The 137,512-nt window shown below is 51.6% G+C and overlaps 6 protein-coding genes across 8 annotated transcripts in view; 2 read left to right on the top strand and 4 right to left on the bottom strand.

Annotated features, from left to right (window-relative positions):
* The window catches only part of LOC136296574 (cullin-associated NEDD8-dissociated protein 1-like), a 13,882-nt gene extending 7,201 nt beyond the window's left edge, over window positions 1–6,681 (bottom strand). The window contains exons 1-6 of one of the 2 annotated variants that reach the window (XM_066195746.1): window positions 6,419–6,681; window positions 4,185–4,328; window positions 2,826–2,980; window positions 2,286–2,409; window positions 1,387–1,643; window positions 667–772 (exon numbers count right to left, since the gene is read on the bottom strand). In XM_066195746.1, the coding sequence (XP_066051843.1) occupies window positions 667–772; window positions 1,387–1,643; window positions 2,286–2,409; window positions 2,826–2,980; window positions 4,185–4,328; window positions 6,419–6,486 (854 nt within the window). In that variant the 5' untranslated portion in view covers window positions 6,487–6,681. Of the gene's footprint in view, window positions 1–666; window positions 773–1,386; window positions 1,644–2,285; window positions 2,410–2,825; window positions 2,981–3,491; window positions 3,563–4,184; window positions 4,329–6,418 lie in introns of those variants that run through there. The other variant, XM_066195747.1, reaches the window with a different exon arrangement.
* Window positions 6,682–6,839: 158 nt separating this feature from the next.
* Window positions 6,840–13,252, top strand: SEC13 (SEC13 homolog, nuclear pore and COPII coat complex component). Its single transcript, XM_066195748.1, has 9 exons — window positions 6,840–6,924; window positions 7,194–7,238; window positions 8,206–8,321; window positions 8,756–8,907; window positions 9,456–9,589; window positions 10,361–10,494; window positions 10,970–11,090; window positions 11,880–12,026; window positions 12,390–13,252. The coding sequence occupies exons 1-9, from the start codon at window positions 6,922–6,924 to the stop codon at window positions 12,498–12,500; spliced, it is 963 nt and encodes a 320-aa protein (XP_066051845.1). The 5' UTR covers window positions 6,840–6,921; the 3' UTR covers window positions 12,501–13,252.
* Window positions 13,253–13,999: 747 nt separating this feature from the next.
* On the bottom strand, window positions 14,000–29,016 carry IRAK2 (interleukin 1 receptor associated kinase 2). Its single transcript, XM_066195495.1, has 13 exons — window positions 28,633–29,016; window positions 27,062–27,241; window positions 24,205–24,369; window positions 22,764–22,876; window positions 21,159–21,353; window positions 20,665–20,729; window positions 20,114–20,228; window positions 19,742–19,851; window positions 19,174–19,369; window positions 18,425–18,487; window positions 17,178–17,378; window positions 16,496–17,012; window positions 14,000–16,209 (listed from the first exon to the last, which is right to left on the bottom strand). The coding sequence occupies exons 1-13, from the start codon at window positions 28,817–28,819 to the stop codon at window positions 16,091–16,093; spliced, it is 2,226 nt and encodes a 741-aa protein (XP_066051592.1). The 5' UTR covers window positions 28,820–29,016; the 3' UTR covers window positions 14,000–16,090.
* Window positions 29,017–30,791: 1,775 nt separating this feature from the next.
* Window positions 30,792–33,943, bottom strand: LOC136296435 (von Hippel-Lindau disease tumor suppressor-like). Its single transcript, XM_066195545.1, has 3 exons — window positions 33,731–33,943; window positions 33,173–33,283; window positions 30,792–32,812 (listed from the first exon to the last, which is right to left on the bottom strand). Exons 1-3 carry the CDS (start codon window positions 33,927–33,929, stop codon window positions 32,628–32,630), a joined length of 495 nt encoding a protein of 164 aa, XP_066051642.1. The 5' UTR covers window positions 33,930–33,943; the 3' UTR covers window positions 30,792–32,627.
* A 439-nt stretch (window positions 33,944–34,382) lies between these two features.
* THUMPD3 (THUMP domain containing 3) lies at window positions 34,383–40,097 on the bottom strand. The gene is made up of 9 exons (XM_066195349.1): window positions 39,791–40,097; window positions 39,323–39,400; window positions 38,277–38,813; window positions 37,286–37,416; window positions 36,797–36,866; window positions 36,310–36,425; window positions 36,043–36,153; window positions 35,712–35,835; window positions 34,383–35,481 (listed from the first exon to the last, which is right to left on the bottom strand). The coding sequence occupies exons 1-9, from the start codon at window positions 39,995–39,997 to the stop codon at window positions 35,350–35,352; spliced, it is 1,506 nt and encodes a 501-aa protein (XP_066051446.1). The 5' UTR covers window positions 39,998–40,097; the 3' UTR covers window positions 34,383–35,349.
* A 17,032-nt stretch (window positions 40,098–57,129) lies between these two features.
* On the top strand, window positions 57,130–129,322 carry SRGAP3 (SLIT-ROBO Rho GTPase activating protein 3). 2 transcript variants are annotated; one of them, XM_066195069.1, is made up of 22 exons: window positions 57,130–57,214; window positions 89,799–89,991; window positions 92,154–92,316; window positions 97,670–97,732; window positions 101,954–102,139; window positions 103,518–103,646; window positions 108,675–108,896; window positions 109,341–109,442; window positions 109,668–109,865; window positions 111,120–111,204; window positions 111,745–111,772; window positions 115,096–115,126; window positions 115,735–115,795; window positions 116,197–116,274; window positions 117,208–117,342; window positions 119,647–119,752; window positions 120,013–120,240; window positions 121,163–121,242; window positions 124,038–124,218; window positions 124,768–124,917; window positions 125,368–125,695; window positions 126,285–129,322. In XM_066195069.1, the coding sequence occupies exons 1-22, from the start codon at window positions 57,148–57,150 to the stop codon at window positions 126,699–126,701; spliced, it is 3,231 nt and encodes a 1,076-aa protein (XP_066051166.1). In that variant the 5' UTR covers window positions 57,130–57,147; the 3' UTR covers window positions 126,702–129,322. The 2 variants fall into 2 exon arrangements, with proteins under 2 accessions (XP_066051166.1, XP_066051165.1); XM_066195068.1 differs by lacking the exon at window positions 115,096–115,126 and adding an exon at window positions 113,693–113,795.
* The last annotated feature ends 8,190 nt before the right edge of the window (window positions 129,323–137,512 follow it).

Raw genomic sequence — 137,512 nt, 5'->3', positions numbered from 1 at the left:
AATACACTCCCATAGACATGCACGAAGCCTTTGGTTAGAGTGAGGCAGGCAGCAAGCCCCCTTGCCCTTCTCTCAGCAGGGATAACTAAGCCAAACCCAGCCTGTGTCCCCATGTGTCTGTCACCCAGCGTTATCAGCAAGGCAATGAAATAAACCTACTGTTGGCATTTCAGCTGTGGTTTGATGGTGGCCCTTGGTTACCTGTATGTGTCAATTCACACCCCCACACCCTGGCTGAATCCTCCCTTCCTGGGAGAACACCTCGGCAGCTCTGCAGGGCTCCTTTTCCAAGCAGTGAATGTTTGACCAAACAACAGGAGAGCTGCAGCTCAGCAGCTCTTCTGCCCAACTCCCTTGCCTGCCTCCAGCTCCCTCCATGCACCAGGACTGAGGCAGTTCCCTCTGGCTAAGGAACACTCCAAGGCCAAGCAAAACTCCCACTCCTGCAAAACCAATACAGAAGGACAGCCTCACATGCTGAGGTAAAGCAGCTCCTGATTCCAGTCCAAGCCTGCATGTGCAGAAGAAATTTTGTATGTGAACTGTCTTCCTAACAGGAATACTTGCAGGAAGGCCCTCCTTCAAGGATATTGAACGTATGGATATTTACGCCAGGAGGACAGGGATGCACTGGATGGTGCAGAGGCGTTCCCCCAGGGTACACACCTTCTCACAAAGGACTCAAAGGCCTGGAAACAGTATTCTCGCAGCTCGTCATCATCCACATTACAGTACTGAACAATCAGAGGAATTATCTTCTCCAGGTGTTCTCCTGGGAAAGACAAAGCAAGCAGCAATGAAAAACCATTCCAGCCTTCACTCACCTGGGCAGCTGACACCTCAGCCACCTGCCACTTCTTTCCTGTGCCTGGTAGAGCATTCCTGCCCCAGACCTCATGGGCTGGGAGCCAGCAGCCCATCAAAACCAGCTGTGCTGGTTTTCAGCAGCTGATCCCTGCTCCCTGTCTGCAGCCCCTTGCTGGCATTTCAGTCAAAGGAAGAGCTGTGATTAGAGATCTCTTAGGACCTAATCTCAACTCTGGCAGGTCTTTTAGACAAGTAATACAATACGTTGCCATCCCCTCTGTCATTTAAAAGGGGGGTGAATCCACTGACCTAGTTCATAGAGGTATTAATTCAAACCAGGGAAGTGCTGCAAGATCTTGAGAAGAAGATCCTAAGTCACTAGTGAAGGGCAGCCGGTGAGATACCCTGGTGTCTCCTTTCCAAGTGGAGATCAGAGAACCAGACCAGAACCACAGGGGGGATCACAAGCACAAGCCACTAATACATTAAGAACAATGAGCACTCCTCTTTTACCACTAAGAGGAGCTGCTCTAAAATGCACGTACATTTCCCAGCACCATTTCAAGCTGCTCACCCTACCTAAGCGGTGCCCAGCCTGCCTGCTGATGCCAGCCACACACTGAATGTACGTCCTGGTGGTGGATGTAGACTCGTTCCTCTTCAGCTCTGCCAGCAGATGCTCTGTAAGCTCTGAGAAGATGTTTCCACTGCAGGTCAAGACCAGGTGCCCCAAGGCAATGATGGCCCGTTTACGTACTGCCAGCCTGGGGCTCGTCAGCTGGGGCAGCAGGCATGTCAGGATGGAGGAATGGAATGAGTACAGTGTTCCTCCCAACCTGCAGTGAACAGAACAAGGCACAAGGTGAAACTCAAAGGTTCAGAAAAAAGTCCTCTTGGCAGCAACAAATCTAAAAATCCTTCAGCTATGGAGACTTCATGCACATTGTGGGAAGGGGGAGGAGAAGGGGGGGTTTGTCATTTTGGTCTGAACACTGGCTTGGTCTGTAAAACACAGGGAGAGGTTATTTGTCTCCATCATGGAGGAGTTTTTGACTGTGTCCTTCTGGATGACCCAAGGGTGTGCTAATAATTTCCTGCATGCAGATGACATACGACACTGTCACTCTGACTTATGCAACAAGAGGCAGCCAGGGGAAAAAAAAAAAGCATGTGTGATGGGCTCATAGGGCTAAAATAAACCTCCCTGCTTCGCCCTCACTCTTCCACGTTTGTGTGAGCTAAGCTTCTGTGGGATCCATCACCAGAGGCACTGCCATTCCCAAGCACAGAAAGGCTTGGCATGTTATTTCTCATCCCTGCTGGGGACCTGCTCTACTCAGATATTCCCCAGGAGCAGCCAACCAAATCCCGTGTTTTTGAGTCCCAATAATAGGATTAGGGAAATAAAGAAATCAAAAGCAGACACATCCCTGCAGCCCCCTTCTATGCACAGCTGCCAGAAGGAAATCCTCTGGTACCTGCTCAGCATATCTGACAGGATGTCAAGAGCTTCCAACTGCACGGACACATCCTCCTGCTTGCCAATGGCTCCTGTCAGCTGGGCTGTGATCTTTTTGCACACGTTTGCTGTCATGGTGGAACCTGCAAGAGAGGTATTTTTCCCTGCTATCAGTTAAAAAGGAGTCTTTTTGCTGCTGGGAACCATTCAATCCCTTGTACACTGAAAAAAGAAATCACCACTGGGAGATCTAATCAGGACAGATTAATGAGATGTCTGCAGAGGGAAATCCTATTGTTGGGAGCCTCAGGTATCCCCTGAAAAGCTGATGCATTTGGGGGATACACAGTCCCAAATACAGCTCAGGTTTTCATTTCATTCCATCTTTCATCCCATCGATACCTCAGCTCTGTGGTCCCTCCTCTTGATTTCTTGATTTCTTGTCTTCTGGCAGGTGAGTAAAGAATGGGTAACTTTTAGGCTCTGGACTCTACATTCTCCCCGTTACCAAAGGCTGTGCCTCCCCGTTCCTCAGGGACAAATGGGACAGACAGTGTACCTGTGGCAGCTGGTGGCAGCTCAGAAATGACCGTTTTGAGGCCAATGCTGGAGATGTCCCGCAGCTGCTCCTTGTCGGACAGCATGTTGGTACAGAGCGTGTCCACGATGGTCTCCACCTGGTACTCCTTCACTTTGCCAACCAGCGGGCCCAGGCTGCGGGGGGAGAACCCAGTCAGGATCAGGGGCCTAATCCCACTGTCCATGTCCTTCAAACTGCCACACTGCTCCTTCTTAAAGACCCTGGCCACCTATCTGGGAATGACTGACATTCCGCTCTAAGCACCTCCTTAGGCACAGAAAGGAAATATTCCTGGTTCCATTTCGAGGCCTCCTCGTTATCACACTCTGGATGGATGAGAGACTGCAATGAGTATGCACTTACTGCAGATACAACCAGAGATTAACAGCCAAAAAGTTGAGAAGTTTGTCCTCTGCCCAGTGCCCAATTGTTTTGCTTTAAAACCCAGAATAAACCAACCCAAACCAGGCAGAGACAGGAGCAGGGCCAAAAAAAGTCAGGAGAGTGGGAATCAAAAAGAAAGGGCCAAAGATAACAGCAAAAGAACAGGGATAGAAGCAGCATGTGGTTGAAAAAAAGGGAATATGAATAGGATCCACAGCAGGAAAAAATAGAGGAACCCAAAGTTGTCTTTAAATGGCCCACCTTTCTGGAGCCCTGGGGTGAACTGAGCCATTCAATGGCATTTCTAGACTGAACACGCCCACTTAGCCATGCTGGGGAAAGAGATGGGAAAGAACACATCAGCAGCAGGATCCCTTTATCAGAAGATTCACTAATAGAGGAACCTGCTGCTTTCGTTCATTTTGATTAAAAAAATATGGGAATGGTCAAAGGCAAAGCAACAGCACAGGCTGCACTCAGACTAAAGGCAGGGAAAAATCCAAGTGCATTATAAAGTTCAATGAAAACTCCCTTGAAGAGAAGGATTTGGACCTGAAATTAAAGCCTATAAGGGCTGTACATGTTTAGTACCATTGCTATCAAAGACAGATTCATGGAGAAATTCAGCCCTGGATTTCAAAGCCTGAGAAAGGTCAAAAGCTTGATGACCAAAATCTTAAATTGTGCTTCTCCCTGAAGCAATAAAATCTTAGGGATCCACCTTCCATGTGGTAAGGTTTATAATAGGAACACTGAAGTACTTCCAAAATCATCTCTTGCTGCCCCTTGTGAGTGTCTACAGAAGAAGTGCAGTGCCTGCAAGTGAGGGCAAAGCCCCTGGCAAAGGAAGCTTGAGGGAGGTGTCAAGGGCCAGGCTCTGCTCTCACACACTCACTGCAGTCTGAGATGGTTTCATCAGCCAGGGAACATGGCTATTGCTGTCTAGGCTCTTACCATTTGACAGCAAGGTTCTGTACTTCCCCATTTTTGTCCTCCAGCAATTTCAAAAGCATCTTCACAACTTTTTTCTCACTGTCTTCATCTAGTTTTATTGAATCTTTCTGCAGTTCCATCATCAGGTCATTGGTGGCCATAAACCTGAAAGGACACAGGGAAAAAGTGGATTGGATGATGTGCAGACACAAATGCATCACCTGGGACAGAACTTGGCAACTGGTGCTTGTATGAAAACACACTACCAAAGAGTAACTTACAACACTGTCTAAGAAAAAGGAAAATTACTACTATCTTACAAGCAGATAACTACCTAACAGGGGTCACATAAACAAAAACTCTAGAAGTGGCACTCAGCATGTGTATTTCTTCTCTGTGCCTAAATTAAGATGTCTAACTATGCCAGAAAAAAAATCATGATTTTTTTTTTCACCAATTTTTCACCTGGCCTAGGAGAAGCAGTCTGGGGTCTAAGGGTCTAAGAATGCATCTAGCTTTGTTCTTTCTGGATAACTTAGCACTGATAGTATGAACCCACACATGGACAAGCCCTATCACTTTCAAAAATGAAAAAAAAGTCATGACTCCATGCAAACTACACCTCAGATGTGTACTAGGCTATATTTAGGTTGCTGTGAGCAACACCAATCGAGTATTTATCACACCAGATTAGAAAGAAAAACAAAGACCCAACTGACAGTCAGTTTTCTAACAGGAACAAAATGGAAATTGAGAAATTCTGGAAAGTATCTATTTTCCCAGGAGCAGGAAATGCAACAGGTGCTGCTATAGGAGTCAGAGGTTCTAAGAAATCTCAGTGTGGCTATCGTGTGCTAGCTGCTTTCCAATGTTAGCCCTGCACAGAATGGATGTCTAACAGGAACCCTCAAATCTCTTGTTACAAAATGAAAGCTCGTTTTTAAATTAGGCTCTGATGTCACTCATTCAGCACATAAGAGCTCCCATGCACAGGTCACCGTTTGAGGCTTCAGTCTGCAAGCCCATTCCAGAGCAGCAATGAGGTACATCTGGAACAAGGGACTGCTGTGGTGTTCCATAGCCAGCCTGAAACCCAGAGTGAGAAAACAGCAGTGATGTGCCCTAAGATGTTAACGTGCAATCTATTTCTGATTCTGCAGGAGCCCTTCAGCGGCACTCTGCAGTTCAGTGCCTGTGTGGAACCAGCATGACCAATTATGGCCACAGGCTGAACAGAGCCTTCCGCAGCAACACATCCAGCTCTGGACTGGCTGCCTGCTGCCATCCTGCCCCAGGACCTGCGATCTCACAGACAGATCCAGCTGTCAGCGGAACAAGGGAAACTCGGTCCTGTAACAGATCATGTTTGGCCATGTGCTGGGAGGAAGTGGCCCTGCAGCACCTCTGTGACATGACCTGTGCCTAGTGTTGGGCACATCTCGTTTGGAGTGCTAACTGTAAATTCTTTGAACAAACTCTTTGTAAAACTGCTCCATCACTGATGTCTCTCTAAAGTATCTATTTTAACATCCATCAGCAGCTTCTACAAAAATCAACCTACTTTTATGCTATTACTAACCCCTCTCTGAGACCTCAAAATACCAAGTCTGGCCCAAACATTAGCTTTCAGGGTGGTACTGGGAGAACCAACAATGCTTAGGAGTGACATCTTTCATACACGTCAGTTTTAATTACTTTTCATAGAGCGCCTTACACATCAAGCCATCCGCCTAGCCCTAAAAAGATGTCAACTTTTCTGCTGACATAAACAAAGAAATAAAAGCATCTCAGTCCTATTAGGGAGGCGCATTCTCCCATCACACAGAAAAAGCTCTCCAGGCAGCCGAAGCCGAGCCAGTATAAGCAGCATTCATCGCCCAGGGACACGGGGGTCTACTCACCCCTTCAATGCACTGACTATCTCACAAACTATCCAAACAAATTAGAAGCATTTCTGCTACGATGTTCTTTATTCACAAAACAAATAACCACTTGAAGTCCAGCTGCCCAGACTTATTCCCCCTTCCACTTTCATCAGGCACCAATCTAGGCGAGGGAGGGGGGAGCACCGTTGGCTTCTCTACCTTCCCCCCTCAGGCAGGACACAGTCGGCTTGAAGCCCTGTAAACGAAGCTGATGCAGACCTCAGGTGCCCGCACACGGGCTCCTGGCGGCGGAGGACCCCTCTCCGGGCAGCCCCCTCCTCCCCGGGCCCCCGCCGCCCGCACGGCCCGGCCCGTGCCGCCGTGCCACACCTGAAGTCCTTGTCGGTGGAGGTCATCTTCTCCAGCAGGCTGGAGATGTGGTAGGAGACGCTGGCCATGGCGGAGGGCTCTGTGGGGCCCGGGGTCGCCGCCCGCTCCGCTCCGCTCCGCTCCGTGCCAGGGGCCCCAAGGCGGCGGGAGGAGCCGGGCCGGACGGCTCTGGGGGCCGGGGCGGCGGCCCTGCCGATGAAGGGCTCTGTCCGGGCCCCGGCGCTGCCTCTGTCCGCTCGGCGGTCTCGGCTCGGGGCGCCCGTGGCAGGGCAGGGCAGGGCAGGGCAGGGCAGGGCAGGGCAGGGCAGGGCAGGGCAGCCCCGCTGCCGCCGCTCGCCCTCTCGTGCCCAGCCAAGGCAGCGGCCGCCCCCGGAACCCGGCACCAGCGGAACGTCGTCGCAGGCGGGCGGGGCGCGGCGGGGCCGGTTGTGCGCGGACCGGCGTGCCACGTCTGAAGGCGCGGGCAGAGACCGGGCCGGGAGCAGCGCGGGGCCGCCGCCGCCATGGTGAGCCGGGGACGGGCGGGCACGGGCCGCGGCCAGCGCCGGCGGCCGGGGCGGCAGGGGCCGGGGCCGGGAAACCGGCGGCGTCCCGGTGCGGGGCCCGAGCGCAGCCGGGTGCGGCCTCCCGTCGCGGCCCGGGCAGCCCGGGCACGGCACGGGGTACAGCCGGCCCAGCTGCTGTCTCCGGCTGGGCGGCCGGGGATGGACTGGGGCTCCAGGGGCCGCGGCCGCGAGTCGCTACGCTGAGCTCCTTGTGTTCCTTCTCCCCGCAGGTGTCGGTCATTAACACCGTGGACACGTCCCACGAGGACATGATCGTAAGTGTGCCGGGGAGCTGCTCCGGCGGCTGCGGTAACAGAGCTGCTCTGGGGCGCCCTGTGAGCACTGAGGGCTGCGTGTGTGTGCCCGTGTGAGAGCGCACTCGTGGGGTGTTGGATGCAGAATGCCGTCTGCAATCCTGATCTTGCCATTTTATACTGTGTGGAGAGGAAAACCTGGCTCGGAGGAAAGGGGACGTGATTTAAGAGCTAAACTTTCATGTACAGGCTTGTTTCTGCCCGTTCCTGTGAACTATTAGAGATGTGTGTATATTTGCTGGTACAGAACTTTGGCTGATAAAAACGGTTTTCCTTTATGTGGATGTTTCTGGGAGTAGATGTATTAGTCTGGGTAGGAAGAAAGGTTTCAAAGTAATTTGTTGAAGGAGGAGCCCAGTTAGGTGAGCCTAGTTCTTCAGGAGGAATTTCTTCACAGAAAAGTCAGTCAGGCTGTGGAAAGGGCTGCCCAGGGAGGTGGTGTAGTCACCATCCCTGTAGGTGTTCAGGAAGTGACTGGATGTGGTACTCAGTGCTCTGGTCTAGTGACAAGGTATCATTGGTCAAAGGTTGTAGTCAGTGACCTTGGAGGTCTTTTCCAGCCTTCATGATTCTGTGGTTCTGTGATGCTGAAGTTTCAGACGTAATTAAGAGCAGTATTTGTACACCCACTTTATATTTTAAGAAACAGAAATACATAACTGGTCACTGCTTAGTAGTCAGCAGCCTGAGTTCCCTGTAATGAAGATGCTGTGAGTTGCTGCCCAGAATTCTCTGGATTTCTTCTGTGTAGTGTTTATATAGTGATTGAAGAAGCAGCTGGGGAAACAAATAGCTTCTGTGGCATGTCTGGACAGTTTAAAGGGGTTCCTTTGGCCGCGCCGTGTGGGGCTGGGGTGTCTGTGCTGCAGGGGGTCAGTCAGCAGGCGGACACGCCGTGCTGAGCGCAGCTCTCCTGCTCTCCCTGCAGCACGATGCTCAGATGGATTACTACGGCACGCGCCTGGCCACCTGCTCCTCGGACCGCTCCGTGAAGATCTTCGACGTTCGCAACGGGGGGCAGATCCTCATTGCTGACCTGAGGGGGTGAGCTGTCGCAGCAGGAGAGCTTAATCAGGGCAAAATCCTCATGCTTTGTCCTCTTGCCCTTGGGCAGCACGAAGTGCAGGGTGAATTCCAGGGTGAATTCCTTCAAGACTGTGCTGAACAACTTCTCAGGGCTGCGGGGGCGGGTGGACAGAGCCCCAGTGGGAGACACAGTGGGGCTTGGTCGTTCATTTAGTACTTTGCACCTGTGATTTTCAAGAAGTAAAATGTAGTAATTCAAGTTGGAATTGTTTTCTGTGACAGTGAGAGCCCCGTGTCAGGGCACTAACATTGCCATCTTAGCATTACCCATTCCTTATGTCAGAGCTCTAATCCCTCCCAGAACAGTGATTCACAATCTCAAGTGATCCGTGAGGCAGCTGCAGCTGGAAGGGGGTTCTCTCAGCTTTTCCAAATGATGTTATTTCTTGCAGGCATGAAGGTCCTGTGTGGCAGGTTGCCTGGGCTCATCCTATGTATGGGAATATCTTGGCTTCCTGTTCCTATGACAGGAAGGTTATTATCTGGAAGGAAGAAAATGGCACATGGGAAAAGACCTATGAGTACACAGGACATGATTCTTCAGGTATGGAGGGTTGGAGTGTGGAGCTGGGAAGTGAGACTGGGGAGATGAGGGGATTTGGGTAAGACTGAAATAGATCTGTTAGTGTTAAGGAAGAAAGCCGTCTCTCAAAAAGGATAAGAACTGAAGAGAGTGTAAATCTGTTCACCACTAACAGGACATTTCCCTAAAGTTCAGTTACTGGATAACCCACTACTCATTCATACCGTGTATCCATAGGTGTTGTTACACAAATAAGCCAGCTTTCAAATAAAGATGGCAGGGAACTGAATTGAGGAAAATACTGTCTGTTTCCAGTAAGAAAAACTGCATTTATCATGCTGTCTTTTGTTTTAAAATAGAAACTGTTGTCTTCAGATGATTTACCCTCCCAGTGCAGATCTGTTACTCAGTAAACAATGCTAATTGGTTGGCTTTTGCCAATTTGACTCATTCTCGGCTTTCAAAGCCACTTGCATTTGGTGACTGTGCCACTGATACCAGTCAGTGCATTGGTCGGTCAGTTTTAGGTGTTCCCCGTGCTGTAATCTGGTCTGTCTTGCCCTTCGCAGTGAATTCTGTCTGCTGGGCACCACACGACTATGGACTGATCCTGGCCTGTGGGAGCTCTGACGGGGCCATCTCCTTGTTGAGCTACACGGGTGATGGGCAGTGGGAAGTCAAAAAGATCAGCAATGCACACACGGTGAGTCTGTCCTTTGGAGCAGCCCGGAGTTCCCAGAGCTACAGATAACACTGAGGTGATGCCTCAGAGACTTGACTAGATAAATACTGAAATGCAATGAAATTATGTGAAACAAGAATAGTTTACGTTCATCCAGAGTAGGCAGGTGTACTTCTTAGTCACTAAAATGAAGTGGAAATATGATGAAGTTCACTAAACAGCACTGGCAATGCCCGTTTGTTGGGCATTATTGTAAAACACAGTGCTGAAAGTTGCCTGGTAAGAAATGGCCTTGGTCCTAAGAATACCTCCACCAACTGGAAAAACTGTGGGACACTGCTTTTCCCAAAATTGTGGAGATCTTTATTTAAGCAGAATGCGATAAGCTAATGGCAGTGCACCCCAGTAGAAGGAAATTTGGCTTAGGACCAAAGGTTCCTTCTACTCCTGTATTCCTAAATCTTAGCAACTGTGTGTGCCTTTTGTCTTTGCAGCTTCTGTCTCTGTCTCCCCTATTTACACATCCAAGATGAACTATTTTGTGTGCCAATACCCTTAGCTACCTCAGTCTTTCTGAGTAAGTGCCTTAGTGAGGCTGGACTGCATCTGGGTTTCTTATTCTTCTGATATTCATCCAATATTCTGGAAGACTTCAGTTTTTCTGATATGGGCTTATTCCCCACTCTCAATAGAGAGTATGCTACTTGTTCTTCAACTCCTCAACAGCCTTTATCTATTAATTTAGTTAATTAAAATAAGCAACTTTTAACAGTAATGTTTCTCATTGACTAGATTGGATGTAATGCAGTTAGCTGGGCTCCTGCTGTTGTCCCGGGGAGCCTTATAGAACAACCTTCCGGTCAAAAGCCAAACTACATCAAAAGATTTGCGTCTGGTGGCTGTGACAACCTGGTCAAGATCTGGAAGTAAGTACCCTGTCGCCAGATAAAACCTGACACTTGGGCTTTGGGCTTTGAGTGTCCCTGGTAGTATCTCAAGTAGTATTTTCAGCATCTCTATTGTATCATCTTCGAATTACTGTTTTAGAGAAGTGTTGTAAAAATAGAAACTTAGTGATGCACAATATCTTCCATGGTTCTTGCAGTTTGTGCCAGCCCTGTGTGATCTCGTCTCCAGGGGTGGCTTTCTAATGGTCTTTGGTTACCACTTTGGTAATAGCAGATTTCTATCTGCTATTACCTGTGCTGCTTTCTGTCCCCTGCAAGGGATTAAGTCAGTTTAAGCCATAGGGATTTTTGGAGAAGTGGGGAACACTTGTGCTTTGTATTGTATTGATGAACAAGGAGTCTGAATATTACAAGTCCAAAGCCCTCCTCAGCAGGGGATGAGATAATGAAGGATGCTGCCACAACCCTTCTGACTATATAGTTGTGTTTTCAGGGAAGAAGAGGGTCAGTGGAAAGAAGAGCAGAAGCTGGAGGCTCACAGTGACTGGGTACGAGATGTGGCCTGGGCTCCATCCATAGGTTTACCAACCAGCACCATTGCTAGCTGCTCACAGGTGAGGTTTCTTTGGAGCGACAGAGGCAGGCACTTGGTGCCCTCTCTTCCATGTGCTTCCTTCCCGTTTCTCTAGTAAAGGAATTGTAGGGATAGAGCTGCTGTAGCAGGTCCTCTTGGCAATCCTTTGCTGTATCTGGGCCTCTGCATAAGAGGCTTTGATTCCTGTTCCTCCCAACCTCAGAAGCCCAGCAGAAGCATTTCTGGACAAAGGTTTATATGTGTGCGTGTGTGCCTCTGTACCAGACTGACTTTTGTTTTGAAAATCATGAGCAGGATGGTCTCGCTAAGAGGAAGACCTTCCAACTAATGTCATATTTTAGTGTTTTGGGATAAAATTTACTGAACTTCCTTGTAAAAATACTGTTTTCTAGTAACTGTCAATCAGCTCTGATGTCCTCAGCCTTCATATATTAATTGTTGTGTTCTTGCTGCAAAGCTGTAAATGCTTTCTCTTTTTTAATATCAAGAAGACTACTTAGTGAGCTCCTACCATGTGACTGGAAAACAAAATCTCATTCTGGGGAAGCATTTCAGCTGATATATAGGTATTTTGGGGGCTCTTCTCTGGTATTGGCAAGTCACTGTTGGTAGTTTTTCTCATCAGTGCTGTATTCCTGCCTTGCCTTTATACATAGCAAGGAGGCAGCCTCCTTGCTATGCTGAGCACAAATCCATGCAGACACATCAAGGGTGTGGTGTCTGAGCTGTGATTTGGAAGTGTAGCTCCAAGGGCAAATCAGCGTTATGTTTCTTGTGCCCAGCCAGCTTGGTCTCTGTGCTTTTGCAGGATGGCCGAGTGTTTATCTGGACGTGTGATGATGCCTCTGGAAACTCCTGGTCGCCAAAGCTGCTGCACAAGTTCAATGATGTTGTCTGGCATGTGAGCTGGTCCATCACTGCCAATATCCTTGCAGTGTCTGGAGGAGACAACAAAGTGAGTACTGCTGCCTTGGCTTTTACCCCTCTGCACGCTGTTTCCAGAGGAGCTGAGACTGTTATCACATGTTTAACACAAGGCTGTCATAGAGTCTCCTTTGCTGCAATGGGGATGTTTTATCTTCTGATTAATCAAGAGGGCTGGAAGACCCTAACCTTTGGAAAACTACTTGCACTGCATTCTGAGTCCTTACAGGTGGGCAGAAATGCAGGTTGAACTTGATTTTGTGGGGTACTGACAATTCACATAACTCTCCTCATACGACTGCAGGCTATCACCAAACCCATGCTGTGGTAGCTACAAAGAAAGGGGAAACAGGATGTGTTTAAAGCTGAAAGCTGTTCCTGCTCTGTTTTTGAGGTGACACTGTGGAAGGAGTCGGTGGACGGACTGTGGGCGTGTATCAGCGACGTGAACAAGGGCCAAGGAGGAGTCTCTGCTGTGACAGAAGGGCAGCAGAATGAGCAGTGATGCACAAAGGAATACTCCAGCTGCAACAAGTGATCACTGTCCCTGATTTGCAATGTGTCTTCAGCTGGATGAGAACTGATTTTATCTAAACTGGACATGAACATGGGAAACAATTACCCGATTTTATGAGCACTCTATTACTGGGAGGCTACAATATGTTGATAATCAGCCTTAATTCACATTCCCTAAATGTAAGGTAAACAGTATAGCCAAGTACTGTGCCTAATACTACTCCTTGATACTGTAGGAATTACTCCCTGCTTTTCTGATTTAGGGGTGAAATTTGATTGTATGTGCTGTGGTCAGAGTTCATGCACTTGAACAGAACAGGGGGGAAGCTGTCAGAACAATGTGTGAACTCCGTTATGCAAGGGGACAAATACTCTGTGCCCTCAAAGACCAGAGCTTTGTTTCAAGTGAGGGAAAGGGCTGGTGGAGTTCTCAGGTTAGCTGGTAGTGTGCTAGCTAGCCCTGGTGGTACCAGCGACATTGTGCTTGTGTCTTTCTGAAAATAACGTGCTTGGCCAGGGGAAAGTCTCTTTGCTTTCTTGAAGATGAAAAGGAGTAGTGGAATGCGTATGTCTTCTGCTTTACAATAATCTCAAACTGGGTTATTTAACCAACATCAACAAATCAAACCATGGTTTGAAGATTTATTTTTTTTAGTCACACTTCTGTACTGTACCTCAGTTGTTTGGATTTTTTTTTTTTTTGGTTGAGATACCAACAGAATAAAATCCTATTGGTTAAAACCTGGTGTGCTGTATTAAATAATCTTTTCACAGGACTGCTTTTTCAAGGCAGTCTGTCTTCAGCCAAGCCACAGTCCCATCTTCCCATCCATGTAATTATCTTTGCAAGAGCTTGGGTTTTTTTGGTGATTTTTTTTTTTCCTGTAATGGTAGATCACGAGAAGGCTTTACAAAACCATTGCTCTTCTTTTGGTCTTGGCCATTCGCAGGGAGAACGAAAGCAGTGCCAGCTTCCCTTCCCTTCTCTGCTCTTACAACTTTACTCGTCATAAGGGAAGAAAGAAGGACGTAAACCCATTCGCACACTTTGAAGTTGATTTTAAAATCGCCAGTAGCCGGCGTTTTGTGAGAAGCGCTGCGGAAGCGACAGCCGCTCGCTTAGTGCAGCTGCGGCCGAGCCGCCGCCCTCAGGGCACAGCCCCGCCGCCCTCAGGGCACAGCCCCGCCCCCTGGCGCTGATTGGCTGTGCCGGGAAGGGCGGGAAGGGCGCCGGCCCCGCTCCCCTCAGCCGCGGCCCGCCGGAACCGCAGGAATCTTTGCACACATTGTACCGAGAAAATTTTCTCTAGAGCCATCAGAAAGGACAAAAACCACCTATTTGACAGTGAGTGAAGACTGAATAAACAGTTTTGTACGAGTAATTTCTACTGAGAGCAAAGTGACCTTGAGCTGCTTTTGCCCAAATAGGGTGGCATGACATACATTTTCTGTGCCATAAATCATGGAAAAGCAGGCTAGAAAGAAAGGAATTTTTCAGGGTTTTTTTATTCACAAAGCTATTATTGAGTGTTAATGCATAAACTGGCTTCTGAACTGCCAAGTTACATAACAGTGTTAATGTAAGACTACACAGTGTCTTATGTATGTTATGCTAAATATTTAGGTAATTCTGTATGACTACCTAAATCACCTCAGAATATTTTAAAACTATTAGGGTACAAGACAAAGAATAACAATTCCATTTGGTGACTGCAGGAGAACAAAACCTCTAAAGCATTTTCATGAAACAGAACTGTGCACAAACTACATTTCTCAGTTTAAAACTCTCGGGTTTCCCATTCAGCTCTGCAGTGTAACCAAGTGCATTCCTCTCCAGAGAAGACGAGAGGATTTTAACAGGGGTCTCCCAGAATATACCCGTGAAAAACAATGAAAATTACATTTTCAGCAACCTAAAATATCTCAGTTTAATCTGTAGAATTAAGCAGTTATTGACCAATCTGAGTATACAATGTTTCTTACGTCAGTAATAATCCTATCTTGGTTTGATTCTGGTAAAAAAAAATTAAAAAATGGTAAATACAAAGACAGTATCAAAGGCACTTATAATTAAGAAATTTTACCAGTTTTTAGTGTAGAGAATAACTTGAGAAATGTGTTGGTAATTCCAGTACTCAGGTTTTTGTTAAAATACTTTTACTTGCTCATAATAATACATATAATGAACTAGGTACTGTACAAAAATAGAAGATTTGAGGCCTTTTGTAAAGCTAGGAATATATACTAGTACACAATTCCACTGAAAATAATTACATGTAATTAATTTTATTTTTGTTCCCTGAACTGCACTGTGAATTGCAGCCATTTCTGCACATCAGGCCCTGTTCCCTTTACTCAGGAGGCAGCTCACCTGTCTGTAAGCTGAGCTACATACTCTGATGATTCTTCTGGTTCATAATAAACCTGTTTTTCCCTAGACTGCACACAAGTGGAATATGCTAACAATAGTACAAATAATAAATATCATAAAACCAAAAGTGATACTTTCTTAAGGGGGCTTTCTCTTGATCATAAATACACCAGCACACAAGTTTCTAATTTTTCTTTTGCATCCCTGGGCCTGAGACCAAGGCCTCTACTGCTGGGTGAACCAAGGGACAAGCACAAGGATTCCTCTGAGAATGCCTGGTGAATGTGGAACCATCAAAAAGTCCCCTTATTAGCTTATATTTGACCCATTGCCAAAATAAATAGAACAAATTATGTTTCAAGTGTCCTTAAAAAAATCAAAGCTATTTTAAATTAAAATCTTTTCCCTAATCCAAAATATACAACAGTTACCACGTGAAACACATTGAGAAACATCACCATGTAAAGGACACTTAGGAAAAAATAATTCCCAAGAGTACTCCTATGAAGTATTAAACACGGTCTTAAAGCTCCCAAAAGTGAACTGAAAGGTTGGACCTAAGTGGTGTCGTGTATGTGGGAGAGGAGCTCAGAGTGAGGAAAGTGGCTGAAGTTGTTTACTTACACCTGTGGCCAGTGCAGTTCAAACCAAGATGAAGCCATATACAACATTCTGAGAACTTGCATAAAAATCCCCCTCTCTGGTGATGCAGTGGTCTTGAGTATGTGGACTAAGACTATATGGAATAGGAGAGAGTCAGTGGAAAACCAGCGACTCTGAGGATTCCTGTCTGCTGTCTGCAGTGGGAAAACAACACAGGGTATTGCTGCCTGGCCACTGGCCAGTGTTTGCTCTGTAACTCCTGGGACTGTGGTTTAATGAGACCGACAGACGCTTCCTGAAATGCACTGCAAATGAATCATAACTTATTTTGGCACTTGTGTTTGCCGTTCCTTTCCACATTGCAGATGAAAAGGCAGAAGGCATTTCTGTGTACAGTGTGGACTGTGCTTTAATCTGCTATAGAACAGGTATTTTCTAGTGCTTCTCCATGTGGTACTTCTTGTTTCCTTCAGTCAGGGCTAATGTTCCTGATCCAAATCTGCTACCTAATCTTACAGGAAAGGTACACTTTTACCATCTTTCTAATGAGGAGACAGTCCTTATTTCTTCTTCTTAGCTGGCCACTGCTAATACATCCACCCACTTTATGATTCAAAAAGTTCAGAACTGTTTAACTTGTCTTCTTCATACAGCAAAATATTTTCCATGAGCTTCTTTTTTTGATCATTTATCTGTATTTTCCAAGATGTCTCTCTGGCTAAGGCTGAAAAACAAAAAAAGCCCAAATACTGAGGAAAAAAAATCCATTATCTAAGGAAAAGATGATAATATTAAATTTAAGAAAAAGCAACCAACCAACCAAACAAGAAAACTGGCTTAGGGAAAAAATCTGATAGAAAACTGCTAGATGTTCTGTAGATTTATTAGTAAATTCATAACCAGGGAGAAAATATTTACTGATACATGTTTAAAAGTAGAAGAGGAACCCTGAGCAGTTCTGGAGAAGAGAGTAATTTGTGCCTAGTATTGTAAGACAAGGGCACTTTTACCTTGTGGAGCACACGAAGAGTCCGGGTCTGTGTTTCCCTGTGGACAGGTGCCCTGTGCAGCAGCTGCTGTCTCCAGGATGCCATCGCCCCTGGTGCACGCCACGCTTCTCTCCTGCAGTCCCTGGGCAGGCTTTCCCTGCTTGATGCTGTAATCACAGGCTGCCACTTTCTCTGAACTGGTACAGCTGTGGCCAGGTAACTCCTCTGCGGGCTTTTCTGCAGGATTCCATATGAAACTACTGGACTCATCTGATTCACAAGGGACCCGTGACACGTAGATGCCACACGTGTCGGGTGCCACAGCTGCCGTGAAAGGCACGCAGGGGCTGATGCTGGTCAGAATTGCTGCCCGGGTGCTCTCCTCTTTATTCCCCTCTGCAGAAGGCATATCCACGCTCAGACTGGCTGTCTCATCATCAGTTTCTTCTGGAGTGTTCATGGAGAATCCAGAAGTGCTGCTTCCACAGATGTAATGCTCTTTTAATTTGTTTTCAGCCATTTCCATGATTTCAAGTACCTGTTTTTAACAACCAAATCTGTGAATGCATAGTAATTCCTGTACCCCTGCTTACACATATTCTCCTATGTCAGCACTCACAAACATAAGCAAGACATGATTGTTGTAGCTTTACACCCCAATGACAAGGAGACTTAAATCTTGGCCACGTATTTAAAATATTACCTCTGCTATGTTCGAATTCTTCTTTCTCAGGCAAAGGCAGATGGCTGATGCAAAATCAACAGCCACCTCTTCCAGCAAGTGCCCTGCTTTTCTGTCTAGGTATTTGCAGCAGATTTCTTTGGCAGCCAGTTTTTCCAAATTTTTTACTTTGGAATGTGAGCTTTCTTTTGCTGTTTGAATTTCGTCGGCAATCATTTCTTTCTGTTCAAAGGAAGGAGATGCATTAATGAAGGCAAAATGAACACAAGCATTTATTTTTGTCTGAATCTCTGAGAATCAGTATTGCTGTGTATTTGTCATTAGTGCTCCTCAATGCCTGGTTCACAGACCGAAAAGCTTTAATAATCTCTGTTCATGCAACTGACTGAAATGTTTGTTCTCACAGGAGAGAAAAAGGCCAGTGGCTTTCTCTGCATGTGTCCAATGCCAAATTTCCTAAAGCAGTGCCAGCTCTTCTTGGCTTGTGCTCACTTATATAGGAATGAAAAAGAGCCAACACTGTGTAAAGCAGCATTCTTACACACAGGTTTCTTTATAACACATGTGAAAGAAATCAGGAACGTGGGATCTTTGATTTTCTGAACCCCTCTGAACACCTCTGAATTGCTTGCAAATAGTGGGAACACAGTTTTTCTCCCCTCCAAGGCTTCAGCAAGACAAGAAATGAGGAGCACATCCCACAAGAGGAATGCAGGTGGAGGCTGCTTTCTACAGGTGGTTTTAATGCATTCAGTGAGTTTGGCTGTTCTGATTGCTTGTGAAAGTGGTTCAGGTAGCTCTAACCTCAGCTTGGGAAACTGGCGAGGACATCACTTCCAGGCACGAGCACAAAACAAACGCCTGATAAACATGATGACGAGCTTCTGCAGTTCCTGCTGACCCAGGTTTCCCCACTCACTGTGAGGAGATCATACCACCTCCTCCTGGCACGCAGAAAATACACAGCAGCATTTTAGCCAAAGCCTTGTCTCTTAAATACTTTTTTATTTTGGAGTCTCTCCTAATGCAATTCAGGCCAGCACTCATGAATGGGTATGTGAAAAGAGAGTATCTATTGTGCTTCTGTTCTAATGGCAGGCAGGCTACTGACATTAACGGAACCAGGATATGGCTCCAAAACTTCCCTTCTGCAGGACATGTACAGCAGACAGCAATTATCAAATTGTATTTAAATAAAATTTAAATTATTTTTATGACAGCAACCCCATTAATCTGTACTGGTGTTTATTACTGCTGCTTTTTCTTACCAGGTAAATCGGGTGTCTGTCTTCATCCAGTGCCTTCATCCCAGTCAGTATCTCTGCTAAGACCTACAAAAGGTAATTGGAACATAAAATGAATTGTTCAGAATGAACTATAATTTTAAAAAATAAGTTTCTAACTAAAGAAATATTGAACTTTCAATGCATTCTGGTATTATATTTTTACTTCAGATGGCTTAACAATTCCAGCTCAGGGCATTTATGAGACTTTAGATCTACCTCCAGAGCCAAGCCCAGATTTTATTGTACAATAGATATTGCTGAAATAAAGAATAAGAAGAAAGTAAAGCTAAAAGTAGATGAGAAATCACACTGAACAGAGTAACTTCCTACTTAAATGGAAACACCTGGAGATGGGTGACATGATAGACTATCAAATATTTTAGCTGAAATTACAAATAACAGGCAATGTTTGTAGCAGCTCATGTGGTGAGTCTGCAAGAATTCTGAACATCTAATTTAAGCCACCATTTAAGCCATCATCAGTAATATTTTATTTACAATAAGAAACGCTTTTGTTTTTCTGGTTTGAAAGATTCACCTCATTTTGCCACAAACTGACATATATTTGGAGTGTGAGCAATTAAAACCAGGATTTCAACACATTACAGAGCCAGCAACTATAATAAGAAATTGCCAGCAAAACAACCATATGAGGTACTTGCTCATACATTGAATTTCTTGTTTAGAAGCATCAAAAAATGCAACAAAGCATGGAAAAAAAGGCAACATACCACACCACAGCTGAATATATCCACTTTTTCTGTTAACTGCCCATGTCTGACAAAGTCTTCTGGCAGGTATGTAAGAGAAGCTTGTAGGACTTTGGTTTTCATCATGGCATATTCTGATTTTTTATCAGAAGAATGCAATCGCAGGCCAGAATGCCCAAGCTTTGGTGTGAAGTTTTCATCCAACAAGACATTTGAGCTGCAATAATGACAGACAAATAACAATATTGGTCAAATCACTACTTTATCTTGAGGCAAAGAATTAATTTTATACTTTTAAACTTAAGCAATGAAAGCATTTGGCCTCCCGCATAGGACTGAAAGGATTAAGAATGTTAGAAAGCAAGAAGGGGGGAAAAAAGCACCCAAAAATTACTTCAAAAGAATTTACTTCCATCATTTAGGAAACAGTGACAGGTTAAACAAAAAAGGCTAAAGAACCTACAGAATAAGGGACAGCAGAAAATACTGCAAATGGATTTCCAAACTGTATCAACTTTAGCCATGATTGTTAAAGAAATCCTTGAACTACCAGGTGACCAAGGAAGTGCTGATATGCCAAAGTCCTCACCTCTTGATATTCCCATGAAGAATTCCAAAATTATGCAAATACTCCACTGCTCTGAGAACTCCTATAGAAATGCTAACTCGCATCTCCCAGGTCAGTGGAGCAGAATCATTCTGCAAGAAAAGGAGGAAAAAATGGTAATCAGTGGAATAAAACACTAAAAGACATTGGTAGTTTAAAAAACCAAAGGCTTAGCTGAGTCCCAGTCAAACTCCAGGAGAAGAGCTGCTGCCTTTCTGGTGCCTGCAGCCAAGGCACTTGGGCACCTGTTTTTTCTGGCTGTTTCTCAGAAATCAGAGATGCAATTGTTTTCCCTGGAATTCCAGGAGAGGACTTGCAATCACAAGTAGGTGGCAGACCCAGATTATTGCTTACGTGGCACTGAAGCTTGTTTTGCAGGGAGCCATTGGGCAGGTACGGATATATCAGACAGTGCAATCCAGTTTCCACTGAGAACCCCAGCAGCTGCAGAATGTTTATGTGACAACACCTGCAGGCACAGATCAGCAGTGATTTGCAAATGATGTAAGAGCAATGCAGAAAAATACATTCCTGAGCTGGAGTAAGTTCCTAAATTCAAGGCAACTGGAATGGTGTGCTGCAGCTGGAAGCACAGCTGGAGGCACAACACGGTCCTGGGCAGGAGACAGCAGGAGCCTGACTGAGGGACAGCCCATCACACTGCAGCAGGGGTTCAAGCTGGGCACTCCCCATCCCAAGGCTGCAGAGTGGTGGTGCCAGCTCAGCCAGGACCAGCAGGAGCCCTGAGCTCTGTGCTGCTGGCCCAGGGCTCCTGCACAGGCAGTGCACGACCCCCTGTCCCCAGCCCAGCACGGTGCCTGGAGCAGACACCCCGGCACTGATGAACACCCAGCACTGACCACGAGCAGGACATGCATCGCTGCCTCTGAAAGCCAACCACTCACCGAAAGCAAATCTGCACTTCTGTATGAAAGAACCTCTGCGTGGAATTTGGGCTTGTGCATTCCAGCTGAAAAATGAAAACATGCAAGAGAATGTCATTAGTAATTACTAGAACTTTGCATTTATACACATCTGGTAGTCTCTAGGTGACAAGCTAGTGTAGGACAAGTACTACTGATAGCAACATTAATTCAAAGGCAACAATTAATTGGCAATTAGAACAAAAACTAGTGTAAAGACACCCCTGATCCAATCATCAATGCAGGCAGCTATACCACAGGCTACTTCTACATATAGAGTTAATGGAACTACTCACATGAGTAAAGTACCCATCATGTGTGTCTTCTGAATTCAGGTTTAATTATTTACATAATTTCACTTTTACCTCTCCTCTTGTGTAGCTGTTCTGGTTCTTTCACCACACACATTAAACAACTGCTAATGGGCAAGTCATGCTAATAACATATCCTCTTCTAGAAAAAGGCGCAGTACTTGCCTCTTTGAGTCTTTTGATGACGAACACCATGTTGTTCCTCTGACCTTTGTAGACGTCTGCAAAAGTACCTTCGCAGATTCTGTTCTTGTCACTGAAACTGTTTGTGGCATTAGCAATTTCCCTCTGGGTCCACAGAAGACTCCCGCTAGGGAGATCGCCCATCGTCTCCTGCTGAGGAGTAGAAGAGCTGCAAGGCTACACATTTGTAAAAGAAACAAGTTTATCTCATGATAATCCATATGCTATTTCCTTCTTTAAGTGTCATATTTTCCTTCCTATGTTTTAAGCCATCACTGTGATTGCTGAATGAAACTGTGAAAGGTACCATGCAACCACCCCTTAGGGTGTAGGTAATTCCTGTATTGATGTGTTGGGATGATGTAAAACTTTTGCATAGTAGAAGTGACTTGAAATCAGTTACCAATCTGCATTTCCACCCTTCCCAGGAAACAGACTTAGTTTTGTTTAAAACTCCATCTCTTTATGTGAAGTTATTTTAGTCTGATTTACAAAAGATATTAATCTTTATAGTTGGGTTATATGGTGAGAAACAGTTGGATGAGAAAGTGGGGTCCCTCATAATGTAATTATGCTGTGGTAGAAACTTCATATCTACTTTTGAAGCATCTGGCATCAGTTGCACAATAATTTGTTGCTTCCAGTGTGGTAAGTCCTAATACCAACTATAATTACAGTCCCACTGCAGTCTAATCATGCAGCTTTCACAACCTTAATGTGCACCCAACTTGAGGAAACAAAGCACTAACTTCTCAAGAAACTCTGAAACTACTTTGCTCTGAGTCATTCTTCTCTCCTGGCTGGTACTCCTGGACCATGTTATTGTGGAGGAGTTTAAAGCCTCAGACAAAATAAACCAAATAAAACAGGCCAAGAACAACCAGGATGGGATTAAGGTGTGCCCACAGATCTGGGAAACATTTTAGGGACAGGACAGATCTAGTCAGACTGTATGAAAGATGAGAGAACTGTGGAGAGGAAGGAACAGGAGACTCCATGCTGAAATCATTAGGAACATGAGGAGAATTTTTCCCACTGCGATGGTTAAGCACTGGAACGGGGGCTCAGAGAGGTGATGGAGCCTTTAACTTGGGAGATTTTCAGTTGTCAGCTACACAAGGCTTTGGACAACGTGGCTTAAATTCAACACTAGCCCAGTTTTGAGCAGAAAACACATTTTAAGTATACAATGAAATGAAAAGAGGTATGTGGTTCTGACTAATCAGTGGTTTATACTGTCCTGTCCTGCAGTCATACCAGAAATGTAAGTCCTGTAAAAACTACACGAGAATCCTTCAAACACAACTGCTATTTGTGGATGTGCTATCCCTTCTGAGCTACGCAAGAAGTAATACTGTAAATTTTTCCCACACTGGTCCTTCACTGGCAAAAAAGTGATGTAAACTACAAGCAACCTAACTGAAGCATTAGCACTGTATTCAGTCCAAGCCCTTTGTAATTGAGCTCAACATTTTCACTACATCAACGTTTTAGTACAAGTAGAGGAATAAACTTTAACTGAAAAAAGACGGAGTGTCATAAAGGCAATTTGCCTTGTTATATTCAGTGAGCACTAAGGGGATTTACCTTCACACTTGATAAAACAGGAGGATTGGACTGTAGGGAATTCAAAAGGTCTCTTGGGGGAGGTGGTGGAGCAGGCAGGGAATACAAGGCTCCTTCAGAAATAACACCTGAAACTGAGATAACAGAATTGAAAACACACCTTAATTTTGTAATACCACCATCTGTGACAAACTAAAAAGGTCTAGGAATTATGAAGATCTGGGGTATTTTTTTTTTAATTTTCTGACCAAGGATAATCTGTGACAAGCTGTCAAACTGTGAAATTCTGTATGAAGACAGGGAGCTCTCTTCGTGGCTCTTGTTTTGCAGGATGACTGTGCAGCCCTCTCCAGCCCTGGCTGGGGACATGACATTCCCTGTGTCTGTGCTGTTGCAGATGCTCTCCCCACTATGTTCTGGGGGTCTCCCTCTCTCGCTCTCGCTCTCCCACCTGGCTCTCTGCTGGCCTAGATTTACTGCGCATGAAGAGAGGGACATGGAGCAGGACATGCATGCACTGGTGTGGTCTTTGTACGGAGTCAGGATGGGACCAAGGCATTCAGAGACCTGAGAATCATCTGAGATCCCAGAGGATAGACACAACCACCATCTCTCAAGGCCAAGGGGGCTAAAGGAAGGACGACCAGGAGGTTGTGTGCTGAAGTCAGGAATAAACAGGAGACAGCAGGGCTAGGAAAACAGCAAACACTTGTCATGGGTGGTGGTCAGAGTGCCGTGACCTTCCTGGAGAAGTGTCCCTAGAAGGATGTCTCAGAGGGACAGGCTGCCTGCTGGGTGATTTCAAGCTCTTCAGTGAAATCAGCTCTCAGGGCGACACTGAAGGAAGAGACAGAGCCTTTCTATGGAGTTTTACAGGAGGCTTTATTCACCTTCTTCGTCTGAGAAGCCCAGTGAGGAAGTGCCAAAGAGCCAGGAGAAACAGGGGGTTATATAGGGAAGACAGGGAGTAGGGTAAAACATCAGAGCCAGTTGGGTGGAGGACTGAGAAATGAACTGATCAGGGAAGGATCGAAAACAGACCGATCGGCTGGGGTAAAGAGGAGGAGGCAGGGAAAGAACCAGTGGGGTATAACTGATTAACACATCAGCCACAAAGCCTCATGGGGGGAACACATTTCCTCACCACAGCAGGGAGCTGTCTGCCAGGGTTTCTCCCTGAGGGAGTTGTGTTTATATATTCTCTGTCCCGGGGTGCGTGTTCATATTATTTTCTGGCCTGACTGTGCTCCCTCCAGAGGAACATGCCTATATCATTGTCTGACTTCTCTCCAGGTGAGCGTGTGTTAACACTGTCTGGCTTAACAGCCTCCACAAACACTCAGCTATGCCCATCTGGGAGATGAGTGTCTTCACTGTACTATCCTGACCACAAACACACAGCGGCCTTGGCTACACAGTCACTTCATGTCAGAGCACGTTCAGAGTCCAGTACTGTACTTACTGCCTGCTGGGACTGCTCCCAGGTGTGAGGAGTCTGGGGATGGCATCAAACTGATGGCATTTTCTTTCTCTCTCCTTTTGCCTTCGGTGGGAGGCACAGATATGATCTGTTTGGGTGGCTCTGGCTCTTCTTTCTCAGCGCTGGTGATGTTAGAGGCCGATGTCCCTGCAGAACAGAGAAAAGGGAAGATAAGGATAACCAGGGAAAATAGAGTCTGACTATAAGCTGTGACCGGAAAATAATACTAGTCAGGACATCAGACTTCAAATTAACATCAACATTAAAATGAACATTCAAGCAATTTAGACAGTTTTAAATTGAGACTATACCCCTGATATTAACTTCTACTGAAAATTAACAGGAACTAATAGCTTCAAACAAATACCAGCAATGACTATTCAACAGAAGCAGAGTTTCTTACAAGAAGAAATTAGCAATAATCATATAATTTTCTATATAGCATCCTTCAGGTAATGATCTCAAATCATAAACACCTCCCAGCCTAAGGAAGGTTTTGAGTTCTCTGTCAGTTGTCACGGGACTGAGGTGAAGATGGACAGAACTGTGTTGGGTTTAGTCAGTTAAACATTCTAGGACTATTTTCAATTGAGTGATTTTAGTGGCATGACTAGGTTCACTCCCAGGAAAAACTTTCATACACAGGATTATTTGTAGGAAAGAGTCATACTTTTACTTAGCAACAGAAAGAAACAAACCAAAGACAATCTAGGGAAAAAAAAAATGCTCAAAGCTCAAAACTTATTGATGGACAAGGAAAGTTTAAAGGATGAATTATTGATTCACTACAGCTCAACAGCTGTGCTGTACAGAGCTTGGCAAAACCTCAGAGTTGGGCCTGAAAAAGCAACTTGAAATCTGATTAAAAGAAGTACAAGAATACAGTGTACCGGAACTTAAAACTATATACAGCTGAAGGGGGATTATTCAGATGAGATTAGGCTACAGACAGGATGGGAAGAAATAAAGTGCAAAAGTTCAAGATGCTGTGGTATTTGAGGTTCTCAAAATCTCCAAAGCAGCTGAATTCTTATCTCTTAAAGTGCTCTTAAAACTGAGGTTGAAAAGGAGCCTGGAAATGCCCAGTGTGCACTAGGGGTGACAGAAGGGCTTTCTACTCCCTGATAACATTTTCCTGGTTGTAGTTCTAAACCTCTATCTGGCACCTTTTATCAGGAATACATTTAACATTTTCTTAAAAATCCAAACTAATGCTTTATTTTTATACAGAAAATCATAAGCCCAAATATTATTACATGGTGATTCTTATCCTGCTGTCCTAACAGCTTTGTATCTTAAATGGTGATCTCAGAATCAAATATGCCAGGCCTCTGTTTGCATCTGAAATCAGACCAACAGCTTTGTGTTCTTTTACTTGTACAAACAAAGGCCAGGGAGTACCTGGAACAAGCAGGAAGCTCAGTGTTTCTCGTGTAACCTGGGCTACTTGTATGAACCATGAGCCAGTGAACTGTGGGAGAGAAGCCAAGCCCTGGCACATTCAGGCACTGAGGCTGAAGAACAGCAGTACACGAAGGGCAATAATGGCAGAGATGGGCATGTTCTGTTTCAGGTTTCTATCTGTTTTCTTTAATGCTCCCTATGAATTCAGGTCTGAATGAAACCAGGTCTGAAAACTAGAACGCAGAACACTCAGGTATTTTTGTTACTGTGTTCGAATGCTATGAAATCCCAAATTTTACAGGGTTTTAAAACTAGCTGTCAAACACTCTGCAGGCCTTTCTGCAGGCAAGTCCCTGTATTCTGGTTTTTTCCTCACATGGTTTAACCTAGAAGCCTCAAACCTTAGCATCACTTCCCTTATTTAACCTACTTTTCAGGGTTTTTCATGACTTTTGCAACTTCCTGCATGTCAGACAAACAGGGCAGCACTGCAGCTAAAGAACTGACATAGAAAACATCATTATGGAAATTGAGAAGTGGGTGCACTAGAGAGTGCAAGAAAGTGTTGAAGGGAGGTAGAACTCTTTGGGAAGTAATCTGTCAGCAAAAGACCTACTTCCCTTTGTGCTGTGTCTGATTCCTTTAAGTAGGAATTAATTGAATTATGGTGATGTAAGGACCGCTTAGTTTTCTGAAGTGCCCAACAGAACAAGCTACATATCCTCTGTATCTGCCCAAGAGGGATCACCTGAGTAAGCACATTCAGATGCAGTGAAAAGCTCCAAAAAAAAAAAAAAAGGTAACTGACAGGAGCATAAGGGAAAGCAGGTAATGCCCCGTTGTACCTACGCCAGGTGCAAATAGTGCAAGGGATGGCCATAGCGACACACCACAGGGAGCAAACCAGACCCACACAGGGATGGCGTGTTTCCCTGCAGGGATGGTGATTGGTTTTGTCTGTGTTGTGGCTGTGTTTCAGGGCTAACTGCTGGAACCTGCTCTTGGATTGGAAACAATCCTGGCAGGGGCTGCAATATGCCATCTCTCAGGATGTGATCCACTGCCACAGGACCAGGCCTGAAGGCTTTGCACAGCCTCTGTGTTCTGAAATCCTGTCTGATGTTTAAAAGCACCAGCTCTGGTTTGGCCACAGCTCATCTTCCTGGCACTTCTTGAGGGGTCCAAGATGGGCACCACAAAGCTGGGCTGATGAGCTCCAGGGACCAGTGAGTCCACCTGTGTCACCTCTTCCCTCGCACCACCAGTTTTACTTGAGTGAGCAGAAAATCACAATCAGTGGAGACATTTTAGAACTTGACACAGGATGTGACTTCTAACAAAAAGCTTCTTCAGCTAGCAAGGGAGCTGTCCTAGGAGGGGCCTGGGTGCTGTGAGGAGCAGCACAGAGCCATGGAAGGAAGGGGCAGCTACTCACAGTCCAGGATGACCTGAGCCGCCCGGTAAAGCTGCAGCCCTTGCAGGAGGTCCAGGAGCTGCTGCACTGTCGCCAGCCTCACTCCCCACCACCACATGAGCTCCCTCGTGATGCTGATCCCTGTCTTCTCCATGCACTTGATTTTCCGTAGCTCTGTTTGATCAGTGATCACATAGGAGGCTGGTGGGAAAGAATGGATATTCTGTTTAAACATTAGAAAAAACAGGCAAGGGTAAGCAGGACAGGCTAAGGTGTGAGACACAGTTTGCTTGTGCATTTGCATACCTTTAAAAGGAAGGATCACAATAAATGACCTATGTGGACATGAAGAAATTTCTGTTCCTAAAGTAAGATATCCCTTTTCTTCCTTCAACTATTCTGGAAGAATTTTTGTTCTATCAGAGACACTTGAAAAGAAGACACACTTTTCAGCATATTCTCCCTGTAATCTTTCTCCTTAATGCTCTATACCAAAGTAAGGTTAGATTAAATTCCTGAGGTGATTCTCCCAAAACAGGTGACAGCAGTCAGTGGAGTGGCTGCACTCCCACTTGCATTCCTGAAACCCTGTGCTGTGGTGAGCCAAACAATAACTGAATCACCTGGGTGTTGGTTACACTCCGATACAGCTATCGGGGAAATGCAGCTATTTTTACATCCTGTGCCAAAGCTGACCCTGCACAATGTGCCCTGATTCCTGACCATGCCCATCACCCCACTGCATTCTTCCCAGCTCACTTCCCATACAAAACCCACCTCTCCTCATGCTGCCCCAGCTCCACCCCACACACCTAGACACAGCCCCAGAGCCAGAGTTCCCAAAGAGGCTGCGCCTGAAGGAAAAAGGCCGGGGCTGGGGTGTCCGTGTGGAGACAAAGATTCCCAGGTTCTCACCATGGCTGGCTTTGGAAGGACGCCAGAAATACAGCTTTATGCACCTGAAGGTAGTGGAGATGAATTCCACCCTACATCAGGAAGTTTAACTGGGCTCAGAGCTTATTCAGCACACACTTAGGGAAGTCGTGTCAAATAAAGGAAGGCAGGCACTAAGGAAAGATTCAGCTTAGAATTGCTTGCACCGGGATACAGAAAAAAGAGTAAATAACTCAGGGACTATATTTTCTGTACCCACTGACTTCACAGCCAGGACCGAGAAAGACAGAGGCAGAAAGTATGAGGGAATATACATGAAGAGAAGGAGGAAAGAAAAAAATAGAACATCTGAGCAGATGTGAGGGACGTTGTGAAAACAGGCAGTGAGAGGTGGCAGGAGATACAGGGTGACTGGAGAGGGAACTGCGAAAGAGTGCGGAGAGTGAGGGGAAGGGACCTGGCTGACCAGGAACCACAGCAGCCTGGCATTCCACCTGTGTTTGAAGAGCAAAATCAGACCGGTGCCCGGGAATTCCCTGGATGTTTACAGGATGTGCTGTGCCGAGCGCTGGGAAGCGTGGGGGACAGCGCGAAGCCCGCCCGAAGCTCGCGTCCTTCCAGCTCGTCCCAAACGCGCCGCTGTCCCCGTGCCCCCACGCCAGCCCCATCGCCGCCCCACCTGCCCCGTGTCCCCTCACCAAATCGCATCCAGTCGTAGTCGCTCAAGCAGTCCATCTTCTGGCAGAAGTCCTCCAGCACCCAGGCGGGCATGCTGTGGATGTACAGCGCCGGGGCCGAGCCCGCCCTGAGGGCGAGCGGCGGCGGCTGCAGGGCCATCGCTCCGCGGTCCCCGTCCGGACAGCCCCTCGTCCCCAGCGCGGCCATCAGCAGCGGCTGCGCATGGTGCCCGCCTGCCCAGGCACCGCGGCCGCGGGCAGCGGCGCTCCCCGGCCTCTCCTCTCTCCCCCGGAGCTTCCTCTTCCCTGCGGGGCTGCCCTCACAGCCCGTCCCAGCGCGGCAGGCGAGCCCGCTGCCGGGGAAAGAGCCCGTGACACTGCCCGCGATCCCCGGAGGCTCCGAGCGCCGCTTCCTGCTCCGGCTGACGTCAGGCCCCAGATGCAAATCAGATTTTCCTTTCCATGACTCTCACTGCTCCGGCCGGGTTGCCACATTACGAGTTTCACGCGCCGGAAGCGCGGGGTGTTTTCCCGGGTGTCGCGCACAGCGGGCAGGGCCGGCGGTGCGGACCGGGAGCGGAGCCCGGCACAGCCGCGGCCCCGGGCACGGCGCTGCCGCCTCCTTCGCCCGTGTGACCGCGGAGAGGGGCCGTGAAACCGCCACCACCGCTGCCGCCTGCCTACTCCTGACTGTGGACCCCCAGTGCTGGCGCCGTCCGCGGGGCAGCGAGACACAGATGTCACGGTGGCTGAGAAAGGAACGGGCACCGCCAGAGAAGGCACGGAAAAGCCTCCGGGGGATGCCGCGCAGGCATCCTCCGGCCAGGGTTTCCAGCCCGGCAGCGCACAGGAGCTCACTCATTACACTGTGGGGTACGGCGGGATATGCAGGAAATGAGAACTAAAGAACACCAGAAGCGGTCACAGGGACAAGTCTTGCTTGTCAAGGGTTAGGTTTAAAATATGTTCCTAAAGTCTACAATTTTTCCGAATTTTTAAAAACCTAACCTGATTTTGGTAAAAATGTATAATTTAATTTGCTGGTGTAAGTATTTCTACTGGCAAAAAGGAGTGCCTTCCTGCCATACTTCTGCTGCTAGGGAGTGCCAGCAGATACGTAAGTGTAACCATCCATCATCTGCTCTTCTTGTTCATATTTAGCCCTGAGTCTAAATTTGTATGAATTGCAAGAAGTGCTGTAAGTTTTGACACCTCCTTCTTTATACTCTGCAAATATGTTACAGTACAGCTAACTCTTGTTTTCAATATCAAACTTTCAAACTTTTGCTGGTTTCTACACTCCTGGCCTCAGAAATCATGCACTTCCTAGCTCCGCTGTGGCAAGGAAAAACTGAAAAATGCAATATTGTTGTAGCTACAAGACCAAAGAACAGGAAAAAAATAAAACTACCAAAAGTGTATTTAAAATATCTTATTTTAAAGTGTATTTTAAATATCTTTAAAACTCAAAGACTGCCTTGGGATGAGCTGTTTTATCAGTAGTACCAGTTCAACAATAATACTTGCATTTATGGGGTTTTCCCCTCCCTTTTCCCTGCTTACTGTCCCTCTGACACACACCTAAATGCTTCCATGATTGGAACATCTCTGAAAATGATGTAAGATGGGACTGAAATTGTGTTGCAAAGAGCTACATAAAAGTAGGAAGAAAAGACTTCTTCCTCTTGGGTACCAGAAAAAATTGTGAAACCATTTGAACTATTTGCCCCTGTGGGAAACAAGGGGAAAGAACACATCCTGCTGTGTGTATGGCTTCAGTTCTGCTCTGAATGCTACAGGTAACGCAGGGTCTTACTGGGGAACCGACTGAACAGAGACTGGATCAGTCCTGTACAGTCCTGCTGTTAGGCCTTCCAAGGTGGTGTGGGCAGGGCTCTGCAGTGCTGTGTGCTGTCCCCCAGCCCCTGGATGCTGCACGGTGTCTGAGGCGTTTATTTCCCAGGGGTTTCTCCTGCACACGGCGCTCCCTGGGGCTGGCCCTGCCGGCTCCCACTGCTGCTCCCGGGACGGCCAACGAGGCCGAGCTGGACTGACTGAAACCACCCAGGGCTAACGCAGCTGCCACAAGGAAATGACACGTGCACTGTTACTAACCCATCTGAGCAGCTACCAGCAGACTGTGTTTCCCAATGTTCACGTGTTAAATAAAGCCAGCTGGGGTTTCTCCAATCTTTTATTCTGATCCAAAGGAGCACTCCAGAACAGAAAAATACACTCTAAAAAGAAACACAAGGAATCAGAGACCCCACCCAACTCAGAAACACGCAGAACATGTGTGCCATGTACAGACTGTTAAACCCAACACCTAATCAATACCAACTAGGTTACAGGGAAAACTGCAGCCAAGCAGGCCAGCTTTCTGCCAGGACTGCCATGCTAATTGCAGTGCACAGGCAGCAGGAGGGAACCTCCTCTCAGGGATGGCCAGGACCAGAGTACAGCAGCACTCTCTGACCCTCAGGCTCCCTAGGGCACTGACCCATGTCTGCTCCAGAGGCCCGCATGGGCTCACTCTCCCCTCAGAGGTCTCTGAGAGGTGGTAAGAGGAGAACTTGACAGTAGCCCCACTCCGGCCCAGACACTGCCCGAGGCTGTGCTGATAGTTCCTGAGAGCCACAACACAGCCCTGCAGCAATGGGCTGTGCAGGCCGTACAGTCCAAAGTGTCTGTTTCCTGATCAACCACGACTGTCAGAGTAACACAGGAATACAAACACAGAGGCACTGGGGAGCTACCTGACAGAATTAGAGTCAGAAAGCTAGCATGCATTTCCATTTTTATGTCAAAGACCAATTTCTTCAAATATGTAAGAAAAAACAAGTTTACAAATGGGGAGACATTCCATGCTTACAAAATACATTGAGATTCTTGGTTTCACAGCTACTCTCAGAATGTACAACTGGAGGGAAATGTACTCACAGAAATAACCTGCTGTAATCAATCTCCAACCAGTCTGCTCCTAACCTGAGCTGCATCGTATCTTGCTCAATGGACAATTAATGTAACTCGAAACTACGCTGCTTTGAACTCTCTGTGTGCACTTACACAAGAGGACATTCCACTGAGATGTGGGGAACAGAATACAGGCAAAGAAGTATTATCTCTCTTTCTCCAGCCTGCTACTAAGCATGGCCCATTTGTGAGCTGGCTGTGTGAGCCCATACAGCTCCCACTGGTCCTGAGAAGACACAGGCAGCTCGAGAGGCCCATGCTCCCTGAAAAGGCCTCCTACTACAACCTGAACTACAGCACTGCAAGGGGAAAAGACAGAACTTAAAGCACCTACCTCCAGTGAACCCTGTACAGGCTGCTGGGGAAGCAGCTGTGGGGCAAATGGGTGTCCAAAACTAGGATCTGGTCTGTGTGGCTGAGATCAGCCAGGCAAGAATCATATGACAAAGGCAAATAAGGCATTTGAGGTATGATGACAGTAAAAATGTGTCAGACCTAGAACGGATCTGACACAGCTTTGTACGTGGAAAGGGAAGAGGCAGAATAACCTCCAAGCATTTACATATCATCTTTCCACCAATGTAATGCTTGTCAGACCATCAGGCACTGCTGGAAACCCTCACATACAAACCACCCATGCCCTGTGACCCACAGGCACACTGAGGCTACATGTGAAAGGGAAATTCCATCAAAACAAATCACTCAAACAAACCCAATGACACAACCGTGTGGGCTAAATTAATCCTTGGTGTAATTTGCTTTCTAATACAATGAAAGTTACTTTGTATGAATATTTTCCATTTAGCTGCCCTGATCTCACCCCACAGTTTGCAACACATGTAATGAAGAAATGAACGGAACCATTAGAACCCAGCATGCCTCCAGGTGCTGTTCGGTCTTTGACTATTGATTTGACTATCACCAATGTTACGAGTTTTTTTTTCAAAACTTTAAACAGAGGCATTCAGCTCTTGGTGTGTTTCCTGGTGACTCTCACTGCTCAGACTCAGTGGTTTGCTACTGAGGAGTCTGAAGTAATTATGTTATTCCACAATTTTGTTCCTCAGTGCTTCATTCCTCTCCAGAGAAAGCCGCTGAAGATCCTTCCAAATATCAGGATGATCCTCCAGCTCTTCATATAATGACTGAACAATGTCCAGTTTCCTGTAGTCCACTGGGCTGACCAGACTGCGCACAACCTGCAGACATCTCTCCTTCAGGGTGAACACTGCAGTAGAACACAAGCACAACACACAAGGGCTGTCAGCTGCTGCTCCAGTGCCAACGATGCTGCTCTGAGCACGTGAACACAGAGCACAGCCCGCAGCAGTGACCCACCGCAGGCTGGGCTCTCCAGACAGGTGACAGATGTGGTTCCTGCCATGAGGCACCTATAAAAACCCCTCAGAGACCCCTTTAAAGGAGAGGTCTGTCATCCAATACAACAGCTCTACCTAGAACCCCTCACCATCTCTTCCCGTGTCTGAGCAGGTTTAATTTCACGAGGGTCGGATTTCTCACTAATCCTAACAGGTCCAAAGAGACCAAGTTCAGATTTCCCTAGGGCACATGTGGTCCTGTCCCTTACCTGGCAGTGTGATGTCAGCTTTGGTCACATTGGGGGCTGCCACGAACATCTCCTGCTGGTTGACGAGCAGCCCGTCATTGGTCCCTGCATCCCGGAACAGCCAGAGGTGCCCTGGCAGGGAACAAGGTGGGAATACACCAATTAAAGAACTTTGTAATGACTGGCTCTGAAGGGCATCTGCTCACACGGGACCAAGCTCTCCAGCTCAGCTCTGTGTGCACAGGCTACCACCATGGCCACTGTCACCGGTATGAACTGGGAGGGGAAAGGAAAAAGGTGAAAAAGAGAGGGAAAAGGTGAAAAGGAGAGGAAAAAACAAAGAAAAGGAAAAAGAAAATGGCAAAAGGAAATGGGAAAAGGAGAATGGAAAAGGAAAGAGGAAGAGCAAAGGAAATGGAGACGGAAAAAAAGGAAAAGGAAAGGTAAAGGCGGAAGAAGGAAAAAGGGAAGAGAAAGGAAGAAGGAGGGAGGGAGGGAGAAGGCGGAAGGCTAAATCCCCCGGCCAGCAGCTCACCCACCCGGGCCCCGCGACGCCCGGGCCCGGCCCGGCGCACCCACCCCGGTAGCTGTTCATGACGCGCCCGCTGCGCGGCTGCAGGACCGGGTAGTGGCGCGGCTGGCCGTCGAAGTCCAGCCAGACGGGCAGCACGCAGCGGGGGCTGTAGTTGTTGAAGACGACCTTGGAGACCTCCCGCGTGTTGACGGAGCGCAGCACGGGCTCCGGCCCGGCCGCACGGCCCGGGCCCGGCGGCGACATCGCGGCCCGGCCCAGCCCCGCCGCGCAGGCGCCGGGGGCGGCACCAGCGAGCGCCGACCGGCACGGCTGCGCCCCCTGGCGGCCGCGGCGAGGGGAGCCGCTTTTAACGACCGGCAAACAGCACCGGGCCTTTGAAACACCGCCACTTCCCTGTCAACTCCGTGCCGTGTCTTATCGCCAGGAAACCTCGTCTCACAGCTCTTGTGACTAAAGGTACTGGCCTCACCAGGGCCGCCACAAACCGATTCTTCCTCACAAACACTTGAGCTGTCACTTCCTTCCTCTCCCGACCTCTGGGTGCCCAAACATTGCTTTATCCTTCAGCTGTAGATTCCCAAACACTGTATTATCCTTCTCACACACACGTGAAAACGGTAAAATTTGAGAAAAATTAACTAGATACTGGGAAATCTGGACATGAACCAGAAAAAAACCACAATTAGGACTCATCTCTTTATGCAAAACTTCTAAAGCTTTAATATTTGTTAATTCACCTCTGAACAGTTACACATACATAGCATGAACACACTGTAATGGAAAAGGGCACACCAGCAACGTGTTTTTAGCCGCTGGTGAGCAGAGTAAGAGGCCTGAGAAATCATAGTATTGTCACAGAAGAAAAAAATATTTGCAACAGTATTTTTGTGAATACCGTGGCAGCATAACTGCAGCAGTTATACCAGAAATTCAAATTGTCACCTTGATGCATCCACGGTAGACACCAAAACCATGAACTTTTCAATATAACTGCTAAAAGAATCTCTGACTGTTTTCTAAGGCTGTGTTACCCCCTCAGCCGCGGCAACAGAACAGTAAAATATGGATCAGACATTTACTGGTAATTAGCCCTAAGGTGAGGTAACAAGCAGGAGAACCAGTAGCACAGCATACTGTTTTTGCCAACTGGAATTTGCTTATCAGACCACAAAAACCAGATCTTGGTTTCTTATTAGTTTACATTTGAGCAATGGTATAAATTAGGAAACTACATTAGAGATACTACCTCTGAACCCTTTAAGGTGACTGTCTTAGTAGTACTGTTAGTCATTTGAAGATACAGCTTGGTAAATAAATTAACTGTTACCCCCAGAGCTGCCTCAACACGTTTTCTACTGTAAGCAGGAGAAATAAATGTTTAACTGAAAAATACAAGAGAAGATGCAAGCCAAGGAAAGAGTTACTAATTCCACTAATGAATTTAAGTTTGGGTGGAGGGGAGCAGAGGTGATTTGAATAATGAGGTTTCAGAACACACAGTAGAACTGGCAGCTCTCAAGTTGATCCCTAGTTTAATATGTGTGTAACAATTTCCCCACAGGTTGTGTGGTTTCGAAACTGACAGGCCTATGCTCTCAGGAGTCTGCTTTACCAGCTGGCTATTGAACACAGTCTGGAGGTGTCTCCTGTGCTCCTCAGGCGTTTACCAGAAGGACTTTCTCTCCTCTGCCCTCTCCCAGGTGCGCCGCAGCAGGTACACGGCGGCGTGGAGGCCGCCCACGTTCACCCACACGGTCTGAGCCCTGCGCCAGATGTGCCCCACGCGGGACAGCGCCTGCCAGACAGAAACAGACACAGTGCGGTAAGACGACAACGATATTTTTTATTATTCTGTATCACACCTGACCGCAACATCAAAGGACTTTTCAGGTCCAAAACTGAATTTAAGCGTTACTAATTACTGCCCTATGCATGGAGCATCTTTTGTAATGATGACAGCTTGCAATTTTCCCCTCAGTTTATTTTCAAGTGTAAATAGGTTCGATTTTCTCTCACAGAACAAACCTTGGCAAAGCATTTCTTGTCCTGGGTAAGCAGCACAGCCCTGCCTGTCCCTGGGGTGCAGATCCGGCCCATCTCCATCAGGCAAGCCGGGTAGAGATCCCAGTTCTTCTTCTTCGACCCTATCCTGCAAGATACAATGAGATCCTTTGTGATCACTGGCACCACTTCAGTGCTGTTGGTGTCTCAGACAACAGTCTGCTCACTCAGGAGCACAGCTACTCTTACCATGGGGTTCATGACTCCTTCCCCAGCAGGCCCAGTTCAGAACCGCTCTGTGGAGAAGCCCAGCCCTGGCAGGAGAGAGGCACAGCACCCTCCCAGCACAACTCACCTCTTCCCAAAGGGCATGTCTGTCACCACGACGTCCACAGAGCCCGTCCGCAGGGGCAGGTTGCAGATGTCCCACTGGATGATGTCCAGGGGAACGCCCAGGGCAGTGCCGCTGCAAGAGCAAAGGCAGTTCCCTCACACATGAGCACTCCAGAACGTTGGCAATAAAATACACAAGGAAATATGAACCAGACACTCAAATGCATCAATGCAGAGCGGGTTTCTGCGCATACAATGCAGGAAAGTAAATCCCCCAAGTTCCTCTCACCTGTCCTTACTCTCATTTTTCCTCAGTAAGGAGCAGATGTTGTTTGCTGCTCTCTTCACTGCCTGAGGGTTGTTATCCCCTGCAATGTGGTAGCAGTGTGGCCATTCTGCAGCTCCCTGGGGGGAAAATGATAATAAGCAACATTAGCATCAACATTGCTTGAACGAAAAAAAAAACCCAGAATAATTTCTCAAACATGACAGAATATGACAAAGTAACTGCAAGGAGATGGCAGGAAATTTAGAATTCTGTAACAGATAGCTGTATTTTGTACCTTTAAAGCTCAAAATACTTTTGGATTTAGTCTCTTCCTGCTAGGTACTATGGAAGGAAAATGAGGCCATTTACAAAAAGTGTATTTGCATCTGTTCAAAAATTGGTGAGATTGGAGCTTACAATTCAGTCATTACCAAGAAGACTTACACATATTATTCAGCTGCAGATACAGACAAGTTTAATTAAATTTAAAAAATCACAGAAGAATCACCTCTATTGGTATCGCACCTGTACCACACATGGGATCAACTATGATATCTGTAGGCTGGGGATCACAGAGTCTGAGGAACAGAAGAAAAGACATGGTGAGAATTGTCTTAAAAACATTAATTTCTGTAAATAAGGGAAAGTGAACTGTTTTAATCACTCTGATTCTACCCTTCTAACAAAAAGCTTCATGTGATTTTTTTTCCACTAGTTAATTACTATTTTATAAGCAGCAATGCAGTGAAATTCTTTGAAAACTGTGGTGCACTATTTTGAAACTTGGCCAATACAGCAAATGTTTACTTTCCTTGGCTGGGAAACACCCACTGTTATTACAAGGCACACGGTGTCAGCAACTCCAGGTTTTTTTATTTCTTTTTCTTTAAGAATTAACAGAAATGGCTTCTGAGGGAGCAGTGGGGGATATAAAAGGTTTAATTTCTGAAACAAAATGACTTGTTAACTGAGCATAATGCAGCGTAACTGCCCTGACCTGAGCATGCCATAAGCCAGGGTGGAACGCAGCGTTGTGGGTCCGAAGTGTGTGATATTCCGTCTGTGGAGACTCTCTTCAGTTAATGCAATCCCCACCACGACTTCATGGTTGTGAATATTCAGAAGAACCTAAAGAAAAAAACTTGAAGTGAATTTCAGAAGTAACAGAAGCTTTCCACAGAATGCCTAGTAAACACTTACAGGGATTTTAGATGGTAATTTAAAATCCAGGAATGACATTTAAAAAAGCTTTTCTTCTTGGAAGTAAGGCAAAGCACCATTTTAATAGGACAGAATTCAGGCGAGCATCCACACACTCTCCCATTCACACCAAACCTGTTGCACAAAACTTCTCAAAGTGCTACAACCATTGCACTGGCTTCTTCAAAGATTTGGTTTGTAAGCTTGGGGCAGAAGTTGGGTAAGTCCTGCAAGACATAGTGAACCATCTGCAAAAGCAGCAATAAAAATCGTATTTGTGGTGGGGACTACATTAACTAGGAAGGTGAAATCTCACTCCAGGGCAGTGGCCAGCCCTTAGTAAACTTAGCAAGAAATACGTAGGTCTTTCTGCCCCCCAAAAACGGTGGCTCTTCACCACCAACAGGCCAGGGGTGCTGGTTGTATTTTCCCAGCCTCTGCTCTCCCCTGCCAGAAAATAAACACCTGACAGTTATTGTTAATTCCTTCTGTCCCCATCACCACAAAAGCAGCTTGCATTAGGAGCATTTCCTGGTAACTTAGACTGCTATTAAACAATGCTTTAGAGGAAAGATTTGCTGAAGGTGAAAGCAAGGCAAGTGCTTGCATCAGAGGACACACATAATGTTGCCAGGGAAATGAACACTTCAGAGGAGGCTGATTTCAGCATTACCAGTTTTCAGTTCCAGAGTCTCTGGAAAGCAGTTTGGGGATCTCTAAGCATCAGAAGAAAGAACTAAAAATTTGTACCGCAGAAACACAGGTATTTCCAAGGCACACTACTGTACCTCCACATCAAAATGAGTCATGTCAGCTTTCCATTGGAAGTGCTCTTGCACAGCTCCACCAAAGTCTCTCGCGGCCTCATTGGATGTGAAGCTGTGCTTGTCTCCAGCTCTGTTGCACGTCACTCGGAACTTCAGCACCTTTGCCTCTCCTTCGCCTGTCTGACCCTCACCAGCCTTGGCCCCGCTCTCAGAACTCCCCTGAGCTTCAACTTTCACACCTGACTGCTCATTATCTTCCTCCTCCTCCACCCCATTTCTGGATGTCACTCCTTGGGGATTCTCTGTATCCTGGCCACCAGTGGCTTCCACAGACACAGGGCTCTGGGCACAGTCCTCCTGGTCATTAGTGTTGTTTTGGTCTGCTCCCCCCTCTTCTCCACCATCACTCAGCTTCTCTCTGCTTGCAGGACTCTGCGGATTGTGTTTTTTGCGTTTGGTCTTTTTCTTTTTCAGGCTGTTGTTTAACTCCCAAACTTTCAGTGGATCGGTCCAGGGCAGCTTTTTAACCAAATCTTCCAAATCTTTTAGAGCATCTTCCTTTAAAAGACAGAAAAAGTCGTGCTTTGAAGTTATTCCATCCTTTTGAAAGTTATTCTTTATTTTGAGGCCTCTCAAAGTAGTTTATTAAACATTAATCCACTACATGTTTAAGCAAAGCTTACAGGTTTTTGTCTGTTTTTTTGCCACAACTAAATCGAATTACACTGAAAATCACAAGACCCACAGGATTTCATCATTTATCCTGTAAAACAGACAACTAACACTGTTTAAGTGACCACAGTGACACTTCACTGTCCTATGTCTGTGACCTACAAACACAGTATCAGCTCTTATCCCAGATTATGCCAGTGTAAAGTATTTAACTGCAGAAATTATGTTAGACGACATGGCCACACTTCCATTAACAAGCCAGAAAAAGGAAACTGGAATAATATAATGAATTAAAAACTTGTTAAACAAACAATACTTTGATGCCAGTCTTAAATTAAAAACTCCGAACAACACTCCAAACCCCAGAACCGACAGAAAAAGTTGGAGGAACTCACCTTATTTTCTTTAAATTGATAGTCTTTGAATTCCTGAACAACAACAAATAAATTATCCACTGACCGCAGCCGATGGACCTACAAGAGATGAAAAGGTGACACATTCCTAACCGTGTGCCGGGGAGACTGTGTTTAGGGTCGTTAGAATTTTGCCATCTCACGTCGAGCTTTCAGAGACCACGGTTTCCCACCTTTATTCCCCGCGGGAGCTCTCGGTTTACGTCTTTGCACTGATTTAACGTCCCCATCTATCATTCCAGGAACCCCGAAAGCCGGTAAAGGCGGATCCTGCACGCAGGCCGGCCGTGGCCGGGTGCGGGATGCTGTCCGTACCGGGGGCCTCCGAGAGCGAGGCGTTCTGCTCGGAGCGGCTGGGACCCCCCGAACCGAACCGAACCGAACCGAACCGAACCGAACCGAACCGCCCCGGCCACCCCGGGAACGGCGGCGCGGGGAGCCCGCACGGACCTGAGGTAAGCTCCGGGCCGGCACCTCGAAGTAGATCTTGCCCCGATCCCTGCTGATCCTGGAGGCCGAGCCCAGCTTCTCCTGCACCTCCTCGGCCGCCGTCTGCTCGAAGCCCGTGGGCACGGTGGCGCCGATCACGGCCGCCAGCTCCGCGCCCTCCCGGGCTGCGGCCGGCCCCGGCCCCGCGTCGCCGGCCGCGTCCGCCATGCCGGGCTGCCGGGGAGGGCGGGCCACCGCCCGCGCCCGCCCACGACCGGCCCGCCGACCACCGGCTCGCCCACGGCCGCCGCTCCCCCCGCGCCGGGCGCCGCCACCGCCCGCCCTTTCCGCTTCCGCGCCGGGCGGCGCCGCCCCCGCTGCTCCGGTGCGCTGCTGGGCGCGGGCGGGACGGCGGGGGCCGGGCGTCGGTCCGTGCGGGGACCCGGTGTCGGTCCTTACAGACCCGCGGGGACCCGGTGTCGGTCCGTGCGGGAACCGGGCGTCGCTCCGTGCGGGGACCCGGTGTCGGTCCTTACAGACCCGCGGGCACCCGGTGTCGCTCCGTGCGGGGACCCGGTGTCGGTCCTTACAGACCCACGGGCACCCGGTGTCGGTCCGTGGGGGGACCCGGTGTCGGTCCTTACAGACCCGCGGGGACCGGGCGTCGCTCCGTGCAGCCCCGCGGGGAGCGCCTGTCGGTCCGGCGGGGAGCATCTGTCGGGCTCCGGCCGGGCTCGGAGCGCGGCTCTGCGCGTGTTCCCACTCTGTGACAGGGTCATTCATTTCCCTCGAGGAGCGCTGGCGGGCCCGCGGGTCAATTCCCGGTTCCAAGCCCAGCATTCCGGGAGTGTGGGTGTCCCTGCGGCCCCTCGGGTCCCGGCGCTGAGCTCCCCAGCTGGGCTGCGGTGGTTCTGGCCCTCTAGCTGGCCCTCGCCTGGAAAAACTGTTTGGTTTGTATTAATTTCAGAGCTACAGAGTGAATTTGGTGTGAACTGATCTGGTTTGTCTTGCAGTGACAGGCACGTGTTGTATAAATTTCATTCAGCCCTTGAGTTTGCAAGGGTTAAAGTTCTTCAGGCGGCTTCCTGGCTCCAGAGGTTGCTTTTTAAAATGTAGTTTTGTATTGCAATATGTGCACAGAGAAGTGAAATCAAAAATTTGCCCTTCCAAAGTAAAAATGCTGAGAGCAGTAAGGAAAGCTTTTCAGACAAAGATGTATGTGAGGGTGCCAGGCTCTTCCCTCCTGTGACCTCTTGAAGAAGGTTCTGCTTTCAGGGGACTGTGGGCAAGGCTATACCACTTCCTCCTCGGTGGTATTGCAGCTGCATGCTCTCTGGTACTGGAATTACTCCCTCTTGTGCAGTACCTCACTGCTACTCACAAGGTTGCCAGAGATTTACTGCAGGAGTGAGGGTTAGCATGGGGATTTGTTCAGATCACCTTTTAACATACAGCATCTGCTTCTGACCTGACACTCCAGCTTACTTTGAGACAACTCAGTAGAGAGAAGATTCCTACACACATAATTTTAAAAGCAGGCAAAGATTAAGTAGTTTAAAATTCAGAAATTTTCATGGGATTTTAACAGCAAGTGGTGCTGGCAAAGTCTGAGTGAAGTGTGGGTGGACAGCCTGTGGTGTGAACTGCAGATCAGTCAGACAGGGCTGATGGGGTCCAGTGCAGCTTTGTGCTGCCTCAGTGGCCTGTGTGGGGAAGGGAAGAGGTTGCACAGTTCAGGATTTCTTCCTCTTCCAGCCAGGGAAACAACCTCATGGTCTTGAATCTGCTTTGGCAGCCAGGAGACTGGGATTGCTCACAGTGCTGGTGGAGCTAGCATGAGCTTTAAATAATGGAAAACTAATAAACCCTACAGTCACTCCAACAGGTCTGGAAACACGATTCAGGATTATGTAATCTCATTGTGGCCCTGCAATGTGCATTGTTGTATTTTTCTGTTACACCTGACTAGCTCCTACCCGAGTCCAAAATGCCACGGATGCTAAGAATATACAGCCTTGGGAAGCTACCAGGGCACTGCTGAGCATCTTCAGAGTCTGCAGCTGTGTTTTACTAATGCCTTTGATCTGAAGCTTTGTTTTCCTAACAGCTAATTTATTAGTGAGGAAATTGAGGCTTTTGCATATTAACAGACTTGCCAAGTATCACTTAGGGGCCAGAACAGAGGCTAATGGAATTATGAAGTCTCTCCTCCACACCCAAAAAACTGCCCTTCTTATGAAGTCAATTTACTTATTCTCTAGGATGGAATGTACAAGATGCATGGTGTATTGCAATATCAAAAGAGTTCAGTTTATTTACCTCCGTTAACCTCTGTGTGACCCTGCTCTGAGGCCTTGAGGATCTGTCACTCCTCTCGCTGTTGGCTCAACATCTGTCATGTTAAACCACAGAGGGTGCATTAACTGCTCGACACTCCTGCTATTGCTGATATTCTGAGCTGAGAGGAAATCAGTTTCAGGCTCTTTCCCCAGAAGCAGGGTTCTGCGTTCCAAGCAGCAGCACACCAGTGCTGTAACGTCTTTCCTTCTGAGTCAACATAACCAGCACCTGTCAGTGAGATGGCCTGCACACAGGAGCTGCTGTTGAGACCTTTGTTCCTGGCTAGTCGGTTATTTCCAGCGAATCGTTAGTCATTGCTGTGGGAGGAAAAGCACAATTGTTGTAGTGCCTGATAGACCACAGTGACATGTGAGGTGCTGTGTGTCGGGGCATGAACATCGCCGTGTCCTGCTCACAGCAGCTTGTACGCTGCAGGGAGCTCTGCTCATTTACTGGGAAATCCCAGCTCCTTAAGCACCTGAAGCGGGGCAGAAATTGGAGTGACCTTTGTGCCAATGACTCTGTTGGGAATTTCTTTAGCCTGCATGTAACCTGTATGGGCATTGTGGCTGGATATTGCAGTGGGCAGCTCAGCTGAATTGTCAGCGAATTTCTTCAAATATGTTCTGCAGGGAAGATTTAAGTTATGTTACTGAATGGAAATCCTTCTCTTGGGAATATTTGAAAGAAGACTGGCATACACACACTTTAAACGACATTCTTGGGGAGCCTGAGGGCTTGGGTTTTATTTTAAAAAGTCTGATCTACTAGTAAAAGTTCATTTCTGTTTTAAACATACTTTTAAGTGGGAAGCCTGCACTGTCTTTTACCATGTGAAACAAAGAGTTTGATGGCCTCCTTAAAGCCCATTCTGCACAAACCCACCCCTGTGCATGGAATTTCAAAGCGGGAGAGCTGCTCAGAGTGTCTGTTGAGGGAGAGAGGGAGCGTGTGGACAGGAAGCTGTCTCCATGTGAGTCACTCTGCAAGGGGCTTTCCCTAAGTGACGAGACTGAATCTTGGGTCTCTCCTGTGGGGCTGTGTAACAATACGCACAGAGGCACAAACTAGCTCCAGCGTGTGCAAGGCCTGTCTACATCCATCTGTGCCTGCTCACAGGTCCTTCTCCTGGAAGTGCTGTGAAGGGAGCATCAAGGTGAGAAGCGACAGTGTGCAAACACTGCATGTCCTGCTACCTGTCCTGCCAAACCCAGCATCTCCTTCTGGCCTCAGGGCTTGCACAGCTCACGCGGGGACTCATAGGGAATTGCGTATGCTTCATGCTGCTGTGAGTGGACAGCCCTTCCTCTGCTAGGAAAAGGAGTAATCCTGGGTAACATGTCTGTTTACTGCTACACCTTCATCCTAAATAATTTTAAAAGGATGATGTCTGTAAGATGAACTCAGATTTGATAAGTTTCCATTCCAAACCCGCAGTCCCCGGCAGGGTCTTGGGAAGCACCACTGATCTGTCTTAATTCTTCATGCAGTTACATGCTCTTCTGGGCCAGAGACAACCCCCTGCACATTCTGGTTCACATGTGAATTTCTGGGTATTACTGTGCTGTGATGAATGTTCTGTCTGAGCAGATATCTGATTGATTCTTTGACAAATTCTGCAGCACTGGGTTTTTCAGAAGGGAGATGCCTTCCAAGTTAGTGTTGAACTCAATCTGTGAAGTCAGCCATGGGGAATCCAGGCTTCACTTGCAACCCAGCTCTTTGGCATTAAATCACAGAGATGTTTTAAAGTGAAACTGGGAACGTTGTGCAACTCTGCAGAGCAGAGTCCAGAACAAACTCCAGGTTTAAATTTTCTCACTGTTTTTCTGCAATGTAGTGATTTGTTTGTTCTATATCCATGACTACGTGGCTGCAGACATTATCACCAAATGTGGCTCATATGAAATACTTGCTGCCATGGCAATAATTCGAGGATCATCAGTGTCCTGGGCTGTGGATGCCAATCCTCTGGCTAGGTTGTCCTGCTCTCTAGAGGTGCTCCTCTAGTGTGCCTCACCCTGGGCTGGAGGGAATCCCTTCAGCAGGGACAGGGATTTGACTGAGCTGCAAAACAGTGAAGTTAGAGAACCAAGGCTTGTAATTTTGGAATTCTGAAATGTGATGATCTTCAAACTCATTTCATGGCGGGGGGAAGATAACCCTTTGTTGGAATGAATCCAACTTAAGCACTGACATGGGTCACTCACCCAAATTTCTACCTGTAAGATTTTGGGTTGGAGGGTATGGGACTCCCTCCACAGTGCTGAACCCGTTATCTCTGTGTGTTCATTGCTCCTGTGGTGGGCCTTGGCAGCCAGCTCTGCTTGTGGTGTGTCAGGTGTGTGGTGTGTAAGGGCTGTCACACACAGCCTCCAGGGGACCAACAGAATGTGGTGTGTGGCTCCTGCATGGGGGTGACAGTATTCAATCAGTTCAATCAGTTGTGCCTTATTTTGTGGGGTAAATTGGTAGGTGGAAGTGAGCATTAGGGAGGTGCCAGTTGTCCCAAATCTTGGTTTTCGTTACCCGGAGATTTCCCAGTGTTTCTCATCACAGGAGAGCGTGGAGGTGTCAGTCACTGTCTCTGCTGACCTGGTTCTTCTTTTTTGACCTGGATGTGCTGTGAACTGGAGCTGTTTTGGATGAAAAGTGACAGCTGAAGAGGGAGCAACAACTCATCCCCCTGTACCAGCCTGAACCACATTCACACAGCAACCCATTTGTGGATTCAGTTCAGTGTGAAGTATGTCAGCAGTGCTGGTGCTGAGTTTTTGTTGCAGTTTTGAAGCGTTTGCAAGAGTATTTCATGCTGCTCCCCCACGGTCTTGCTCAAGCTGATTATGAAACAATGACCTTGTGGGTGATATGCTCAGGAAATGGGGCTCCCTCTGCTCTGGCCCAGGTCCCTGTGCATGCAGTAGTTTCCCTGTGAGGCTGCAGCAGGCTCTGGTGCTGCTGTCAGCTCAATTTCCTCCTCTTAAGAGCATGCCAAGGCCTAGATCTCAAACACTGGCAGTGAAACAGCTCTTGGAAGGACCTAGAGCAGGAATGCAAGAGGACACGGGAGGGATGCCAAGGCTACAGAAACAGGAGACAGTAACTGCCCAGATGATGCTTGGTCAGGACCGCAGCCTCCAGCTCTGCTTCCCTCAGTCCAGCAGAGGGGAGGAGTTCTTAATGCTGGACACCACTGCCAGCCTTTTTTGTAAATATTTCTGGGCTATCTGCACATCTGCCTGCGGATAAACTAGCCAAACCCCAGAGAGAAAGAGAAGGAGGTGAGCAAACCTGAGATGAGAGTGCTGGCAGATCCCACGGAGCCCAGGTCATGCTGCCTGGGAACAGCAGGTTTGGGACTAGTTTGCAAAGGATGGGGATCTAGACCTTCAGCCAGAGACTGACAAGAGCTCTGCAAGTGGCTCTTTTGAATTGAGGGAGTGAGAGGGTGAAAAAATAATATCCTGAATGCAGCTAAACCCTGATGCAGCATCTTGTGATAAGATGAAATGCAGGCTTATATCTACGACTTGTCTGGCATTTGATGTGTCCTACAGAAAGTCAGACTGTGAGCACTGGGGAAGCTGTGTCCTTTGGACTAACAAACTTACGATTAAAACAACAGCAGCTCAGGATTTTACTTGCCTTTGGCATTTGAGACTTTACCATGGTCTTGGATTATATTTTTCAGGATTTTTCTCTGCAGCTTTGAGGCAGGGGAGCTTAATTAAAACCTGAAATGAAAGGTCACTCCAGCCTTTATTTCAAATTAAAATCCCCCACAACATGTTGCCTCTCATACAAGTACTGGCTGTGAATGCCTGGGAGCAAGCAGGCTGTGCTGTTTGTATTGCAGTTGAGGTTGCCAGTTAGATCTGACAGTGTTTTGCACTAATTCTGGGCACACGGACAGCTGGCACTGTTCAGCTGAGTTCCTGTTTTACACATGTGTTTTGCTCTGCTCCTCAGATCTGGGAGCTGCTGGATCCAGCTGCATCCCTGCAATGCCAGGGTTTTGGAGCAGGAGCCCCATAATGCAGGGTTGTATTGTCACTGGAGAGAAGCTGTGAGAGCTGACAAGAATCAGCCTCTGCAGAGCTGCACACCAGTGCCACAGAGCACGGAGTCTCTGGAGTCCTGCTGCAGGGAGCCAGGGCCACTGCCTTGTCTTCTGGCAGTGAAAAAACAAAGAAGCCCATCTGGCTCTTTGAGAAGGTGAAACCCCTTCACAAATGTGGGCTGTGCTTCTGCTTTGCCTGTGGAGATGGCTGACCAAGCTTTTGCTTGGTATTTTCAGGTCAGCGCCTTCATTCCTGCGGTGTTTCTGGAGACCCCTCAGGATCTGAAGTTCTCCCTTCTGGAGCAGTGTACTCCTGAGTGGTCTGTGTCTCAGGAGCCCACACAAGGCACACACCCCAATACCTCCCTTGTCAGAGGTCCTTTAACTTGCCCGAGTTACAAGATGCAGCCCATTTTGGCGGGGTCAGAGACAGGCAGAGCAGCATGGAGAGCTGAGCGCTGTGCTGCCCACGGTGCTGCGGGAAGGACAGGATGAAGAGGAGGGTGGGAGGCAGCAGGGCAGCGCAGCCCTCACAGCAGTGGTGTGACCGCGGGCTGCTGAAGCCCAGCAGGAAGCCATGGTGACTGTCTGCTGGCTCAGCGCCTCAGCCCAACTCAGGGTTTGCTCAGGTGCGTCTCAAGCTGTGCCTCAGCTTTGCTCCTGTCCTGCCTGTCTGATCACCACAGTTCTGCCTCAGCTTTCCCCTCCTTGCAGCACCACTGTTCTCATCTTAGGAGGGTGGGCTTTTTCCTTCAGACTGAAACTCACAGGTATTAAAAGTCCCCAGTAATTTAAAAAATATTTTCTAGTATTGTTAAACCAGTAGATTGTCTCATCCAATGTACTTTTTATTGTCTTGACCAAGTATCTTTTGTCCTCATTTCCTCCCCAAGGCATTTGAATCTAAGTACACTTAAGCATCTGTGGATCTGTGGATCTGTATACATTTAAATAATAGCTAATGGATATTCCACTGTCACTGTAAACCAGATTTTTCTTACTGCAGTGATTAGGGGAGGGCAGGAAAAGAAAATGTATCATGATTGGCACATGAGAAACCAGTGCCAAATCAGTGCCAACACAAATTAGTGCAGCTTTTTTTTTTTTTCTGGAAAGCAGTCGTGGCTATACTTAGAACATGCTGGGACATTCCTGATCCTGTCTAAAGGGAAGGATTCACATGCAGCTCACTGAGTGGCATCGCAGGAGGAGCTGGCCCATCCCAGCAGTGGAGTTGGATGCACAGCTCTGCTGGGCACACCCACGGTGCCTTGGGAGCTGCAGGAGCAGACCTTGGGCCACCAACAGCTGCTGCTCTGCCACCTCCACATTTCACTGGGCTGTGACAGCAGCTCAGTCAACACAGCATGAACTTAGAAAGAGAGGAAGGAGAAATCAAACGTCACGGTGTGGTTGAACAATAGCAGGGCTGCTGTTTCTGTTGAAGCTGTTGGAGCCTCCCTGATAATTGCCCCCAGTGGCTGCAGCCCCAGCGACCACAGTGCTGTCATCGCAGGGTGCACTTCCCCAACTGGAGGGACCTGCTCACACACAATTGGTTTCACTGCTGTTGTTGAGAGTTCTAGTTTTCTGGGCCTCCCTGTTGTGCGAGCCTCCCCCTTATCGATAGCATATCTGTTATGTGACACTCGTCTGTGCTCTGAGGCTCTGCCAGCACTGCAAGGCAGCTCGAAGCACACAGAAAATCTGCTTTAACTGCCTTGGAACAAAAGCCTAATGTAGTGTGCAAAATAGAGGGAGACAAAAAGGATAAAAATCAAATTAGATTCACTGTGCACACAAACTCTCAAACCCAAAGCACAGTGATGCTGGTCACAGAGGGAAGAAAACAGCTTTGAAAACATGGCACAAAAGTGGTTTGCTGTCCTTTCCTCACTCTGGGAGTCTCTTCGTGCCCTGCAGGCACTGCCAGGCTGAGATGTGCCTGCAGTGTGTTGCTGTGGTGGTTCAATTCACCTTCCCTGCCTGCCCCAGGCAGCTCTTTTGTCCCCATGGTGCTGATTGCAGGGCTGCTGCCAGACCTCACTCCGTGCAGGGCAGCCCCACGGCTGAGTGAAGGTTCAGGATTCCTGGTGACTGCAGCAGCATCCCTGTCCCACTGCCGAGGCAGGGCCTGGGGGGGCAGCCTGGGGCTTGGCCATGGGGTCACCTCACTGCTGCCGATGCTGCCCCAGCCCTCTGCAGAGCCAGGAGGGCTTGGCCAGGTCCAGACGTGCTGACACAGCTCATGTCAGCAAAGTGCTTGTGCTGCTTCAGCTGTTCCAGGAACGTTTGACTGATGCTGCTCCAGTAAACACACTTCCTTCTCCAGGGAAGGTCTCCATCAGCAGATCTCCCTGGCTTCAGGTGCTCCCTGCAGGGCCGTGCCCCCACGTTATAGGCCAGGGCTGGTCCTCTCCTCTCCTCTCCTCTCCTCTCCTCTCCTCTCCTCTCCTCTCCTCTCCTCTCCTCTCCTCTCCTCTCCTCTCCTCTCCTCTCCTCTCCTCTCCTCTCCTCTCCTCTCCTCTCCTCTCCTCTCCTCTCCTCTCCTCTCCTCTCCTCTCCTCTCCTCTCCTCTCCTCTCCTCTCCTCTCCTCTCCTCTCCTCTCCTCTCCTCTCCTCTCCTCTCCTCTCCTCTCCTCTCCTCTCCTCTCCTCTCCTCTCCTCTCCTCTCCTCTCCTCTCCTCTCCTCTCCTCTCCTCTCCTCTCCTCTCCTCTCCTCTCCTCTCCTCTCCTCTCCTCTCCTCTCCCCTCCTCATGCTTATTAAGCCAATCCATCACAATGGGGCTAACTGTGTGACCTCACTGTGTCGTAGCAATAATAATTACCAGTTTTCTCCTGATTTTGCCGTGCGAAAGTACAAAAGTACATGCACTAATGCCTTGTACCGAGGGCTGGCTCCACCTCCCAAAGCAAGGCTGGGTGTCATTTGGGGCTGAGCAGAAGGCAAGGTCTGAGGAAACAAAACTCAAGAAGCCATGTGGTCCATGGGGCAGACAGAGCAGTTTCCTGGCAAAGGCCCTGGAGCCGTTGAACACACAGGCTGTTCCCCTCCTCTCCGGCCCTCCTACTCCTGTAGCTGTGATTATCCCAAACTACTTTGCATTCAGCCGAGTTGGTGGAGGAAATCAGAAAATCCCCGCCTGCTAAATTAGTGCTGAAGCCAAGAGCCTGGGAAGCAACTTGTATGTGGAAGTGCTGGTGTTTTCTTGTGTTTGCCCAGTGGTAGATGATCCATGGCATGAACAGTGATGAGTAATGCACTGAACCCATTTCAGTGTGCCTGGCCCGAGTTCCTGAGAAAAGCTAAAAATTCCCTCTGGGTGGGCTGCTAATATGTGACTGAGACCTCAGATAACAAAATCAGCCCTCAGTGTCTGCTGTGGTGCATGGGCCAGGTCACTGGGTCTCTGTGCCGCTGCTGTGTCGGTGTGAAGGGGCACTTAAAAACACCCCAAAACTTTCCATTCCTTCAGGAAATAACACTTTCACGCTGGAATTTGCAATGGAGTTGTGAATGTGGCTAGAGCCGGGGCTTCTCCGGGAAAAGGCCCCTTTGGCCAGCTGTATTCAGCTCTAATGAGAGCTGAATTCTCCCTCAAAGCTGTGTTTTCCATTTGGCCCCTTTTCCCTCATCAATCGCTGTCAGTTCAGACAGAGGCCCCACATGCAGCTTCCCTTGGGCCTGTGTGCCGCCTGGGGCTGCTCGGGGAGGACAGCCTGCCCTACTAAACTGCATCTCTGAGCCCCGAACAATAGCGCTTTGTGTGAGCACACAGTGCCAGCTCAGTTTCCCAGGCTTTTCCTTTTCTCCTCTCCCCTGTCCCGCTGAAGCCCCCGGCAACGCAGGGCCGGGCAGGGGCTGCTGGCACTGAACAAAGGGAGTGGGGTGGGCCCCTCTGCCCCTGCCTCCAGCTGCAGGTACTGGATCGTTTTCCTCAAGTACCACAGACCTGAGTAATTTGGGCAAAAATGCACAGCAGGATGCAAGGGGGGCTCCAGCCACAGCTTCAGCAGGTCCACAACCAGGCAGGGCCCTCGCTGCAGCCCCGGAGACAAGGTGATGGCACCAGGGGTGGCTTTGGTGAGGGCAGAGTGCTGTGGTGCCCCTGTGGTCTGCTTTGGTGAGGGATCCCTGGCAACAGGTGATGCCAGGACAGATGGAGATGCTGGAGAGAGGAGCAACAGAGTGAAGCTTAAAAAAAACAACAAACTAGGCTGAATCTCTGCAACAGGTTGGTGGTGCCCCTTCACAGAGGCAAGACTGCGGGGCCATCCAGTCTGCACAGAAGGGGATGCTCCTTTCTACCAGCAGCCATGAAAGTACTCCCAGGAGGAAGCAGTGTAGCTCCAGTGACAGATGTGGAAATGGGGATGTGGGCCAGACTTTGGTGTCCCAAATCAGCCTGTTTGTGTCCCAGTGGGCCCCATGCCCACCTGCCTGCCCCTCACTGCTGCCAGGGGCTCAGGGGGCTGCTGGAAACGCTGGGCTCCTGCGAGCGCAGGCAGGAACGGGGGCTCACCCTCAGTTCTGTGCCCTGCTGGCGAATCCAGTCATGCCGTGAGGTGCAGGGACCCTGTTTTGGTGCAGGGATGTTCAGGGCCATGATGGGCAGGCTTGCTGGTCCTGCAGGGCTCTGGAGGGGCCCTTCCACAGGGCACCCAGGGAAAGCTCCCGCAGCTGCTGTCCAACCTGCCCCTGCACTTAGGAGTTCTGCATCCCAGGATGCCCAAAACTACCGTTAGTGGGTTTCACGCTGCAGATGGAGATCTGGAGATTGTGTGTGACTAAATTAATTGGGAACAACAAACAGCAGGGACCCAACTATCGGAAAACACTGACAGCCCAGCCACCACGGACGCTGAAGCTTCCTTTGCTTCAGCATGATCAACTGCACGCAGCTCCTGAGGCTCTGCTCTGTAGAGCAGACCTGAGGCTGCTGGCATCATTACCCTGGAGCTGCTGCCTTCTGCTGCCCCGTGGCCTGTCCTTCCTGAGCTACTGTGCTGTCAGCATTGTCCAGAAAGGCATTGGCAGGGAGAGCTGTCTGTTATTTATAGCTGCACAGTCCCACGCAGCGCTGATCTGCAGGGTGCAGAGCCCCCGGTGATGGAAAAGGATCAAGGAATACATGTATCTTGCATGTGATAAAGATGGGCTCAGTTCTACAGAAAAGAGTTTCCACCACGTGACCTGCAGAGAGGAGCTGGGGACACCACTGTGTGTGTGACAGGTGTAATACCTGCAGGCTGTGGCCTTGCTTCCACATCATTCCACAGTCATTGATACCCCAGGAAGTGATCGATTGGACATAAACAGTAATTCAGGGAGGGTAAAGAGATGTTGTTAAAAGAGCAGCAAGCTCCTCCTCTTGTGCAAGTTCTTTTTTTGGTCTGTTGCTACAGCAACTCTCTACCAAGAACAAAGATGACAGCAAGATATTAAATTTTGCAGCAACTCAATTGACTCCTGATTTCCCTTCTTTTTTTTTGCCTTTGATAACTGAATCCTGCTGCACTAATTGTGTTAGATTTCAGATGGAAATCGTGTGACAAGAATTCCTGTGTTGCTCTTTCCTCCTTCCCCTCAGAAACCAATTAAATCAATTTATTTAAATCCAGTGGGTGATTATAAACACTGGATTTCTTGGCTTTATTTCTTTTGCATGCGAATATCATGTATTTTACCCACAAATCATATTCTGTACCAAAACCCCCAAAGCCATGATATTCTTTAAAAAGAAACAAACACTTCTTGGCAAGTACTGTTTCGGCAAAGTTCAACGTATGCCAGTGGCACAGACCTGAAATGTAAAATCTGAGTAACTGCAACAGAGGTCATCTGGATTTAGGAATCTTAAAAATGGTTTTAAAGCCCTGCTGCATTTCAGTTCTCCCACCCCACAGCTTGTGTTTCTTGTGGGGCAGACCCTGAGGAGGGCACGGAGCTGCATCTCTGGGGTCACGTCTGCACATGCAGAGCCCCTGGGCCCGGTGGAACAGAGCCTGACAAGGACCTGCCCCACGTGAGAGCCCATCACCTTCTGAGCTCCTGCATGGGCACAGCCCCGAGCCCTTGCAGCAGGTGCTCTGTCACTTCGTGTCTGACTGTCACCTGCGTGTGCCAGGTACAACAGGGCTGCTCCAGCAGGGCTAAGGGAGCTCAGCGCTGCAGGGAATGTGGATGAGGGCAAGAAAGGCCAGTGGAGTTGCTCTGAGATGACACAAAACAGGACTGCTCCTGGCACTGGGATGAACTCCTGGGAGCACGTAACCAGGGGAGAGCAGCACGTCCTATGGGAGCAAAGCATGGGCCAGGTCATAACCAAACTGCAAATCCAACTGCAGCAAGTGGCAGAGGTTTGTACCCAACTCTGGAGAGAACTGTGCCCGTATGGTGGAAGAGGAGATGGTGGGACCATGCTGGATGGTGGAGCCACAGCTCCCAGGAGTGCAGCGTGGGGCATCCTCACTCCTGGGGGTAGAGAATGGGGGGAAATGGAAGAAAATGGAGGCAGAGAGGAACAATAACATATGGAGAATGGGGGGTGACTGATGCACACGAAATATGACATATTTAGCTTTCTTCTGAATCAGTGGGAGTATAATTAATGATCTGGTTCTGGCAGCTTCAGCTTCAGCATGGTGCACAGGAGGGATGGGCCCAAGAGGAGTCTGGGTTTAGCACAAGATCAAAGCTATGGAAACAGCCCAACAGAGTAAACAGCTCCTGTTGCTTTTCCTGGAGAGCTGTGTGCAAAGGGGGCCTACATAGCACAGGGCAAAGGGCTGCAACCCATCCCACGGGCAAGGCTTAAGCAGCCGCTTGGATTTCAGATGCACACCTTGGATATTAACACACAAATGCCAGCACTGTGCAGGGGATGTCCTTCCTGAAGAGCCTGGGTGTGGATGCTGAGTGCCCACTCCCAAAAGCAGTGGCTGCTCAAGCACCAGCTGAAGCTGCTGCTTGCAGCAGGGAAATGAAAGCGCAGCTTTGACCACAGAGTCTGGGCAATCTCCCTGAGGAAACAGAGCTAGCAGATCTCTAGCAGGAAGCTGCTCGCAAGAGCCTTTTCACCACTGATAAGCACCGTGCAGTGAGACCACGGCCTTGTGCAGTTACAGCAGGTTCTGAGCAGCTTGTGGCTCCAATGCCTTTTACAGGAGAATTAGAGCTATTGGGAAGAATTGCTGTTGCCTTGCCAAGTTGTTTATCATAATTCTTCATGCATTTAGTCACACATAAATATTCCCATTTCTTACAGGGACTTGAATTATTGACCAGTGTAATGCTGAATTCTACTGGTGCCACAAGGGCTTAAGATGGCAACAGTGGAAAAGGCTGGGATTGAGAGGAGTGTGTACTTTAGAATGCTCTTTTTCTTCTCTGAATGTTCATGGCCTCAAGGATACTACACATGTATTTTTGGAAGATACCTTTCTGCTTACAACTGAGCTGTTGGTGACCTGAATAAAATGAAAATCAAAAGCAAACTTCTGGGATGTTTTACCTGAAAAACAACATGCATTTCCACAAACAAAAATCTTTGGCTGCAGTTATTTTGGGTGCAAAGGCAGGACGCATTGATACAGCTCTGTCAGTGCCAAGCTACAACTGCACTTCACTACAGAGACAAAAAAGGGAACAGAGTGAGAAGCAGTTCCCTGTTAATATGACAAGGTAACAGCACTTTGCTGGCAGGAATGAAGATGTAAGGTTCAAAAAATGAAGGTGATGTAGTGCAGCACCAACAGCTGCCGTGTTACATGTCTCCAACTAGTTTACTCCTACACTGGGAAATGTGTATGGAAGCCTTTCCCCAGCAGTCCAGCGTGCTGTATCAGAGCCATGCCATTCCCACAGAGGGGACAGCCAGCAGGGCTGGCTTCTGCTGCCCCAGCTGACCCCGCTGCAGCTCAGTGCTCTCCTGCATGGGCAATCTCTCCCAGTCTGGTTGGTTTCCTGCAGGTCTCATGAGCCTGAGGCAGCGCCCACACCTCCTTGGGACCCTCGAGCCTGGACTGGAACAGTTTCCGTCACCAAGTAGGGATTTACAGCAACTTCCCAGAGAGGCTGCAGAGGGTTTAGCCACACATCAATGGCTAAAGTCATCCCCGTTTCCCAGCTTCATCAACCCAAGGAATGGCACAAGGGATTCTGCCTTTCAGAGACCTAAGGAAGGCAGGAAGACCAAGGGAGAGTTGGGGTTGTGTCACAAGCTGCCAGTGCTGCAGCTCTGGCACTTGCCTAAGGTTGTGAAGGGTTTCAACAAACAGCTTGGTGTCCGTATCATCTGTGGCTTGGTGTGGCTCCAGCCCTCCCTGGCAAAGCTTCACTGGTGTGAGAGTGGGTATAATGGACATTCCATCTCTGGAAGTATTCAAGGCGAGGCTGGAAAGTGCTTGGGGCAGCCTGGCCTACTAGAAGGCGTCCCTGCCCATGGCAGGGGGTTGGAATGAGATGAGCCTGAAGGTCCCTTCCAACCCAAACCAGACTGTGAATCCATGAGCAGAGGGGCTGCCCAGCTCATGGTGACACACCTGAGTGTCTCTGGAAGCAGCATGTCAATACTCTGCCGAGGCTGCAGTGTGTATGTTCAGTGCATCATGGAACACTTACAGTTTGAAGCTGGAAACAAAGAGTGCAAGACAGCTTCTGCTTCAAACATTTTCCTTAATTTAGGAATTGCTTTAAGCCAACATTACCTCTGCTTCCTGAGCACACACAAGGCTACTGCCCTGGAAATAACCTGCATTAGCCTTACTGGAGTGACCACGTTGCCATAGCTACTGTTGGTTTCTCTATACCTCGAGCTTGAAGTGTTTATTGTGATTAAATCCCATCCCGTCCCATTCTTGGTTAAAAAATTCTGGGTTGAAAGTGTCACAAAGTGAATTACAATGTAATCCTTCCTTTTAAGAAGCTGTTTCAAGTAGAAATTTCACAAAGTATCTTATACATTGATATTTATTATAGATCATTAATTCATGATTGGATTATTTTTCTGCAGCCATCACTGCTTCTTTATTCTTCACGGTATCTGAGTAGCAGAAATCCCTGGTGCTGTTGGATCATTTCATGACTGGGATTTTTCTTTCACCACTTTATTGCAGACCCCTCTGAGACCCTCAGACTCTCTCTCGGCTTTGACCTCAGAGGTGGCCTCACAGGTTTGAACCAATTTGGAGAGAAAATCAAAACCTGTCTTATGGCACAGCTGGTTATCAGGAATGCCGGTCCTTGCTCTCTGAATCCCTGTGGGTATTGCAAGGAGAAGTGACAGCTGCTAGGATGAGTCCTCTATCAAATGGCCTGTGCTTCTCTCTCCTTGCTTAGTTTGTTTTTTCTGTGTGGAGGGTGAGCTCAGGACTGTAAGGTCCCTTCAGAGCATTCTTGGCTGTGAAGGAACACAACATCATTATCCCTGGACTTCTCTGGTCATCACGTAGATAGACTTTTCCTTGCTTTGGAAGATGATACATCATTGGTGTATACCAATCATTTCACACCCCAGTGGCACCCTCTCCAAAGACCTGGTGCTCCTGGAGGATCATTCTTTGATACCTCTTGGCTCTCCTTGGTGTTGCCTTTCCAGCCCTGCTCCAAGCACAGCTTCGGGCAGTCACACACAGCATCCCAGCCCAGCCCCTTCCCAGATTCCCCGGCGGGGCATGCAGCAACTCACCCTAGGGACTGGTACACGCTCTCCAGCTGCTCCTGCCCTGCCACTAAACACTGACCCACGCTCTCGGCCTCTGTCCCTGTGCCTTCCCTGGGGTTCCCGTCCTCTGCCTCTCCCTGTGCCCAGCAGGGATTTGGCACAGACTGTGCTTTCCCTGAGACTCTGAGCCTCTTGGTCCACCTGGAGTTGGAGTAACACCGCTCAGCCCTGAGCCTGGGCCTCACGTTCTGCAGTGGCTGCGTTTCCCTGGAAGGGCTCGCTTTTTCTCCCTCCTCCCCAGGCCTTTCCACAGCCGCTGAGATGCAGAATGCTCCTCTGTGCCGCCTGCTTGCACTAGGTAAATTATTTGTGTAATGGGCTGGGGTTATTTTTTAAAGTTGGCAGAGTAACTGTGAATCATCAAATCTCCCTGAATTCACTCCTCACAAGACACCCATAAAAGACCCCATTGTGTGGAGGAGTGATGGGAGCGGAGCCGGGGCCGGACAGAGGCCCCACTCAGTCGATTGTGGATCCGCAGAGGCTGAGTCCGCGCACCGCCGGTCCCAGGGCTGGGATGTGCCGTTGCATCCTCTGCTGGCAACTGCGAGGTCACACGGACTGGGTCCCAAGCGCTCAGCCAGCACCCCTGACAAAGTGCCTTAACCGCTGATGTTGCTTTTGCTGGAACGAACGCTTTCTCCGTTTTCCCTCAATTTTAACAAAAAAGTGCAAAATCTGCTCCAGTGCATCCGCGCTGTCCCAGCGGCGACCGGATGGGACCGGAGCCCGGCAGGAGGGGCCGCTCCGGGCCGGGGGGACACGCGGGGAGAGCGACAGACCCCGCAGCGGGGCGGGGCACGGGCCGGGCGGTACCGGGCGGTACCGGGGCTGCCCGAGAGCGGCGGGGCCGCGGGCGCGGGGGGCGCCGCCGAGCCGAGCCGAGCCGAGCCGAGCCCTGCGGGGCCGGGGCGGAGCCGGGGCGGGGAAGGGGCTCCGGAACGCCCGCCCCGCGCGCAACCTGAGCGCAGGAGCGGCGCCTCGGCCCCGCCTCGGCCGGCGGCGGGAGAGGCTGCGCTCGGCTCGGCTCGGCTCGGCTCGGCCCGGCCCGGCTCGGCTCGGCTCTGCCCTGCCCCGCCCGGCTCTGCCGCGCTGCCCGCGCTGCGGGCGGAGCGCGCAGTCCCCGCGCCGCGCGGTGTCCCCGGCGCCGCCAATGACGGCGGCCGCTGGCGGCGGCGGGGCCGCGGCCGGGTGAGGCGGCGGCGGAGCGCGGCGGGCGGCGGGGCCGGCGGGGCCCGCGCCCTCCCGCACGATGTCAGCGCAGGGCAAGTTCAAGAAGGACAAAGAGATCATCGCCGACTACGAGGCGCAGGTCAAAGGTGCGGAGCGGGGGCCGGTGCGGGGCGCGGCGGGGCCGCCTTTGTGTGCGGGGCGGGGCGGGGACGGGCCGGCTCCGGCTCCGGCTCCGGCCGCGGCTCCGGCCGCGGGGGCTGCGCCGCCGCCCCCCGCCCCTCCCGCGCTGCGGCAGCGCCGGGCGCGGAGCCGCGGCCCCGCGGAGGAGCCCCGGCCCTGCCCGCCGGGCGCTGCCATCGCCGCGCGGGGCGCCGGCGATGGGCACGGATCGTTCAGCCCCCGGAGCGGCGCCGGCCGGGGCCGCCCCGCGGGGGCAGCGCCCTGCGCCCACCCGGGCAGCGCCCGCCCGCCCGCCCGCGGGAGCGGCGGCTGCGGGAGCCCCGCGGCTGTGCGGGGTCGGGAGCGCTGCCCGCGGCCTCCCGCCGGGGAGCGCATCGATCCTGCGGTCCTTATGTAAGGAAGTTCGCCTTCGTGCTCCGGCCCCTCGCCTCCAGGCCCGCAGTCATTATTATGCAAGTGCCGGTGGTGGTGCGGGGTGCGGAGCTGTGCGGCAGTCGCTGCCTTCCTGAGTGTTGGAGAAGAGTAAAACTAGAGGTCTTGTCTGTTGAGATCGCTGAGCATCGAATCCCAGGCTCCAAGTTAATTCTTGTTTCGAGGGAAAGTTGGTACCCAGTGACACATGGCAGCTCTGCAGCCCAGGGAAGGGCTGAGCGGGCTGGAGGCAGAGGGAAACGAGCCCGTGTAACCAGCCTTCTGTCTATTGTACACCCAGGGATTGTCGTGTTGGTACCAAACTCTAATAATGGGCATTTCTGGATAATTTAATGAATCTACTCTTTATTGCAATGATTGCTAATTCTGTTAGCTGATGACAGTTCCTTTCCCCACCTTCAGACGGAGGATACTCTCAGCTGCTTGCTTCATGCCTTTTCCTTGCATTGCCTCCTTCAGTCCCCCCACTATTATATAAAACCAGCTCCACTCTCCCTTCACTTGGTTGTTTTAAATGGATACGTGTTCACCACTTCGTTATATTTAAGTGCAGGACATGGTTAATGAAAAGTATTAAATAGCTTTCCTGCAGATTAACTTGTGCTTGTGCAAACTCAAGCGCTTCCATTTTTCTCCAGCACCCAGCTCAGCTGGATGATGGCTGGTCTGCACAGACTCCGCTTGGAAAAGTCTCTGCCTAACTGCGGCAGCGCGATGCCAGAGGGAGGGATTCTGGGGAAGGGGCTGGCTGTTGGTTTCGTGCCATTGTTTACTTTCGTGAATTTCAGTCTTTTGTAGCTGGCCTCAAAGAGTGATGGAACAGTCACAACACGCCCTGCTCGGTGCCAATTACCTTTCTGCTTGTGTGTAATTTGGGCAAATTGATGTTATTGCACCCTGCAGTTAAGCAGATGAAATATTCTTTTAGTCTGTGGTATTGTTCGTTTTATGGGAGGGGATTTGCATTTGTTCCCAGAGACTGTCCCATGGTTTCACGGTATTCTCAAAGGCATCCTTGGTTGGGTGATTCCTGCTTCTAGGGTGCTCGGGGTGCAGAGGGGTCACTGGGGGCAGGACTGGTTCTGAGCTGTTCCAAAAGCTTTGCTGTGGATGTCTCCAGTGTTTTTTCTGATTGTTGTTTGTAACTGGAGTACTCACAGGCCATGATCATTCTTGGCCTGGCTTCTGTAGCCTCATGGTTTCCATATGTGAGGCAGTTAATGTTGGAGCGTGTGTGAGGGTGTTACATTACACCACAGTGATCACGTTTTGGGCAGCTGAAATGCAGTTTGCTGATGGGCCAGGAATAATTTCCTTGATACTGTTCTGTGCATAATTACACCTCCAGGAATGTCTGATTCCTGATCTAGGGTACTTGATCTGTTTTCACCTGAATAAAGGCTAATGCTTGTGTTGGCAGGATGTGACTGTGCCTGTAGCGGGGGAGAGGTGGGCAGGCAGACCCCAGGGCCCGTGTGTGCTGCCCACCCGCTGCCTTTGAGGAGGTGGCAGCTCCATCCCTGGACACGTTGGGTCTGTTGCAGGACCAGGGTGGTCTTGGGATGACCATGGTGTGATGCAGGAGCTCCAGTGCTCACAGCTGTGACTGGATAGCCCTCACTTGCTGTCACCTCTGTGGGACAGCCATCACTTGCTGTCACCTCTGTGCAGACCAGGGTGGTTCTGATCTTCCCACCTTGCTAAAGTGGAGGAGGAGGATGAGGATAACCATCTGAGCTGGAAGGGATTGGTACAGAGCTCTGCTGAAGCCTGCGCTTCCTCATGGAACAGGAGCAGTGTAAACAGGTGGCTAAGCAGGCAGGACAGCAGTTGGTCATTGCATTTGTAGGGTCCCAAGGAGGGCTGGTGGCCGAGGATGTACTGCAGGAGGAGTGGGGCTTTTCTGTGCTCGGTTAAGTGTGCCAGCCCGACATGGGCCAGGGTTTGTGATCATCTAAACCTTCTCTGAGGCTGTGACAGTGACCGTGAACACCCACCTCCTCTTGTGCAGAGTCTGGTCTCTCCTGGCTTGATTGAAGGATTGGATGTAGGCTACCTCATTATCCCAGATATCCTGCTTATTTTCTTCTTGGACTGAGTCATTATGCTATTCATGTCTAATCCCTTGCTACCCTTAATGAAGACAGTTGCCCAAACCTCCAGAGAAAGACTAAAATGGAAGAGAAATAGGGATAAAGAAGAGGGAAGTGGTGGCAAGGGGGACTAACAACCAAAGTGTTGATACAGAAATGCTGAAATATGAAGATGATAACAGATGAAAATTTGAAGCGGTGATCTCATACTACAGAGGGTGGGCCTGGAATCTGAACATGGCACACTGCTTGTCCCCATGGCATGGACAGGCAAATGGAAGGGAGAAAGGTGGAACCCTGCATGTGAGCTCCAGGGCAAGTGTCAGCGTGGACGGAAGAGAGGTAACCCCAGCCAGCAAAGCTGCACTGGAAATGCATTTGAAGATGAAGTCAGAGAGGATTGGAAGTGGGCAAGGTGCTGCTGTGGAGGTGTCAGCCAGTGCTGGGTGAGGCAATGATCTTCCAGCAGAGCCTCAGGTGCATAAAGCCTCCGTACCAGAGAGAGGAGCTGACAACACACCTGGAATGACATGGGGGGGAAAGTTACTGAGACCGATTTCAGGGAAGTTTTGCTGAAGCCTCTCGCTCTGGTTGTTGGAATTAGAGCAGAGGTGGGGTGGTCTGGGGATGGCCTGTCGGTAGCTGCAGGGTGGGAGCTGAGCCCTGCCCGACCTGCGGGTGCTGCAGCCATCGAGGGGCCCACGCGCTGTGTGGGCAGTGAGATTGGAAGGAGGAGGGTGTAACTGGGGAATTATCTTCCTGCACAGGGTGATTTATTGGCCTTGATGCCTCTGTATCTCCCTTCCTTTCCTGGAGAATTGTGTCTGCTCCTCTCACGGCGACAAGGAGTTGTCCTGAAAATGCTTGGAGAGATAGCGGGGGCGTGTGAGGTGCATGTGGGTCTGTGTGCTGGAGTGCCCTGCTGCACACGCTGTTCCCGGCGTCTCACGGAGGGCTGGGGGCTGGTGGCGGGGGCTGGCGGTGCTGCAGGGTGCCGGAGCCTCTGGCTCGGTGCCTCTGCCTTGGGGAGTGGGAGTAGTGACGGCCGCTGCCCGCGGCTGCTGCAGGCGCTGTCCCCGCAGCTCTGCAGGGTGTTACCGTGCATGGAGACCTCTCTCCCACCTCTCCTGCACACATCAGTGCTGCCAGGCTCCTTCCCAGTGTGGCCTTTTCTGTCAGTTATCCAGGGTCTGTCCTTCCCTTCTGCTGCTGCTTTGCACCCTCCAGCTGTCCGGGAGAGGAGAGAGCTGGCCCCAGCTCTGGTAGGAGATGCTTGCTGGATGGTACCAGAAAGAAAATACTTAAGAATACTTTTAGGAGGCAGTTTTTCTTATTTGCCTTAGCCTTGCAGACAGGAGTGGTGGTGTTAAAAATAAACACCAATGGAGATCTGGCTGCAGATTTACAACTGCCACATGACAGCTGCCTGCAGAATACAGAACACAGCAGATCCTTGGATGCACAATTTAAAGTGCGTGTTTTCAGATGTGTAGTTTTAATTGGTCTATCTGGCCAGAAATCTAAATAAATGTCTCTCCCTCATTATGGTCACATGCCTGATTTGTGGCTCTAATGCAGCAAAACGAACCAGTTTTAATTATGCAGATGCAACCGCCTATGGTCCAGCCTTGGCAGTCTTGCAGAAAATTGCGCATTGTGTTGATTGGCTGCTCAGTTTTATGTTGCTTCCTGCAGTTTTGCCTTAACCCCGGCGAGACAGGTCCCTGTGTGATCCCCCTGGCTGCTGTTGGCAGGGGACTGCTGGGAGGCGGTAGCATCTTGTGCTGTGTGACTGGCAGGTGACATGATCCTGTGTGATCCTGGAGGTGGGGCTCTCCAAATGGTGCATCTGGCTGCATAATGGCAAAGGGATGATTCCTCGACTTCTGGGACTCTTAGTTGCTATGTAAATCGATAATAGAACTAGGGGTTTGATGGTTTTAGCATATAAAAACACTAAAAAGACTTGCAGACTTGGGCCTAAGAAAATGAATGTATTCTTTCCCATTTTCATAAAGTTTAGGTTAATTTATCATTGCCGTTAGCTTCCTTTGACTTCTGTTGCAGTTGCTGCATCCCTTCTCTTGTGTGTATTTTCTTTTCCTACCTCTTGCTCTCTTTCCACTTTGCTCAGAAAACGTTGGGAAAATTCAAATAATTTTCTAGGATACTGGTTTGCTCGGGGGAGGAGCTTTGCTTCCCAACGAGGAGAGGCATCAAGGCTTGAACTTGACAGCTCATTCAATGAAATGGTTCAATGCAAGAGAGAAAGTTGCACCCCTTTGTGGGAGCTGGTGGGAAACTGCTAAGTATTAGTCACAAAAACATAAAAAATGTCTGTTGGCGTAATTGTTGTGCTTAAGAAAATGTGGGGAAGTGTGACCCAGTGTGCCTGGCAGAGCTCAGCTGGCTTTGGTGGAGCTGTCTGCAGCAGGTAGCAGATCCTGATGGGTCTGCCCTGGTTTCTGCTGTGAGACTTGGGGAGAAGTGCTCCACGCTGGTTGTTACCACCCCATTCCCTGCTGCGTTTCCTCCCTGGGTCTGTGAGCTCGGCCCTGGCAGCTGGGCTTTACAGAGCCCTCTGTGTGCAGGCACTGGGCCACGGGCAGGGACAGCAGAGAGTTCAGATGTGACTCCTAATGAAGATTAATTGTCAGCTTCTAACGGAAACAGTTTGAATTTATCAGAGGTGTTCCTGCAAAGTGCAAGTCCTGAGCGCTTCAGCAGAGGCTGGGATGGCTCAGCTGAGTCTGCAGCTCCTGTGTGTGGCTGACCACCACCAGCTCTGTGCAGCAGCTGCGGGGGTGGTCCATCCACCCTCAGCAGCTCCTCCCGCTTCGGACTCGAGGTCAGAGCTGCTGAGCAATATGCCCGGGGTCATGGCTTGTCCCAGGGCAGGCGTGGCAGGAGTTGGGGTCCTGCCGAGCCCTGAGGTGATTTAGGTACAGAAGAAGATTCTGTAAGCCTGGCTGTGTTCTTTCTTACCTGACAGCCGGCAGGTGCCTGGGTGTGCAGCTGGCATTATTTGTCAGCCTACCTCTCCTCCTGATAACAATAAAAACCCTCGTACAACACTTATTCAAGGCCTGTAGCTAGTCCTCGTTCCAGGTGAAGAGTTTTAAGTGCAGCACCAAACGGGCTTCAGGTGCTTAGCAGATATTTATAAGCCTCTGTAAGGGGGAATGTTGTAAGTTCTGAGTGCAGTTTCAGCTCCTGTCAGGAGCAGGATTTACTCTCCCTTTTGCTGGCCTGTGGAAGATGGGGGGGATCCCTCCCCCTTGAGCTCTCGGGTTTTCTCCTGCCTGGGTTTGGCTTGGTTTCAGTAGCTGTTCATCAAACAACCATGCATGGCAGCAGCAGCAGCAGTCACCTCTGGAAATGCCTTTGCTGCCCTGGGAGGTGCCCGTGCTCCGGGCAGGTGTGGGACAGTTCACACAGGTGACCAAGCCCTGGCTGGGGCTCAGGGCTGCAGAGGTTCAGCAGCGTGTGCAGGCGTGTTCCTCGTGCCACTCAACAGCAAAACCGTTGTGGAGTCATCTCCCCTTTGTTACAGCCTGGGTGGCTCTGTAGTCCTGACTGTCGATTTAATCCCAGGAGGCTTTTGCTGAGCTGCCAGCAAACCCTGCTCCAGAAAATGCGAATATTCCTTACTAATAACTGATGTGCTGTGTGTGCCCCACCTCTGTGTGTTGGTGGCTGTGCCACAGCGGTGACTGGGGCCGTGGAGATGGTGAACAGGTGAGCCTGGGGGGTGATGATGGGCCGTACCTGTCCCTGCTGACCTCGCTGGGGCTGCCAGCCCTTGCCCCGTGCCCCTGCTGCGGGCCTCTGCTTACTGGATGCGCGTTATGCTGTCCACGTCTTCAAGAGCCTCATTTGTAAACTTTTCCCTGACAAGCTGGCCTGAGATAACTTATTTTAGTCTTCCTTTTCTCTCTGTGAGGCAGTTGCAGTGGTTTGGGCAGAGGCAGCCACTGAACAGTGTATTGCAACATGCAATTTTAAAAGAGGAAGTGGAGTATCAGAATGAAATTAGTGAGGGAGTTCTTGTGGCTGTGGTGTGCTCCCTGGCCTGGACCCAGTCGCTGTGATGGGGCTGTGTGTTCCAAACTGCCCGGGTGCTGTGGGGCTGTGTCATGTCTGTGATTTGCCAGCAGCTTGGCTTTAGAGTTCACCTGTGACACGGCACCATCACAATGCGGCAGCCAGGCCAGGGACATACAGCCCTGCTGATTATCCCGGGCTTGTGCTGTTTCTCCCAGGGCTGCTGGCACTCAGCAGTGAGGAGACAGCTGGGAGGATGGCCGTGGTAGGGAGGGAGAGGTTTTAAATCCTCCTTAATTAAAATATTCGCCTTTGTTTTACCAACAAAGTGCAAAAAAGGTGTGGTAACATAATCCCAGAGTGGAAACTGGTGCTTCCCATCCTCTTGTGGAGTTGGGTCCCCAGATTCAGCTCTGCGGGCACAGCATTATCAGAGGGGAGCAGCAGCAGTGCCTCTGGCTGGTGTTCATGTGGCTGTGGGGCGGTCTGTCTGTCTGTACTAGGTGGGTTCCCCGGTTTGGGAACCTCTGGCCTGGGGGGATTGGGGACCAGAGCTGCAAACTGGGAGAAGGCTACTGCTCTCAGTGCTGCTGAGCTGCCTTAAACAGTCTGCCTCCCAGAAGTGTTTCTGTTGGCTTTCCAAATGGGCTTTCCTGGCTGTGAAGCTCCACTGATGTTCAAGGAGGTTCTCTGTGTGGTGCTGCAGGTTTTCATCCGGAAACTGCAGAGTTTGGGAAAATAACACAGCCACACTGTGTCCAGCAGCTTCCAAGAAGAATGTGCATTGTCATTGGTTGCTCTTCTTGCCTTTGAAGTTGGAGAATAGTTTTGAAGAGGGGAAAAATGTCTTCAACTTTTTCACCTCAGCCTTTGGGAGGAACAGTTGTGTCTGTGGCAAGAGATGGCAGTCACTGGAATGTGCCTGGCTTCCCAAAGTAGCTCTGTCTTGTAGCAGTGGCAGGTGTGCAGGACAGCTGAGGAGCTTGCTGCTAGAAGGACTGTGGGTTGAAGTGGTCTCAGTGTCTGTATCAGCTGGGAGAGTAGAGGAGGTTGCTCCTTTGTTGAGCATCTCTGATGTCCTGCCTCAGGTCGAGGGGGGGGGATGCTGTTCTTTGGGATTCTGTTCATCCTGCTGCTTCTGGGGATGCTCAGGGCTGCAGCCCTCCCGGACAGGGAATTTATCCCTGTGCCTTATGCTTTAGTTATTACTGGAGACAGCAGAGTAAGCTGTAGTGCGGCGGGGGCGGGGGATGAAGCTCGGTGCTGTTTTTCTCAGGCTCGTATTTTAAGTGTAAATAAGTGTACACTGGATTAAGTGTAAATATTTAAGAAGAGAGAAGGAAACAGACATGTAATTGACCCGAGTTCAGGAGATGGAGGACTGACTTTAATGATTCCCATTAAGAGAAGAGGGAATTTGGTTTTCCATGGCTTTTTTTCATGTTAGTCCAGCTCTGTGGAGCAGTGTTGCACACAGCAGGACTGCAGTAGTCCCTGTCATGGACTTGGTGAAGTGGTGGCTTCTCCTTCCCCATGACAGAGCCTCAAAGATGCGTTTTGTTCAGGCTGCTGTGGCCGTGCTGCTCTTTGTTTGAAGAGTCGTTTGTGGTCGTGCTGTTTTGTTTGTTTGAAGAGTTGTTTGTGGTCTCCAGGCACTTCTGTGGCACGGTGAGAGCCCGAGGGGATGTTGTTCATTTGAACTTTAAGAGGAGGTGATCTCAAGAACAGATCTAAGCTCGAGATCATCTGTTTGATAATTTTCGGTTGCTGGTCTCATGAGTGTGCAAAGTTTTTCTCTTGGTCAAATGTGCTAATAAATCAGTAGTTGTTTCATGGGAATGACATGGGTGTTGGTAAGAATTGAAAATGCTTCCGCTGCCCAATGTGCCGGAATTCTGCTCTACTTTTGGTGCAAGCTGGGTACCCAGATCAGCTGAATGCTTTCCAGAAACTTTGTGTGTGACCTGATGGCTGCCAGCAGCTGGGATCCAAGGGAGTTTACAGTGAGTGCTGGGGAACATCACTATCGGTGAAAGCTCTGGCTCAGAGCCTGGCTGCAATGGGTGGCACTGGCTGTTCAGCCCGTGTGACCTAATGGCTCTAAGTGGACTGGGTTTGGTAAGGAGTCTGTGTTTAAATCTCCACTCCCTTCTTTTTTTACTTCATGGAAATTGGGCTCTCATGACACTTTAATCACTGAGATTATGGAACTCATGGAAGAGTAAGGACAAGAGATCAGACTGTTGGTGTGGCAGCCTGAAGCTTTCGTGTTGGCTGAGACAATTGAAGGTTTTCTCTGTGTGAAAACAGGTTAATTGATCTTTGGGAAAAGCCTAAATGATAATTAATTCAAGACGACTTGTTAGTGTTGGAAATTAGTTAAAGATCCAGACTTGTATCCGAGGTGGAGAGAGGGAAATCCTGCTGCCATTTTGCAGTATTGGCAGCGGAGCAGGACTGAAGCTGCAGGAGAGCTGGAGGATGGGAGCTGCATGGCCAGAGTGATGGTCAGGAGGCAAAGCCTTGTGCAGACAAGTCCTGTTTGTGAATGTTGCCCTGGAGTGGAATGCAGTGTGGATCAGTGGGCTGTGGCTTAGGACAAGATGGGAATGGTGTGAAAAATGCCGTGTTTAGCTGCTCAGTTAGTGCAGGAGGAAACACTGCTGGCAAGATTATCCTGCCAACAGCGGAGAGTATATTTAGCTTTTTCTTAAAATCCCCATCTAATGCTCCTGCCTGCCCTCAGAGGCTGATTAGTCACTCCAGACTGATGCTGGTGCTGAGCACTGTGGAGCTGGATCCCTGGACTTGCAGGCAGGACGGGGATGTGTGTTCAGTGATGTCTCTGGGAGGGTGCTGTGGACAACTGACCAGCAGTGACTTCCACTGGAAGGAGATATGCATACCCCCAGCTGATGAAGATGTGTTGGGCCTTCTAAGAAAATGTTGCTGTACACACCTGTTCTTGCTCCTCCGTTATTTGGGAGAGTGTGCTGATTCCTCTGCAAGGACAGCATGCCCTAAGAGGCCCCTAAGTGCTGGGGAAATCCTGCTCTGGCCAGAAGCGAGAGAGAGCAGAATTTGAAAATACCCTCAGCTGCTGTCAGCTGTGTCACTGTGGGTTTGAGCCAGTCCTCTTGAGTGGGTGGGATGTCTTCCATGGACTGTGGCCCGTGGTGCTTCGTGCCCTTGGGATCATGTGCCCAAATCCCCGCTCGCATGAGGGATCGTGCAGTGCATGCAGTGTTAGGAAAGAGTTATGGTGATCCTCACCTTGCTCTTCATCGTGCAATGGCTGAAGCCTGTCCACACCCACCCCTCCAGCAGGACCAGTCAGGGGAAACTCCTTTGGGATGTCCCTTCCCGTAGGTAAAAATCCTTGGTTGTCACACGGAGGAGCTCAGCGGTCAGGTGTGTGCCCTGCTCACCAGGAGGGTGTTTGCGTGTGGCAGCTCAGTGCAGTCACGCTGCACTACAGGCTCGAGTACTCTGGGGTGTTTTTGGTTTGCTTTTTGTTTTGTCTGATGGCTATTTCTCTTCTGAAGTGGGCATGTTTTCCAAAAGGCTGAGTACTTTTACCATCAATATCACACACAGTGAGGCATGCTGAGGCCAGCACAAGTGAGTACCACGCTTCAGGGTGGAATGTGATTGCTGGAGAGATCAGATAACAATTTTCCCTGTGCAGAGTACACAATTGGCTGGATCTGTTGGAGTTTCACCTGCAGCATTGAAGCAATGCTCTGAGAGACCACTGGATTAAGTTACCCTGGCATGTCTGTAAATACCCGTGTAATAGCTTCAAACAGTTAAGAGCATTAATGGCTGTGTTTTCCCAGCGATTCCCGGAGGCAGGTGGGATGAGGCTGCAGCATGGGGCTGGGGCAGGAGGGCAGCAGTGGGGTCCCCATCCTGCCCCGCTGTGGGGTCTGGGCAGTGTGGACCCCACGGACCCTGAGCTGGGCTGGGCTGCGGGCATCGCTCACCGTGGTCCAGCTGTCCTGCCGGGCTCCCAGCTCAGCTGCTGCCTCCTGGCTGGACAAAGTGTTTCTGTGTCTGTGGGGCAGAAACAGGTGAATCTTATTCGTGTGCCTTCACGTGGTGGAGATGTACTGCAGCTCTGGAGAGAGCAGGCTGCACCCTGAGCTTGCAGCCCTCGGGGATGGGAAATGCTGTTCCTGCGGTGTTGTACAGAAATCCTGATAGCCTGGGAGGGGAGAATGAAACCTTGTGTTGTGTCACACCTTGGGGAGCCTGAGCTGTCTCTGGATGGGGCTGGGCATCACCGGGGAGAGATGGAGAAGCTGGGCACATTGCAGAGGTCGTTCTGCAGCAGATGGCCTGTGAGCGCCCCGTGAGGGTGCGAGGTCTGCGTGCGTTCCGTGCTGCACCCAGTGAGGGGTGACATCCTGGCCGGACCACTTGGAATTGACTTTTACCCTCACAGACAGAAAATCTTGTGTTTTGCCAGCTTTTCCTTTGGTCATTCTTGACTTTATTTTCCATTAAATACATTAAATGTTTTGTAAGGGATTTCCTACTGCAGTGTCTTTTTTACCACTAAAGGGAATGGGATTTCTACTCTGGTAATAAATGAACGTGGAAATCAGGATTTCCACTGTAACTGGATTTTTCAAATAGCTCAGGAAAAGCTTGAGGAAGTGTGTCAAAAAAGAGTTTTAATTTGAAATAGATCAAGTAACCTGGGAATCTGACTCTCAGTAGGTTCTGTCAAAGCATTTTTTGTTTCTTTTAACATCCTTGCTGGATCGTGTTCTGAGTGACTCATGGCTTTAAAAGCATTTTTTTCCTGCATGTTTTTTCCTGCTTGTGTGCTCTTGACCTACTCTTGCTAAAATTCCTAAAGAAATACTAAGTAAACATATTGTAAGTGAAAATGTCATATTCTAAACCTCTGGAAGTGAAACCATTACAAAGAGTACTCATATAGTCATTGTTCTGCAGGATGGCAGTGTGAGATGCACTGTTGAAATAACAATAATCTGTTCCGTGGGAGAGGTCAGCTCCAAACTTAGGGGGAGTAGGAAGAAGAGGAAAAAAGAAATGCACACTCTTTTCCTCTCCTTCTAATCACACAGCATGTACTCGTGCATCCCTGGGACTGTGCTGTTGATGTAGCTGCCTACTGCTTTTAAATGCCTGTCCAGGACAGTGGGGAGACATCTGTGTTGCATGGGAGAGGAGCCTGGAGCAGATGGTGTACCTTTCTTAAGGCTCTAGATGGAAGGAAGTAATTTTGCAGGTCACAAAGCCGGAGAGTAATTTCAGAATGAAACCTTCATTGGGGAATAGTCCCAGGTTGTGTCTCCAGGATTTCCCTGGCCGTGTGTGAGAGCTGGGTGTAAACCCCAGGCACCCCGCTGGTTTCCCGTGCCTGTAGTCATGTCGGTGTGCCAAGAATTTACCTGGAGGCTGGTCACGTTGTCACTGTGAGTTTGCTGCAGTGTCCTTGTCGGTGGTGCACATCACAATGACAATGAAAAAGACATTTATGGTCACCAAGCTAACTACTGAGCCTGCAGCAGTTCATGGCGGCAGTACACCTTCGGAAGATAGAAAAAGTCTTCGGTGTCCTCTTCTTTCACTTTTTTGGGGTCTTCACCAGGCTGCCCGTGTCCAGAGTTTGTTGGGAAGAACTCCTTGTCCCCAGGCTTTGTGTGAAGTCTCAGGTTTCCCAGCAGCTTAGCTGCTCTTTGTCAGCCTGCATGCAGATGACTTCCAGCCAGGACAGAAGGACGGCAGGTCCTTACAGGCTCTGAACTGCCAGGGTGTTAGCTGTGGCTCCAGATGCAGCTTCAGTGGGCACCCAACATCCTCAACTTGTGGGATCACCCTGGCAGTGCTGCTGAGCTTCCCCGTTCTCCTGCACTGCCAGGCCCGTCCCGGGATGAAGCCACCCGAGAGTCTTTGGTGGCACTGCCATCGCTCCCCTTTGCTGCTGCCACCTCGCCTCGGTGTTGCGCCGTGGGGCTCTGGGCTCTTTAACTGTTGTTTGACATCGTGGGAGTTGCTTGTTCTAAAACCAATTACAGCCTGACAAAACTGATCTGCCTTATTTACAAATACATCCATCTGGTCGTGGATTGCCTGATAGGCTGCCAGAACCATGTGAGGCCTGGGTTGCTGCTGGGAGTTGCCTGTGCAGGCATTGCCTGCAGCCGTGCAGTGCTGGGCTGCAGGGCTGCTCGTTGTAGACAGGAGAATTAGTGATTAGAGTAACAAACGCTTGTAAAGCAGTCAGAGATAAGGCAGTGTGATAAAGCAGATAAGCACAAGATAAAGCAGAGCGTGCTGTGTCCTGGCCCTGCAGCCCGTGTGGAGTGAGGCTGTGATGATGCAGGGGCTGGTGCAGCAGAGCAGCTCCACGGAGCACCAGTGCTCGCTGTGTCTGCCGCCGTGCAGATGCTGCAGGACTCTCTGCCCTGCACAGAGCAGCTGTGTCAGGAGGAGGGTGTGCTGGAGCTGGAAACCTGGGCTGCTGGTGGGTGCCACTCGGGTGGGTGTGCTGTGCCCTTTGGCTGCTGCAGCAGCTGTGGGAATCCAGATTGCAGGATCCCCATCTAAGGGAAGGTGGCAGATCCCTAATCTTCCAGAATCCTGTGTGACAATTGAGGCAGGACTAGATTCCTCCTTGGAAGCTATACTCTCAGAGCAAGGTTCATGTAGGCAAGAGGAGGTGGCAGGTGCCTGGGGTGTGAGACTGATTTCCGTGTGTTCCTGGAATTCCACTTTGAAAAGGCTCAAAAAAGGAGAAAAATGAATGGCTGGTGTCAGGACATTGGAGATAAAAACCATCACATCTGGTAGCTGAAACTGTTTCAGACTATTTTCATTTTCCTCTGAACGTTCAGTTGCATCTTAAAAAAGAACTGAGACATTATGAGTCAGTTCTGATTTCACCCTTGGGCCAGCAGTTCAAAGCTGAATATAGAGAATTTCAGAAGCCTTCACTCACAGCCTCTGTTCCTTGTTTACTCTGTGTGTGGCCCACAGAGAGGAGGAAACACACAGACATAGGTATGTTTGTTTACATACGTATATAAACAAATGTAGCATGAGGAAAACAGGGAAGAGTTGCCCCGCTAAAATAAGTAATTGAGATTAGTGTCTGGGTTTTGGCAAGTAACTGGAGGTGAGTGAATTAGTTCTTGTGAATAACTGATACGAGAAATTCAAACCCATTTTTGTTTGTGATTTATCTTGGAATGAACTTCAACTTTTATATTAATGAATAATCACTCAGTTTTCTCTGGCTGGCTGAATAACTGAAAATTCATAAATTGGGATTAACTGGCGGTGCAGAATACTGTAATGTGTATATGAAAACCTGTGTTTACATGGATCTAAGTTTTTTCCATTCCCCGTCACCATAGTAACAAGAGATTTTCCATAAGGGTGAGCTGGTCTGGCAATGGGAGTGAGGTGGGACATTCCCATTTTACCTCCGGATCTCTGAACGTTCTTTGACCTCTTAGCTCAGATTTTTAGTACCACATTGATGTGGGCTTTTGGTGATGGGCTTGTTGTAATTGGTGACTGCTACTGTGCTGAAACTGATATTTGAGTTATAATTCATGGTTTCCCCAGTTCTCAGCAGTGCCTGTTTCCTGTTCCTGTTAACAGGTTTTTCATAAGAATTTTTCTGAAATTCATTAGAGACAAATAAAAGCCCTTTGATTTTCCTCTTCTTTTTTCTCCTAGTACCAGACCATAGTTTAAAGCTGAAAATCTGGGGGGCTCTTCTCTTCTCCCAGGGGTTATGGACAGTGTGGGGCTGTGCTGGTGAGCCCTGGCCGGTTTTATGGACAGTGTGGGGCTGTGCTGGTGAGCCCTGGCCGGTTTTATGGACAGTGTGGGGCTGTGCTGGTGAGCCCTGGCCGGTTTTATGGACAGTGTGGGGCTGTGCTGGTGAGCCCTGGCCGGTTTTATGGACAGTGTGGGGCTGTGCTGGTGAGCCCTGGCCGGTTTTTGGACAGTGTGGGGCTGTGCTGGTGAGCCCTGGCCGGTTTTATGGACAGTGTGGGGCTGTCCTGGTGAGCCCTGGCCGGTTTTTGGACAGTGTGGGGCTGTGCTGGTGAGCCCTGGCCGGTTTTATGGACAGTGTGGGGCTGTGCTGGTGAGCCCTGGCCGGTTTTATGGACAGTGTGGGGCTGTGCTGGTGAGCCCTGGCCGGTTTTATGGACAGTGTGGGGCTGTGCTGGTGAGCCCTGGCCGGTTTTATGGACAGTGTGGGGCTGTCCTGGTGAGCCCTGGCCGGTTTTATGGACAGTGTGGGGCTGTGCTGGTGAGCCCTGGCCGGTTTTATGGACAGTGTGGGGCTGTGCTGGTCCCCAGTGGCTGCTGGGCGGTGCTGCCTTTGGCAGGTCCCTCACGGCCCCACCATCCAGTGTGTGCTGGTGCAGCCAGCTGTGGAGATGCTCCAGAGGAGCCTGGCATTGTACAGTGCTGTTCACATGGGGACTGGTTTTGTTCACTAGCTTTAAATCCAAATAGAGAATCATACTTCCATGTTGATGATCTTCTCCTTGAAACATAATTATAGCTCTGTATAATGCAGCTGTTCCTTATCTCAGTAAAATATTCTGGCTGGAGGCAACTTATTGGACATAATTTATGAGCAAAGGCATCTTGTGACATTTTTTGGGAGGAGAGAGAAAAGAATCCATTAAAATGTACAGTAAAATTGTTAGGATAAATCCTGTGAATTTAAAAGAAGTTCCTTTGCTTATAGTTATTAATGAAATCTGTGGCTAAATTTAGGTGAGTTCTCTACACATTCCTTAGTTTGGAAAACTCTGCTTTATTTTATTCTCTTTCAGCATTCATTTGAATCAAAAGTTCCTAAGTTAGGTTTTTTCAGTGAACTAATTCCACTGAGTTTGGAATGAATCCCTAATAAGAGATAGTCACATAATATATAGATGTTATTTCAGGGGAATATTAATATGTAGCCTTCCACCTTTTCACTGAAGTGATTGTAATTTTATTTGTAGTTTACATTTTAAAACTTACAATAAAAGCCTGCCTCTCTAGTTTGATCTTACAAGTTCCGTGTTAAGCGTGTTAGAAACACGCAATTGCTTGTAGGGGTCCTGGACGTTTTCTTTCCGGCGCTTTGCCTTGTGGTCAGTCTGTTGATAGCCTGTGCCTTCCCCAGCTCCAATGTGTCTTCCTTAATTAGTTCCCTGAAGGCCGCGCAGTGATTTTTCCCAAAGAGGGAGCGAGCACAGGGCTGGCAGATGATAAAGCCTCGGGAGCGCTGCTGTGGCTCCGTGTGCTCGGGTAAGTGAGATGTCCCTCCCTTCCGAGAGCTGCACGTGGCTCCTGGGAGCAGTTCCATGTGTGCTGCGCTAAGATACCTTCCGCCGTACCCTTTCTGCAGCAGTGAGGGTGGTTTCGGGGCGCGCCCGGGGTCCGTGCCGTTCCCCGCGGGTGTGCGCCGGGGGCGGGAGGGCAGCGCCGTCCCCTCGGCTCTGGGGAAAGGTGCTCCGCCAAAACCTTCCCTGACTCACGCCTCTCGTCTCTATCTTCCTATCTCCTGGCAGAGCAGGCGTCTTTGACAGACGCCCATCTAGTCCGTTGATAAGATCCTGCGGTGCTGGGAGCTCTGACATCCTCCCAGGGAAGTCTGTTATCTGATCTGACGCCTCTTCCCCGGTGCTGAAACGGAATTTTATTTTGCGTGAAGGAGGTGGCTTCGTTCCTGCGCTGTCCTTGGCGCTCGTGGAGCAGGATTCGCTGCGGGGAGGGCTGCCTCAGAGCAGTCGCGGCATTTTTGTGCGAGTCGGGCTGTTTGCTGCGTGAGGCAGACCGGCTGCACGGGCCGGGCGGGCTCCGGGCGGCCGCGGTGTGCTCCGGGTGTGCTCCGGGTGTGCTCCGGGTGTGCTCCGGGCGGCCGCGGTGTGCTCCGGGTGTGCTCCGGGTGTGCTCCGGGTGTGCTCCGGGTGTGCTCCGGGTGTGCTCCGGGCGGCCGCGGTGTGCTCCGGGTGTGCTCCGGGTGTGCTCCCGGTGTGCTACCGGTGTGCTACCGGTGTGCTCCGGGTGTGCTCCGGGTGTGCTCCCGGTGTGCTCCCGGTGTGCTCCGGGCGGCCGCGGTGTGCTCCGGGTGTGCTCCGGGCGGCCGCGGTGTGCTCCGGGTGTGCTCCGGGTGTGCTCCGGGCGGCCGCGGTGTGCTCCGGGTGTGCTCCGGGTGTGCTCCCGGTGTGCTACCGGTGTGCTACCGGTGTGCTCCGGGTGTGCTCCGGGTGTGCTCCCGGTGTGCTCCCGGTGTGCTCCGGGCGGCCGCGGTGTGCTCCGGGTGTGCTCCGGGCGGCCGCGGTGTGCTCCGGGTGTGCTCCGGGTGTGCTCCGGGCGGCTGCGGTGTGCTCCGGGTGTGCTCCGGGCGGCCGCGGTGTGCTCCGGGTGTGCTCCGGGTGTGCTCCGGGTGTGCTCCCGGTGTGCTCCGGGCGGCCGCGGTGTGCTCTGGGTGTGCTCCCGGTGTGCTCCCGGCGTGCTCCCGGTGTGCCTGAGGGACCCCGTGTGCCCCGGCGGCACCGCAGCCCGGGACACGGGCAGCAGGAGGCTTTTCCCCAAAAGATGGCCAAATAGCCCTTTTGCACTCGCTCTGCTGTTACGAGTTACATTTCTTAAAAAGCGCGCTAATAAAATAATGGTGGGCTGGTCTCTAACTGGATTTCAAATGCTTCTTGTAATCCACTGATGTCTTTGCCATCATCTCGCCAGGATGTGTGCTGTGACTTTGAGGAGGCAGCAAATGCAATTTGCAAAGAATTCTGAACGGCCATTCATTTTAGCAGGCTCTTAGTTCTCACTTGGAGATTCCTGCCATTGCTGAGGCGGCTCAAACGTCTCTCCTTGTTCCTGTGTGCTGTTTAATCCCCTGGCTGTGCTGGAGGCCCCCCTGGATTGTGCTGTGTGAAGCCATTCAGCTCAGTGCAGTTTGAAGGAGGTGGTAAGTGTTGGATGCTTGCCCGGGGCACAGCCCGTGGGGCCACATTCGGTGCTGGGGTCTGGGCTGGTTGCAGCCCTTCGTGCTCCTGGCCTGGGGGCCCGGGCTGTGCTGGCACCCTGCTCTGCCCGGCCATCCGTGGAGCGGCCCACTCCGAGTCGATGACAAATGCTTACACAACCCTCTGCTTGCTCCTCCTGTTGGCAATATCTTCTTTTTCTTCTTGGTAATACCTTCTTCCTCTTTTTGCAGTGTCCTGTATCTTTATTGTTACAGATTCCTACAGAATTTTGCCAAGAGCAGACCAGCCGGTCTTTGGCAAGATGGTGCTTTAGACAAAGAGCAGGAGCTGTGTGCTCTTTGCTGAGCAGAGTAGCTCTGTGCTCCTGCTGGAAGGAAGGACACAGCTGTCCTGCCTGTCCCGCTGTCAGTGCAGGAGGTGCCCTTTATCAGGGACTGTCATCGGCAGGAACAGTCAGTGCTGCTGAAACTTCGCATTTGGTCCTATTTTTGCGTTTATTAGCATACACTGATTATTCATAGGAATAATTACCCTTTACCAATTCACGTTATTTTAGATGGCTTTTGAAAAGCAATCAAGAAGAGTGGGAATGATAATGCATCAAAGGCATATGGCACAAAAGAAACAGGGTGCCTTTTTTGTAAGTGACCATGTCGAGACACCGTCAGCTTTTCCCTTCAGAGTGCAGTTATTGGAACCCAGTTTGATGGTTGTGGCTGAAGGCCACAATGTGCTCCCTGCCTCAAAAGTCGAGTCATGCTTTTTGTCTCACTTCTTTGTTCCTTCAGAAAGGAACAACATCGTCTTGGGGGGAACAGCATGAAAACAAACAAAACCATGTACTTGGTCATTTCACCATTCCAAAGTGCCTTGCCTGTCCCTGAACAGGTGGGGTTCAATTCTCAAGTGCTTTTATTGTCAGGGAGCACATGGAGCTTGGAGGATACAGCAGATTCTTGTCCACCCTCAGCCACAGGGAAGAGCACTGGAGTCTTTTTCATGACCGGGGCCAGCATGTTTCTTTTGCAGGGGAGAAGGTCTTGACAGTACAGTCAGGTCTTGGGCCTGTTTAGAGGGTCACACACCTGTGCAGCGAGTGCTGTGGAGTGTTACTGTCTCTCAGTTGTGGGGAGTCTTCTCTGACTTTGAACCCGGCAATGGAGATGAAAATCCGAGTGTCGCATGGGACTCATGGCCTCAAAGTACTGTACTGACTGTGTTCTTTTGCTCTGGGTTACAGATGCTGCTCTGAAAGCCAAATGTGATGTGATGAAATAAGAGTGCCTTGGTAGACGGAGATGTGGAGTGAGTAATCCTTAGAGAAGGGCAGGAAAAGGCAGCGTTGGGTTCAGTTCAGGTCAGAGGACAGGCTGAGCAGTGGAGGGGAGATGGGGCTCCAGTGGTCATACACGTATTGGAGGAGGAGAGCAGCAAGAATATACAGGGTTTGTGTTCGTGATGCTTCAGTAGTTAAAACCTTGTTTTCTCAATTCAGGGAGATAAATTCTTCTGTTTTTCAAATGAGCTTGGAGCTGCTCCTGTGCAGATTGGTACAAGTGTTGATCAGCTGGTGCTGCTCGGCAGGAACAGCTCCACAGCCCAGTGTGGTTCCAGTCAATATTGGCTGCTTGTAGTGAGCACAAGTTATCCCTCATTGGGAGTGTCTCAGAGAAGGAATGGCTCTTTCACAGAAAACAAACACCAGTGAGTTGTGGCAGATATAGCTCCAGGATTATTCTGCTGACATTGCCAGAATTTTAGTAACAGAAGAAATCTCCATTGAGGAACGTTTGCAGGGGGTTGGTTACACACTTCATGTGTAGGGAGGGGTGGGTGTCACTTCTATTAGTCTGAAATAATGTGTTGTCAGGAGATCTGAAACTGGGATGCTGTTCAGGCTGGCTCTGTGCATTCTGCTGCACGTCATTCATACACTGTTCCACATTCCACGTGCATTATTTTTGGCTAAATAAGTGAGCCCCTAAGTTCATCACTGCTTCAGCTTTGTGCTGTCAGATTGGAATGAGGACACGCTCTGAATCTGTGTGATAGAGTGGGACTTGTTCCACCAGAGGCTTGTGTTAAAGGAAGAACACAGTTATTGTAGGATTGGAGACTTCTCTTTATTCCTGACACTGATGGCAGGATGTAATCTTAAAATTAGGAATTTGTGTGAGAAACAGTGACAGCATGCTGCCACCTTTATTTGTTTGAAATTTGATATCTAAAAGAATCTGTTTACAGCATAAGGAGAGGGGGAAAATACAGTTTTCTACCAGAAGTGCTTTGGTACTTTACTTGATCTGTGAATTATTTGATAAGCATGGATGTGCAATAGCAAAGAATACTTTTAAACAAAAAAATTGTGAATGTTTTCTTTCACTTTGGGGTCTGAGCTCATGAGATCCCCTATCTGGGACCTCAAGAATTCACTGGACTATGCCATGCTTACCCCTTGGCAGCAGTAGGTGCAATTCCATGGGGGATTTTAGTCCATAAAGTGCTATTAAACACTGATGGCGAGTTTGTCTGCTTTGTGCCAAGATGGACAGAGATGGTTTCAGAGCAGGGAGGAAACGTGTCCCCAGTGTGTCTGAGATACTCTGCTGTGCACGGGGGGTCTGGGCTGAACCCCAGATGTGCTGGGGCCAGCTCCTGCCCCGTGCAGGGAGAGAGAACAGAGCCGTCCCCACCTTTCCAGGCTGCCTTCTCGCTGCCCACACGCCTGGTTTGCTCATCTTGCTCGAGAGACACGAGCAGGCATTTTACGGTGGGGAGGTTTAGGCTCCAGTTCAGGTCTAGCTGAGTGAGGAGATGCTGCTAAACATAGCTCAGAGTCACGTAAATGGGCAATTTGATGTGTGGGAGAGAATGAGAATAACACATGGAGCAAAGGAAGGAAAGGCTGGCTCTGGGGAGGAGCCCAAGGCACTCTTCAGAGAGTTCATCCAAGCGGGTGGTGATGGGTGTCTCAAAGGCAGAGGTTAAAGGTGCCTCTGGAGGAGCTGGAGCTCCCCGTGAGAAAGGGGCAGCCCTTTGTGATGCTGTTTCCCGGGATAAATGATCCCAGAGGGAGGCACGAAGGGAGCTCTGCCCCCGGAGCACACAGAGCTGTGAGGTGGAGCCTGGTGGTGGGCAGCTGCTCTCAGAGAAGCTCTTGTGCACATTCTGCCATTTTAGGGGGATAAGAGTGTGGCTGATGCCTTCAACATGCAGCAGGGTTGGAGCAGAAGAGAGAGCTCGTGTTTGGAATGCTCCCAATGTGTAACATATTGCACATGTATTACGGAGGCTCGGGAAATGATGCTTAAAGTAGCTGAGCCCACAGGCTACTTGGACAAAGCAAATATCAAGACCATTAAGATCTCCTCTTGCTAAGCTTGACTTGTCCTTGTTATTAAGGTCACTTCAGTGTGTATTTTGATAACTGTGAGGTTCTTGTGTAACAGCTTTGTGCTTGAAATTTTTTTTTTAATTCAGTTGGAAAACATTTCGCCAGATTTTTGTCAAGCTGTCAGTGAGGGCTTTGTTACATGCAGGAGTGATCGAGAAATACTTTTGAAAGTAATTTTTCTTCTTTTTCACTCTTAGGCTGACAAATCAGGAGAAGCAGCTTTTCTGGTCAGGCAGAGAAAGGGAATAGTTCTCAGAGGGACTGCAGGTCTGGTTCTGGATTGGAGGGGTCTGAGAGCCTGTCAGTCACTGCAGGGAGCGCACAGGGAGCATCAGTTCCATGTGTTTTTATAAGCTTGTTCTAATGTCAAACCCTGTCCTAAAAATGCGCTAAAATTGCCTGAGGGTATTGACCCCTCAAGATGATCTTGGGGCCAAGCGAAGTTCAAGATTCCTGCTCAGAGAAACTCAGCATTTCAGAAGGGGATTTTGGGAGGGCTGGGGTACAACACCTTCCATATGGAATACAGGCTCACGGTTAACAATAACACTTTAAAAGATGGTGATGTGTGTAAGGCACTGCTGCTGCCTATAAACCATCTGTATTTTAGCGTATTTATACCAGCCTGTAGCAAATCCTTCTTCTCCCTTTGTAACTAAGTGCTTGCTTTAATCTCTTTCCAACTAGCTGGAGTTAGTGTTGGCAGTGGTAGCATGGTGTGGATGGACATCCTAAGGCCAGGTGGAAGGATACCCAGGGGAGAGGGCTGGGGAGAAGCCGAGCTCAGGGTCGGGAGCAGCAGCTCAGCTGCCCTCACCTCAGACCAGACATCCTGAGCTGGCTGCCCTGTTATCTCAGCTGACCTCATAGTGTATCTGTCAGATTTAGCCACGTTCTGTTCCTCTGAACTCCTGAAGTCGGGACAAGGAAAGAAAGTGGAAGGCAAGGAAATCCTGGACGTCCCCACCCATCCAAACTGGGGGGCAGAGGATGTCCCTTCTGGATCAGTTTTGGAAGGGCAAAGTGTCAGAATTACAGGCGAGAGTGACAAATGTGACAGTGTCAAAAGCAAATGTAGTTAAAGCAGCTTCTAAATAAGCCAGGAGCAGTAGTGAGTCAGCAGAGAGGGGCTATAAATACCGAGCTGATGCAGCAGCTGCAGCTGGGGGCCACCAGGGGAGAAGGGAGCCGAGAGGCTCTGGGTTGTACCAGGATCCGCATGTGTTTTGAGAGGCTGTCAGAGAGAAGAGAACCAGAACTGGTAATTACAAGGTGCTCTCCAGATGCTTAGTCTAGAGATAAATGGTTGATTTTCTTAGGTCCTCCCTTAGATGAAGAAAGAAGCAGAAATGGTGACTCAGAGCTGTGCTTTTGGCAGGGGGAACTTGTGCAGGTGTGTGGACACTTCACCTGCACTGGAGCAAGCACTGCTGTTTGCTTTTGCATCTGTAGTCCCAGCTCTCTGGAGGGAGAGTTCACAGCAGTAAACAAACCTTTAATTAAACAGAGTTTTAAAGCAGTCTGTGTTAACTGTCTCTGTGTGGTGTTCTTGGGAGATACAGAAGCAGGGGAGCAGTGCCTGCATGCTGCAAGTTGGGGGTGTGCATGGGAGTGGTGCGGTCACAGCTGACAATTCAGGGCAAAGATTAAGGGCAAAATAATGTTCTGATGTGCTTTTGCTGTTGAAGATTATCTGGTGATAAAGTCATGAGGTGTTTATTTGTGGGGAGGTTTGTATATGTAATTGCTTCCTTTTACACCTTGGACATCTGCAGCCATGTATTTTTTAAATGAATGGTAGAAACCAGGGGCTGACAGTTAATTTTTAATTCCTCTCTACTCTCCCACTCCTGCAGGGCTGGGCCCACTTGCACGCTCCCCTCTGCTGTCCCCACTTGCCAGAATGATGCAGTGCTTCTTGTGCTTCCATGTAGTCGTTGTTTCCAGTCCTTAGTTTAGGTAGAAATCCATGGTTTTATTTGGAGCAGTCCCCATGCCCCCCCTGCTCTCCCTGTCCTCAGATGGGGTGGCAGTGGCATGGTGAGGGTTGCCAGTGGCTCATTCCATCCTTCTGTCTCCTGTGTGTTTTGCTCAAGTCTGAATTTCAGGTGGGCGGGCAGTTCATTACTCTTTCTGCAGCATTTATGCAGATTGCGGTCTGAGCTTATTTTAGAAGAGCAGAAATCAGGAGCAATTAGCAATCTGCTCAGGAAGGAGCTAGGAAAGAGGCAGACACCAGCTCTGTGGCATGCAGAGGGCCGGGCTCGTTGCTGGGCTCGGCCAGTGCTGTCCCCGTGGTTGCCCGTGGCTTGTACACCAGCGTGGCCTTAGTGGGCTGGCAGCCAGCAGCTGGAATAAAGCCATCGCAGGAGGTTAATGTGGGAGTTCTGGGCTCTTGTAGATACAAGGTGCAGTCTCAGGGGCTCAGGGGAACGTGGCAGCAGTGCTGTGCTGAACGGGACAGGCAGAGGTGTCCATAGCCCAGGGTTCAAACCAAGCCCCACAAGGGGCGCAGGCTGCTCCAGGACATCCCAGGTCCCTCCTCACCTGGCACCATGGGCAGCTGAGGTGGGTCAGGCCATGCCAGCTGACCCTGTCGGGGAGATCTGAACGAGGGTTAGGTCTGCCTCTCAGTGACAGTTCACATGAATAAACAAATGCCTGTCTTTATCTGCTCACCCTGCCAGGACGATGCATTACTTCATTTTTGGAGTGACTCTTGTTAAACCTGGCTGGTATCTCAGCCAAGCTGCAAGCCCCATGCTTTTGCCTTGTTTGGGGGGATGTGAATTCAGGGAGTCGGAGAACTCTGCACATCAGAGTGGGAGCAGAAGAGAGAGGGGGTTTTTTTTAAAAACACCAGTGCCTTGACAGAAGGAATGCTGGAATGTTTACATCCGTATCTTGTCTCCCGTACATGTGTGACACAAGGCAAGCATGGCAAGAGAGTCCTGCAGGAGCAGTGCTGCAGCAGCTCTGCTCTGCATACCAAGGCAATCAAGTGAAATATTTGAGGGATTATTTTCTGGAAGTGATGGACACCTGCAGTGACAGCTGATTTTAGCCAGAGCTGTAGCTGCAGGAGCTCTTTCTGTCCTGATAGTGCTTCAGGAAAAGCCTTGCACACTGCTGCACATGGATTGCATTTGTCTGCTGGCTCGCTTCCCCTGGAGCTGCCCAAGTACATTTAATGCCCTTTCTTATTTCTGGGTGGGAATTTAACACTCCTCTACTACAGCAGGCTATTTCTGTGTTTTCTTTGGTATTGTTTATCCAAAACCGTCTGGTTCTGCACCCACTAATAAATGGGATGCTGGGGAAGATGGTGAGAGCAGACAATGTGCTTTATGCTGATTTACCCTTCTTTAGAAGGCAGGAACACAATCACTTCGTTCTGAAGAAATGAAGCAAGCGAGGGCGATAATCTCTGCTTTGTGGGTGGCAGCTGCACAACCCAGTGATCCCAGTGTAGAACATATTATTAGCCTCAAGCTAAGCTGTCTGCAGTCTGGAACTTGCTCCAGGTCTTTAGTAAATGATGAATTCATAAGGAGGCTGTGAAGTATTGGGCTGGATCCTGCCTGGCGTGGAAAGCCCTTTAGAGACGGTCTCCCCACAGCTGTTGGATTCCCCATTGCGTGCTCGTTACCTTCTGAATATCCACGTGGTCCTTCTGCACTGCAACAGTGAGGTTCTGCAGGTCTTTATTCACCCTGACACACCCCAAGTGAGGTTCTGCAGGTCTTTATTCCCCCAAGACTGCTGGTGCTGCCTGAGGCTGCGTTTGCAACCTTTGGGGAGGGTGGTGCTGGCTCTTGGGAAGGTGAAATTCCTCCCTACGTTTCTGCTTGCTGCCTGCAAGTTCCAGGCTGGCTGGATCCGGTGGCAGATGAGGCACTTTCGCTGGTCACAGCACAGCTTTCCCTTGCTTACCCCAGCATTGTGCTTTTTCTGGCCGAGGAGGAGGAGCGAAGGGCAGTGTCAGCCTTGGGCTGGCATTTTGCTGGTCTCTGAGGCAGAGGCTCTGAAGGAAGCAGCACCGTTGATTCCCCGGCAGCAGCTGAGGCTTTCCTGGTCACTGCTGGTGAAGGCAGTGAGCAGAGCATCTGCGCTTGCCTTTGGCCTGGTCCTTCCTGCTGAAATTGGAAAAGCACAGTGGGGATGGCTAGCCAAGAGGACGTGGAAGAGCCGCATTTCTGGCTGATGAGGACATGCTCCAAATGAAGCATGATCAGGCTCCAGGAATGCTCAGGAGGTTTTGGTCTGGAGGCACAGCAGGGAACTGGATCAGACCCTGGAGGTGCACAGGGGGTTTTGGTTGGGGGCGCAGTGTGAAATGAAGGTGGCCATGCCAGGTACAGGCTTCAGGGGGCCAGTTGCCCGTGATATTTTCAGGAACATTAAATCAAACCAATAAAAAAATTGGGCAGCTGCTGCTGTTGGACTTGCTGATTCCTACAGGCTCCTCACTTTGAGTCTACTGCTTTGGAATTCATGTTTCTTGTGGTTTTCTGTGTCCCTTTGGACTGAGAGCAGTTTGCCCTTGAAATGAAGTTCAGGTCCATCTCCACCATAGAAAGGCACAGTGGGAAACAGCAATGGCAGGGATGCCCAAGGAAACACTTGCACATCTTTCTTATCTGTAAAATTAGGTTGTAATCCATCCCTCTTTCTTGAAGATGTTGAGGCTTATAGGATGCTTTGAGATGTGACATGAAAAGTTCTTAAAAGGAATTATCCTGTATTTTTAATGCTTGTAAAGTATTATTCTGGAAGAGAATTGGTTCAGTGGATCCATGAATGCACAGATTTTTCAGGCCAGAAGGCGCTGCTGGGTAATCTGATCTGATTTGTGTGTATAATATTTGATCCTGTTAGGGCTGTACAGAGGTTGGGGAACTCGCACAGATACACGGGGCTGGCTCTAGGAACTGTCCAAAGCTCCGCTCCCTTAATGATCTGTGAAATCATTCCATGCCGGGATTAAGGAATGTGAGGTGCTGAAGTGACCCGTTTAATGATCTTCTCCTTTCTTCCATCTCAGTGGCTCAGGGCAGGATTCACATTCTTGTTCAGTCCTTTCTTTTCCAGTTTGAATGCATTCTCCTTTGCATCTTAATAGCAGCAAGCCCCGGGCTCCGGTTCCGTCATCCCAGGGCTTTCACTTGCTGAAGGACTTTGTGAGCGATCCCGGTGCCTCCCACGTGCTGCATCCAGGCTGGAGAGCGGACAGATGAGGGATCCGGAGCTCCTGCCGGCTGTGCGGGAGGGCAGTCAGAAGAGCTGCTTTCTCTGGGGAAAAAGCCACCATCTGCTTTTGTGAAGCTTCCTTTGCTCTTCTTAAATCACGGGCAAACACAAGAGATCTGTTTGGCTCTTCCTTTTAAATGCTTGTTTTGCATCCTTTGTGTTCCTAACAGGCAAAACCAGAGGGGGCACAAACTCAGCAAAGGCAGCTGCTCTGCCTTCCCCTTCTCTTCCTGCTCCTGCTTGGGAAGCAGCTGGGGACAGAGCTCCTTTGGGCAGAAATGCTGGCTGTGGGGCACAAGGGATTCCCCAAAACACACAGGCAGCAAGCAGGGGCTTGCCAGGCATCTTGGAATGCTGGAGGTTTGGTTTGGACCTCTTTAAAGTTTGGCTTCTTTAACTTAACACCAAAACCCCCAAAACAAACAAACAAACCCAAATCCAAACAACAAAACCAACCCCAGCCTCCTCAAAATCTTTCTTAATGAGTATTTCTGGGGTCTCACTCCACCTTCAGCCCTGTAAATTCTCCTTCCCGTTGATCAGCATGATCAGTGCAGGGCCACACAGCCCAGACACCAGGGTGTAGGGGCAGTAAATGAGATTTACTCCCTCGGTGCTGCTCGCCGTCAGACAAAAGTGGCAGCAGATGTGACCGGTTCAGGCTGTGAATTACAAGCGGACGAGTCTCTGTTCCCAAGGAAACGGGGAGGTGCCAGGGGCTGTGGGAAAAGGAGCAGGAGGATGCTGCAGCCCGGGCCGGGGGCTGCCCCTGGCTGGGGCTGCTGCCGGTGTCCCTGGGCAGTGTCACTGCGGTGTCGCAGAGGGGACGCACACCTCTCTGCCGACATGAACCTTTAGCCAGAGCAGGCAAGGACTGAGTGCAGCGCAGACCTGGCGTGGCTCTGGAGCTTTCGGTGCTCCCTGGGGGAGGGCTGGGTGCGGAGCTGTGCCGTGCCTGTGCTTGCCGTGGTGCTGTGCCCTGCACCTTGTGGGCAGGGGCTGTGCCTGTCACAGGGGCCGTGGGGAGAGCCGGGGTGGGGCACTGCCGGCAGCCTTCTGGGCTCTGTGCCCTGTGCCAGCCGGGAGAGAACGTGGAGATATGCACCTCTGCTGCCTAAATTCAGCCCCCAAAGCTTGTCTAGTCCCAGTGGCGACTCCCGTGGTAAACCGCAGCTCCAAAGTGAGGATTAACCTGTCCAGGGTTAACCCTCTGTCCTCACAGAGAGGCAGGGAAAAGAACCACTTTGGGTCAGTCTGGCTCGTTTCTGTGAGAGGTGCAGGTTGAAATAAACCAGCTCCATGCTGAGTGAGGATTTCTTCTGCAAGCAGGTTTGCCTTCTCCTTAGTCTCAGAGAGGAAGGACCGTGGCCAGCGTGGGGTTGCATGCTGAGAGCACCTGGAGAGGGATCTGCCCAGCTGTTCCCAGAGCCAGGGAAGCTGTGGTTGGCATTGGTGCCTGCCCTGGGCGCTCTCTGGCCAGCTCTCTCTTCCCATCTGGCACACATGGCACACATGTGGTTTGGAGTGCTGTTTCTGCTCTTAAATTGGACATAATTGCAACACACCATTATGTATCTGTTCTCACTCTTGATCTGTGGGAAGTTTGCCCTTGAGGCTCAGCTGAAGTTCACAATAAACACTGTTTGGATTCCTTTGGTTGTTTTTTTCGTTCCTTGTGTCCCAGGAGCACGGGCTGTCATGAGGCAGGAAGGGAACTGGGTGCTCTGCTTCACCCAAAACACCCTGCTGCCTCCTCAGGAGCCAGGCTGGCTGCTTTCAGATCTGCACTCAGAGACAGTTTTGAAGGGAAATCTGCTGTCAGTAGCTCCTGTGGATTTGGAGTACCAAAGTATAGGACAAATGCCACCCCCTTGGCCACAGCAGCAGCGGCCACCATCGTGTGCAAGGACAGGAGAGGGAAGGGGACTGTGTGAGGAGCAGCATGTGGGACCTGCTGCTGCTGTGCCTCTCGGTGTCAGAGCTTTGCCACCTTGTTCTTGTGCTTGCTGAGTTTATTATTAATCATTTCAAGGCTTCATTGTCACCGTATCCACTGTGGTATTTGTTCTTGGACAGTGAGGAGCTGTTCTCAGCTTCCTTTGCATTAAACGAGGGGCTGCTCCAGGGCAGGGGTTTCCCAGGAGGGAAGAAGCCACTGGGTTCAAGGTACAGTTTCTTACACTTTCACTTCCCTTCTGAGCAGCTGTAGCTGAAGTTGTTTCCTCACAGCCCAGCGAGTCACAGTGTGAGGACCTGGTGTGGGTACGAGGGAAGACTGGGGCTGTGCACGCCAAGTGCTGCTGCTCAGGCTTGGGCTGGGGATTACAGACACACAGCAAAACGCCAGTGCCACAGGAGTTGTTTCCATACTAGAGAGAAGTGTTTTCCTTTCTCTCTTTTTTTTTTTTTTGAACTGGGAACGTCTAGTTTCAGATAAAAGGCTTGTCTTGTTCTTTGTTTTACCAGGAGCCGTATCTCTTGTCTTTGTCTCGGCAGTGATGTTACTAATCACACGGCAGGAAGGAGAGGGGCAGCTTGCTTTGGGCTGTTTGCTTTCCCTGCAGGTCCCCTCGGGACGGATGTGCCCCTGGCATTTCTGTCTGCGGATGCTCCAGGCCGTGGGCCCTGCAGCTCCTTGGCTGTTCCCGCTCAGAAGTGTCACTGCTGGGACCTGACCGAGCCCTCGCAAGGAAGGTGGATGGTGCTCTGGCAGCCCGCCGTGGGCGCTGGGAGCTCGCTGTGTGGGGAGAGCAGAGCCAGAGGTGCCGGCAGTGGGAGCGCCCTGTGGACACCCCTGGGCTCTCAAACTGCCCTGCCCATGTCCCCTGCCCTCGGGGGCTGAGCCTGGCTCTTGAGATGGCACAGAGGCTCTGGCTGCTCTTGGGGCTGTGCTGCCAACACCTGCCCACAGCTGGGGATTTCCTGGTGGAACAGCTGGCTGGGGTCTCAGAATGGATCCGGGCTCGAGTTGCATTCGCTCTGTGCGTGTGAGAGAGCTCTCCCAAGGGAAACTGTGTGTGCTGGGAGGACAAAGCACTGGAAAATACATCCGAGGTATTTCTCTTATGAAGAGGTGTGGACTTCAAGGGAAGGCAGCACATGGATACTCTGAAGGGGGCATAAAAACAATTGGGAGTCAAATGGCCTTGTTGGTGTATTGTGTATTTGTGTAAGAGTTGGATCCTCCCTGAGTCCAGCTTGCTGTGCTATATTTGCAATGAGCTATTGGGTCTAATCCCAGTTGTGAGAAAATAATGGCTTTTGTTGCCAAGCATATTTTCTCACTTGTCACAAATCAGTGGGGTGAAGCATATGTTAGAGGAGCGGCTGTCTCAGGCTGCCCGGCGGGAGGATCCGTGACAACACTGTTCTCCTGGTTGGACAATTCGGCTAATTCAGCCTGGCGCAGCAGCCAGGCCGGGGGTGGGTGGGCTGCACCCGGGGCTCTGTGCTGGGGACTTGGCAGCGGGGCTTTGTCCTGCTCCCCGCCGGCGGCTTTCATCCCGGCCCGTTGCTAGAGAAACCTCTGCTTTTGTCTGTCCCTGTCTGAGCAGCCGGAGCGTGCCTCTGGCCTGGCGGGGCTGCGGAGGGGTGTTGTGCCAGAACCGACATCTCCTGCAGGAGGAGGAGGAGGAGGAGGAGGGTGCTGGCTCGCAGGGCCTGCCCCGGTGTGCAGCTGCTGGGGCAGGGCTGTGCAGGGCTCCCAGCCGGCTCTGCTGCTGCACCATCACCAATCCCCACGGCTTCAGGCTCCCGTGGCCTCTCCTGTCAGTTTAGGCTCCAACCTTTGCAAGTCATAACTCTCCAGGATTTCCTACTGCCTGCTTTCCACCGGTGTTTGCCTGTGTATAATTGGGTTTATTCACTAACCCATCCTGAACTCCACATGTGTTGCCTATCCATGAGCTGTGCAGGATATCCTGCTGTCCTTCTGCTGGGGTTGGCTTCCATGGTGGCTGATGCCAGCTGAGGAGGCAAAGGTAAAGTTTTGGGGTTAGGTGCTGAAGAGAGGAGTATCTAACATGGAAAACATAATTGGCAGCTGGTTGTAGGTTGGAATTCCAGGCCTGTGAATCCCCCACAGTGGGCAGGATGGATGTAGTGTGGCTGTGGGCAGTGCAGGAGCTGTCAGAGCTGTCCCCAGGAGTGCTGACTCCCAGGGACCCTTGGAGCACTGAGCGATGTCCTTCCCTCTGCTGCCACATCTGTCTTTGCACTGATGATGCCAGCAGCATCATTTTGTTTTGTACGCAAGCCCTTGCCATTTAGCATGCAGCAGCAGCCCCTGGGGTCAGTGCCCATCGCCGCTGTTGGTGTGATGCCTTGTCCCTGGGTGGCTTTGGGGTCACGGCTGGCAGCTCCCTGTGCCGGCAGAGCCTGTCCTTTGCCTCTGCGTGCTGGGCTGGCACTGACCTGGCTGAACTCCTGCAAGGAAACTTAGAAGTGTCAAATCAACACGTTACAGGCATAGGAAAGACAAAGAAATTCTGTTGTCAAAGGTCAGTGTGCCAGGGACAGAGAGAGCTGGACTCCAGCAAGCTGGGAACACAGAGAATAAAGACTGAGGCGCTGATACAAGTTGTTGTGAAACCACATTTGCAATTTAGTTTCCTTTGCTGCATTCTTTTAGCGGAGAATTTAACATTTAAAGGTGTCTCTGGCATTCTCTGTGGAGCGGGATTGTCCTTCATTTTGAAGTCTCTATAACTTGCTGTGAGTGAGGACTAATGTCTGTGTGTGTGTGCAGCAGATGCCCAGAGTCCCGGGGAAAGCCCTGTCTGGGCAGAGGCAGCAGTTGTGCTGAGCATCCCTGCTCTGCCTCGCCTTCCTCCTCTGCCGGGGCCCTTGGCTTCTCATGGTGTCAGGTGAGCAAAGTGAGGAAGACAGACCTACTTACAAGGCTTAGGGAAAGGCAAAGGACATCTTGTGTGGTATGGGTTGTTTATACAACTCTTAGGAGCATTGAAGAGGTTGTTTCTGTAGGGAGACTAAAACGGCCACAAGCGCTGTGGCTGGTCTGGGCACTGTCACGAGGGGAAGCAAGTGAAGGGTCTCCAGCACACGCAGGAGCTGCCTCACCTCGGCTGTGCCCACCTGCCTTGTGCCAGGGCTGCGTGTGCCGGGAGCTGGGGGCCGCTCTCCCCTCTCCCGAGGGCTCTGGGGACAGGGAGGCAGCACATGGACCCGTTCCATCAGCTGACCCCTGCCATTCCTGCTCCTCTGATTCCTCGGCCGTGCAGCTGCCCCCGCAGCCAGCTCAGCCCAATTGTTCTGTTTGAATAGATTTTCCTAGCCTGAGTCTCATTTTTCCTCTCCTTTCAGCTCTGCACACGCCCTCCCGTGGGGCTCCCTGTCCCCCCGGGCAGAGCTCAGCTGCTGCTCCGAGGAGAGCTGGCAGCTCCTGCACGGGCGTCCTGGCCAGGTGCACCGCACAGAGCTGCAGAGACCCTGCCCGGGCTTGGGAAGGCTCGGGGAGGCGTATTTCCCTCACGTCCTGTGCCACACGTGCTGTGTCGCTCCTCTTGCGGGCAGGGCAAGGTGTCTGCCGTGCCCGTGAGCAGTGCTGCCTTCCCCACCGCCTGCCTTGTCCTGTGGGATCAGAATCCCCCGTGTGGGGCTTTGCAGCCAAGGTGGTGGGTTCTGGCAGTGCCAGGGCAGGGGCAGCACTGGAGACCAGCTCTGTCTGTGGTTCCTGCAGGACGCAGCAGGGACCCAGGGGCTGCAGGAGACACCAGCTGCCCAAGGAGCCCGTCCCCAGGCTGCACAGGCACCTCCAGGCACTGCTGAGCAAACAAACCTGGAACAGATGAAACCTTGGGTGTTTTTGAGCTAGCATTTGGAGGGTGTGAGAGACTTTTTAAGCCTTTGAGCCAAAGCTGCATTGGATTTGTTGGTAAACCCGGCAGTGCAGGGGGATGGGGCGAAAGGAGGGTGCATGGCAGTGCCAGCTTCCTTAAGGTCACAGTGCTGGCCATCCTGGAGCTATTCCCATGGACATTGATCAAGAAATAATGTGTTAGTTTACATGAGAATAGGATGTGATTTCAGGTAGTACCAGACAGATAGAAGTATGGTTTCTGTTTCAAAAGGCAATTGAGAGCTCTGAGGTTGGTCTCAGTGTTGGAAGACCTGTTTTGACAAAAAACGGTTCAATGTGAGGCTGGTCAGTGGCGCTGTTCTGCTGTCCCTTGGGAGGCAGATCCTTTGGCCTTATTGAGCCTTCATTCACCCCAGGGCTTGGAGGGAGCTCCAGCAGCGCTGTGCTGTTCCTCTGGGATGAGGAAGGACGACCTTCCTGGCCAGTGTGTGTAGCTGATGTTGTTTCCCCTCTGCTGTGTGCCTGCAGAGATCCGGACGCAGCTGGTGGAGCAGTTCAAATGCCTGGAGCAGCAGTCGGAGTCGCGGCTGCAGCTGCTGCAGGACCTGCAGGAGTTCTTCCGCAGGAAGGCCGAGATCGAGCTGGAGTACTCCCGGAGCCTGGAGAAGCTGGCTGAGCGCTTCTCCTCCAAGATCCGCAGCTCCAGAGAGCACCAGTTCAAGTAAGTGCGCGTTCCCAGGGGCAGGCTGGTGCGCAGTGATGGGCTGAGGCTGCTGTGGGCGCTGCAGGGTGGTTTGTAGCTGCACAGTCCTGAAGTGGAGTAAAGTCCATCGTGTCAGCAGTGCGCCCATCTGCCTCATCCCTGGGTGGGGCTCGCAGAAGAGACTGGAGACGGCTCTTTCCAAGGCTTCCTCCACAGCACCAGGGGCCTGTGCTCTGTGAGTTACACTTACTGGGCACTTCTTGAGCAATACAATAAAAATAGGAATTGGGGACCAGGAAGAAGTCAAGCCCTTTGATTTGTTTGAAGGGTCTTGAATTCAGCCATGATTTGATTGTGCAAATAGTGGTGGGCCTGGTGTGTAGCCTCTGTGTGTAGCCCAGTCATCAGCTGTCCAGGTGCTGTGCTGGCAGGCTCAGGCTTGGAAGCAGTTTCTGGAAATGGAATTTACTGCAGTTTATTTGCAATAAAGTATGTGTTTTTTCTGTGCTTGGCTGTACGGTGTTGGAGGGAGGCATATCCTTGTGGAAATATTGTGAAACAAAGCTTTGAAGTAGGAAATATGAACTGAGTCCTGGGATTGTGCGAGAACCAAACCAGTGATGCAATCGTGAAATCCATGAATATGTAAATACATGTTTTCAAAGGCAGCTTCTTTTCAGTTTAACCACACTTGCGAGCTTGGCTAAAACAGAAAATATCTGAAAAAGAAATGGAAAGGAAAACAAACTTGGCTCGGGATTTCAGTTTGGAGGTGACTGCCTCGTGCCATTCTGCTGGCTGGTGACCCCAAGGCTCTGTGGAGGCCAGTGCCCATTGCAGCTGGGGGCTGCTCCCTGCTCCCCGTGTGTGCGCCAGGCCAGGGTGTTGGGCTGGGCTCTGCAGGGTGACGTGTGCTGCTCGTGCTGGGTGTCAGCACCTGCTGCAGGTTGTGATCCTTGCCACAGCCGCCTCTCCTGGCCCTGCTGGGGGCACGGGGTCTTGCTGGGCGGCACGAGCAGCGCTGGAGCTGTGCCCGGCGGGATGTGTGCCCAGCAGAGGCTGCGCCCTGTGCCCTGTGCCCAGCACAACCTGTGCCCAGCACAACCTGTGCCCTGGGGCCATGCGGCAGCACTGGTGGCATGGAACCAGGTGCTGGTCCTGGCTGCTCTCCTTGCAGCACCTCGGCCTGAGGTCTCCACCTTTGCCTCCCTGGGCCACAGTGTTTGTCCCTGTCTCTTCTTCTGCCAGCAGTGTCCGTGAAAGTCTCTCAGCTGGAATTCTGCCCTTTGTTCCAGAAGAAACTCATGTCGTTCAGTTCAGTGCCCAAAGACTGCAGCTGCTGTTCAGTGCCTTTCACAGAGAGCCTGGGCTTTGCCTGCTTGCTGCCCTTCTCACCAGCCCCAGGCTCTTCACAGTCTGTTTCCTCCTCTAACCCCTGGTGATTTTTTTCCTGTTTCAGCTGCAAGAGCAGTGATTTCTGCTGTTACGTTACTAAATCCTATTTATTCCATATTACTAAATCCCATTTAATCTGTTTACGCGGTCTCTCCGGTGTGAGGCTTTACTGCTGTCTTATGCCAAGCTCTGCTGATGATGAGCTGCTATTCAGATCCTCTCTGTCCTTCTGGCATCTGGCTGTTGTGTTGATTGTGTGGTGCTGGATGCTGCAGTGTGCACCAAGGAATTGAAGGAATTGGCCAGTAAGGAACTCTGGCTCAGAGATGGAGCCCACCTGAATGTGTTCGTGGTGTGCACAGACACTGGGAGGTGATGTTGGATGCAGAACCCTTTTATGAGCACTTTCTAGTGGACTGAAACCAGCACAGTGTATTGGGTGGCAGAGGGCCCTTCTGCAGTGGAGTGACAGCCGTATTCGTAGTGCAAGTGGAAGGAATGAGCAGAACTCTCTCCCTTTCCAGGGATGTCTCTTCTCCTGTGCCATCTTCCAGTGCACCCAGTTTGGGAAGGGGCTGGCTGGGGGCCTTCTGTGGTCTGGTTTGTGTGCAGTGGACATCCCTGCGTGGCAGTGCTGGTGCAGCCGGGAGAAGAGGTGATGCCCCAAATCCCAGTGACTGTGTGCAGGGGAGGGAGGCAATGTGCTGGCAGCCTTCATTTGAGAGCGTGTGCCTTTTTGACCTGTTCACCTGACCTTTTGGATTTTTTCCCCCACAATTCTCTAGGAAGGATCAGCACCTCCTTTCCCCTGTGAACTGCTGGTACCTGGTCCTGACGCAGACCCGCCGGGAGAGCCGGGACCACGCCACCCTGAACGACATCTTCATGAACAATGTCATCGTCCGCCTGTCGCAGATCAGCGAGGATGTCATCAGGCTCTTCAAAAAGGTACCCTGGGCAGCCTTGCTTCCTGAGCCTCCATCCTGCCATTTCGGTCTGAAACAGAATTTTCATAAATGCTGGGAGCAAATCTTGCAAGGGACTATCATTAAAAGTCTTTCCAGGTAGTATTTATCCTAGTGTCATAAAGAAACTGCGATCTAGACCGGTCAAGTCTAGAGTGCGAGGTGTGACCTGGTGCTCAGAGTGTCAGTGCCAGAGAAGTGAGAGGTGGAAACGTGATGACTTTTTCTGAAGACTCTTTGGAGGGTGTCAGAGAACAGGTCAGAGCAGGCTTGTTGGGTGGAGCCTTGCTCAAGAGCAGGGTGACAGCTATGAGGCAGGTACAAGAAAGGAGTCAGTGTGGCCTCCTGAGGGGAAGAGTCATGCCTCAGAAATTCGGAGGAGGTATTTCCACGAGCCAGAGATCATATCATTAGCTGGTGCAGGGCCTTCACTGGAAAAGGGCCTTAGCTGAAATTCTTGAAGAGCTGTTGAAGAGTAGAGAGGAGTTGTTTTCTGGATTAATGATTAGTTAAAAGACAGGAAAAAAGGGAAAGAGAGTTCCAATGCAGTTCCTAATAAATTATTTGGAAAAAGCCTGAATAGTAAGATGACAAAATCTGCTGATGATACAGAATTATTAATGATAACCAAATTAAAAAGGAGCATCAGAGACTTCTGAGAATCACGCAGTCAGGTGGACCAGGACTGTTCATTGAGGGTGAGGAGTGTGGTAAGAGCACCAAGAGTCCCAGCAGAGGGTAGGCTCTGTGGCCGTGTTCTCCTCAGGGCAGCTGGGGGCTGTAGTGAGGGAGCAGGGTGAGCCAGGGGCACTGCCTCTCCAGCAGGAGAAGGCTCGTAATCAGGGCTTCTCTTGAAATTTCAGCCTGACTGGAGAATAAATTTCATATGATATTTTTATGGCCAGTTTCCTCTAGTTTATAGATCTGACCTAGAAATTAAACTGCAAGGTCAGGTTTGTGTTGGCTGAATTGATATGGGATACCATCCCTTTTCCTGTTCTCCTGCCCTCCAGAAATGGAGATATTTGGTATATGCTGATAGCTGATTAGTGCACTTCTGTCTCAAGATCTTTGCCCTGAACCGGTTTTTGAGATTTATATTTAAACTATCCTCCTGCTTTCCCTGCCCATGTCTGTGGATGGTGCATCTCGTTTGGAAACAGGACAAATTCAGCCAGCTTGCAAACAAGGACGTATATTCAGTGTTTTGAGTGTTCTCTTGTTGTATGTCAATCCTCAGCCAGGACAGGATGGTGAAGTATTCATCCATTCAGCAGAATTATTTCTTTGTGTTTGGTTTTTTTCCATCTCCCCTCATTTGTGAACTTGAAATTTCAACTTCTAAGGCTCAACACTTAAGCTCAGAAGAAGTGGTTGCTCCTTGTTTCTCCCTCCATCTCCTGCCAGGAGAGCTGGCGTGACTCTCTCTGCAGCCTGCCAGAGCCAGCACCTGCTTTGCATCCAGAGGAACCTTTAGAGTTGTGGGCACCTGTGACTTCACTGTGTTTGTTCCTTGGGCTTACCTGTCCCTGGAAATACTGTTCAGCTAAATCAGGGAAACTACTTACTTTGTGTCAATGTTTGCCTTGCCTGTGGACAGGGAGACTGCCACTTTGGGGCATATTCAGGTTATTTATTTTTCTCAGCCTACGGCACTCCTTGTCTGAAGGGATCTGAGGCTGCACTTCTCACTTCACAGCAGGGCTCAGTGGGAGCCTCGGGCAGCTGTGTGGAAATAGGAGCATGCGGGTCGATGGGTTTTGAAGATCCAGCCTTGCAGTGTACGAGGCTGCTCAGAGGAGGGATCTCTCACTGGGGTGTCCACTCTGGCTTTGGCCGTGGTGGGTGAAGTTCTCCAAGCCCTCCTGCAGGGGAGGGGGGCAGGCTGTGCGAGGCTGCTGGCACAGACCCCGGCTGCAGAAGGGTTAATGCACCCGCAGCCCTGGTTCAGCTGCTGGCTGTGCTGGAGATTGCTCTTTGATGGTAAATTAGGGCAACACTTTTTTCCAGAAATGCCACATTTAATTCTTCCCATCTAGAGTTTATTAATGGCCTGTGACGTGCTGCAGGGACATAAGGAGCCAGGAGTTTTGTGTTTGCTGCGTTCATTATGTGAATGTAAACAATCCCATCAGGGAGGGCTCCCGGGGTGCAGGGCGAGCAGAACTAAGGAGCAATCGCTCGGCAAGTGGCAATCTGCCCGGGAAGCTGTGGGGTGCTGAGCTGCTGCCTCCCTGGCTGAGGCTGGCAGCAGTGGGGTCTCCCATCACCGCGCCGGGCGCTGCGGTTTGCTCCTCTCCACCCAAGGGTCCTGCCCCCGTGGGCTCCACAGCCTCCCTGGTGTCCAGCTGGGAACCCTTCCAGCCCAAGCCACCCCGGGATTCTGTGAGGAAGGCAGAGGAAGAAAACTCAGTTGGGCAGATTTCCCTGGAGCTTGCAGCGTGAGCCACGTTCCCGGCGCAGGAGGGGAGGATCAAGGCGTGTTGACGTTGCTAACAGGCAATAACTGGAGATGCTGGGATGTGTCCCTGCTGGGGTCTGGCTCACTCTGCTGTCAGGGAGAGTCTGTCACCATGAAACCTCTCAGTGTGTCCTGGCGGACTCAAACCCAGGGTGAGGGACCCACTGCCAGGCAGGTGTTCGCTGCACTCTGACCTGTGGCAGAAGGAAGTTTGATGCTGTGTCCAGGTGTGGGATACAGGGAATTACACATTTGAGACAGAGCATTGCTATGTCCAAAATAAGGGTGCTGGGTTATTCCCCAGTGTGGGATTTAATTATGTGTTTTGACAGTGAATTTAATTACACCCCGGGCTGCATTGTCCTGGAAGGAGGTTGGATGGGGAAATAGTGTCTGGATGGGAGCTCTTGTCTTTGTCTTTAGAATAAGTGTTCTCTGTTGCCAGTCATCCATGCTGCTGCTTCCCCGTACTTTGTCAGCAGTGGCAGGAATTTTAATAAATCGCTAACTTGAAGCCATTGCTGTCTCAGTGAGCAACTGTGGGTTTTAGGAGGAATGTGAGGCACAAAGGAAGCAGCTAAATTCTCGTTTGGGTTGTGTGGATGATCCCAGGGAACTGCAATGATGTTTTGGTGCTGTCTCATGTAAGGACACAAAGATAATTTCTCTGTTGGAGAAGGGGAAGGCAGCAGGCTCGGAGGAGAGGCAAGTCCTTCAGCTGCTCCCTTGCCTGTGCTTGAGAGAGGCTCCAGCATCCTCACTGTGGACGCTGCCCTCCTGGGTGCTGGGATTCCCCCAGCGATGCCACAGACCCTTTGGCTCCCTGCAGCAGGGGACAGGTGTTAGGTTACCGTGTCTGTAAGCAAATGGCTCTTTAACTGCTCCCCACCCGTGGTTGCCTGTGTTGCTCGATGTCAGAATCTAAAATTGGGTTTGAAAATTACAGCTTTGTGGCCTTGCCCTTCTGCCCAGCACTGCCAGGGCCACCACTAACCCGTGTCCCCAAGTGCCACATCCACGCAGCTTTTAAATCCCTCCAGCAACGAAGAAGAAATTTTTCCTGATATCCAACCTAAACCTCCGTGGCACAACTTGAGGCTGTGTCCTTTTGTCCTGTCCCTTGTTCCCTGGGAGCAGAACCTACCCCCACCCGGCTGCACCCTCCTGTCAGGGAGCTGGAGAGAGTGAGAAGGTGCCCAAACGTCTTTGGGCTGTGTCTGGGGGGATGCACGCCTGTCACGGCTCTGCTGTGAATTGAGATTTCTGAGAGCAATGATGACCATCTGTGTTGGTGGGCAGGGGACAGGGAGTGGGGTCCAGTCCAGATGAGGGTTCCGGGGAGCTGTGGGCCTCAGCTGAGCACCTTCTGGTCAGTGCCATCACCCTGGCACCTGGGACCCATGGCAGGGGACCAGCGTGCATCAGTCAGGCCTCTGAGGACGGGACTGTCCCAGGTGCACTGACACTTACTCACAGACACACTGTGGTCACTGCTGGGACTTTCACCCTTTAGACTCCTTGCTTCAGGCTTTGCTTTAAGTCTAACTTCTAATAATCTAGATTAAACTTTCAAAGGATGTAGGTTGTCCCGTTGACTGGAATTAGAGGTCCTTTCCGTGTTGAGGGCTTCTCTCATCACCCAGCCTGATGGAACGTTGTTTTCCTTGCCCACGTGCACCAAACTTCCTGGAGTTATTTGAGGAAATGTGGAAGAAAGTTCTCAGGTTTGGTTTGGTTTGGTTTAGGGGAGGGAGGAGGAGGGTGTCTATACTTAGTTTAAACACATCTTCAAGCTCTAGTATGTATTTCCTGGCCAGGAAGATTCCAGGGAGAGCTTTGTGGTGTAATTACAGGCTGGCAGGAAAGCAGTGCGAGCACATCCCAGCTCCTCCAGCTGCTGGGTTGCAGTAGGAGCTGGTTTGATCTGCAGCCAAGCCCAGTGCTGGGCAGCTCCCCGTGCTGTGGCCTCTCCATGAAGGGCCGTGCCCGTGCTGTGGGAGCCTGGCAACTGCGTCCGCCTCGTCCTGCCTGGCAAGGAGAGGGAAAGCACTGGCTGGTAGTGGGATTTCAGCAGGCAGGAGAATGCCAGGAGTTCCTCACTGGCGGTGAGTGTCTCCTCAGCTGGCTGAACTTTGGCTGCTGCTGTTGTGAAACTGGAAACTTTATTATATAACTGTGGTGTAGCTGTTTTGCAATGTCCTTTTCCAGAGATGCTTCGGTTCACTTGGGTCAGAATAGTGAAAATGAGCTACTGAGGAGAAGCTGGGGTGGTGGGTCATGGCCAAGGGAAATGTAAACCGGGGGAGCCCTGATAATCTTTGCTCTGAAATACCAACGTTTGCTGCTCTGTGATTAAACACACCTGCTGCTGGACCTGCAGTTTCCAGCCGAGTGTTTCAGATCGAGACAGACTGACAGGTGATGCTGTGGGGCTGGAGAATGTCAGTCTAGGGAACTACAAACCCACAAATGGCTGTTGGATGGTGTACACCTTGCCAGTCTCGAAGTGAGTCTCTGCCAGTCCCCAAACTGGGCAGAGTGTTGTGTGTTATACCCAGATGGGGAGTTGACTGTGGGCTGGGAATGAATTCTACCAGTGGAGGGGCAAAGCAGTATTGCCTGTAATTTTAGATTCATCTGTTTTGCAGGATAAATGAGTTAAATTATGTGGAATTCCTCCTCGTGGTCTCTGAAAGCTGGGTTGGTTGACCCATGGGCAAACATCCACCTCAAATGAATACGCAGCAGTTCTGAAACTTCACGAGACCTTGCTGCACTGTGTATTCACGTTTATGATTCCTCTGAACGTATTTTCATTTTAGAACTGCATGTGTTGAGCATAACAGTCTCACCTCTCCTTGTTTTTGTCTTGCAGAGCAAGGAGATTGGCCTCCAGATGCACGAGGAGCTCCTGAAAGTCACCAACGAGCTCTACACGGTGAGCAGTGAGCCGGCCCATCATTCCTGGCTGGCAGCGCGGGGAGCACAGGCATTTGTCAGGGCAAATCTGAGGAGATTGTGCCCTGGCTGTCCCTCCCCTCACATCCTCTGGGAGGGTCTGGCTCCTGGCTGGGGCGGTGGCAGTGCTGGAGGATTCCCCAGCAGTGCGAGGCCAAGGGCTGGGTCACGCTGCCCAGCTGCTGCCCTTGAGCATGGCTGGGATATTTGGTGTGATCCAGTGGGATCCCTGTGTCTGTGGGGCTCTCACCTGCCAGGGCTCCAGCACCACGTGTCCTTTTGGCCCTGCTCAGGCACTGGTTGGTGATTGCAGGCACCAGTGGCTCTGAGCTGGCCCTGCCTGTTTGTTGGACACCTCCCTGCTCCTGTGAGCCCGTGGCCTGGGGGGATGGCTGAGCATGACCTTCTTCTGGAGAATGCACAAACCTTCTGGCTCCCAGGGGCACAGCTCTCCCTGTCTTGTGCCCCGAGGAGCACTTTGGCTGCAGAGTTGTCTGTGCCTCCCGGTGAGATCATGTGCTGTTAGTCAGGACATGTGCTGTTAGTCAAGCAGGTTTTCATAGCAGGGTGGTAAAAGTCTTTGTGCTGCTTCTGCCTCTTGCCCTGTAGCAATTGGTTTTTTTAGAAATGTATTTTATTTGTGCTTTAGCAGCAACAAAACCATTTAAAGTCTGCCTTTTGTTGGAAAATTGAGATAATACATTTGCTTTCTTTGGTGGTGTCTGTAACTGGTACATAAATAATACTGCAGTAGGTTTATTCCCAAACAATCATTCTATTTCATCTTTTTGAAAAACAGGCCTAAACAACAGAGCGTGAATGATTGTATTTGAAATTTCTGCCATAAATCTCCCCTTAACAGGTTTGTTCCTGCACTGGCCGTTGAAGGATTTGATTGCCGTGAGACCTGCAGTGTGGGTGGACAGCAGATCAGATTAAAAAGCCAGTGTGAGATTTGGGAGTGGGTTGTTGACGGTTGAATGTCACAAGCTGTGTTAGGGGTGGTGACTAATTAAGATGAATTGCAGCAGCAGCATGTCAGATGCAAAACAAGGAAGAGCTAACAAGGGCTGGGCTGGCCTGGGTGGCTGTGGACCAGTTGTCTGAACCCAGACACGGGGCAGGGCCATCCCTGAGGGACATGCTGGGGTGAGTGCTGTGCTGGGGTCCCAAGTGCAAGCAGCGGCCAAGGAGGAGCACAGAGGGCAATTCTGCTCGTCCTCACAGGAGCTGAGATTTCCCCCGTTCGCTGCTTTGCTCCGTGTGCTGAGCAGAATGGGCTTGGATGGTGAAACGCACGGGTTTGGATGGTGAAACTGGAACAGCTGGAGGAGCTCTGTGTTTGTGTTCAGCCTTGCTGCTAAGAGAACAAACTGGTTGTGTCATCCAGCCAGGAGGGAGCAGGGAAGGGACGTGCCGCCTTCAAAAGCATGAAGAAAAGCCCGTGGGGCAATCAGGGTCACCTCACATCTGCCTAGTGCCAGCAGCTCCTGCTGGTCAGAGTTCTGTCCTTGAGCCAGGGGGTGAAACGGGCCCAGCTGCCCCCCTGGTTCATGGGGACATCCTTGGGACTGAGCTGCTGCTGGAGTGTTCTTTGCAGCACGTTGGGAGCCCACGAGCAGCACGGGAAGGGTGGCCGCTGACACGGGATGAGGGCCTGGCTCACAGGACACCAGGCTGCTGCTGCCTCGGAAATGTCACTTGTCTGCTCTCAGCACAGAGAAGTCGATTTTCTTGCCTCTGGCCAGGCCTTTACCCACAGCTCATCTGTGCCCTGGCAAGGCTGCTTTTCAAGCCTCTCTGAGGGGAATTCTGTGCACTGGGCGGAAACTACAATTTTTTTACAGGCTTCTCAGGCATTCAGTGTCTCAAACTCAGGCCAAAACAACCACATTGATTTGAACTCAGCCTTGTTGCTGTTCTGATGCAAGCCACCCTGTGGACTCTGTATGGAGAGAACTAAAGCCACACTGATTTTAATCAAAATGGAAGTGGATGACTTTCATTCTGAAGTGGAGATGCTTGTGAATGGTTTTGTGCAGAAGCAGTTCAGCTGTGAGTTAAAACCAGCTTCGTTCCTTTGGTTGCTCCTTATGGATTCCAGCAGAGAGGTGCCAGTTGGAGCTGGTAAAGGCAGAAGGCTGAGGGGGCCCGAGCCTGCACTGACACGGTCACCCCATTTTTGCTCTGGCTCCTCTGCTGGGTCACAGCCTTGGGGATGGGCTGTTGAGGAGAACAAAGCCCTTGGAGCTGGAGACTGGTGCCATTTACGGCCAGTGTTTTGGCAACAGCCTTTATCCAGAACATGTAATTAATATGGAAAACACAACTCGTGTTGTTAAATAACTAATGAACATTGGAACATATTTTTCCTCCTTCGCTGCAGCTAATTAACTGATTTGCAGGAAAGATCCCCGGGACGCAGCTGTGGCAGTTTGTCTTTGTGTCACAGCAATGCAAGCCAGGGACAGCAGGATTTGATTGCCCACACGGAGATGGCACAGGGGAATTGCAGATCAGGGGCTGATTGCTGCAGTGCAGCTTGGCCCCGGCCAAAATTAAGGCAGATATTAAACAGAAATAGCCTCTGAATTTCCAAGAGCAAGCTGTGTGGCAGGGCAGCTGGTGAGGAGCACAGTGAGCTGTTTCAGGTGTCTCTTTTGGTCGGGTAACTGTCCCGTAACCTTTGGATTTCACAAAAACCCTGCAATCTGGACCCGTTACTCGTTGGACTTCTCTGTCATGTTGTCAGGGCCTCTATGAGTGCTGCAGAAACCTTTCCTCTTACTGCCTGTAGCCCTGATATGCAGCACTCTGCTTTTTCACTCCCCTCTGTGTGATTCACAAAAAGATGTAGATGGTGAGCGTGAGGAGGGCTCAGTGAAACCCTCCGGTCGTCCTCTGTAAGAGAATCCCAGGAATTGCCTGGTTTGTGTGTGCCCGGTGCCATTCACTGCAGGAAAGGCAGTTTGAAATAGGTGGCTGGAATCCGTGTTACGCATCTGCAGGGTTTGTCAGTGCAGCAGCTGAGGGCCGAGGCAGGAGCCCTTGCTCAGCGCCCCTCGGCTGTGCCTGCAGTGGGATCTCCCTGCAGGGGCAGGTTTGTGCAGCCCCGAGGCAGTGCTGGGAGCCTTCAGCCCGGGTTGTGCTTGGCAGGAGGAGGGATCATGCGGCTCAGCCTGCCCTGCTCCAAGTCAAACGCTGCCGCGTCCTGCTGACGGCCGCAGATGAGGAGAGCTCTGTGTTTTCTTCATTAAACTGTGTGTAAAAATCCCCTGCATTCGTGGGTTCCTGCTCTGTTTTAACCCTTGGGCTTCAGGCAGCCCATCCCAGCGTGTCCCAGCGTGTCCCAGCCTGCAGTGCCCAGCCCTGCTGAGGCTGATTGCAGTCAGCAGTCGGGCACTGCAGGCTGTGTCAAGGCAATGTGAAATAAACCATCCGCATCCCAAAGGGACATGATGGAAGGGGACAGTGTGACTAAAGGCATAAAGAGAGAGGAGCAGATATGTCCCTCTTGCCAGCTCTGTTGAAATGATCCAGTGTGCCCTTTGGGCTCTTGTTTCTGAAAGGAAAGGCTGAGGTGGAATTTTGCCTGTGGAGTGTTCCAGGATCAGTGTCATCCCTCCTGGATCTGGAATGTGAAGGACAAGGTGCTGCTGCCCCTACCCTGGCACTGTCTGAGCCTGCTGGCAGCAGCAAGGGCAGGATGAGGTGGTGACAGGAGACAAACCCCATTTCTGCCTGGGAATTGCAGCTCCTCCACTTCTGGATGGTTCTGGTGTCTGGGTGGCAGAGCAGGGACTGTCTGATGGCTCAGCAAGTGCAAGTGTAGGAACAGAGGGGGTACAAAATGGGTTTCAGAGTGACTGTGGCCTCCCTCACAGTCACTTGCCATGGAGACCCTTATCCCAGCTGCAGAGATCTGAGGTTATTCCTTATTTCCCTGTTGGCAGGCATGTGCTGCTCTTTGCCTGCAGGCGTGATGACACAGTGGGGCTGAGTGTCATCACGGTTCTTAGACCAGCCTGGAGCCTCTAGATATAGGGCTGGGATTAATCTCTCAAGCTTTCCTCCCCACTTTGTTCCTTAGTGCCACAGTGGCCCCCACAGCCCCTCTGCCCTGCCCAGGGCTGCTGGCTTGTCCTGCTCTGGTGCTCTGTGTGACCATGGGAAGGTGGCTCATGACCTCCTGTGTCTGCAGGTGATGAAGACCTACCACATGTACCACGCAGAGAGCATCAGTGCTGAGAGCAAGCTGAAGGAGGCAGAGAAGCAGGAAGAAAAGCAGTTCAACAAGTCAGGGGACATCAGTGTCAACCTGCTGCGACACGAGGACCGGCCACAGCGGCGCAGCTCTGTCAAGAAGATTGAGAAGATGAAAGAGAAGGTGGGTGAGAGGGAAGGAGGAGGCAGCTGGGCTGGGGTTGGGGCTCCCTGCAGGCAGCCTCCAGCCTTGTCTTTGTGAGGCCATTCCTGTGTCTCTGAGAAGGGTTAGAGAAGGCTGGTGTCTCCTGTGCATGCGCTGCTGGAAGGCAGCCCAAGGAGGCCATCACAGGTGTCTTCCCTGCTCCTGGCTGTGCAGGAGGGCCAGGAGCAGCTTCTAGAGAAGGGTTGGCTCTGAGTCAGGAGGGCATGACAGGAACAGGCAGCGCAGCCTTGGTCGGGGTGGTGGACCTGCACAGGAGCCACCTGGGTCTCTGGAGGGAGAGCTGAGACAGGCAGCCTGAGTGCTCCTGGCTCCTGGGGCACAGGACAGGGAGGGGTGGTGGGAGCTGCTTCTCCACCACTGGAGCCCACCAGGGGCCTGGCTGTGCCAGCTGGGACCTGAGGCTGTGCTGAGCAGGGCGGTGCACCAGCGTGTCTGCCTTGGCATGGTGATGTATCCTGCTCATCCTGCTCCCGACACCAGACCCTGCTCCAGGAGTTTGGGGTCTGTCTGTGATGTGTTCTTAAAGATGGGCTTTTAAAAGTTAACAACAGCAGCCTTGGGTTCACTAAGGTACTGACTCCTGGCAGCAAAAAAATACTTGGATCTATAAAATACCAGTATTCTTCCTCTGTGGACTGTCTGGGAGTGAGAGTGCAGTATTTAGATGGATTTGCTGGGCAAAACACTTTGTGCCATTCCGGCCTCAGCAAATCCCCCTGGCCTCAGGATCTCCACAGTTTTTGTGTTAATTTTGGATAAAAGGAGATAGCTTTCCCAGCCAGGATGCATTTGCTCACTGGCTCATCCAGCCCTGGGACATTTCTAACAGTGAGCTTCTTGGAAGGGTTAATCTTTTGATTCAGCCTTCAGAGCAGGGATCTGCCTGAGCAGATGTCGCAGAGCTGGAGCACATCTGCTTTCCTACAGTTTTGAATTCTGAGTCCTGTTCTGAATTGTGTAGCTTGGGCCTCTGGGCCAGATTCCACTTCGATACAGCTGCACACATCTGGAGCAAGTCCAAACGTACGTCAGCATTTCTGGGGGGAAAATATGGCCCTCTGGTTTTGACTGATGCCAAAATCCCCAGCAGCAGCTGTGCTCAAGGGCTCCAAGCACCTCTGAGCAGGATGCACTCATCATGGCTGGCTGACAGTGCGAGGGGTGCTCAGATGGGATCTCCTCCACCCTGCCAAGGTCCCTGTTTCCGTACCAGATACCAAGTTTTGGTAATTACCTCGTCACACCCAGCCTGCAGGGTGCTGTAGGGCTCTGTGGCAGGAAAAGCTTTGCCAATACCGTCCTGGTTGTGCTCTGACACTCCATTCTGCTTTTTCAGAGACAAGCCAAGTATTCTGAAAACAAGCTGAAGTGTACAAAAGCCAGGAATGACTACCTGCTGAACCTGGCGGCCACCAACGCAGCCGTCAGCAAGTACTACATCCACGATGTCTCCGACCTCATCGACGTGAGTCCCTTCCCTCTGCCCAGCCTGGCTGAGCTCCCATTGCACTCCTGTGTGGTGCTGAAGGGGTGTCTGTGGGGGCTTTAGGATGCTCTTAACTGGGGCTGAAGATGTCCTGTGGATTGGCTTTGCCTGGGGTGAGCCAGGTGAGACTGAGGTTTCTTCTTGGCCCGTTGGATAGTCTGTGTTTGAGACAAAGGAATGCTTCCCGAGGTCAGACGCTGCCTTGGTTTTGGTGCTGAAACAGAGAGGGGTTTTTTCTTTCTACTACTTGGTGGCTTTGGTGGTGATTCAGCAGTTGTGGCAGTGCTCTCCTGGCCGGGGAAGGTGCCTTTGGGGCTTTGTCCCGGTGCTGCTTGCAGGGAACAGCCTCAGGGCAGGAACTGCTGGAGGCAGGTTCATGGCCCTGGCAGGAACTGAGCACTGGTGACTCCTACAAACTGCTTTGAGATGATTCAGAGGAGGGGTTTACCCAGAGAAGGGACTTCTGCTTCTTCCTTTAACGGGCTTCCCACAGAGTGTAGATTGCACGGTGCAGTTTCTTCCTGCTGGAGTTGCCTCGGTGAGTGCATAAATAGCTGAGCTTGAAGCACTGCGTTACCATCATTACCTGACTGTGCAATTTAAAAAGCTGCTTGAGCGTCTACCTCCTTTCCTAGCCCATTAGCATGTAGTTACACTTCTGAGAATTAATTAACGCCTGATGCAAAACCCCTAATGACTTCGAGATTTTAATATATGATAAAATACTCTTCATTATGTCCCTTTTGTTCTCTTTATTATTGAAGATGTGTTAAAAAAACAAGTAGGTTGATCATGGAGACATTTGAATGGCAAGGTGTGAGAATGCCTTGATTTATCTGCAGGCTTTTGCAGTGTATATTCTCTCTTTTTTTTTAATTGTTTTTAAAGCAAGAATTACTTACTTTTGTGGTGTTTTTTGAACTTTGATTTTCTGGAGAGTTGCTGAGTTCCATTTTAGCTCTGTCTGTTTATATTATTCTTCCCAACTTTTATTTCCTCACTGACACTTCCACTGGAGTCAGCAGATGGCATTTCTCCTGCACTCCAGGAATCCCTTCAGGGACTTCAGCTAAAGCATCTTTAACGTGGAGCAATGAAACTTCCCCGGCTATAAATTCTGTTCACCAAGGAAACAAAATGTTGGCTGTGCGAGCTGAGCACGGGTGTCCTATATCCTCAAAGAGAGAGCAGTTTATTTTTTACAAGTTCAGTGTATTTTGCAAGGATGAGGCAAGAAGGGCTTCAGCAGCTCCAGAAGAAATGAATCCAAGTCACCGGGTCCCAGTGGTGCTGGAGGGGTCAGTGCAGGGCAGCTGAGCCCACGGAGGGAGCGGCTCTGCGGGGAGACCAGGGGGGACAGGGGGCTCAGGGGGAGCGGAGCTGAGGGGGCTCCGAGCCGGGGGAGCTCCCATCCGGGGGCAGCTCCGGGGCCGGCTGGCCGCGCTCCCGTGGCTCGGCCGGCTCCTCCACCCTGCTCCGCCGGGGCACGGTGCGGGATGCACCGGGTCTGTGGCGCACGGGAGAGGCGAGGGCGCTGGCACACCCTCCGTCTCCGGCGGACATCGCCGCGTGCAGCTGCTGATTCCACGCAAATCCGAACCGTCGGGACGCCGCAGCAGCCAGTTCCCCGGCGTTACCCCAAATCCCAGCTGCCTCAGTGCCGTCTCCTAGGCACAGGCTCGCCGTCGCTCGCTGCCCGGGCACCGCCGCCCGGCCGTGGCTGGGACAAAGCGGCAAAGCCTGCTCGGCTCTCCTGCTCTGGCGAGGCACGGGAGGGCCCAGCTGCTCCGGGACGGTGGGAGCCGCCAGGGCTGCGGCTTAATGGCAATTGTAAAACCCACCAGAGGAGCCGTGAGGGGCCACAGAGCCGTCTGCCCTTCTGTCTCCAGTGGCCTCGTTGTTTTGTCCTGGAAAGGAAGGGAAGAATATAGAGACAGATCAAATTAGCCTTGGACAGGCAGTGCACCGTGGGGCCTCCTCCTCGGATGACGCGTGCGTCTGCTTAAACGCCTGGGCTCGTCTCATTTCTGTCATTAACTGTGGGACCAAGGGAATCTTTTCGGCCACGTATGTGAAGAGGAGATAAAGCTCCTTATCCATCCCTCTGGAGTTCTGTGGGAAATGGCTGCAAGATAGTTTGGAGTGGTCACATGAAAGATATCACTAGATTCAGCAGAGAAAATGGAACAGTCGGTGTCCGTACAAACTGATCTCCTGCAAGGTGCGCAGCCTCCTCTGAGTCCTTCTGGAACAGCAACTCGCTTCCCTACGGATTAGAGTTTGCTCATCTGAGACAAAGAAGCCAGGAAAGGAGGGGAACTCTGAGGAAATTCAACATTACATGGAACAGTCGAATTGCTTGGTCCCTGGAGAAGTTAGCTGAGTCAAGCTAGGGAACAGAAACAGCAGTTGAAATAGTTGTGCCAGAAATCCTCAGTTGGCTTTACTGGCCTGGTTGAACAGGGCTTGGAGCAACCTGGGCTAGTGGAAGGTGTCCCTGTTCATGGCAGGGCAGTTGAAACTGGATAATCTTTAGGCTCTCTCCCAACACAGACCATTCTGGGATTCTGTGATTTACTTGCCACACAGTACAGCTTTGGATTTTGCGGCAACGTCAAGAGAGTAGAGGCCAGAAATTAAAATAGGCACATAATTATTATATATTATGCATATAATTAAAAATATTGCGGAATATTTTTGAAGGAAAAAAAGATGCAGAAAAGAGGGAACAGAGCAGAGCAAATGAGTTGGGCTCTTCGTTTGCAGGCAGTTGTGGTTCTGTGGAGGCAGGGGCGTTGCTGCTCTGCCTGGGAAGTGAAGGGGTGGCTTGCAGGGCGCCCAGGTGTTACTGCAGGGTTCCACGTGCTCAGGTGAGGCATGGGCCTGGCTGAGCTCTGTCCTGTGCAGGTTCAGCCTCCCAGATAACAGAGGGACTGGAAGCTGCTGGGGCCACAGACCGCTGTGTGCATTTCCTTCTCCCTGGAGCCCAGGGCTGCCCCCCGTGCAGCTCTGGGGTGGGCAGCGGGAGGCACGCAGGTGTTTGGCTGCGTCCATGGTGTTTTGGCCAAACGTGCTTGCTTCAGCTCCAGGGACTGGTTTGTTTCTCAAGCTGAACGCTGGGATATTTCCACCCCTTGCAGGGTGTTTCCAGACGTGATGAATTAATGCTTGGGGAGCTCTGAGCTTGGCAGATGAAAGGCGCTGCAGAAGGGCTGGGGATTATTATTTGTGGTTCTAATTTATTTGCCATCAAAGGGATGAGAGGGGTGAGAAAATGCCATTTGTTCTGGGGCTGGGAGCATCGGTTTGAAGTCTTTTTTTTTTCTTCCTTTTTCTTTTCCCCTCCCCACTGTGTGTTCCTCTGGGAATTGCGTGGAAGTCCCTGCTCTGTCTTTTCTTCTCTGGCCATCCGTGTGTGAAGCAGCTGGCACGGTGCTGATCACCAGGGACTCCAAGGGCTGCTGTGTGTGTCGGAAGTGCCTGCCCTGGTTTTCAGGAGCAGCCGATTTCTGGGCACTGCAAGTCACCGCCGGCTTCAGTGCGAGTCCAGCAGCAAAAAACGGGGAACGTTTCACATGGAATTTTGTCCTAAAAGCAGCTGGCAATGCCCTGAGCCCCTCTCCTTGGGTTCTGTGGCATTCAGTGCTTTGCCTTGTAGTGGCTCGGTTTTGTGTGCTTTGGGAATTCCCACCTTGAGCAGTGGCAGGTATTTCCTCCTGGTGCTGCCTTTTGTAGCAAGGTAGCTGTGATTTCAGGGGGTGGGAGAACACGGGTGAGGGCTGGGGGCTGCTGGGGAATGCACAGTCCGTTCCCAGGGCACAGGGCTGTGGTCAGCTGGCCGTGGCAGGAGTGCTGGTCCTCCCCCAGTGCTGGCACAGGGTCCTGGCCCTGGTCCCTGCCCCGTCTGTGTGGCAGCCCCTCGGCTGCATTGTCCCAGCTCTGGGGTTTCTGTTCAGCCTGGAGTGGTCGTGTGGGTGTTCGTGCTGAAACCGTCTCGTGGCAGAGACTTGCAGTGCAGAATGAGGTTTTGCCCCAAGCAGAAAATGGAAATTCACCCCTTATCTTTTTTGTGTTGCTTGTTGATTTTTTTAAGGCAGGTTTATGCCAGTCCACGACTGGCATAGATCAGTCACATCAATTAATGTGATTGGAAGCTAAATGGAAGCAGGATAAATGGAGGGCTGTGAAAACCCAGTAGTTTTTACAAAACTCCTCATTATTGCACATGGGGGTTCACAGCTTTTAAAGACTAGGAGTGACAGTGGGGCTCTCTGGGGCAGCTGTGGGTGGGGATTGGCCCAGTGTAGCTTTGCTAGTGCTGGTTTTAGCAGAGACTGAAGCAAGCACAGCCTTGCTGTGACGTGATCTGAGCTGAGCCATGTCTCCTCACGTCGGCACCGAGCAGGAGATGCCTTCTTGGGTTGGAGCTGCTTGTGGCACCAACTGAGCTTTCAGATTGCACTTTGAGTTTATCAGTATGAATTTCAGGAAGCGTTTCTTCACAGAAGGGGTTGCCAGACACTGGAACGGGCTGCCAGGGAGGTGTTGGAGTTTCCATCCCTGGAGGTCTTCAAGGGATAGCTGGAGGTGGCATTCAGTGCTCTGGGCTGGGTGACAAGGTGGCGATTGGTCACAGGTTGGACTTGCTCAGCTCTGATGGAGCTTTCAGCAAATCCCTGTGCTGGTATGACGCTTGACATGCCAAAATCAGTTAGAGTGAGGACAATGTTTAAAAGCAGGTTTTTTTGTCTAAAGTACAGTATTTTGGCAGCAATTAACTCCAAGTTTTACTGTTTTCCCCAAGACAGACATGAGAGTGATGAGCAGCATGAGGAGGTGCTCCATGGTGGGAGGCAGGCAGGTGCTCAGGGCCAGAGCAGGACGTGCACACACTGCAGGGCATGGTGTCCACTGCCACACCTTGCTTCAGCGCCCACCTGTGTTTGAGAACCTTGTGGAATGGTTTGGGAGTGTTGGTGTGAGCAGCCCCTCCTTCGTGTTTCTCAGTGCTGTGACCTGGGCTTCCACGCCAGCCTCGCTCGGACCTTCAGGACGTACCTGTCAGCTGAGTACAACCTGGAGACGTCCCGCCACGAGGGCCTGGACATCATCGAGAACGCCGTGGACAACCTGGACGCCCGCAGCGACAAGCACACCATCATGGACATGTGCAACCAGGTCTTCTGCCCACCGCTCAAGTTCGAGTTCCAGCCACACATGGGGGACGAGGTAACGTGCTCACCTGTGGGGCTGCAGAGGGGCCTGCCCTGCCCCTCCTCTGAACCATCACTGTGAAATTGTTCCCGACTCCTTACCCCTCTCTGCTGCCTTCACACACCGCTGTTCGTGTGTCCTTTCCTAATGAGACTCTGGGCTCGTTAGCGCTCCTCCTTTCAGGCTGCTCCGTGTCTCTCCCAATTAGGAAGCCCGTGGTTTGGCGCTCTCTGCCCCGCAGATCTGCACAGGGGAGCTGTGATTAACCTGCTGTAATTGGGAGATGGCTGAGTGCAAAGCACACAGTGCTGGCCCGGGTCCTGGGCGCTGCCGATGGGACACACGGCAGCACAACCTCTCTGGAGGCTGCCAGGAGCTTGTGGGGGCTGGAGGGAATCGTGTGGGTTTGGAAATGTGCGTCTGGTCCATGCGTGACCCGTGGCATGTCTCCTGTCTCAGGTGTGCCAGGTGAGCGCCCAGCAGCCTGTGCAGACCGAGCTGCTGATGAGGTACCACCAGCTGCAGTCTCGGCTGGCCACCCTCAAGATAGAGAATGAAGAGGTAAGAGGTCGGGTCTGTGGGCAGCACTGCTGAGCCTTTTCTTCCACTGCAGGCTTCCTGCTCTGCTCAGGTGTGGAGCCCCTCCTGTGGCAGAGTTGGAAATGCCCACAGACTGCAGGCAGTGCTAGCCCAGGGCTCGGGAGCTGCCTGTCGAGGGGCTGTTTTGGCTCAAGGTGTGTCCTTTTCCCAGCCTGCCTCAAATGCACGCTGTCCTGTTTCTGGTAGGTACGGAAAACGCTGGATGCCACAATGCAGACCCTGCAGGACATGCTGACAGTGGAAGATTTTGATGTTTCAGATGCCTTCCAGCACAGCCGCTCCACTGAGTCGGTCAAATCAGCTGCGTCAGAGACCTACATGAGCAAAATCAACATTGCCAAGAGGAGAGCCAACCAGCAGGAGACTGAGATGTTCTATTTCACTGTGAGTCTCAGCTCAGGCCATACAGGACACGAAGCATTAATTGCCAGGGCTGAGGCCCAGTTAAGTGCTCATTAGTGAAGAGCAAGAACCAATTCAGTCTCTTTAAGTACTTGTCTTCTGTCAGACTTGGGTCTGGAATGCATTTCAGTTGCAGGGCACTACATAAGGACTGACAATCCAGTGCCTGCCTTGTTTTTCTCTTTGAAGGAACAACTGGAGCAGCCAGATGAGACTGAAAACTTACTGAGTGGAGTAGGAGAGGCTCTGGGCAGGGCTCAGACTCCAGATGGTCTCTCCATGAGCCGCCATCCAGGGTCTCTTCGGGAAGGCGTTCAGCACTGTGAACTATGAGCCAAGCTTCCTCTCTAGCCTGTCCAGCTTAAATTTGCCCTTGGCCCACAGATGAGCTGAAGCCACTCACATGGCAAGGAAGGCACAAAAGCTGTGGTGTGTGTGCCTGCCCTGCAGCTCTCATGCTGCACTCCCAGGCAGAGCACAGGTCTCTGCTCTGGTACTTGAAATACAGGCAGCAGCCATGAGGTCGCCAGAAGTCTCCCTCGTGTCAGTGTGGGTCATAGCCTGTGGTTAACAGCATCCTGTGATGTGTTACACATGCATAGGAGAGCTTCTACTTTCTCTTAATAATACTATTGTAGACTGGGGGGGGGGGGGGGGGGGGGAATTGCAATTTTCATTTGGAATTGTGCTTGGCATTACTTCAATGGTTTTTGCAGAGGTTTGATCTTCCCCACTCTCTGTCTTCCGTTTTCCATCTCCTGTCTCCCTCTCTCCTCTCACCTGTGTAATGCCTTGTGTGAGTGTTCCTGGGTTCCCACAGCCTCACTGTGGGACGGGCAGCGGTCCTGCACCTGGCAGTCCCTGTCTGGGAGGGCTCAGGCACTGGGAGTTCTTGCCTGGCATTGTTGTTTTGCACAGAGGCGAAGCCTTGGCAGTGCAGGGAAAGCTGCTTTGGTTTCCTAGGCCGTTCCCAGCAGCCTGACAAAAGAAAGCCAGCTTTGAACTCTTTGTCCCTCCCGCATTCCCGGGCAGGAGGGGCAGCTCCAGGGAGACCAGGCTAATGAGACCATCAGGGCAGTGGCTGGAGCAGGGGGGAGTGATTAGACCCTGCTGGGCCCTGCAGCACAGCTGGTGCAGCCTGCAGCCTCCTGAGCCCCCCCAGCAGCCCCCAGGCTACACTGAACATCCATTAGGGGCTGTGGTGCTTAACCCACCCTGTTTGTTCTTTAATTCCAGAAATTTAAGGAGTATCTGAATGGCAGTAACCTCATCACGAAGCTCCAGGCTAAACACGACCTGCTGAAGCAAACTCTGGGAGAAGGTGAGCTGGGGTCAGGTCCAGGGAGGATCCTCCAGTCACCTGAGAGGGTTTAAGCCATGTGTCATCTGTCAGCCTCACCTGTGTGTTCTCCTGAGTCACTGATGGTCCTGTGCCTGAGTGCTGCTGCTCAGCATACCAGTGACATACAAAATCGTGGTTTCCTTGGATTACTCCTCCCACTTTTCTTTGGGAGTGCACATGGAGGAATCTCTTTGAACCTGATACTGTGTGCTGAAGTGCTGGGTTACTTCTCCAGCAGCAGAGATTGCCACTCACTCCCACTCTCTGCCTCTTTCCTTCCTCTCCCTCTTCTCCCCCAGAAGATTCCAATCTTCTCCCTCCAGATTTCTAATTTTTCTTTTAATGGTGGGGGCACCAGGTGGGCATCTCTCCTCCCCAAATGCAGCTTCTCTCTGCCAGAAGCCATTCCTTGGGGTGTAGGAGCCAGCAGTGAGGGTGTGACCCCCAGCACAGCTGTGCTCTGCGGTCCTCTGCTGGTGGCTGATGTGGAGAGATGATGGGAACTTGTGTTTCTTACAGGTGAGAGAGCTGAGTGTGGAACAACCAGGTGAGCACTTCCTTCCCCTTACTTGCCCCTGGGGAGGGCTGGTGCAGGAGGGGGATGTGGGAAGGGGGGTTTGCTTTGCTACTGGTGCAGCTTGGTGGGGTTCAGGTACCACCTGCAGCCCCCCGTGCTGACGGGCTGGCAGTCCCTGTGCCCCACAGCCCTGTGCCCCCCATCCTGCTCCCCAGCTGCATGGCCTGCAGTGCTGGGATCAGGGGGATGGCAAGCAGCCCCTGGTTCTGCTGCAGTGTGGTTGCTGGCTGGCTGGCTGGCTCTGGTGTGCCTGGATGTGCTTTGTCAGCACGGGGCAGTGCCCGGGAGCTGAGGTGGGGTTGTGTCCAGGCAGGGTGACACGAAGGTGTCCACTCACTCCCTGCCATCCCTCTTCCTTTGGGGACTTTAATCTGTCCCTGAAATTGTCTCCCAGCTCTGGCTGCTTGAGCTCTGAGTGCAGAGCGTGTCTGTATCACAGATTTCATCCCTCTACTGCAGGAGAGAGGGCTGGGGTAAATGTGACAGAGGGGAGGCTTTGATCTGTGTGCAATCCATGAAGCATCTCCGCAGAGCTCCAGTGGCTTGCTCGGAGTGTGCTGATGTTCTGACAGCGAGACACAGGCCAGCAAAGCCTCCAAACAGCTCCCTAGAACATGCACAGCCCGTGTGTGAGCTTGTTCCAACCTTGTTTGTGTTTAATAAAATTTATAATGCCAGCAAAAAAAAAGCTCCATTCCTTGTTAGGAGTGGTGGAGCAGATGGTGCAGCCTGGGCTGCCCTGCCAGGCAGGAAGGAGGCTCCTTGTGCCGCCGGCACCGGGCCCAGCGGGCACCCGGGGGGCACAGGGTGCTGTCAGGACAGAGAGGGACTGCAGACAGCAGGGGCTGTGCAGGCTCTGGCACGCTGGGGAGCTGGCCACAGCCCTGCTGGATCAGCTGTCACTGACTCAGGTCGGGGGAGCTGCCCTGGCACCCCGGGCCCTGGCTGGGGGCTGCAGGCGCAGTCCCCGCAGGGTGTGGGGCAGGGCTGGGTGCCCAACGGGCGCCAGTCACCTCTGCTCCTCAGTTACCACTCGAAGGAGTGGTTGGGAGCTGTAGGAGTGGAGTCAAGTTGCTTAATTAGAGGCATCTGATGAAGGAACCAGCAGACCCCTGTTGTCCCCTTTGCGCTGAACTCTGTAAAGCGTCCGTGTCTGTTCCGTGAGAACTCCTGCATGAAGGCTCCAGGACCCAGTTTTGTGTGTTTGCAGTCGTGTTCTCTCCCGTGCAGACATCAATACAGCCTGGGGCAGAGGGCAGGGCAGAAATGTGTTTGGGATTTTGTGGTGGTTTTCACCTTTTTCTAGATCTGGACACTGGATATCTGTCATTATCCAGAGGAATTGGACTGGGAGTAGCATTAATGAAAGTAGCCCTCCAACATCCTCAGTACTGCACTGAAACCTGTCACAGGCTTCTCGGGCTTCTTCATCACTAGCAGTGGGAGGGTCATCCCCATCCCTGGGATCCCAAAGAGAAGTTAGATACAGGAAGGTGGAGGTGTTCCCACTGTCCTCGTTCCGGCCTCTTTCTGTGAGCAGAGTGAAATCTGTTCAGCAACAAACAGGAGTACCCCAGAGTTTTCTGGAGCAGCTGTGGTTTATTTTGGATGTATCTCCTCAGCTGCTCTTGGTGCCTCTTCAGGCTGAGGGGTGCTGAGCTGGTGGTGGTGGGAGGCAGGTGTTAGATCCAGATGACCCCCAATGCCCCTGGAGAGGTGTGGGACACACCAGCGTGAGTGGCTGCAGGGTGCGTGGAGCGACACATCGAATCCTCACAGTGGGACTTTTCTGTTCGATTTCTTATTCTCAGTTATAACCTGTGAGATCTCACCCTGTCATGGCGTTTATGTTGGTGTTTTGTTGATTTATTTTGTTCCATTTTCTCCCAGGCCCCCATGTCTTCCCCCTAAGCCACAGAAAATGAGGAGACCTAGGCCTCTCTCAGTCTATAATCATAAACTCTTTAACGGCAATATGGAAACGTTCATTAAGGTACTTGCTGGCTTGTGTAGGAGTGTCTGTGAACGCTGGGAATGGAATGGTGGCTTTCCTGTCCTGGCTGCTTGCCATCCTCAGGGGTTCCCTCCGGCCCGTCTGCCCCCAGCTGGTGTGGCCAGCACGGCTTGGCCTCGGTGATGATTTCTCCACAGCTCCCCTTGTGCATTCCTGGTGTTCCTGTCCCATCAGCTGCGTGCTCTGGACCCCACCCATGGCTGGTGGCCATGTGCAGTGTGAGGCAGTCCTGGCTGAGTGTCCTCATTGTCCTGCTGCTTCTACCCATCCTGAGAAGAAAGATGGGCTCAGCTCAGCCCTCAAAGGAGCATCAGACACAGCCCCCTTCCTCTTTTCCACATGGTTTTGGTGGTCACCCATCCTTGTGGCTGGGAAGGAAGATAAAATGACCCCAGAAAGGGTCTCCCACGTGCAAGGACTGTCAGCCTGGGGTAGAAATCCTGTTGTATGGGTGGCATGTTGGAGGGCAGACAGGTGATGCTCAGCCTTACACCCAAAAGCATCGGTGACTACCAGCCGAGCTGGCTCATCCCTGCCAGCTGCTGACAGGTGGTGTCCTGTAATCTGCTCTGGAGAAAGCTTCAGTGAAAACCCTTCAGGAAGCAGTAAAGACAAACTGTTGGATTTGGTGACTAATAGGCATCATCTGGCTGGGGTTTATTCCCTCAAGCACAGCCCTAAGCCCGAGGGCAGTGTCTGTACGCAGCGCCGGCGTGGAGAGTACTGGCCCTGCTGGCAAAGCCTGTAATCCTGTTAGGATTTGTTATTGCTCCTGACTTTAACTGGTTTTTAAAAAAGTAATGCTCGTTAAATCCCAGCCTGTTCAGCACTGAGAAGGAGGAATTAGCTGCTCTAGAAATCCATCTGAGCAGGAGTGTCCTGTGCTAGCAGAGACCCCTTGGGGGGTGGCTGCCTGCCCTTGGGGTGCACAGCCTCACGGGCAGCTGGGCCAGTTGTCCCCTGGTCACCCAGTGCCCCCATGGCTGCCCAGTGCCCCAGGCGAGGTCTGTCCCTGTCCTCGGGCTCCTGGGAAGGCCCCAGGTGCAGACAGGGATGAAATCCGAGAGGCTGTCGCTGCAGGTCACTGAGGCCGGGGTGCCGTGAGCCAAAGGGGTTTGGGAGGGAGGGTGGGCATCCCACAAGCCTGTGTTGGCCCCTGCTAAGCTGCCATTGCATCTGAGCGTTCATGGCCTCCGAAGGAGATGCTCACCTCTAACTGAACTTATCCCTGCTTAATCTGTTCTCTTTTTTCCACTCTGCTGCTTTTTTGTGTGCTCAGAGGAAGGAGGAATGCGCGAACGAGGAATCAGGTACTTACTGGAGGCCCATCTGCAAGGCGGAGGGAATTGCCCAGAGATGCCACTGTGCTCTGCTGGAAAAACAACCAGAACCCCAAAGAGAAATGTGTCCACTTGGGCTGTCAGACACGGCCCATGGTCCCCTTGAGCTTCTGCCATAGGGGCCTGGGGAGAAGCCAGAACTTGCCACTGGTTCAGACTCAGGCACTTCATTCCATGCTGACAGTGGCTCTTTTCCTTTGGTGGAAGTATTGTTGTAAGCTGTGTTATGGGAAACTTCTTCCATCAGCCAGATACAGCACAAGTTTTCTTTCAGCTCCGTATTCCACCTTTGGGGTGGAATAGCTGTGATCCCTCGTGGCAGTCTCCTGTCTGAGCCAGACAGGGAGCAGCAATGTTTCACACACCTTAGTGACAGCTTTCCTGTGCATTTTTGGCTGCACACGGTATCCTCAGCTCTTTGATGGCTCCCTGTTTGTAACACCTCCTTTCCCTGCCTGTCCTCTTACTACACTCCACAGCACTAATGTTCAAATCTCTGGTTTTGCAATCTTTAATGCGTTTCCCATGCTTTGTTAGCAGCAAACCAGTAATTTTTTCTCTCTTTCCTTTTCCTGAAGGACTCAGGACAGGCCATTCCACTTGTCGTAGAAAGCTGCATCCGCTACATCAATCTGTATGGTAAGTTGGCTCAGTATAGCCACAGAAACCTGCCAAGGAGTACAGCGCTTGAGTGAGCAGTGAGATCCAGCAGAGACTCCCAGGGGTGCCTGCAGTCCATTCTCCATGGGCTTGGGTTAGAATTCCAGTGGCATTGGCTGTGCTGCAGCATTGGATGGCTGGCAAATAGTGAGGTTTTCTTGGCACGTGCCCAGGTTACATTGTTCATTCAGGCCATGAGCCCTTTCAGCACCTTGATCTGGGGGCCTTGGTTGGAGAATATGAGCAGAAGTGAGGTGCAGCAGGCTGTCCCTGCTTGGTCCAAGCCTGTCTGCTGCATCCTCTCCGGGTTCTGCTGTTTCCACCTGCAGGCATTGCCCAGCAGTTCCAGAAATCTCTCCTAAAGCATTATTCTCTTCCAGGCCTCCAGCAGCAGGGCATCTTCAGGGTCCCCGGCTCACAGGTGGAAGTCAACGACATCAAGAACTCGTTTGAGAGAGGTGTGTAGCTGGGGTGTGCAGGTACAGCAGGGATCCGCGGTGGGAGGTGGTGTGTGCTGGGTGCATTAGCCATGGTGTGAAGCCTGTGTTAAAGCCCTTTCTGCTATGAGACGGGAGCAGGTTTCATCCCTTCTGGGTTTCTCAGTGTTGTGTCTCTGGCAGCAGCGAAGAATCACCCAGGTAAGGAGTGTGAGAAGGAGGGGTACGTGCACAGGTCTTTTCCACAGTCATTAAAACCCCAAGAGCCATAAAAGAGTTTGCTGAGGATCCTTGTTCATCCTTCCTGCAGCAGTTTGCCAAGGGAGGCACAGCATTCCTGCCTGGAGCTGGTGCCAGTGCTGGCTATGCAGGTGCCAGTGAATCTGTTGAGAAAATCACACTCAGGGTACCAGGCCAGGGAGAAAGGGAAAGCAGTCCTGCTGTCCCGAGTGGAGGGGAGCTGTGACAGGGACAGTCCTGCTGGGAATAGTGACCCTTAATCCTTGAGCAGCATTGGAAGGGTCAGGATGAGGGTGGATGGGCCAATGGATAAGGCAGTGTTAGGATTGTCAAAGGCTGGAGGATTTGCACGTCCAATTTAAGATCAATTAGTATCCAGGTCTCAGGGGCACTGACAGCCTTTCATGGATTTAAGTCAGTACAAAGCTACCCAGAACCACTGGGTCCGTTCCAGGGGTGTAATTGTATCCTCCAGCCATGGCTGTCCTCTCAGGCTCTCAATCCTCAGAGAGCCTCCTCCAATATCATCCTTGTCCTCAGGAAAGGTTTGAAATCCCCCAGTAAAACTGGTTTTCAGGAAAAATCAGCATTGCCATTGCACATGAGGAGGTTTTCTGCACCCTGGGAAATTCGGGCCTTCCACTAAATGAGCAAAATCACTTGTGTTAGTCAGCTTGGTGGTGATGCTGGATATAAAACCTTTTCTGTGGGCAGGTGAAGACCCCCTCGCTGATGATCAGAATGAACGAGACATCAACTCAGTGGCTGGAGTCTTGAAGCTGTATTTCCGAGGACTGGAAAACCCCCTCTTTCCTAAGGAAAGGTTTCAAGATTTGATATCTACTATAAGTAAGTGCTTGTGGCAGCTCCTTGTGGAGAACTGTGTGGGATGAGAGAAGCACTGAATGGGGCAGGTGCACCCGAGGGTGCAGAGAGGGGCTTCTGCTGTGTGGAGGGTGGCAGGTGGGCAAGGGGAGCTGTTAGGAAAGGACAGCAGGAGTGTGCACTGGCAGCACAGCGGGCAGGGAGAGGGGAAATTACTTCTCTGGGGGCAGCGAAGGAGGCAAAATGAGCTTGAAGTTTCAGCAGTGGTGGAAGTGCTGCCCATTTGGGCTGCAGGTTACAGGAGAGACGTTGGGGTTGTTTGGGGTTGGGGTGTCTCAGCAGTGGGGGAATGTCTGCTCAAGGCCTTCTCTCAGCTTCACTGCTCGTGGTGCTTTCACCCCTTCTGAATGTGCATGTTCATAACTGCGGGGATCTAGTGATGCTGAGGGAGACAGGTGGTACCTGGGGGGCACTGGCACAGGGATGGGCTTGTTCCAGAGCAGAAGAATGTGTTCTGATTTCTCAACAACAGTTGTTTCGTGTAGTAGCTTTAGGAAATTCACTGCTGCTATTCAGTTTTGATGTGTAAAGCAGCACAGCACACATGTGAGACAAAGGAAGTTGGTTCTGCACCAGTTCCATGCCCTGGACAGGGATTTGCAGTCTGGGGACGTGCAGAGCTTGAAGCCTGAGGGCACAGCCTGGGAGAAGGGGATGGGTCCCCTCAGGTGCCAGAATGTGCTTGGTGACATGGCTGTGTGCTCGCAGATAGGCTTCTGTTTGACACCATCCCTAATTAATGCAAATTTGCACAATTTATTAAGCTTTTGAGATTTTTTTTTTCAAATAGTATCTGTTATTTTTCTGGGTATTATTCTCGTACATCTCTCTCTCTTTATTTTTCCCATTTTAGCAAGAATCTTCCTTTTCCTCATCTTTCTCTTCCTGCTGCTCTTGCAACCTTTTGATTAAGGATAGGTTTTAAATAAATGGAAGTGCCTTGTTCCCGTTAAAAATCTGACCTGAAGTGCAGCTGACTGTGTCACACAAACACACATAAACACAGGCTGCACACTTGGTGTCCCAGCCTAAGCAGGGTGAAGAACTTTTCCCTTTGCTCTTGAAGGGCTGGGGGTTTATGTGGAAGCTCCTCAAAGGCACAAGGGCAATAGACAGATCAAAAGACACTTTGCAGAGCCCCCATGGGGCTGTCCTTGTGTGTGCAGTGGTGATGGGGACCCCCTTAATTCCTGAATTATGCCCAGTCAAAACATTTTGCTCAGTGAGAAAGGCCAGTGCTTTGAGAGTTTGTTCCTCCGGGTGTCAGAACAGATATCTGTTGTCATAGGGTTTAATCCAGTTTGTATTTAGTTGGGGTTTTTTTAACAAATATCCTCTTATGTAAAACCAAACTGAAGAAGTCAAGAACCTAGTAGGCAATAATGAGATAAATCAAATGGAAAAATTCCCCATGTGAAATACTATAAAGCTATCCATCTTGGTGTCAAGGCCAGATTTTGCTCAGAATTTTGATTAAATGGCAGCTTAGCTACATGTTGTCAGTGAATTTTATTGTGATTAGCAAATGGCATAGTTTGAACCAGAACAAGCACTTCAGTGTGATCTGCCTGCTCCAGAAAAGCTCTGGTGCTTGTCCTCTGCTTCCTGTGAAACAGCAGCCACAGGATTAACGCTGTGCAGAGCACAGGGATAGCTTGGGGCAGGGCAGCCCTGAGTCACCCCCCTTCCCTGGGGAGGGAGCAGGTGTCTGATGGCAGCTCCGGGCTCTGCACCCCTGTGGAGAGCAGAGGATCTGAAAGTGCTGACTCAGCACTGCTGCAGCTAACCTATTTCCCAGGAATTCCTAATTCCTATTCAGAGCAGTAAGAGACAGGAGTGGAAGGGCTCAGAAGGATCCAAAGCATAACGCAGAAGGGTAACCTGAATAAGACCTCATTTAAACGTCTGCCCTAGAAAATCAAGCAGTGCTCTGTTTTCAGTGCCACGTTGGCTCAGGCTTTTGAGGAACAGAGGAGTTGTTGAGGAATGAAATGAATAATGCATGAACATTTATTTTAAAAATGAACCCTCAGAAATGTCTTTATTTGCTGTTTGTACTGCATGTGAACGTAGGAATTCCCCTCTGGAGCAGCAGTGTCCCCCATGCTCTTCCTGCACCTTAGCACCAAACTCGGGGATGACCTCTGGAGACAGGCTTTTGTTTTCCTCGCTTTCTGGGCCACTAGATCTGGAACAAGTCCCTCTGGTGCTGAGCTGTCTGGTCCTGAAAAGGTTTTTAAGGATGTGCTTTCTATCCATGTGTTCCAGAAATTGAGAACCCTGCAGAGAGAGTGCACCAGATCCAGCAGATCATTGTCACTCTGCCTCGGGCTGTCATCGTGGTCATGAGATACCTCTTTGCTTTCCTTAACCAGTGAGTCTGTTTTCCTGCCTCGCCAAGTTCCTCCTTGCTGTCCCTTTAGCCAGGGCTCCCCCGTCTTTGCTGCATGAGCCCTTCCTGGTGCTGCCATGGGGACTCGTGCCTTGGTTCCTGCCCAGCCTGCCGAGGCGTGGTGGCAGTGTGCCCGGGGAGGGGACAGCTCGGTGACAGTGGGGCCCGCGGGAGGGGAGGGGAGGGAAGGGGAGGGGAGGGGAGGGGAGGGGCAGCTCCCTCCCTCACACGTGTGCTTGCAGCTTGTCCCAGTACAGCGATGAGAACATGATGGATCCCTACAACCTGGCCATCTGCTTCGGGCCCACGCTGATGCACATTCCCGACGGGCAGGATCCGGTGTCCTGCCAGGCCCACGTCAATGAGGTCATCAAAACCATCATCATTCACCACGAGGGCATCTTCCCCAGCCACCGGGAGCTGGAGGGGCCTGTCTACGAGAAGTGCATGACCGGAGGGGAGGAGTACTGGTGAGCTCTCTGCAGGGTTCCTGGGTGCAGACACCTTCGTCAGGCACACTGAGCCGTTTGATTTAACTGACCAGTCAAAACAGGCAGTTTCACCGAGTATTTCATCTCCTTGTGCTGACTCAGTATTATAAACCTCAGTAAAAAACATCAGAAGAAACCTTTTGCATTGCAAATGCTATTATTGATTAAGATTTTCTGAGCTGCAGATCCACAGAAGCGTGTTCAGCGAAACAGAATTTTAGGTAAATTCTGTCCAAATTCCTCCTAGGCTGGGAATTTTAAGACCCATAGTTCCATCATAAATTGCTGGTTGGATGAAATCCCTTGGCCCGAGGTTTACCCAAACCTTCCAGTTCCCTTTTTTGCTGGAATTCTAACCCAACATTCAGGTCTGGGTTTAACAAGCCAGGATCAGTAACAGACTTGAACTGATTTTCTGCAAGTTTCAGACATTTCTGAGAGCTCACCATCCGTGATACTAGTCCCCTTGCCACCGTCCTTCCTGGTGCAGCAGAGGAGCTGAAGCTCACTATGAATTAGGGAATGGGACATTTAACTTGGTGTCACTCTGTGTTAGTTTTGCCAAACTCTGCTAAAGACACAAGAGCCCACAGAACATGACGTTCTGGGGCTGGTGATCATGGTGAGTGTCTGCTGTTCTCAGAGCAGGTTTGGGCCTCTGCTGTGATTTGAAATCACAGAAGCAGAGAATCACAAATCGCAGCATTAGTTCGGCTCAGAAAGACCTCCAAGACTGAGTCCAGCCTTTGACTAAGCCCCACCTTGTCACCTAGACACATCCAGTGGTTTATTGTACACCTCCAGAGACGGGGCTGCAGCACTCCCTGGGCAGCGTTAGGTGTGCTGAGCGCTTTGGGAGCAGTGTCATTAGCTGTGTGACCGCCTGATGTGTTCCCTGCAGTGACAGCCCACACAGCGAGCCGGGCACCATCGATGAGGTGGACCACGACAACGGGACGGAGCCGCACACCAGTGACGATGGTGAGCAGGGGCTGGGTCCGTGCCAGCAGGGCTGTGCGTGCCGGAGAGAGCGAGCACTGCAGGATGGGGGCCGCAGGGGCTGGCAGGGCTGGCCTGGAGCAGGAGGCCGCGCTGTGCTTCCCACGTGCCAGCTGCACCAGCTGCCGGGGGGGAGGCGGGGAAATGCCGCTGGCACTGCTGTGGGGCAGGGAACCGCGGCAGGGCTTGCGGCCTTGGAAGGGCCCTGGGGAGCTGAGCACCTTCTGCTTCCAGCAGCTGCTGCTGCTGCCCTGGCTGCGTCCTGCCTCGGCAGAGCACAGCTGCCCTCTGAGGCTGCGGGGAGGAGGACGGGCTCACCTGGCAAGCGGGGCCACGGGAGAAGGAATGGCACAGGGAAGGGCAGGCGGGGCCAGGCAGCTCCGGGCACAGGGAATGGCACAGGGAATGGCACAGGGAAGGGCACGTGAGGCCGGGTGGCTCCGGGCACAGGGAAAGGCACAGGGAAGGGCACGTGGGGCCGGGCAGCTCCAGGCACAGGGAATGGCACAGGGAAGGGCACGCGGTGCCAGGCAGCTCCGGGCACAGAGAATGGCACCGGGAAGGGCACGCGGTGCCAGGCAGCTCCAGGCACAGGGAATGGCACAGGGAAGGGCACGCGGTGCCAGGCAGCTCCAGGCACAGGGAATGGCACAGGGAAGGGCACGTGGGGCCAGGCAGCTCCAGGCACAGGGAATGGCACAGGGAATGGCACAGGGAAAGGCACAGGGAAGGGCCCGCGGGGCCAGGCAGCTCCAGGCACAGGGAATGGCACAGGGAAGGGCACGTGGGGCCAGGCAGCTCCAGGCACAGGGAATGGCACAGGGAATGGCACAGGGAAAGGCACAGGGAAAGGCACAGGGAAGGGCACGTGGGGCCAGGCAGCTCCAGGCACAGGGAAGGGCACGTGAGGTGGGGTGGCTCCGGGCACAGGGAAGGGCACTTGGGGCTGGGCAGCTCCAGGCACAGGGAAGGGCACAGGGACAGGCACGTGGGGCCAGCCAGCTCCAGGCACAGGGAATGGCACGTGAGGCCGGGTGGCTCCGGGCACAGGGAGGGGCACGTGGGGCTGGGCAGCTCCAGGCACAGGGAATGGCACAGGGAAGGGCACGCGGGGCCGGGCAGCTCCAGGCACAGGGAATGGCACAGGGAAGGGCACGTGGGGCCGGGCAGCTCCAGGCACAGGGAAGGGCACAGGGAAGGGCACGCAGGGCCGGGCAGCTCCAGGCCTGCTCTCAGCTGCAGGCAGGAGCCCACAGGCCTGGCAAAGGGAGGCAAGGGAGCTGCTGTGCAGCCAATTTCACACTTGGGTGGCCACGTTAATGGCTCCGATTGGGGTTTCTGAGTGATTAACTGTGGTGCCAAGTGTGGAGCAGAGGAGTGGCTGTATTCTGTGGATTTACATACTCCCTCTCCCCGTTGCCCTGCATACACTCCCTGCTGGGAGCCCAGCGTTGTGTCAGGGCTGTGGGAGCCCTCCTGGCTCTGTCTTCTCCAGAGCACTGTATTGATCCCCCTGTGGAGTTCCCAGACACTCTGTCCTCATGTGGGGGTTGCTTAAGGTGGGGAAGATGAATCTGCTGAAGTGGCCTGGGCGGTCCCGAGTGGGGCTGGAATGGGGCAAGGGTCCGCTGCAGCATCTCCTGTGTCCTCCTTTGGTGTCCCCTCCTCCATGTGGGTTTGGTCCCTGAGCAGAGTGTTGGGTCACGTGCTGAGGGCTGCTGCGTCCACAGTCAGGGATGGGGCAGAGCAAGTTTCCATGTTTAATGAGAATGAGGCAGATCTGGAGGGAAGGGTGGGCTTGCCCTGTTTTACTTTGTCATTTTCTGTCTGCCAGTCTCCAGGTGGGATTGAAATGATCCACTGTCTCCGATAATTAGGGCACGTTAATGCTCCAACAGTGGCAGGGGTGGCTGGGCAGTGGCAGCAGCCTGCCACCCAAGCGAGGCGCAGTGCGGGTCTGGTTAATGAGGAGACACTGTTGCTGCTTTGCAGTTGTTGCAATGGCTCTTGAGCATTCTGGAAACAGGTCTGGAAACAGGTCTGCATAGGAGCCAGGCTCTTCGACAGGCTTCTCAGTGCCACTGGGTGCTCCAGCAGCTCCTGCTGTGACGCTCTTGGCCAGAGGCACAGGAGACCCTGGTGTGCTCATGACCTTCCCAAGGGAAGTTCTGCCTCGGCCCTCCTGCATTTCAGGCCCTGAGCTCCCAGTTTGTGAGTCACGGGTGTTTGGTGGAGCTCGCATTAGGAAAAGCGGGGAAGCAGTGAGGCAGAGTGCTGCAGATGGCAGGGTGCAGAGCAGCTGCCTGGCTGGAGCTGGCATCATTATTTCCATGGGGATCCCCAAAGGGGCATTAGTTGCTCATCAATAATTCAGGCCAAACTGTCTCCAGGATAAGGAGGGGAAGAGAAGGTAAGTGGGGTTGGATCACAGCGTCTGACACAGCTTGACAAAATCTCAGGCTGGAGGATAATGGGGTTGTGTAACCAAAGGCGGAAAATGGGAGTATGGGTGAGGATGCCATACGCACAGAGGGAGATTCCTGCTGCTCCCCATCTGGTTTGTAGCTGTTTGGAATTGCTGGTAGTGTGTGAGTCTGAGAGAGGTCCCAGAAAGCCTGGAACAGCAGTGAGAATTGATCGGTCTGAAAACAAGCAGGCTTGTGCTCGGTGTGCTGCTCTGGGCACTGCTGCTCTGGTGAGATGGCTCTCTAGGGTTCAGCCTGCCTCGTGAGGCTGAGCTGAGCTGCTCTCTCTTGCTGTGCCTGTCTCCTGTGCAGAGGTGGAGCAGATTGAGGCCATAGCCAAGTTTGACTACATTGGACGGTCTCCACGGGAGCTCTCCTTCAAGAAAGGGGCCTCACTCCTGCTGTACCATCGGGCGTCGGAGGACTGGTGGGAAGGCAGGCACAACGGGGTGGACGGGCTCATTCCCCACCAGTACATCGTGGTGCAAGACATGTGAGTAAAGTGAGGGTTGGTAAGATCCTGTACTTGCTCAAGGTCCACTTCAGTCACCTGAAATAATCAGGCAGTTTTACTGAGGTTTAATGCCTTTGGTGAGAAATCTGGGCCTGTTCACTTCTCCCTCTCCATGTATTGGCTTCATTTGTTTCTCATTTGGGCTGATAAAGACCAGCACTAAACACTGCACCTCAGTGTACCTGGACCCCATCTCTCACTGACTTCCCAGTGTGGTGTGACCAGGCGTACCACTGGCCTTGTCCCTGTGAGTGTGGATTGTTCGTGCTCACCTGGCCTGTGGGCAGATCCCAGGGCCCTTTGCAGGTGCTGCTTCTCTTACAAGTACTGCATCTGGACTCATCACAGTGGCAGCCACATCACAGGGGATGGGGAGGCAGATGGGCACTGTTTCCAAGCCCCCAGTGAAGTGGTGGCCTTGGTCCAGCTCGTTGTTAACGAAGTGTGGCGCTGCTGCAGTGGGGATGTTCAGATTGGCGTGGCTCCCCGAGGCACAGCCCTGTCACTGCTGTGCTCTCCTTTCCGCAGGGATGATGCCTTCTCTGACAGCCTGAGCCAGAAGGCAGACAGCGAGGCGAGCAGTGGGCCGCTGCTGGATGATAAAGCCTCCTCCAAGAACGACATCCAGTCACCAACAGATCATATCATGGACTATGGCTTTGGGGGAGTGATGGGCAGGTAACTCATATTCCTGTGACCCTAGAGGTGGTTGCTGTCGCAGGTGTGGACAGTCGGGGTGTGGGGTAGGGCAGGATGGGAGGGAAAGCTCTAGCAAGCACTGCAGGGTAAAATGAGCTTGGAGGGGATTTTATGTGCACTGCTGATGGGGATTTAACATTTACAGAGGATCCAGGGGGGCCCTGAGCAACCTGGGATAGTGGAAGGTGTCCCTGCCCATGGTAGGGGCTTGAAACAAGATGACCTTTGAGGTCCCTTTCACCCCAAACTACTCCTATGATTTGATGCTGTCCCTTTCTTGGTGCTAGCTAAAGCATTTGTTTTCCCACTTGGCTTGAGTGTCCTGAAGCCGGGTGGCTGGGGTTTGGTCTGAGCTGAGCTCAGGGCTGAGCGATTGCCTTGCAGCGTGCTGGCAGAGGCTGACCTGCTGGCATGCCGGGCTCTTTGCAGGGTGAGATTGAGGTCCGATGGTGCGGCCATCCCCCGGCGCCGCAGCGGCGGGGACACCCACAGCCCGCCCCGAGGATTGGGGCCTGGCATAGACACCCCTCCCCGAGCAGCAGCCTGCCCCAGCAGCCCCCACAAGATCCCCCTCAACAGGGGCAGGCTGGAGAGCCCCGAGAAGCGCAGGATGGCGACGTTCGGCAGCGCGGGCAGCATCAACTTCCCAGACAGGAAGGCCCTGGCTGACAGCCACCCTCTGAGATCCACCTGTGGGTCCACCCGGCACAGCAGCCTCGGAGATCAGAAATCCCTGGAAGCAGAAGCTCTTGCTGAGGTAAGAGGGCTGGGAAAGGGACCCGGAGGCTGAAGGAGAACTCCCTGGGAAGTGCCTGGAGCCCCTTCACCTCATACACTGTTACAGTGCTGCTGTCACACCTGAGTGCGTTGGGTTGTTCTTGTAGAAGATGCTCCCCCAGCTGATGTAAATTTTCACCTTGAAGCCTGTGGAGCTGCTGGGCTTGGGAGTCCCGAGGCTTCTCAGCAAGCGTATTTTCACTCATCATCTTAGGAGGTTAATAGAATGAATTGGAGCTAACTTGGTAGTTATTTCCCTGCAGCTGATCCTTTGAACGTTACCTGAGGCTTACTGAGCATTTTGTAGGCGTTTTAAAATTAAGGACTTGTCTACACCAGGACAGCATTAACTAGAGTGGCTTTTCAAACAGTTGACTCTGGCGCCTTAAATTGCTTCTCCAATGGCCTTGCCGAGTCAGTGGCCTCAATTCGCACCTTCTCCCCAAGCTCCTGTTTTCCCTGGGAGCTCTTTGGTCAGAGACCCTCTCTGCATGCCAGGGCGCTGGGGCGGAGCGCAGGAGAGCGGGCGGTGCTGTGGCACAGCGCTGAGGTCCCTTTGGCATTCGCAGGACATCGAGAAGACGATGAGCACGGCGCTGAACGAGCTGCGGGAGCTGGAGAGGCAGAACACGGCCAAGCAGGCGCCCGACGTGGTGCTGGACACGCTGGAGCCCATGAAGAACCCCCCTCTGGGCGCCGCCAACTCGGAGCCGGCCAGCCCCCTGCACACCATCCTGATCCGCGACCCCGAGGCGGCCATGCGGCGCAGCAGCAGCTCCACCACCGAGATGATGACCACCTTCAAGCCGGCGCTGTCGGCCCGGCTGGCCGGGGCGCAGCTGCGGCCGCCGCCCATGCGGCCGGTGCGGCCCGTGGTGCAGCACCGCTCCAGCAGCAGCAGCAGCTCGGGCGTGGGCAGCCCCGCCGTCACCCCCACCGAGAAGCTCTTCCCCAGCGGCTCGGCAGATAAATCGGGCACCATGTAGGCCGGGGCACGGGGACTGCTCCTGGTGGGAGCCTCGCGGGGCGGGCAGGGGGTCGGAGCCCTGCGGGGGAGCCTCTGTGGAAGGAAACACGCGTGGGGCCTGGGCCGGGTGCCGTACATACGTGTGTGTGTCTATGTACATAGGTGTGCACACACCCCATCCATGCAGAAACACTTCCTGAGCTTGCAGTCCTGTGGCAGGAGGAGACGGCAGGTCTACGTGTTGGCACTGGAGAACACACTCAGTGTAGAAGTATATATTAGAAACAAAGTGTACAGAATTCAGTGACTTTTTAAAACAGTAGATTTACCTCAGAAACTGGCTCTGAAATGTCCTCTCTTGAGACAGTGGGTTGGTCTGGGTTTCCAAGGCTGTCTGTGTGCACGTGGAGCCCACACTGCAGCAGCTGTGTGTCAAGCAATACAAGGCCATCCTGGAATTTATTTTCTGTACCTCTTGGCATTGAAAAAAAAAAAAAAAAAAAGGATGGGAATACAGTGGGGTCTGTTCACTACTGGGCTGTGGAGGAGAGCTGGAAATCCATACATGACCATGTGTGTCCAGCCAGCTGGAGTCTGTCCAATCCTGAATCCTGAGATGTCTTCATGTGCCCGTGATGCCCTGGCAGCAGGGACAAAGCAAGGTGTGTGCCATGAATGGGAATGGAGTGTCACGAGTGGGACAGAGCGAGGTGTGTCCATCACCTCGTGCAGGAGGAGGACGCTGCGCTGCACCGGGACCGTGGAACGCTGCTGCTTCTCTGCAGGTTTCAGAGTGAACAAGGACTGGTGACTAAACCTGTGGTAAAGCATGGAGTAACTTACAGAGTTTGGAGATTCTTCATCTCCCTTTCTCCTTTCTTTTCTTTTCCTTTTTTTTTTTTTTTTAAAAATCAAAACCCAGCCCAATGGTCTCTCGAGAGTCAGGCCTGAGCAGCAGGGAGGGGTCTTGGGTCAGAGTGGTTGTCCTGCATGAGAAGCATGAGCCGTGTTTGACCATCAGATGCAAAACTCATCTGATGGGTGATACTTTGCACTTTCTGTACTGTACCATATAATACAACTGTTTGAGTTTATGCAAAGGAATCTACATTTTGTTTTACCCGGAGAAAAAATATGCAGAAGGCTGGGGGTTGCATGGTCCTGTCTGATACTCCAGACTCCTCTGTAAGCACTGAATCCAAGATGCTTCTCCTGCAGCTTTTCCTTGTACAGATTTCCATGCAGTGCTCCATGGTTTGATTTGGCACTTCGCCATGGTCACGTGCTAATCTTCCTCCTTCCTCCCTGCTGTCTCAGATCCTGCTGCTCTGTGCCTGGGCAAAAACGTCTGCAAGCCCTCCTTACTCACCCTGGAGCCACCTACCCTGCCTGGGGCTTTGCTTTGTCCCCCCTTCATCTTGCTCATCTCTCCAGCACTGCTGCAGACCCGAGCTCTGCAGGAGAAGCGGCCTGACTTCCAGAAGGCAGTGGAGGCACTGGCCAGGGTGGCAGAACCCTGCGGTCAGTCCTGCGGTGCTCGTGCGTCGGCTGGGGAGCTCACACAGGCTGCCTGTACGTTCACAGCTGTACCTCTGTAGCTCCATGCTTGCGCTTTCACAGCTGCAGCCCCACATCTGCACCTCCACAGCTGCCCCGGGCACAGAGCTGACATGGCAGGCCCTTGGGACCAGCTGGTGCCTGTCCCATGCCCATTGCACGCGTCCCCTCACGCCCCGCTCTGCCAGCCCTGTAAATATTGCTGTACTTGCTTAACTGCTCGAAAGTAACTGTTAACCTGTAAACTGTACAAAAATAGGCTAAAATTAGATGAAGCCGATGCCACTCAACAAACCTTTGCACTTAGTAGGTAGCTCAATGTAAAAATAAACCCAGTAATACTAATAGTAATCCCGAAGGGAAGCGAAGCCGCCGGCACCCCTCGCAGAGCCCGTGGGGAGCAGCTCTGCCCATGTCCCTCCCTGTCACACCGGCAGGGCAGACGGTGTGTGTGCTTGTCTGTGAACGTCCTCGGCGTTTGTAATGACCACAGTTGGTTCATGTTGGTGTTTCTTTCTCCATCATCCCCCTTTCCTGGGGCAGGCCCTGGCCACTGCCTGGCCTGGCGCAGTGGATGCAGGCTGGGCTGGTCAGGGACCCGTGCTCGGGAGGGAAGGACCCATTTGGCACGAGTGCTGTGTATCTATTGCCAGTAATTATTACTTTTGTTTCCATTTAGATCCTGGAGAGCGTTCGCTTTACCAGTTTTCTGTTTTTTATATGCTTTCTGAGATGACTTGAGAGCAAACCCATCTTCATTAGGGGTTTTATTTCCTCCCTTCTTACTTTTGACCATACGGTACGAATTCCAGTGTCTTTCTATTAAATTATTGCCTTTCATTTTCCTTTGTTTTGTTTCGTTGTGGGTTTTTAATACAGTTGTTTTCTTATCTTTAAGTGCCTTTTTGAGCACCAAAACAAACGGTTGGAGTTCAGGCCTGGGGGCTGTGCACACATGGGTTCGTCTGGGCAGTTGTGTTGTGCTGGGGGTGATTGCTTTTAAAGTCCTTCCATTTTTCTGTTTAATGAAAAGGGAACCAAGACTTTTTGTTGGAGAATAAACTCCCCCTTTGTAATATGGTATTCCAAGTGTAGTTTTAACTACTGTAAATTTAAGGGAAGAAATGTATTTTTCTGTAAGCAAACTTGGCACAAAATTGAACCACATACGTTGTAGGAGCATCATAACTGGAACTCGCTCATGGTTTTTGAGTGACTGACTCTTATCCTCGGTACCTCCCTGAGGGCACAGACTGTGTGTGGGCTTCAGAGTTCACAGAGCTTCACTGTGACAACCCACGGCCGAGCTGCCGCCGGAGCCGGGCTGGGCTGAGCTGTGCCCTGGGCCTGCAGCCTGCAGAGGGTGGCTGCTCAGGGCAGCTGGTTGTCTGCTGTGCAGAGAGAGCGTGGCTCTGGGCTCGGCTCCCACAGCCCTGAGCGTGCAGCCAGCTCATCCTTCCCAGCATATCCCTGCCCTGCTCAGCCCATCCATCCCAGCCACGGCCCTGCCCTGTTCAGCCCATCCATCCCAGCCACGGCCCTGCCCTGCTCAGCCCATCCATCCCAGCCACAGCCCTGCCCTGTTCAGCCCATCCATCCCAGCCATGGCCCTGCCCTGCTCATCGATCCCAACATGGCCCTGCCCTGCTCAGCCCATCCATCCCAGCATGGCCCTGCTCAGCCCATCCATGGCCCTGCTCAGCCCATCCATCCCAGCATGGCCCTGCCCTGCCCATCCATCCCAGCCACAGCCCTGCTCAGCCCATCCATCCCAGCCACGGCCCTGCTCAGCCCATCCATCCCAGCATAGTCCTGCCCTGCTCAGCCCACCCATCCCAGCATGGCCCTGCCCTGCTCAGCCCATCCATCCCAACATGGCCCTGCTCAGCCCATCCATCCCAGCATATCCCTGCCCTGCTCAGCCCATCCATCCCAGCATGGCCCTGCCCTGCCCATCCATCCCAGCATAGTCCTGCCCTGCTCAGCCCACCCATCCCGGCCACGGCCCTGAGGGGAGCGCGGCGGCTCTGCGGCCCGGCCCTGGACAGCCCCTCAGCCCTGAGCGCGGCCCCGCGGCGGTGATGAGTGCACTTTGTCCCTTAGCTGAGGTCCCTGTAGGCGGTTTTGTACCCCGGGAATGTTGTGTCACTAGCGGTGTTGTGGTTCTCGCGGGCGGCAGTAGATGTCCCCGGTCTGATTTGCTTTGCGTGGCTGGGCTGCGGGGGCTGCTGGGGACGGGGTTGGTGATGCCGGGAGGCCGGGGGGAGCCGCCGGCTGCTGCCCACTGTACCGGCCATCCTCCTCCTCCTCTTCCTCCTCTGGTGTTGTCTCTGTAACGTATGGTGAGATGCCGTCAGCTAGAGTGTCTGAGTGGGTCCTTGTGTGTGCTGGTGATGCCATGTAGATGAAGCCACTGGTTGGGTGTGGACTCATCCTGTTGAATAAACTGCTTAACTTTTCTCAAAAACGTTGTCTGTGGTTTCAGAAGATTTTCTGTCTCTTGCCCGTGCCTCTTCCCCACACCCTCCTAGACCCCGCAGCATCCTGCCCCGCCCTGGGCAATGCAGACACTGTCTCCTGCCCCTGCAGCCACGCTCTGGGCGCTGTTTATGGCGGCCGAGGGAATAAAAACCTCAAATTCGGAACAAACGGCCCCAGAGCCCTTTGCACCCAAGCTGTGAGGAACCGCGCTGCGCTCTGCAGGCTGGGTTATGTCTCTTCCCATTGTTTTGGGGGTTTGTTTGTTTTGGTTTGTTTTGTTTTGTTTTTTTCTGCTGGTTCGTGGCTTCGCTTTCCTCCCATTCTGCAGCGAGGAGAGGCAGAGACCTCCCTGCTTCCATCCGTCATCCCCGCTCGAGTGGGGCGGCCGCAGACACAGCCGGGGATGCTCGGGCAGGGCTCTGTGTGGGCCGTGAGCGGGGCGAGCGCTGGCTGAGTGCAGCTGCGCCCCTGCAGCGCCCCGTGTTAATGACCGCTCCTGAAATACGGTCCATGGGCTCAGCCTCGGGGGCGGTGAGTGCGGGGGGGCTCCGGGCTGCCAGGTCCGCCCTGGGCTGTGCTGGTCACCACCGGCAGCAGCCGGGTCCGGGTCCGGGTCCGACACGGCCCGGGTCCCGCCGCGGGAGGAGCGGGGCCGGGAGGCTCCTGGGGGAGAGCGGGGGGCGTCTCCAGCAGGTCCCGGGCTGCGTGCGGAGAAGCAGGGCCCTGGCGGCTGCCAGCTGCGTGCGACACTTGTGTAACCTCTGCGGGGCGTGCCCCACTCGTGCAAGTTGTGTGACAGATGTGCTCGGTGCCCCGCTCCTCCCGCGGCGGGCCCGGTCCCCGCGGTGTCCCCGCAGTGTCCCCTCGGTGTCCCCTCGGTGTCCCCGCGGTGTCCCCGCGGTGTCCCCGCAGTGTCCTCTCGGTGTCCCCGCAATGTCCCCTCGGTGTCCCCGCAATGTCCCCTCGGTGTCCCCGCAGTGTCCCCTCGGTGTCCCCGCAATGTCCCCTCGGTGTCCCTGCGGTGTCCCCTCGGTGTCCCCTCGGTGTCCCCGCAGTGTCCTCTCGGTGTCCCCGCAATGTCCCCTCGGTGTCCCCGCAATGTCCCCTCGGTGTCCCCGCAGTGTCCCCTCGGTGTCCCCGCAATGTCCCCTCGGTGTCCCTGCGGTGTCCCCTCGGTGTCCCCTCGGTGTCCCCGCAGTGTCCCCTCGGTGTCCCCTCGGTGTCCCCGCGGTGTCCCCGCGGTGTCCCCGCAGTGTCCCCTCGGTGTCCCCGCAATGTCCCCTCGGTGTCCCTGCGGTGTCCCCTCGGTGTCCCCGCGGTGTCCCCTCGGTGTCCCCGCAATGTCCCCTCGGTGTCCCCGCAGTGTCCCCTCGGTGTCCCCGCGGTGTCCCCTCGGTGTCCCCGCAATGTCCCCTCGGTGTCCCCGCGGTGTCCCCTCGGTGTCCCCGCGGTGTCCCCGCAGTGTCCCCCCGCCGCCAGCAGGGGGCAGCAGCGCCCCGCGCCCGGCCGGGCCGAGCGACCTGCGCGGGGAGCGGGCACCGAGAGCGCCGGATCTTTTCTTCCCTTTCCCTTTTCTTTTCCCTTTCCCTTTCCCGTTCCCTTTCCTTTTCCTTTCCCGTTCCCTTTCCCTTTCCCTTTCCTCCCCTTTCCCTCCCCTTTCCTCCCCTTTCCTTCCCTTCCCTCTGGGAGAAGGTGCTGCCCAGCCCGCCACCGACTGATCGAACTGAGATTAACACCTGGACTATTTCTCTCCAGAGGGTCCAGTTACCCGGGCGAGGCGTAATAATCATTAACTCTAAGTGTGAACAATAAATTGAATGTATTTATTAACTTCGATGTGCCGAATGCAGCATTTGCATTTAAATTACCTTTCCACTCTGCTGCGCTCTGACGCGTGTGTTGGTTTCCCTGTAAAGTTAAGAATCCCTTCGAAGCGGTGAGTCCGGAGGAGCAGAGGAGCGCTCAGCCGGCGGTGTGCCGGCAGGGCGGGGATGCTGCTGGCACGGGGCACGGGGCACGGGGCACGGGGCACGGGGCACGGGGCACGGGGCACGGGGCACGGGGCACGGGGCACGGGGCACGGGGCGGGCTGCTGTCACCGACCTGGCCCGGACTGAGCGGTCACAGCTCCTCCCATCCCCATCCCCATCCCGCGGGATGAGGGCAGGGAATGTGGGCAATGGAAAACCGCTTCAATGCAAAGGCAGGGGCGGACAGAGAGGGCTGGGTGGCAGCTGCTGTCGCAGCCCTCCTCTGGTGAGGGGAAATAGCGCAGCACTTGGTGTCAGCTCTGGGAGCGCTCCCGGGCTGCTGCTGCCTCACCAGCACCTCATTCCACACTGGAACCCTCCGGGGTGACGAAAGGAACTCTCAGCCCCCTCCAGTCATCTCCGGGGTGGTTGACTGCCAAGGAATGGTCTGAGGGTGCCTTGCCTTTAACTCGGGTTGGTCCAGCAGTTGGATAGGGATGGATCCAAGAGCCACTCACCCTGTGTGCTCCAAGGGGCACCTGAGGGCACTCTGGCACCTGTCACGCTCATAGCTAATGAACGAAGAAATGTCATAGAAATGAAAGGTAAAGGAAATGATGCAGAACTTAGTGATTAGTGCTTTGAACCTGGACTCAGAGTGAGACAAGTGCTCTCAGTCCTGCTGACTGAATCAAATAATCCAAATTACTAATACATTTTAGTATTTTTTTTCGTGTGCAAAGACATTAAAATGCTTTTAGCAAATGAGGTAAAGATTTTCCATCCATGTTTAAAACCAAAACAGAGCAGTGTGCTGTGGGTGCCCCGAGCCTGCTGTGAGCTCATGGCAGGGGCTGTGCAGGGCTGCCCTGTCCCTCCTGTGGCCTCTGGGCAGGGCTGTGTCCTGGGCACGGTTCTGTCCTGGGAATGGCAGCCGTGCACAGCCACGGGCCCCGCCGGGAGCCAGCAGGGAGCCCAGGGCGCAGAGAGGGGCATCCCTTCCAGTGAGGGCCAGGGCCACGTGGGGTGGTCTGGGGTCACCTGAGGGTAGTGCCTCACCCCGGTTTGATGGCAGCATCCCAGTTCAGGGCATTTTGCAGCCCTGCTGCTGTTCCAGATGGAACTGGAACTGCAGATCCTTCTGGGCTGCAGCTCTGACTCGCCTGGAGTTCCCTGGCCTTGTGACTATTAGAGAGATGCTCTGTTACCCTGCTGTTGTTGCTGAGGGTGTACATTAATTGGTAGGGGTGTAGATTTACTGCCCGTGGCTGGACCATGCCCATGTTGGGCCCTTTAGGGCCGATTTTCCTGCCTGATCCCCTCTGCCCCTGGCACCCTCGGTGTGTGGGGCTGCCCACAGCTCAGCCCCCGGGGCAGGGCAGCAGCAGTGACCCCAGCCCCAGGCACGTGGCAGAGGCTTTCCTGTGGGGATGTGCGTGTTCGGAGACATTCCCTGCGAGCATGTGTCTGACTTCCTGGGGAGAGGAGAAAAGACTCGCCAGATGAGGCTGATCCTTGAAACTGGCAAAGTGTTTTCCAGATGTCAGCTCCCCGGCCCTGCCCAGCCACAGCTCACCGCCGTGGGAGGGACAGTGCTGGCACCAGCCAGTGCTGCCGTGGCTTTGGTGCATTCTGAGCTTGGTTTCAATTTTAGTGTTTGCCTTTGAATGTTTCGCTCCGTGCTCCAGCACAAGCCAGGGCAGTGTCCCCATCTCCCTGGATTTTAATAATTTTAACCCCTTTGATAACTTTTTTATTTCCCCTTAACATACACCTACAGCCTCACTATAGAAACACTGGAAACCAGACTTCAGCAGGCCTGTGAGACTGCAGCGTTATCCATCTTCTGTAAATACTGGGGAGCAGTTGGAAACCTTTTTATGATCACAGCTCAGCTGGAAAACAGCACCACATTCCTGCTGCACTTTGGGATCACTTCCCCTGCCTGTGGGGTGGGGGGCAGCAGCTGTTGAAGCATCTTGGTTTAAGTGTTTCATGAGATAAAATGTCATTTGCTGGATTTTAAATATCTCGTGCATCAGATCAGCATGAGCACTGCAGGTAGGCCAGCCTTGCTCTGTTCCACAGAGATGCCTCTTCCCTCCCCAGGAATATTCCAGAGAGCTGGGCTTGGAGTGCTTGATGCTGCAAAATCAGTGGAGGTTTGTGCGTTGGAAATGAAGCCTTGGCTCTGGAGCAAAGCTTATCCCAGACCTTTAAATCTAATGACACCCTCCTGACAGCTTCCAAAGGCCAGGCACCCTCTGACAGCTCCTAATTCCACCCCAGCCCCAAGAGACTCATCTCTGGCCATGCAAATGTGTCCGGTTCTATCTAACGAAGATAAATTTCTTAATTAAGACACGCAGCTGCCTGGGGCACTCTGAGATTTTGATGAGACTGAGCTTGGCTGGGAGCGGGTGCAGAGCCTTTGGCTGCTGTCCCAGGGAGCTCGTGTGGTGAGGGATGGGGTGGATGGGGTTCTGCAGCCTGGCCACAGCCCTGTGCTCCCTGTGACTCACCAGGAAGGGCTGTCATCAGTGCTGGTCACCAGCCCAAACCTTCCTATCCTGCCCAAAGCTAACCAGCTCCTTTCCCTCCTTGGTGTGTCTTGGCTGACAAGAAATAACTGTCCTTGGCGGCATCACCCACACCCCACCTGCTGCTGCTGAGCACTAATGAAACTTGTGTTGGATTTCTGTCTCTAAACTGTTGTTGCATCCATTTTTTTCACCCCCTTCAAGACAGCCTTTATACAAATAACATATTTAGCAATGACTGGGGGAGTGCTGAAGCTGGCAGAGCTGTGCCATAGAGCAGGACAGTGCTGGGCTTGCGAGGCTGTGGCAATGGCTGAGGATGAGGAGGCTCTCAACAAGGCTCTAGGGTGAGATGCAGCTTTTTTCTTAAAAGAAAGAAAGAAGAAAATTAGGTCTTACGTAAGTCAAAACATCTGCTAGTGCATGACTAATGCCTTCCCTCCTCCCTGGTGTGGCAACTGAAGTCCATGGGAATTATATAAATGATGGTTTCCTGTAAGAAGTTTTACATTGTTCACAGGGCTTTTGGGGACAAGCCCTGTGTGCAGCCACCCCTTCCCTTGCGCTGATTGCTGCTCCTGGCCCCGCTGCACTGCTGCCATCAGCTGACAGCAGCAAGTCCAGACACATTGTCCCCGGCCCAGCCGGTGCCAGGGCGGCTTTATTCCTGCCAAAGTCAGCTTAACTGGACAACTGCCCGTGTCCCAGGCCGTGGCTAGTGATGTGCAGTGCTGACAGCTGGATTAGCTGAGTGCTGGGCTGTGCCCAGTGTGGCAGCCTCAGGTGATGCTGCTGTGGCCCCAGCCCAGCCTGCCTGACACGGGGGTGCTGCTGCCTTCCCCAGGACAGGGCCGAGGGCAGCAAGTGCAGTGACACCCCCAGGATGCGCATCCCTGTGCTCTGTGAATGTCTTGGTGAGGGCTGGTCTGTCTGATGGGAATGCAAGGACATGTTTTACAGACCCAACAGCCAAAGTGGCCCCCAAGTGTGGTTTTATTCCCACAAAACTTCCCCATTCTGGCAGTGGTACTCTGCAGCATCTTTGTAACTTTTCTCACTTGTTTGCCTCGTGATTCCAATTTAAACCTTGCGTGGATCTGGTTCCTCCTGCCCATCCCAAGGCTCCCACCTCCCAGCAGGACTGGTGTGGCTGCCAGTCTGCCCAGTACCCCCAGCAGGGCATGGGGCTAATTCACTCCTGTGCTGAATTTCTATCGGCACGTTTTGAATTTGGGTCTCGTTTCCCTGCCTGGATCTCTCAGTTCTGGACACGCTGGGTCTGTGTCTCTGGTCAGAGCAGGAGGAGCTGCTGGGTGCCCCAGAGGTGAGCACTCCTGGCAGCTGGATGGATGCAGGGTGCCTCTCAGCTTCCAGGCCATGCTCTGGGGTTCTGCTTTCCATGGTCTGGGACACTAACTGCTGCCAGAATTACTAATGGGCTTCTGCTTTTAGCCTGAGTGCTGCAGGCTGCTGCTCCAAGGTGGAAATCATGGAGTCAATTAAGTAATTACCTGGCGTTTCAGCTGCCAACACGGAGAGGTTTTGTTTCTCCCCACTGGCGTCAATCCCAACACACACCTCACCCAGACTCATCAGCAGTGCGCTCGGGCAGGCTGCCGGGGCACGGACGGGCTGGAGCTGCTCTTCCTGCAGGTGTTCTGGTGACAAATGGCTCCTCCTCCCTCTGCTTAGTCTCATTCTGGCACATTAATCCAGGCATAAACAGGCTAAGCTGAGCAGAAGCTTTTGAAATTGCCTCTGCACAGTTCTCTTGTTCTGACTGTTTTACCCTCCCTTACCTGATGAGCAGCAGTTCACCAGAGAAATGCCGAGCTCAGAGCTGAGCTGTCGGAGACACTCAGGGGCACGAGGAGCGGCCAGACTCTGCTGAGGCCCCCCTGATCCAGGGAAATACCTCTCCAGTGGCTCCTGGGCTCCTCAGCCTCTTGGTGAGACAGAGCTGGAAGTGCTGGGCACTGCTGGAATGCGCAGGGATGGGGTTGGTGGGGGCAGGATGGATCCCTGCCCTCGGGCACCTCTGCCCAGGAGGTCCAGGGCACGAATTCACAACCCATGGCAAAGCAGGGAAGCCTTGTCGGTGAAAGTTGTGTTCTCAATTCAATCAGAGTTGGGAAGTGCTGAGGGGGCCAGAGCCCCATGAGGAGCTCTCCGGCCTCTCCTGCACTTCCCTGTAATTTCTGGGGAGGATAAATGAACCTTCATTGGAGCAGGGGCATGTTTGGGGAATGCCTTACCCTGGCAGAGATGGAGTGGAGGGAGGT

The sequence above is a fragment of the Chamaea fasciata genome, unplaced genomic scaffold (genome assembly GCF_029207755.1).
Source record: "Chamaea fasciata isolate MVZ Bird 193981 ecotype frontalis unplaced genomic scaffold, bChaFas1.0.hap1 SCAF_13, whole genome shotgun sequence".
Taxonomy (NCBI): Eukaryota; Metazoa; Chordata; class Aves; order Passeriformes; family Sylviidae; genus Chamaea; species Chamaea fasciata.
Note: the sequence above shows the minus strand (reverse complement) of the source record. Positions and strands in the feature narration are given on the sequence as shown.

Bases quoted from the DNA above. Each gene is read 5' to 3' on its own strand.
- SEC13 (XM_066195748.1), top strand. The intron at 7,239-8,205 runs GTAAGTGTGCCG...CTCTCCCTGCAG, and splicing joins CGTCCCACGAGGACATGATC to CACGATGCTCAGATGGATTA. The intron at 10,495-10,969 runs GTAAGTACCCTG...TTGTGTTTTCAG, and splicing joins AACCTGGTCAAGATCTGGAA to GGAAGAAGAGGGTCAGTGGA.
- IRAK2 (XM_066195495.1), bottom strand. From the start codon at position 28,819: ATGGCCGCGCTGGGGACGAGGGGCTGTCCGGACGGGGACCGCGGAGCG. The intron at 24,370-27,061 runs GTGAGTAGCTGC...TCTGTTCTGCAG, and splicing joins GGCTCAGGTCATCCTGGACT to GGACATCGGCCTCTAACATC. The intron at 17,379-18,424 runs GTAAGAAAAAGC...TCCTTTGAACAG, and splicing joins ACAGACACCCGATTTACCTG to AAAGAAATGATTGCCGACGA.
- LOC136296435 (XM_066195545.1), bottom strand. From the start codon at position 33,929: ATGTCGCCGCCGGGCCCGGGCCGTGCGGCCGGGCCGGAGCCCGTGCTG. The intron at 33,284-33,730 runs GTGGGTGCGCCG...GTTCCCTGCCAG, and splicing joins CGTCATGAACAGCTACCGGG to GGCACCTCTGGCTGTTCCGG. The intron at 32,813-33,172 runs GTAAGGGACAGG...GTTCTACTGCAG, and splicing joins AGCTGACATCACACTGCCAG to TGTTCACCCTGAAGGAGAGA.
- THUMPD3 (XM_066195349.1), bottom strand. From the start codon at position 39,997: ATGGCGGACGCGGCCGGCGACGCGGGGCCGGGGCCGGCCGCAGCCCGG. The intron at 36,867-37,285 runs GTCAGGGCAGTT...TCTGTTCCTCAG, and splicing joins CTGGCTTATGGCATGCTCAG to ACTCTGTGATCCCCAGCCTA. The intron at 36,426-36,796 runs GTGATTCTTCTG...TTTTCCCCCCAG, and splicing joins CAGGTGCGATACCAATAGAG to GGAGCTGCAGAATGGCCACA.
- SRGAP3 (XM_066195068.1), top strand. From the start codon at position 57,148: ATGTCAGCGCAGGGCAAGTTCAAGAAGGACAAAGAGATCATCGCCGAC. The intron at 109,443-109,667 runs GTAAGAGGTCGG...TGTTTCTGGTAG, and splicing joins TCAAGATAGAGAATGAAGAG to GTACGGAAAACGCTGGATGC. The intron at 124,219-124,767 runs GTGAGTAAAGTG...TCCTTTCCGCAG, and splicing joins TACATCGTGGTGCAAGACAT to GGATGATGCCTTCTCTGACA.